Source organism: Haliotis cracherodii, unplaced genomic scaffold (assembly GCF_022045235.1).
Source record: "Haliotis cracherodii isolate W230 unplaced genomic scaffold, xgHalCrac1.p SCAF_1, whole genome shotgun sequence".
Lineage (NCBI taxonomy): Eukaryota > Metazoa > Mollusca > Gastropoda > Lepetellida > Haliotidae > Haliotis > Haliotis cracherodii.
The window spans coordinates 84,901,091-85,015,025 of record NW_027266264.1 but is presented as its reverse complement, the minus strand read 5'-3'; the positions used below and the strand labels follow the sequence as shown (position 1 = coordinate 85,015,025).

The window sequence follows — 113,935 nt, the reverse complement described above, 5'->3', positions numbered from 1 at the left end:
AGTTAAACTGGTTCCCGGCTGCCTATACGCAACCGAACATTAAGAGACTGGGCCCAGCTTAAGAGTGAGTGAGTTTGATTTCATCACGCTTTGAACAATATTTCAGTTAAATCAGGCCACATCAGGTTAATGTTGGAGGAAAGGCCGAAGTGATGCAGGACTTGGACGTTAATCACCGGTTAAACACACACGAGTATGGGTATCGTGCTGACAAACATCGAAACATAATCAGGGCGAACCGGGATTCGAACCCAAGATCATAGGTTTACTAGCACGCCTAAGGGACAACTCCGTATAGCGATTTTCGTAGATTTTACGATTTGGGCACGAGTACATTTCGAACAATTATTAGAGGGAGGATTTTGTTAATAGCCATTTCTTGCAAGAACATTCCTGAATATATTTTACGTACACTTCGGTGACCATTGAAGAGGGTGTGAGTCAGCCTATGTTTACAATGTAGCAATATTTCAGCAATATCACAACTGGGGTCACTTGCAGTGGTAACACACATTATACCCGTGTATGGAACCCGAACCCTTAGGCTACCGTCCCTGACTACTGGAGAATTAATGGATTGCGTTACCTTTCCTAAAATGTAATATATACTTTTTTGTTTTCCAAATATAATCATACGTTTATGTTTCCCACGAATTTCTTTTTTTTAAGAAAATGTGGGTTTCCATATCTCAAGTGGAGACATTAGGTCAGTTGGCCTGTTGTTGGAACGACGTCACCAAAACTTTACGTCATCGTCACTTTTTTGTTATTGCGCCAATTCGTCCCGTTTTTTCGTCCCGTTCTCACACAATGAAAACAATCAAGGAGTTGACACATTTAAAATTGGATATGTTAAATCGCCAGTTTGCTCATTATGTAATGAACCATCTGAAACAATTACTCATGTATTATGTAATTGTCACTATACAGAAGGCAGAGTTAATATTAGTAATGAACATACACTGTTTGGATTTAAAAGAGAAGAATAACAATTCACTCAGTGCAGTAATTATGGTAACAAAATCTATGTTGTACACATTTAATAGAAAAAAGTAAAACCAATCTTTTTACTAATTTAAAAAGAAATACTTCGATATTATGAAATAACAAAATGTAATGCATATTCAAATTGTAATTATGGTAGTTTCCATGCCTTCTGGTCTTCTCTACATGTATTATTTAGAAACTCTGTATAACTCTGATATCTGATCTGCCCATGCTACAATCATGCCAATAATGTCAAATAAATCCATGCACACTCTATGTTTGGAAAATGGAATGAATAAATAAATTAAAAATAACAAAAAGAGTTAGAACGGACAGGCCATTCAGCAGTGATATTGATAAATTAAGATAAAACACACTGTGCTTTGAATATAGAGCTCGGTTACCTGTAGATTTAACTGCGTTCGCTAAATTGAATGTGGAACCAAACGGCGGTTTTGCGACGTTGCCCTTAGTAACCTAATATTGTACATGTAATTATTCAATAATGCCTATCGACAATGACTGAAAAAGAAATACTATTTTATAAATATAAGCTAACGCGTGGATCCGCGGTCAAATCAGGTGTTTCAATGAGAGTGGGTTTCATGTGATTTGATAACCAGTGTCAAATAATTTTCAAATTCATGCCCCTTGCTACCGTATACGGTGACCCTGAGTGTAGTTCGTTTGCAGTACTGTAACAGCACTGTTACAAATAAACCATTTGAGTGTAACCTGTTGGTTTCCGGAACAGAGTAGAACGTCTGTACTTCATGTGCGAGACCACTATAATATAGAGATGGGGTTTAATGTCTTGTATGAGACTTGGCAGACCGTGTCATCGTACCCCGACAAGAGGGATCTATACTCCTGCTATCAGACACTGGTTTCTCCGGTCCAGGCTTGATCATGATCAGGTCACAATGATTTAGCTGTTATATTGGAATACGCGGTAAAATAGCCTTGCACCACGGCTGTACTGAAAGGTAAGTTCATGCATGTGTAGTAATTCCTAATAGGCAAGTCTAGATATGTGGACAGTACAAAGGGACAAGTGTTCTTATTATTTACATTACCTAGAAATTATGACTTAAACTAATAGTTATTGCCTTAGAGTCTTGCGCAAGTCTAGCCGCAAAACAACATTCATTCCACAAAGTTGTGGACGATGATGTTGTGTTAATGAATTATGGGCACAGAAAAAAATACATAACCCTTACATTAGATCAACAATATCTAAAACCTAGATCTAAATTTCAAACTCTAAAGGTATTTGCATATGTTCGGCTTTCGTTTGCTTTAATGTGACTGTTACAAACTCGTCATTGCAATACATTGTAAATAATGGGGTACAACGTTCATGGCTATTTAGCACTACTGCTAAATTGTTAGTATCATTACTTTTTTAATTAGTTCCATGCCCGATGCATGCACATGTTGAAATGAACAAAGCATAATTTTCATTCATACAAAGAAATCTGGTAACATCGTTTATTTTCCCCTTTTCTTAAAATATCCACATCCTGCTTGCCAAAAAGTGCCGTTCTCATTGCTTGTCCTTTGTCTCCAACACACTCGTCAGCGTCTATTTCGTCTATCACCCCTGGAAATATAAGTGTCGGTCGCTGATGTGACACATTTACACAAACAATGAACCTTAAACGTAATTATGGACACATTACAAATGTTTATTGATAAATATCTACCTGTGTTCATCACATTCATTGTGGAAAACAGCAACACTTTACTTATCAGCTGATCAGGGATAATAACACTATGAACGGTGTCGTTTTGTTCACTTTTATGTGAAACAGGCTATAACTCTATAGTGAACTGGAAGTGCTTGGCCCCCTCTGTTCACATGCGCATAGTGAACAAAGCATCTCGCAGATTCGGCGGAAGAGACAGTGAACTGTGCAACTTTAGTTGTTCAGGGTGACATTTGGTACGTATTCCCCGACATCACTGAGCTATGCTTCTCCATACACCCCGTAATCTGTGACCTAGTTTTCCGACCTGAACTGGCTGTTCAGCGCATGTGAACGATCCCTGAACGATCGGCACTGCGGTTGTCCAAGTGTTCAGTGTCCGACAGCTCAGTGTTTGTAAACAGACTGTGCATTATTTGGTTCATTGTGACATCTGGAGCATTACTTACACGCGTTCTATGTCCTTGGGGATAATTAAGGTGCTGAATGTCAGATTAACAATTGATGTCTGGTACTAACGGTATATTTGTGGACAATCAAGGGGAAATAATGCTTATTTTCTACCGCGCAGAAGGTGACGAATTATGATTGTTGATACAAATCCATGAACATATAATGACAGTTTTATACATTTTCAAAATATTTGGAATTTGTAAGCAAATGATATTAGTTGAGAACTGTGCTGTTTCCAATTATCCAACATATATATAATGTGACGAAACATTGTTAAGTTGTATTCTGATATTACTGTGTGATATAGTTGATGTTTCTCGTGATTTTTTTTATCCAATGTATGCATATATAAATATACCACTGCATGCTTGAATAATGCAACATTACTATATCACATTGGTTAAATCACTGTATGTTTGAATAATGTAACATTCATAAATCACATTAGTTACAGTGTTGCATGAATAAATCACTGCATGCTGAATAATGTAACATTCATAAATCACATTAGTTACAGTGTTGCATGAATAAATCACTGTATGTTTGAATAATGTAACATTCATAAATCACATTAGTTACAGTGTTGCATGAATAAATCACTGCATGCTGAATTAATGCAACAATTATGCATCACAACTGTTAACATGCTGTACACATAAATCACTGCATGCTGAAATAATGCAACATCAATAAATCACAACATCCACTTTTGTTAAGAATGAAAGATAATTGGCACAGTGGGGTTCAACTGAAATGTTCCTTTTTTTGCAATAAAGACATTTTGACCTTGATTTTACCTTTGCACATCAATCATGCTGAAAGCTGAACATCTTACAGCCATAACTCAGCAACACCCCCTTTACACAAACTATTAATGTACTCCATATAATCAGGGGTAGACACCATTTGCCATATCCAACCGTTCCGCAGCTCAATTCATACTTGTGGTTTGGGTAGATTAACTAGATTTGGGATTAAAAAAACTAGTCTCTCTACATTTTCACAAATCTCAGACCAGCAGACTAGTTGCCATATCTATCCCTGGCAATGCTCTTAAATTATCTCAAAATTCATTTTTTGCTCTGTAAACATCTTCTCTTGTGAAATTACCTGGTTGAGGAAGCTGAACATTGGCATATGTTTTGCCATGATGACATTCTACTTTGTTCAAGTCAGTTGGATTTTGATGTGTTTGTGAAGCAATTTGAAAAATTGTATGGCAGTAGAAAAATATTCTCCTTATTAATAGAGGGATACAAAATAACCTTGATCCATAGGATGAACACAGATCAAAGTATTCTTGTAGCACACCTACCTACTGATGCCAGTACCTAGCCAGCACATGTAAACGAGAAGATAAACAAACTGTAATTTGCATGTGGTACCTTCAGAATCAGGAAGGAGAAAATGACACGTTTCTGTTTAAATATTTATGTAATATAAAAGTAGAGAACACACATGTAGTAGTATGTTTTCACAACAATGACTTCCTGAAATATTTATGATTGTTTCCAAGGAACAAGGGGTATAATGTTGACACAATCATAGTAGTATACATGATACTGTTGACATTCATATATCTACAGTGGTAAACTTTTAAATATCTTTTCATATTTAATCTTTTCAGACTAATATAGCTGCATTGTTGTCATATTATTAATGATGAACAGAGACCAGTGGAGACATGCAAATACTGTTAACATTGAAACCCACAACAGCTTGAGTGCTCTTGTTATTTTTAACCATGAACCATACTTCTCTATGAGAGTTACCTCCCTTATGGTAATATGTTTACTCCTGTAGCCTGACACGTCAATTATTCACACTGTCCAAAAGTGCTAATGTCTCGCTATACAGAAACTGGGTAAACTTTACTCGCATAGTGATATGCTATATGCCTGTGCCCGTTCCTCTCAACAGACAGATCGCTTCATGGAAATGAGTCATCATTTCACAGCAGAGAAATGCAGTATGGGGAAATATGTGTGGATAGAGCTAGACTGATGTAAACTGCCCTTTGTCTCCTAGCGGCTGCAGGCGGGGAGTGCAAGTGCTTTAGGGCAGGTAAAGCAGTCTAGGACAGAGTGTCTCCCTCTTATGAGTGTTGCCGACAATCTATCTATCTATCTATCATATGTGAGACAAAGATAAAGTTTCTTTTTTACATCTTTCTAACTATTACTCATCCCCATGTAACTTTCTCAAACCCGAAACAGTAAGGCTCAGAGTTGAAACTTTGTAACATCGATGTTACACAATAGTACATTTATCTTAGCAGATTTAGATTTAGATTAGTTGTAGATACTTTTTAACATGTTTGATACCCCAGTATTAATGCAGAAAATATTTGAATAGCAATGTTGACAGCAACCTTTGGTAAGTCAGGGTCTGTCTTTGTTGACATTATATTAAGACTGTTGTCTACATATCCAGGTGAGCTACAGTATTTTCCATGATCACGTTGATGTTGGAGAAGGCCATTGAATGATCATATTAACATTGGAGACCATCTTGTGAATTGGGAAGGCGAATTACATTGTAATATCATGTCTACATTCATATCTTTTTAATTCCACTTAGTGCAGAGTTGTGTCCCTTAGGCACACCAGAAGCCTATGATTGTGGGTTCGAATCCTGGTTTGCTCCAAATATGTTTCTAGGTTAGTCAACACTATATCTGTGCTCGTGGGTTTTACCCAAGTGGTAAACATCTGAGACTTGCATCACTTTGGGATTTCCTCCGACATTAAGCTGACACGCTGTGATATAACTGGAATAATGTTCAAAGCAGTGTTCCACCCAACTCACTCACTCACCCTTTTATTCAACTAAATATGTTGTGGTGTAATCAGTATAATGTAACTGCACTCGATGAAACATGACTTATACTCTATTCTTTTGTTGCAGCTTCTCATCTGATGCCAGTGGTGACACCTGCTGGGTTGAAATGCCAACCTCTGCCGAGGCAGACAACCAGTTAAACCAGTTACAGACATGTAGAGTGACACAGCTGACCTTCAACAATGTCTGAAGGTCAAGGTCAGGGGACAACTCAAGCCACACCCACCTCCTCCACCACAACTGTTGCCAACCCCCCAAGTTCTGCGAGCTTCTCATCAGTCTCCCACGTTCCCACCCCCAGCTCCGAGAGCTACCCCTCAGTCTCCCACGTTCCCACCCCCAGCTCCGAGAGCTACCCCTCAGTCTCCCACGTTCCCACCCCCAGCTCCGAGAGCTACCCCTCAGTCTCCCACGTTCCCACCCCCAGCTCAGAGAGCTACCCCTCGGTCTCCCACGTTCCCACCCCCAGCTCCGACAGCTACCCCTCAGCCATCAATGTTCCCACCTCCAGCTCCGATAGCTACCCCTCGGCCTCCCATGTTCCCACCCCCAGCTCTGAGAACTATATGGTGTTCAACATACACGAGGCAACAGTCACCATGCCTCAGACTTCAGACTTCCACATGGTCAGTGCACTGAATCTCAAAACTCAGGACAATGATCCGCCACAGCCTGCGGACTACACATTCGGTAACCTTCAATACAGCATTAAACCAACCAAAGCCAGGAATGACCTTTCTCTTGCCAACAAAGTGCGTCTTATTCGAGAATCAGAAAGTACTGGAAAGAGTCAGAGACAGTTAGCTGCAGAGTTTAGTATTTCTCTGGGATCAGTGAACAACATTCTCAGGCGGAAGCGTGAGTACGTCGAAGCTTATGAGAACAGTGATTGTCCAACTCCACCTGCCAAGCTCCCAAGAAGGATATTTCCAAAGAAACCTGATTTTGATGTTTTGAATGCCCTTGTAGTGAAATGGGCAGAAATAGCCCAAACCAAAAATATCCCGATATCCAGGGCATTAGTGCAAGAGAAGGCCAAAGAGTTTGCCAAGAAGCTGAACATGTACAGTTTCTCCCCATCCCAAGTGTGGCTGGAGAACATCCAGAAACTCCTTCATTTGCCTTTGCATTCTAGTGCGGAGAACTCCGACCTGACGGCCAAGTTGTACACAGTGTGGATGAAGATGTTGCCATACCTGGTGCAAGGGTATGAACCAGAGAACGTGTTCACCTGTGGCGAGACTGCTCTGTTCTACAAAGGACTGCCAGACAAGTGCTATGTGGAGGGTGGTGTGTGTCTCGGAACGCACCATAATGTCAGCTTTGAGGAACACCGGTTCACCCTGTTGTTCTGTTGTAGTGCTACCGGGGAGAAGCTTCAGCCCCTGGTGATAGGCACAAACTCTTACCCCTTCTCTTGCCAGAGTCTCAACTCCCTTCCAGTCACTTGGAGGAGCCAGCCCAAGGCGTGTATGACATCATCAATCTTCGCAGAATGGTTACAGCGACTTGACCTTGCAATGGAAAACCAAGGTCGTCGGATTGCATTGTTCATGGACATGGCGCCAGCTCATCTGTCCAGTCTGGTTCTGAAGAATGTAAGTCTCAAGTTTTACATGGACAACTCTTCTTCCTATCTCCAGCCTCTGCAACAAGGCATCATCACAGCTTTCAAGTCCCACTATCGTAAACGCTTCCTCCAGGCTATCCTGGCTCGTGTGGAGGCCAGCGAGGAGGCGGCTAGTGCCCTGAAGAACATCACAGAGCTGGACGCCATCTACTGGATCAGGTCAGCCTGGGACAATGTGAAAACCTCTCTGATCTGTAACTGTTTTGATGCTGTTGGCTTCAGCACATCCGAAGCTCTCTCTGATGATGGCACCAACAGCCTGTTGTCCAACCTCCCGGAGCTGGTTGAGGAGACTGGACAAGCGTTGAAGTTCACACCAATGTATGCTGAGGTGTATTTGCAGTTTGACTCACAGGTTCTCTGTCATGTGTACGAGGAAGCTGAATGGGAGAAACAGCTGATTGCGGAAGCGTTAGGACGGCCCATGATTAAAACAGAACCAGAGGATACTTATGGGGAATTGTTCAAGCAGAAACTCTCAGACAGTGCTAGTATGCATAGCCAGTTAGATTCCAATGTTGTTTTGCAGAATGAAGCTTTAGACTGTTTGAGTAAGCTGAAGTCGTTTGCTGTCAATGACACTCACTTGCTGACGAAATTGTATTCGCTAGAGGAAACCATGCTGGAGTCCATCAGCGCCAAGAGACGGCGTGCAAAGTATCGGAGCATCAACATTCTTCATATGCAGTGACTTTATGGCACAATATATGATATCATTACATGGGTTGTACTTAATCATAATGGATCACTGCGCCTTTCACTTTCAGCTGCAATATAGGCTGCTTATGGGTTAGAATCATTATTGGTGGTAAGTTGGCACCAAACCCTCGCTTGTAGCTTTCTACAGTCACCTGGGGCAGTCGGGTAGCCTTGTGGTTAAAGCGTTCGCTTGTCATGCCGAAGACCCGGGTTCGAATCCCGACATGAGTACAATGTGTGAAGCCCATTTCTGCTGTCCCCTGCCATGATATTGCTGGAATATTGCTAAAAGTTGAGTAAAACCAAACTCACTTACTCTACAGTCACCTCCTCTCCAGCGTTAAGTTTCAAGACAAAATTTAACTGAGGTAGTAGTCTATAGGTCAGTTGTCATGTTAGACCCAGCGGACTTAATCTTTGAAGGTCACAAGCTTAAGCAGGAATAACATGATTACATCAACCATGAAAAGAAATAATAGAAGTAGTTCGGACTTTACCTCTGAATATCTCTCAGGATGTTAGAAGCTGTCGTATCTTTAAACCTGTAATTCGATGTTAAAAAAATATATAGACCTATTTTTATGAAACAGTACTTAGACATGAGTCACCACCTGAATACATTTTGATTTGGACAACTGTTGTTTAGTTTTGTGTAGGTCAAAGTCACAGGAATTGATGACAGTGTGTATAGCATAATATATTTGTATAGAAAAAAATCAAACCCTCTATATACATAAAGTCTCTATGTATATAGAGGGGGGCGTTTTTTCCTTTACGAATATATAGCATAATATATTCGTATAGAAATAAATCACACCCCTCTATATAGATATAGACTATATGCATATAGAGGGTGTGTGTTTTTTTCTATACAAAGATATCATGCTATACATGTCATCGAGTACCTGTGGTCGAGGTGGCCTCGAGATAAAGCTGTGGTTGTGAATTGTTCCAGGTTCAATTACAGCAGCCAGTGACTGATGATGTGATTCACTGTATGATGTGGACATTTTTATGGGGCATTCTCTTCGCCCAACTGATGGGTGATCCACTTCCGAAGCAGGGTTAATAGACTGTTCAATATTTCTTCAAACAAATTTGATTATCATGTGAATCTGTTTATTACAATTTTTGCTCAGAAGTTTGATATTTAAATTCTAGTCATTTCAAGTTAATCACATGGACCTTCCAAAATATTTCTTCATAAAACAGGAACACTGTTGGTGCTCTGTGCAGAGTCGTGTCCCTTGGCCATGCCAGTATCTGCTGGACATAGGTTCAAATCCCAGATTCAGCATGATAAAGATCAATGATTTCTCAACACCATACCTGTGTGTGTTGGTTTCACTAAGATGGTAAGCCCATATTACTTAAGTTACTTTGGGCTTTACTGACATGGTGTGATATGACCATTATTATATCAAAAGCATCATGAAACCCAACTCACTCACTCCCTCTATAACAAACCAGTTTCCAGTCCTGGGATGCAGTATCATTGAGCCATGTTGTAATTATTATCCTTGTAAATGTGCCAAGAGTGTGTTTATCATAAATCCTTGCTTGTTTTGTTGCTTCAATGTCATGGTTTATGTGAAGCTAATCTCAGTACTTATTTCACCAAATCCACAATGTGAAAATGGCTGCTGTACTGTAATGTAGATTGATTTAGCTGAAAAACACATTGTACTTCCATATCCCCCCTACCCCCCCCCCCCCCCCCCCTGGAGATTTGTGTTGAGTATATACTTATTTAAACACATGAAAACCCTCTCAGGATATTCACCTTTGGATTGAGAGTATCTGAAAGAGAGTGAGTGAATGTTGTTTTATGCCAGTCAGCAATGAGATGGCCGGATCATCGCTACAGGGAGTCATTGTGATTGTTTATCGTAATACATGAATCTTTACAGTAAATCCTTTTTTGAGTGGTCCATTATGATCCTCAATATCATTGTCTGATTTGGAGAGAATTCTGGTACACTGGTATGTAGGGTATTAGTAATCTGCTGGTGCCATTTTATTGCTTTATGTCAGACAATCCAGTATTTGTCTCGAGTGTATTAATATTATAGTGATATTGATGTTCCAAGATACATGCCAAAAATTGTATGTTCTTATATTATTACAACACTCTGCTATTAAATGGTATCCATTCCTAACAATCTTGTTTGTGTTTTCAGATATTTGTTTAGTTAGAGAGAGCTCCCAGCTTGTGTGATAGCCTTGTTATAACACAGTGAAGAGTCCACAGCTCCCAGCTTGTGTGATACCCTGGTTATAACACAGTGAAGACTCCACAGCTCCCAGCTTGTGTGATACCCTGGTTATAACACAGTGAAGAGCCCACAGCTCCAAGCTTGTGTGATACCCTGGTTATAACACAGGGAAGAGTCCACAGCTCCCAGCTTATGTGATACCCTGGTTATAACACAGTGAAGAGCCCACAGCTCCAAGCTTGTGTGATACCCTGGTTATAACACAGTGAAGACTCCACAGCTCCCAGCTTGTGTGATACCCTGGTTATAACACAGTGAAGAGCCCACAGCTCCAAGCTTGTGTGATACCCTGGTTATAACACAGGGAAGAGTCCACAGCTCCCAGCTTATGTGATACCCTGGTTATAACACAGTGAAGAGCCCACAGCTCCAAGCTTGTGTGATACCCTGGTTATAACACAGTGAAGACTCCACAGCTCCCAGCTTGTGTGATACCCTGGTTATAACACAGTGAAGAGCCCACAGCTCCAAGCTTGTGTGATATCCTGGTTATAACACAGTGAAGAGTCCACAACTCCCAGATTGTCCAGCTAATGTGATACCCTGGTTATAAAACAGTGGAGAGTTCACAGGTGAGAGACTTGATAGGGTTTCTACAGTCACAATCAGAATGGATAGTGCACATGTCCATATGTCTGTATACAGTTCTTCCTTAGCGACTGAACATTTCATATGTTGCTGCTGGCACCCAATCAGCCCCCAGCCGGAGACCCTTGTATTGCACGTTTAGGTTTATTGCCCCCTTCTGCAGACAGAGGAACGGTGAAGAGACATGGAAGTCTGTGTCTAAAGGAATGTTTGTCTTTGTCTTATTTGTGTCTTGTCTAAAAGATTAAATGTAACAAGAAGTTTTTTCTTTTGCTTCTTTGCTGGAAATAGTTGCTTCTCTGTCCTCCAAGCTCAAGGTCAAACTTCAATAAGTCTATAATACAAATCATAAAGCAACAAACACACGATGATCCTTGATGTTTATTTCATCAAAGGACAAGGACTTGATTTGTGATAAAACATCTTGGTGGTTTCAGCAGTGCACATACAAATCAAATAAATCAACTGTACACCAATACGTTAACAAGTATAAAATATATCACAGTTTTCTGCTGCAGTGTTACCATGGTCAGCGGACGTATTTATGACACACATGCGCTGGAGGGACAATCAGAACATGGAATGAGTGACTGACTTCATATACTTTCAAACCTTTCCACCATCTCAATTTGTTTTCTTATTTTATACACGACCTACCCTGATAAACTTCAACAGAAAATGACACCAAATGCTGTTACACATACTCAATTTTGATGCCCTTCTTCATATTCAAATGCCTGGACATAATCAATATTCTAAAAACCCACATTTCAAAAATAATATTCTCAGTTCTTGTTATAGTTATCAATGGTTCTTTTTGAAATGAAAATTATCATTCGTAACAGTTTCATCTCAACAATCCTTAAACAAAAAATAAAATTTGCATGACGTAACTTCTCTTTTCCAAATACACCCCCTTTCAACCCTGTGGATCAGAATGTCCAGCATTTGGAGGGTACCTAGATACTTGTTATCTTGGTTACAACACAAACAGACAATACATAGATAAAATACTATTAGTACTCGTCAAAAAATCCAGCTGATTGGCCAGTCACCATCTTGTAAAAACCCACACAGGTTGGTTGGGCGGCATGCACGGCCATCACAACATCAGTGTTTCATATGACGTCGTATGCTTGTCACATCAAAATTGACCCTGTTTAGCTCCATTCTTCCATGACTAAATAAAACAAGAACTTTTTGGTGTTAGAAAAAACATTGAGTGAAGCGGCATGGGTTGAGTCCAGTATTTTGAGAGGGTGGTCGATCTGAAATTACGGAATCACCGACAACTGCCTTTAAACAAGATATGGGGCTCTATATGCTCAAGCAGTTGGTTTACACCGTAATACTTCACTAGAACTTATGACAGGCACTGAAAGCATCTAGCAAGGCAACTTCATAGACTAACATGAGGTTGGCACCCCTAAAGAAAACTAAGCAAGCCTGGCAAAGGTTTCATTCTACACAGTACATCACTTTTATGACATCATATCAGTCACTGTGATGTAAATATATGTCAGAGTCATATATATAGAAAAGCGCCAAATAGCAAGCTCTCTGTTGTCCTCAAAACTTGAAATACATTCTCTTGTTGATTTCTATTATGTATTCTGCACATATGTATTCTCCCACATCTTTTGTATATTGTAGTAACTTAACTTTGCAACATTTTGTTAACCATAATTCTACATATGCTTATTAAAATATGTCTACCGACAATGACTGTAAAAGAAGTACTGTTCTAAAAATATGAGCTTTGTGGTGATGCGTCCATCAAATCAGCTGTTTCAAACAGAATGGGTTTATTTGGCCTTGTTTGGGCAAGGTTATTTCTACAGTCTTATGATCCACTGGATCCCAGGCTCTGTGGATTCCCTAATAGTCTGGTGGACTTCCATAGCGACAGGAAACATTGACAGCATTGAGATCAAAGAAAGACATTCTGCTGAACAAAAAACGTTCTTGTTTAAAATATCAGAAAACAACATTCCTGACTACAAGACCATTAATCAGGACAAGAACTGGAACAAGGCGCAACAAAATACAAAAGTCATAAATAGGGGAATAATATCTCTTGCTATATGCCCATATGTATACTGGCAGAGATAAATATCTACTAGTGTATATAAATATGTGTACTAGTACAGTGTACAAAATAAACGCCTGCCTGTAGGCCCGTGGCAAATAGATCTCGTGTCGGACCCGTAGACTCAAACTTGTATGGGTCCTTATGGCCTACAGTACATATACATGTTGATTATCACAATAAGCTGCAGTTTCCTAAATGAGAGTTTAGTCAAGGCCCTCAGCTTCTAAAGTCTGTGAGTCCTGATGGCAGCCTGGAATCTTGTCTTATTTCGGACACTGGTATAGATAAACATCTAAAATATGGAATGTGTTATAGAAGCACGACTGACTGAGTATGGTTTTACGCCACTTTTAGCAATATCCCAGCAATATCATGGCGGGGGACACCAGAAATGGGCTTCTCACATTGTACCCATGTCAGGAATCGAATCCGGATCTTCGGCGTGACAAGCGAACGCTTTAACCACTAGGCTACCCGACCGCCCCTATAGAAGTTTGAGTACTAGAATGTCATGTAAAGCTATACATACTAACATTTCATTAACAAGGCACATCTAATCCTTAAATATGTATACGAATAATGTTCTCAAACTACATGTGCAGTTACAGAATTTCATTGGTGTGATAACTTCAAAACAGACCCAACACTGAGGAAAACAATGCAGTAATGAAGTAGTTAGTTACTGTAAGTTTTCAAATTAATATTTGAATATTTCTTCTTGGAATAACTTAACTATTGCACTAAACAGAACCAATGTATATGTTTATATAAAGATCAAGCTATGTTTATATAGTAAATATTTGAGACAGTGTATTAAGAGCAAGCAACTAGATTGCACTAAGTCAACACCGATAGAGGTTATTTTGATTATGACTTGAAAAACAGCACATTTCTAATATATCTCATATTCCAGAACATTACTGTTAACTCACACTCAGCCCAGATTTAATCATAAACTGGCTTAAATCCGCCACTTTTCCCACCCCCACCAAAGTTGACAGCAGCCTCATTCCCCACCGGTCGTCGGGTCTGTGGGATGGAGCCTTCCCCTTGTGTGAGGGCAAGGTAACGACTGTCGTCATGCTCTTCACCGGTCAGAGTTATATTGCGCAGGTTCGGCATCTCCGCAAATGGCAGATACATCTCTCCTAGATACAAAGGAAATCATTTTCTGATGAGATATGTCTACACTGAACAGAAAAATCAAATTCTAACAAAACGCCATGACATAAGCTCACTTCAACTTTCATGTTTACTCAAACTGATACAATGTCATGCATCTCATCCACCTATTGGCCATCCCTTTTGATATCATGCATCTCACCCACCTATTGGCAATCCCTTCTGATATCATGCAACTAACTCACCTATTGGCCATCCCTTCTATCATAAATATCACCCACCTATTGGCCATCCCTTCTATCATAAATCTCACCCACCTATTGGCTATCCCTTCTGATATCATGCATCTCACCCACCTATTGGCCATCCCTTCTATCATAAATATCACCCACCTATTGGCCATCCCTTCTATCATAAATCTCACCCACATATTGGCCATCCCTTCTATCATAAATCTCACCCACATATTGGCCATCCCTTCTGATATCAGGCATCTAACTCACCTATTGGCCATCCCTTCTATCATGCATCTCACCCACCTATTGGCCATCCCTTCTGATATCATGCATCGCACCAACCTATTGGCTATTCCTTCTATCATGCATCTCACCCACCTATTGGCCATCCCTTCTGATATCATGCAACTAACTCACCTATTGGCCATCCCTTTTGATATCATGCATCTCACCCACCTATTGGCTATCCCTTCTGATACCATGCATCTCACCCACCTATTGGCTATCCCTTCTGATATTATGCATCTCACCCACCTATTGGCCATCCCTTCTATCATGCATCCCACCCACCTATTGGCTATCCCTTCTGATATCATGCATCTCACCCACATATTGGCCATCCCTTCTGATATCATGCATCTCACCCACCTATTGGCCATCCCTTCTGATATCATGCATCTCACCCACCTATTGGCTATCCCTTCTGATATCATGCATCTCACCCACCTATTGGCCATCCCTTCTATTATGCATCACAGCCACCTATTGGCCATCCCTTCTCTCCTAGCGTCATGCATCTCACCCACCTATTGGCTATCCCTTTTGACATCATGCATCTCACCCACCTATTGGCTATCCCTTCTGATATCATGCATCTCACCCACCTATTGGCCATCCCTTCTGATATCATGCATCTCACCCACCTATTGGCCATCCCTTCTGATATCATGCATCTCACCCACCTATTGGCTATCCCTTCTGATATCATGCATCTCACCCACCTATTGGCTATCCCTTCTGATATCATGCATCTCACCCACCTATTGGCCATCCCTTCTGATATCATGCATCTCACCCACCTATTGGCTATCCCTTCTGATATCATGCATCTCACCCACCTATTGGCCATCCCTTCTATTATGCATCACAGCCACCTATTGGCCATCCCTTCTCTCCTAGCGTCATGCATCTCACCCACCTATTGGCCATCCCTTTTGACATCATGCATCTCACCCACCTATTGGCTATCCCTTCTGATATCATGCATCTCACCCACCTATTGGCCATCCCTTCTGATATCATGCATCTCACCCACCTATTGGCCATCCCTTCTGATATCATGCATCTCACCCACCTATTGGCTATCCCTTCTGATATCATGCATCTCACCCACCTATTGGCTATCCCTTCTGATATCATGCATCTCACCCACCTATTGGCCATCCCTTCTGATATCATGCATCTCACCCACCTATTGGCTATCCCTTCTGATATCATGCATCTCACCCACCTATTGGCCATCCCTTCTATTATGCATCACAGCCACCTATTGGCCATCCCTTCTCTCCTAGCGTCATGCATCTCACCCACCTATTGGCCATCCCTTCTGATATCATGCATCTCACCCACCTGTTGGCCATCCCTTCTGTTGTCATGCATCTCACCCACCTATTGGCCATCCCTTCTGTCATGCATCTCACCCACCTATTGGCCATCTCTTCTTTCCTAGTGTCTGCATCTTACCCACCTACAGTAAACTACGGTTATAACGAACTCAAAGGGACCACTAATTGTAGTTCGTAATAACCGTGGTTCGTTACAAGCATATGTACAACATAATAACAACAAAAGTTTGTTATAAACATAGTTTACTGTATTGGCAAATCCTTCTCTCCTAGTGTCATGCATCTCACCCACCTATTGGCAAACCCTTCTCTCTTCGCATATCTTCTGTCTCGAAGAATGTTTCATGATTTTCCCAATGCTTATCACAGGCTGCACATAAAAAGTTTGAAAAGAATCCACCACAGGAACATCCTGAAATGAGAAAGAAAATCACACCTTACCCCTAAATGAAAGGGTATAAAATCAAGCTACATTTTCACCATACCAGCAAAAGTTGTCTAAGGGACAGATCATTTGGTCATGAAAGAAATGTCTTTCAAAATGGTCTTTCAAAATGTTCCGGGGTGGTGGGGTAGCCTCTAGTGGTTACAACCATACTCATTCTGTCAATCTTGTATGTCCCACTACTCACACACACAACACCTTATGACAAATAATACACATTTGTGTGTGACCACGTGATGCCTCCTCACCTCTGTTCTTGCACCTGTGGAGGCCGTTAGGGTCGTGCTCCTCATGGGTGTGCTTACATTTACACTTACACCGCCAGGTTGTCACGTCAAAGTCTCTACGCCGCTGGAACCAGAATTCTCCGATGTCCTCTGGGCGAGATGGAACCCATGCGAAAGCCTTACACGGACAGCCTGACTGTTTACATGGAACCCGCACACTGTGACCTGCAGAACAGCACATTTCTCACAGTAACTTACACAACAAGTGCTCAACCATGGGTGGCAATGAACCCCAATGCTCCTAGGCATTAGGCAGTCTTAGTTTTTCGTCTCAAGTTGATCTTAACATAACTATTAAGCTCAAATTATTTAAAAGGCTTTCAAATCCACCCATTTCCCTCCAAGAATGTATAGCATCACATTCTGGATTTGAGATAAATGAAATTCTGGTTTCATGAAACATTCTCAGTGTATTTTATTAATAAGGTATTGCTGTATTTTAGGGTATTATCATCTGCAGAAGCCTGAGGTAAGTACATGACACAGGAGGGCAGCTGAACTGACCGAGGTGAATGCTTGGCTATAGACAATTGAACAAAGGAGGGGTGATGCTTGTGCTTGCAGGATAAGTTTTAAAAATTTATCCTCACTGGCCAAGAAACACGTCATCAACAATGGATTACGTTAATAACATGAAGTTGTGGGACGTCATTCCAACTTGGCCTTCGAGGACGGAGACCATTGGGAGTTTTCTGGACAGAGGCATTGTGAATGATGGCGCATTGAGTGATATTGGTAACTGCATTGGTGTTTGATGTCTGCCAAAAGGAGAAGGACTTTTGCACTGTGACGTAGCATTTGCTTCAGCCTCCATTTGCAGTCTATTACATGTTTTCTTATCTTTTTATTTGTCTGCAACATCGCACTCAGCAATATTCCAGCTATATGACCCCAGTCTGTAAATAATCGAGTCTGAACCAGACAATCCAGTGATTGACATCATGAGCATCGATCTACGCATTTGGGATACGATGACATGCATCAACCAGGTCAGTGAGCTTGACCACCCAATCCCGTTAATCACCTCTTATGACAAGCATAGTTGCCCCTGCTTTTTAACTGACCATTGTTTTCTCCTAAATATATACCAGGTACTTCGTCAACCCATGTATCATCCTGGGTTGTGATGTACTTCATTAATCACACACAGACTCAGACGCCATGTTGGATTATGTTTGTATGTAAATGTAGCAGGGCGTGGTGTCATCCCATAGATGACATCCTTACCTTGTCAGCTTGCTGACGGGGGTTAACCTCTTTGGTCATGTGGACAAGGTGTCCGACCTCGGATCAGAAGGTCCGTGGTTCGAATCCCATCACGGGACTCGGAAATTTTATGGCCGATACATAAATTAGTTATAAGACACCATTTGACAGCATGATTGATAATGGCCCGCACTGTGCCTGATCCTCTCCATACTGAGTCCTAACGGTTGGATAATCAAAGAAGAGAAGTACCTCTGCGTCTCTCCCTGTCTGCTATGCTCAACATCGTTACAAATTTAGCACCAAACTGTATGTTTAACCAACAGCAGGTGCTCATAATTTGTATTTGTATTATTTCCTATATCCTGCCCCCTCTCTGAAGCTGCCCGTGGATGAGAAACACTTCACATAACATGGCTGGCCTCATGTTAGCAGTAGTGGATCTGGAGGGGTGGTCGTTCCTACCTGTGTATTTGGCATGTTCCCCAAGCAGATGCCCACAGAAACATTTGGACATCTTGTTGATTCGTTGACAGTCATGCTGGAACTCCGGGCATCGCCAGCCAATATAGATACCTATATGTCACTATTTTTAATTAGAATACAGTATTTATCAACAGAATACAGTATTTATCAACAGAATGCAGTATTTATCAACAGAATACGGTATTTTTAATGAGAACACATTTTTTTCATAAGACTACATACATATTGAGCATATAACAACCAACCAGGTAATCTTTTTCAATGAGTCCTTCCTTCACTACCCCGCTAACCTGCTAGCCGGTCTAACCTTAAACTGACAGTGCATGTGGTCTGGTCAGTATGCTTGATATGTGTTACTGTAACTTGTGACAGTGAACATAACATCTGTTGCTAGTCATAACGTTATTTAAGAAAAAGTAAGTTATTATTAGAATACCAACCTGGCAGTAAAAATACATGTACCGTATTCGCTGTATTTATCAGCCCATTCAAATCATTGTCCCTTGATCAACTTCTAGACCCATCTGTAAGTAATCCTAACAGGACCAACTAAGAACAAGCGTTTACTTGACAGTCTGTATTTTCTTGTTTATACTTCACATTTCTTACTGAAATAAAGTTTTGTAGAAGAGAGTGTATATTATGTATTTTTTTCTAATAGCAAAAATATTTAAACCAGACAGTTAAATGTACTATTTTGATCTCAGTTAGTTTTCTCTCACTCAATCTCTGACCTCAAACTGACCTTGTGACTGGTTTAAATAAGTGACTGCTCTTGTTAACTTCTAAGTGCCCCGGGCATTTAGTAGAGTGAAAACATAATGTCAGAGCAGTCATCACAGTTTTCCTATTTTACTGAGGCAGGTACTGTTTGTGTATTGCGTGTTTGTTTGTTTGTTGTTTAACTGCACACTTTGCAGTGTTCCAGCCATATGATGGTGGCTGGTAACTATTCTAGTCTGTACCAGACAATCCAGGCATCATGTCATGGACAACACTCCTCGCAGTCAGGCTCCCAAGCCACCCAATCAACCAAGTGACCAAGTCACTGAGCCTGACCACCGAGCAGCCTCTTACGAACAGCATTGGTTACTTGGGGCGTTTTGCTTGTTTGTTGTTTAACGCTGCATTCAGCAATATTCCGGCTATATGACGGTGGTCTGTAAATAGTTGATTCTGGACAAGAAAATCCGGTGATTGACATCATAAGCATCAACCCAGCTTTTGGGATACAATGACATGCATCAACCAAGTCAGTGAGCCTGACCACCCAATGCCGTAAGTCGCCTCTTACGACAAGCATAGTCGCCTTTTACTGCAAGCATGGATTGCTGAAGACCTTTTCTGCCCTGTATCTTCACGGGTCACTTGGGACGTATTAACCCAGACTCACAACGGGGTAAGTAAAGTACTGACAATGTTGAAGCTACAGGAATGTACATGACACGTTCCATCTGTTCTCTCTCTCAAGGATGTGTAAAATGAGACCTGGGTTACTTCAGCATAAAGACATCAGGCAGCAGATTAGAGTTGACAGTTATTGAACACGAAACTTGTGTACCTGTTTTCTGAGCCTCCACTGCAGCCTCAGTTTCTGGGTCAAACAACTTCTTCAGTCGAGGGGCAAAGTCATCATTCATAGCGCGGGCAAATGACACAACATCGTAGTTTTTGGCTGGTTCGATTTTCCTCATGGTATAACCTACATGTAAATGGAAAGAATAAAATGCTATTTAGCTATTTAGTCTCCCAGAAAATATATTGAATATATCATTAGACACAATACCTACTGACCTAGGTACTGAAGCTCACCTCTATGAGATAATTAAATGAGACAAAAGTTGTTACAACATTACACTCTTACATATTATACTAAAACTGGTGATTAAGTTAATAAAGCGTTTTCTTTTTCTGAGATGATAAAGCTGAACACTGAGTTGAAGTGGAATGATAAAAATACACTAGTTATTAAAACAAAATTTATCTAAAATATTAAATCACAGCATCTGTAAATAATCAAGTCTGGAGAAGATATAGAGAAGTCAAAATCCCTTAGCATAGATGTGTTGGTAAGCTAATGTAAGAAGTATCCAAGTTTGATCTTGCATTATGATACAGAAACATTACTTTATCATTTTACACAATAACTGCATAAATCTAGATGATTTTGAAAATCAGCAGTTTGTGTATATTTTACCTTTTTTATCAGGGGAAATTGTAAGAGAAATTAGCAAATGCTCAGATAAAATATAAAATGAATGAATGAATGAATGAATGAATGAATGAATGAATGAATGAATGAATGAATAATATTGTTGCTTGAATCACAAAGTTTGTGAATTGTGTGAAACAACATTAATTATCTACAATGAGAAATATCCCGAAACAAAGAATGTTGAACTATAGTAAAGCGTAGATATTGAATGCGAGCTCATCCTCCGCCCATACCTGCACCTTCACTAAATACTGCCTCCCACACCTCTCACTTTGTATTGAAGTCACCTCTATCTTTATATAATATATATATACACTGGATAATTGAGAATTAACTAACAGAATATACTGATATCAATCTCACCTTCTGGTACCAGCATACCATCTTGTTTCGTCATTTTCATTGGTGCCATAGCTTGACTCCCTCTAGGTACCACAGCCTTAGACTTAGAGGTAGGGGCTGGTTTGCCCTGCCCATCTCCGGTGGCCCCGCCTTTCTTGGCCCCAGCAGGGGCTGGTGAGCCACCAGATTTCTGGAGACATGTCAAAACCATTCTTCATCAGCTATGGAGCAAGGGTTAATTCTACTGCACTTTATCAAATTTGTGAATATATTTCTGGGTTTCTTTTCGCTGCAATGTCACGTAAACACATGTTTAAATAATTCAGCATTTATTGTCAATCATGAAATTAATTAGCCACCAAATTAATGGGAGTAACCTTGTCTGTGCAGTGAACCTGGGGTGACAATAGTCTCCAGTTTGTCCAGATGTGTCACTTTATAAATGCAAGTACCAGAAAATTGCATTTTTTAAGATGTATAATATGTGTGATATTACTCAGCAAAGTTAGAACTAAACACTAGCCATCTAATACTACTAATTCCGGTGGGCTAGTACAAATTTCCAAATTTCCCCTTTGTTTTAACATTACAAAGTTTTTTTATCTTTACTTGGGCCAGGAAAAACTTTTGAGTTCAGTTCTAACTGGTGATGGATATTTGTCTGACTTTCGTATTGCTGCTTATTACAATAAAGATTCATGTATTGCGAGATGTACCACAATATATTGCAAGTGTTCTTTCATCTGTAATGTGTTTTGAAGCTGAATAAAAAAACTTTACTCTGCACATTTTTGACAACTTCGTAATTGTCCATGATTTTGTTCGATGTTGCTATGGTCACTACACATGTGTAAAAGACACATAATATACAGGAAGCTGGTCGCTAATAGTTTCGCTTCTTTAGTCGCAGGAATCAGTTGCTAATATCTGAATTTCATCATTTTGATTCTACTTGTCACTTATGTAAACTTGCCAACAAGGTCACCATTGATTTGAACATAAGGCGAACTGGGTTCAAATCTATCAATATGTGTTAACGTTATTGTCAGGATATCAATTTGAATCATTGTTATCAAACTTGAAACTTGACAAAAGGAAGAGAATATATGGATGTCAACTTCTTTATTATGAGGAACACAACGTTTCATCAGATGAAGGAGTAAGCATATACTCCAAAACGTTGTGTTCCTCATAATAAATAAGTTGACATCCATATATTCTCTTCCTTATTTGTAACTCTTCTACCATCTCCAAAGTTCATAAGAATAATAATAAGAATTTACTGACAAGAATTCAGTGATGGGAGATATCCAACCATGGATGTCACAATGAACTTCAAGTCTTTGTAAAAGCTGTTCTAATCTGCCATTTCATCTAACAACTTTCCAGAGTTTAATCCAATTACCCAGCCTTATAAACTACCTTACTATTGCACCAACCAACATCTACCTCTATATATATTACATCCTAGTGTTATCACTATATAATATTGTCAGTACTCAACATGTTGTCTATACACAATGTTCCATGAATACACGTAGTCTAAATGTGGTGTAGTAGTGATGCGTGTTTTTTCCAAAATACACAATCTGGAGACTAGTAAAACAAGGTCTACAGAAGTACTCCGGACTTCTCTTAAAAAGGAATTTCTAAGTCAATGAAGGGGATGCAGAGCAGTTAAGTATTGATGAAGAGTATAATAAATATGCAACTTATTAGTATACATATTGATGGTGAAAAATAAGCTTACTGATTTGGGTATTCCTCCTGTGTTTTTCTTCATCTTGCCTCTGAGAAACTTCAACGATTGTCGAAAAGTGTTTGTTACATGGATGACTGAAAAAAGTAGAAACTTTTTTCAGATTTGTGTACCCCTCGGCATGCTCAGGGGAGAAACTACCTTTGTCTGATTTCTAAGAACTGTCTCTGTAACAAAATGCAAATGGCAATAAAACCATCCTTAATTTAGCAGCCACTGAATAAGGAAGAAATCTTTTAAAAACAGATATATTCAGTTTCTAAATAGTTTGAATAGTGTTGCTACCCTTACTGGTTTTCAGACTATCCACTCAATCTGTGTCTGTAACAATCCAACAATAGAGCTGCCATGTTTTCTGGTTTATTTTGACAATGAAATCACAACATTGGTTGACAAGACACAAAAAGTGAAATTGTAAATGTAGCGATGAGAACCAGTGAAAGGTAATTTAACACCATTCACAAAAATAATACATTTAGAATAACCTGGTTTACAGATCAACTAACCAATGCCAAATGTACACAATATTATATTACCTATATTTGGAGCAAATCAGAAAATGACAAAATATTTTAACTACAAATTGCAAGACAATATACAACTATATAGATACCAATTTCCTGGGTTTTTTTTTCATTTACCAGTCTGTCACCTGAGGAGTTCCACATCCAGTGGTTATGTTGTGTATGTCTCTTTACCATTTGAAACTATGAATAATAATTGAGTATGAGCAAAATAAACCAGTGGTTGATTTTATAAGCAATATACAACGCTGTTGGGGTATGACAACGCTCAATCAGTCTACTGCCCATGACGAGTTTTGTCATAGTATAAAACCAAGAATCAAAATCATACTTATATACAAAATATTTTATGTTTTGTGTATTTATTGATCGTTTTAGTGACGGGAAGGCTTTTTAGGGACGAATTTGATTATTCGATGTAAAGATCACTTTATATAGTAAGGCAATAGGGTTTTTTTAAAAAGAAACTGAACATGGAGACTAGGCCTATATCCTAGATTTACAATGCATTGTGTTCGTTTAGCCTAACCAACACGGACTCGTTCACTGTTTTTAGCGCACCTGCTCATCCTATAGGCTAGCCGCCATCTTTAAACAAATTCCGTTGCTATGATTTTCTTCTTTTTCGTGAAACCCTGGCGAATATGAATGTATTCTGACACGGTTTTCGTTACATTAAAAATATTCTCATTGTCTAATGTAGTTTTCATTTGTATTTATTTTTTTCAAAGTATCGCGAGATTCAGCGAGATTACAGACAGCCAACATGTCGGACGAGTGGGGTGAGCATGTGTTTCTAGAACATATTTTAGACAAACTAGTGAATCACTTCTGGTTCTTATTATGGCAATCGAATAAATTATTTCTGTTTACAGACGCAGATGATTTTGAGCCTCCGAGTTTCAACCCTAAGGGTGTTGTCTCTGACAAATGGGAAGGGGAAGACGAAGACCAAGACGTCAAAGTGAGAAACGCCGATTACATCTACCATATTTCGATCCAAAACCAGCTATGCGTCACTGACTATTTGTTGTGTAGCGAACACCATTCAAAAGAATAGTACCAGATCCTGTATAACTTTTTCTAAGATGTTTTTTTGTTAAATCTAGATGTTTTATCAAATTTTATCCACGAGTTATCAGTTTTCACGCATACAGAGATAATATACCAAGGCTGAAGGGGTCGTTGTCGGCACAGGTATGCTACAGATATGTACCCCAGCTGCGTTTGTATATACAGAAATGTACTCTGGCTAAAATCAGAATACAGAGAGGTACCTTCGGATGAGTCCATTATGTTCCAGGCCATATTGCGCAATGCGCTTGACTTGTTCCTTGAATGCCTATGTATATGACACGTCCTGAATGCCAAACCGCAGTAAAATTCAGCATGGGACAACGCATTGTATATTTTTTTCTCGTGACATGTAAAGGGTTGAAAAACTGATTAAAGTCAATTCACAAAACCCTCACATGTAAATCTTTTAATCTCACGCAGTCTTACATGAAAGTGCCGCTTGGTCTTGTGCGGAAGTGATCAGTCTCCAGCTAACCCCCAAGGTCCCCCGGTATATATGGTAGCTGGCGCTTGTGTCTGAACGACCAACATCAACACATTATTTGAAACTTTTCATTTCATGTTTACCCTTAAAGTTATGTTGCCTCAATTCCTATGATGAATGTGTAGTAAGTACATAGAATCATTGCTTACTGTTACTATAGCAGATAATTTAAAAATGACATCTTGTGGATTACATCACTATTCGCACAATTCTGGAATTTGAGATAGCCCAAGCATGAAAAAGAAATAAAGTACAATAACTATCATTTATGTTAATTTAGATGGAATCATGGAAAAATGAATAGTTCGAAAATAAAAAAGAATGAACTAATGATACATGTCCAAATTTCTGACTAATATTCTTATTGTATTCATTATCACGACATAACATTTACAAAAAATGTTTCTAAAAAATAACTTGGACATGTACTAAAGTGAAACAGCCTGAACACTTAAAACTACAAAAGTAATTCACAGTGAACACGTGGTAAAAAATATTTTAAAAAATAATCTTGATAATGTACATTGCTCTGTATTTTCCTTTACGAAAAACGAAATGTGACAGGCATGGACATGGGTATAAGTTACACATTTTTTTAATACAGTTTATTTTTGTCTTATGTGCTCATGCTATAGTGAATACACAGTAGAAATAAAAATAGTGAACAAAATAACCTAAGAAATATTTCTGTTTCTCTATATTTTCACATTATTGGCACTCAATCACCGACTGCCTAACAGTGACATCATCACTTTGTGTATATGCACACAATAACCAGAGATTAAATGGTGCACAAAATAAGATAACTCGAGGAAAACTGTCCTCATGAAAAAAGAAAGGTGCCACCGATTATTATATTGCCCAATTTTTGGCAGATGTTAAGGACTGCCCTCCAGATCACATACATGTATTACTATAGAAACATACACATGATATAGGGAAATCATTCACTGCTTGATCAGTTTTATCATAAGATTATCATGATCATTATTACAACTTTAACTTCATTATCAACATGATCAAATTATTTGAGCAAGGGCAGTATCACACATGGTTGACTACTGTCATTACTGTTTGATGAACTTGTGTAAACAATCTGACCACAATTGAAACGGTTCTTGCTGAGAAGCACTAAATCTAGCTCTTTATTACATTGTTTATGTAACTGATTAGGAGCTTAGTTACGTATGCCATTGTTTCCGCCATGTGCAGTAAACTTCACATGACAATGACAATAAACTCTTATATTATGATCATGAAAATAATGTCCAGATAGAAATGTGTCACTCTATTAATGCACTCAAAATTTGGCATTAATTGCATATTTCAATACATTTCATAACAGTGATTAACTTGTTTCACTTTGCAATATATCATAAGTTCTGTTGAATTGATAGCAAAACTAGAAAAGATATTTCTTTCTATCTGAAACCCTATGGTTTATGATACAGCCATGTCATTCATAAAATAAATAATAGAATCAATGCAACAAGTTTCATGACTGAGGGTATCCTTTGTTTGTTGATAGTATAGATAACATGACTGTTAGCATGGCAGTAGATATTTTGGACATTCACTTGGTTTGAGTTCATTGGAGTAAGAACTGTCATAGAGGACCTACGTGTATGAATGTGAGGGCTTGCAATCAGAAAATCTCTCCAATAAATACCTTTAAGAGGTGTGGGCAACACGGTGAACATAACGAGAAATTTAATCAATACATTGTTGCTGTAGGGTAACAAAGAGGGCTCTAATCCTGTTTTGTGGACGTGAACAGTATTGATCTTAAGTTACCTACATTTACATTTCAGGATAACTGGGAAGACAGTGAGGAGGAGAAAGAGAGAAACAAAAGTGAAGGCACAGGTAACAGAAACATGTTTACTTGTCCAAGTGTATTCTAATAAGCTAGCTAGAGGACGATACCCAGTGCTAGGCGAGTTCTTGTGAATAAAATTGGGTGGGTCTGTGCAGTCAAACCATTTTTTGCCTTAAACATTGTGTGCATAGACAGCAGTGCAAAATTAAGCAAGACAGTCAAGGGGTCCTTTTTACATGTTTCATAACTGTATTGTTAATAGTTTAAGAATTGGGTGTTGCTGTTCAAATTCTATAGCAGCATACAGAGAAGGCTGAAGGGTTCTGAGCCTAAGTATGATGGACTGTTGATGGAGTTGGTTGCTAATTATTTTTCAACATGTTCCCCTCCAAGGTCCACACACTTCTGCCAGCGATGCTGGAGTTTCTGTATCCCACTGGTGTAGACATGGTAGAAGGCTTCAGCCTGGTGGTGTATATCTGGTCCTCCCCAGCAGAAATGCTGTCATCATTATTTGCATAATGCTTGCCAGACAGTTCTATTTTCAAGTTTGGGTAAGAGGTGGAAATCTAATGGTGCGAGATCTGGTGAATACAGATGATTTTCATTGAGTTCAAAGCCATGATTATGCACTGTCAAAGGCCTTCCTGATCTTTGATCATCTTCGAGGCAATCTTTTCCACCTCTACACAGTGGCAAAGGAAGGGAGGATCATCCCCTAAAGTTGACACCATGTCTGCATGGATGTCTGTTGGAGTTAGCGCTTTAGTTGGAGATTCTTCATGACAGCATGGTAGTCAATTTTGGCCATTTTCACCAACAGAAAATACCTAGTAACTTTGATCCATGCGGAAATATGCTGCCTGGTTGTTTATTTGGTTCAAATTCAACCCTTGCTTGTCGTAAGAGGCGACTAACAGGATCGGGTGATCAGGCTCGCTGACTTGGTTGATGCATGTCATTGTATTGCAATTGCGTGGATCAGTGCTCATGATGCCAATCACTGGATTGTCTGGTCCAGACTTGATTATTTACAGACCACCGTCATATAGCTTAAATATTGCTGAGTGAGGCGTTAAACCACAAACAAACAAACCTGTTGTGTGTTTTCTATACATCCTTCATAGTTAGGCTCACTTCTTACCTCAGTGTCCCCCTTTAAGTTGAACACTTAACGTGGTAGATGAAATATTCAGCATTGGAGTCAGGATTACGGATCGGTACATTGATTGTTATCCATAATTACTTGAGAGTGGCTTGGTAATGTTGTAAACAAAGTTTGCTAAAATCATAAAAAGATGTCCTGTAAAATTAGCCTCTAGCAAAATAGGGTGGTGGGGTAGCCTAGTAGTAAAAGTGTTAGCTCATTATGACGAAGGCCTGGGTTCAATTCCCAACATGGGTAAATTGTGTGAAGCCAATTTCTGGGTCCCCTGTCATGATAGTGCTGGAATATTGCTAAAAGCAGCGTAAAACCATACTTGTTCAGTCTAGCAAAATAACTGATAGTGTGAAAATCCTAGTGTATCTTGATCCTGAATGCAACAAAATTTTATCATTTGGCATCATGTATCTATTTTGAGCAGGATTGAGACTGAGAGGGTATTTCATATTTGATATATTTCATTCGTTTTGTCTTTTCTTTGTGGAATACAGAAGGTTCAGCTTACCAGCGGCCTAAGAAGAAACCACTTGCAGATAGGATAGCCGAGAAGGAAGCTAAACGTGTGCAGCAGTTGGAGGAGGAGAAGGTTTGTTTCATGTCATGAAACTGTCATTTCCACAGTACTCAGTTTCTTGTCTTGAGCCTTCAGAGTGACCTCCCTTAGTTGTTGTGGTTGCAAGCTCCCTCCCAGCGCTTGACACCTTTGTTACACTCCCAACAGGGAGCTGTGAGGTGCTTGTTTACAGTTGATGCACTGGGACGGGCGACCTCATAGAGGGAAGTAGGAGAGGTAACAGTTTCTAGAAGGCTGGCTATGCATAGATAAGAGCGAGACAGGGGAAATTCATTAACATCACAGATCGCACTGCTTACCAGACAAGACAAATGGTTAACCTGACTGATCATGGTTTGAGACATTGTGAAGATAATCCATAATTTGTCTGCACCATACCCATACTTATTGGTTTTATTTAATCTCCATGACGTGCATCACTTCAAACTTTCCTCCAACATTTAAATGTCATGCAGAGATTTACGTAATATGCTCTTCAAAGTGTTCAATACAGGTTTACAATCCAACTTACTCATATCTTATGTCATGGTAGGTTTCATTCTCCTATTCGTCTGACTAAATATATTTTTAGATAACTATGTGTTTGAATATATTTTGATGATTTCAGGCACGAAATAGAGAACCAACTGCTGAAGAAAAACTGAATGAAAAAATCCGATTAAGGAAGGTTCAAGAAGCATCTGATTTAAAAAATGCGCAAGAAATATTTGGTAAAGCTTGATCCTTTAGTATCAAGAATATATTATATGGTGCTAAGTTGTAAGAATAAAATGCATGCGAGTTCGAGAAGGTATCAGGTTTCAGGAGGCATCAGTTTCTAGAAGGCTGGCTGTACCTATATAGGAATGAGCAAGCATTATTCTAGATATCTTTCTATGACCTGACTTGCGACTTTACCCTATCGTATTACCTCTTGTGAATGTAAATGTGAAGATACAGGTTATTATTGGTTTTCGGCAACCCACGTTTGCTGTAAAAGGCGACTTTGCTTGTTGTTAGAGGCGACTAACGGGATCGGGTGGTCAGGCTCACTGACTTGATTGGTGCAAGTCATTGTATCCTAGTTGCGTGGATCAATGCTCATGATGTCAATCATTAGATTGTCTGATCCAGATTATTTACAGACTGCCGTCTAACAGCTGCAATATTGCTGAGAGCAACATTAAACAACAAACAAACAATAAAGTTAATCCTTTGTGTTGCAATTTGTCAATAATTAAATGGTCTTGTGTACCAATATCTGGGCTGACCTTTGCATCTCAAAAAAGAAATCACCTCGTAACACCTTTGATGTTTGAGAATGCTTGTACATAATTTATTGTGTTTATTCATTAGGTGTCAAGAATGCTAAATCAATAGAGTCCATGTATCCAGAAACAGAAGAAGAATTTAAGCAGTTTAAAGATGCATTAAAAACAAAAATTACAGAATTTGAGGTGAGTGTCTGTAAAGTATTTGAGATTTCTGGTTTGTTCTTCAGGAAGTTGCCTTAGAAGTATTAATCATGTTTCTTTTCTTTCTTTGTGTTGAATTTGTAAGTCGGCAGGCATTTAAAAAAGACATAGTGCTTTTCCAATTTAACTTTTCATATTTTTTAAGGGTCAGTGGACTAACTAGTTTAAATGTAACCTGTAACATTCAGCATAGAGTAGTTGTGATACAGTCATCAGCGCAATGTGTTAACTCAGTGTTTGACAAAGCCAGAGGTGAAAGGGAATCTATCTGGGGGCGGGAATTACCATGATTATTGAGACGTTGTTGTGATACTCCATGTACACTGTTCTTAGACTCCTGACCGATGAACATTTATTTGGGTGCTCATTTCATTGGTTATATTTAGTTTAATGAAACTGGACAGATGCAAACCGCATCAAGATAAGTGATTTGTTTACTTGTTAAAAAAACCTTCAACGTATCAGCAAAAATATTTTTTGCAATTGTCCATCGTTCATCATATGCATCTTCTCAGAAATCATTTTACCAATGAAGCTGAAAGCTAATCTTCATATGGACATTTGTCCTTCATTTGAAATTTGCGCTTTGACCATGTTCCTAAATTCTCTCAAAATGCATTTCCTTGCACAATATATATCAGCTCAGAAACCACTGGACTACTGAAGTTGAAACTTTTGTTCCCTCCTATGATATCATCTGAATTTGTTCAAGAGGTTCAAATCAGAATTTCAGCATGGCCACCACAGCAGCCATATTACAGAAAATGTTTATGGGCATTAACTTTATTCATATTTTCCAACAATCAGAATTTTAGTGTTAGTTGTAAGTCCTCATTATTTATGAAGAAAATACATGAATTTGAATGCTGACAGCAACTTGTTAACATATGTTGACTATTTAGCAAGGTGAGCTATAATGCTGTGGCTCTATTGTAATGATCAAAGTCAGTAATGATAAAGACTTATAATGGTTATGGTTTGATATGACACTATGAAATAATGATTGTTATCATTCTTACAAAGAAATCTCCAAAGAAGTAATATTTAATATTTATTCATTTCTTGTCTTTTCAGGCCAGCAGAATGTATCCTGGTTTTATAGAAAATTTGTTCCAAGAATTAGCAATTGGGTGTAAGTACACACAGTATTAGGGATTATACTTAATTATATTTGGTACAGTAAACATAACAGTGAACCCAAACTACAGATATACGGGGTTTGACGCAGTTGGTGTGGAACATTGATGAAAGGGGGGCACGGGTGGCCCAGTCGTCTAAGGCGTCGCGATTCGCTGTGCAGTTGCATTCCTTGGGCATGCCAGAAACCTATAATTGTGGGTTCGAATCCTGGTTCGCCCCAATTATGTTTCTAGGTTTGTCAGCACCATACCCGTGCTCTTGGGTTTCACCGGAGTGGTAAATGTCTGGGACCTGCATCACTTCAGGCTTTCCTCCCACGTTTAACTGACACACCGTGATATAACTGAAATACTGTTAAAAGCGGCGTTAAACCAAATTCACTCAATCACTCAAAATTGAGGAAAGTCTAAAAGGACTTGTTATCTTACATGAACCACTAGTCCGAAATGTGAGGTAGACAGTTGGATAGAACTCTTTGTGTCTACCACTAGATATCACTACCACAATACCCACACAGGGATTCTGGGTGAGACTAGGTCCCATGCATCCTATGCAGGTTGTAAGAGGCGACCAAATGCAATGGTGGTTAGACGTGTTGATTATGTGTCTTCGTACCCCAACAGTATGGATCGTAGCTCATAATCACTGGATTGTCTAGTCCCAGCGTGATTATTTACAGGCTGACGTCCAATATAGCTGGAATATTGTTGAGTGCAGGGTTAGACATGAAACAAACAACTCGAAGTACCAGTTAAGCTCTGCAGTTCACTCACATTGTTTTGACAAATGAATTGTCGGGCTACAAGGGTAAAATGGTACTTAAGCTTCCTCAGTGAAATCTGTTTTTACGTCATACACTCAACAGAAAAAGAATATGACAAGTTTGAAATCATCACAATAAACAGATAATATGAAACAAACGTTGTCACTGGTGCAGCAGCTGATGAAGGTCCTCCATTGCTTTTTTTCCAGTACAGCCAGAAGACTTGAAGAAAGTAGGAACAGCACTCACTGGTATTTACCATGAAAAAGAAAAACAACGGAAGGTATGTGACCAGCGAGTGACTTGTGTTGCCTCTGGGCTCTGTCGACATTGATCAATGGCTAAACGTAGTGCTTGGGTAGACCTCAGGTCCAATTGCTTTGCATGTCTTTGTTGTCAGAAAAAACAATACTGATTGCAATCATACAGAAGAAACACTCCCCCCTGTTGTACATTCTTATGACAGGGATCAATATTCAAACTTTTGCTGCAATATGTGTCAAATGAAATCCAGATCATAGTGCCTTTTGGGATTTTGAAAATTCATTATTGTTTTCTTCACTAAACTGAAGGTACCCATTGGCAATGAACCAAAAGTGGGCTAAAAGTAGCCAAATTCCATTTCGGAATTGCACCAGACCGGGATTATGTCATCTCCTGGTGACTTCCTGTCAGAACCTGATGATCATCCTTCAAATCACATGGGCCCTTATTAAGATTCTTGGTGTGTCACTACTATAACGGTACTTGTGGGTTTCATCAAAGTCATAGATGTGGCTTTTGTCTTCAGTGGTCATGGGGGGATAAAACTGAAATACTGCTCAAATCCTAATGGGATGATCCCGTGAAGATCCGGGGTAGAATAGGTCTTCAGCAACCCATGCTGCCGGAAAAGGTGAATATACATGTCGTAAGAGGCGACTAACACGATCGGGTGGTCAGGCTCACTGACTTGGTTGATGCATGTCATCATATCCCAATTGCGCAGATCGATGCTCATGATATCAATCACTGGATTGTCTGGTCCAGACTTGATTATTTACAGACCATCATCATAAAGCTGAAATATTGCTGAGTGCTGCTTTAAACAAACAAACAAACAAATAAACAACCAACCAAACTAATGGGATGTCATCATGCCTCACCTGCATGGAATGTTGGGAGTTGGTTTGTCTGGCTCTCTCGGACTATGTGTTACATGTGTCAGTATGGGCAAGCTGAATGGTCTGGTACATCTTTACACCAGTGAAATATGTTTGTGTTACAGTTAGATATACATTTTGCCTGCTTTCAATATCTTCAGTACAGAGTTAAGTGTGAACTAGGTCTATTATGATGTGACAAGCAACACCTCATTACTAAACTAGAAACTGTGATGTCAAGACCGGACATAGATGTGTTCATACCAAACTGTGATAGGCCACTCGAAGGACTCGAGGACCAGGTTTTTTTTACAAATAATGATGAAGCTTTGCTGTTGTAAGAAGCTCATTATTCCCTTCCATGAAGTGGAAGAGGGATATAGGAATGGGTGCTGTCCTTCCCTCCGTCACGTTTCGTTCCGGAGCAGAACTCAAACACCATATCTTAACCAAACTTGGAACATAGACAGGTCTACTGGTGAACTGGTGCCTTTTGATAGTTTGGGACTTTTTTTAAATTTATTTTTCGAGTTTCCATTGCAACAACTTTGACTTTGACTTTGACTGAAAATGGCAGTAGTGCTCCTTTCCCTAGAGATCTTGAAAACCATACAATATTTCTTGCCTTGCACACAACCTGACATGTTATATTGGCAGGGAATATGAGTATTTCATACTTGATGTTAATAAAACATTGCACAAAGAGATCTTCATATTACGATGTCCCTTTTTCAGGAAGCTGAAAGGAAGAAAAAGAAGAAGCAGAAAGCCATAGTGAAAGTGGAGAGGAAAGGTGATCTAGACTTGATAGGAGGTGTTGGGGAGTATGACTATGACGACGGAGAAGATTTTATGTAGTGCTTGCTACAGATATTGTGGATCTGTACATATGGACAAGGTGTTGCTGAAACGTACAAGCATCGTGCCTCCTGGACAGTTGTCCCAGCCTCATCGGTGTGCCAGACTTCCAAAGTAACGAAACCTTATGTCTTGTATTCAAGAGCAGGGCTAGAAGTCATCAGTACAGATTCTGTTGCTTTTGTTCTCACTATTTTCATATCTAAACATACATGCTCGCATGCTTGTTCATTGTCTTGGAATCTTGGAAACATGAGAATAAGCCTATGTCCACGGGATTACAGGGGATAATTCTCTGATATATGTGGCCATTTGGACCTAAACTTTCTATTGGACTGTATCTTACAGTATAAATTGGGCACCCTATGTAGCAATTCAAAATTTATTCCTCTTTCAGGGCTTGGTAAAAGTTCATAATTTTTTCCAAACTACATGATCAGTATCATCTTTAGCAGTTAACAGTGATCACAGGCCAGATTCTGGTCTCGAGAATTTTTCCGGTTTCAGATCTTTATTTGTTTTTTTTCCAACAGCATTTGATTGTTCAAAGAATGTATGATCATACCCTGTGTTCCTGTGAAGATACTTTGACATGCTTAAGTATACATTTATATGCATGAGGGATCGCATTTCAAATTTCATATTCACATGATTAAGACACATTTTAATAAAACAAAATACAAAAACTGATTGCATTTCATGTGAGATATTTTGTTGCAATAGGAATTGTGTAATCCAGATGACCAACACACATTGTGGCCGACTGAGGTGGAACCTTGACCCATGTACATGTCAATTTGAACATATGTAAATTACCTTGTCACAAGATTGGCTTACTGCTGCAATGGGGAGGACAAATTTGGCGTGTGGAAGTGATTTCTCTGTCATTTAAATAATGTATCTGCATGGAATTAATGGAAACTTCTTTCTGTGGTCCAATACATACAGGTTCTTTTCACCTTTTCTGGAATTTGGGTTTATCAGTGGTCTTCAGCTTTTGATTGTTCACAGAAGAAAATGAATGACATTGTTCGTGCAATGTTCTGTCATGCTCTGTGGGCCCACCAGTCTCCACTGGCATAATACATCACAACCCGTTTCTGGCTGCTTAAATACCTGCTTCATTATCCTTCTGATGAGTGAATTTTAACCTGGATTTTGTCAACCAATGTCAACTTAGTGCTAAATTTTTAATTACTCTCTGATGAACAATTAAAATTGACCTTATAAATATTTATGATGTAAATAAAGTCTTTTGGTAGAAACTATGGGTGTTGTTTGTATTGCCTTACATGTCATCCATTTTGAAAAATATCAATCTCAACAACATCTGAAAGACAAGAATATTATCATGAAAAATTGCAAGAGGACATTTAGTAATTGTTACAGTATTCATGAGAGTTGGGACTGCATAAAGAGTCAGCCCAGACCACCTCCGTGGATAGAGCATCGATCCGGACCACCTCTGTAGATAGAGCATCTGCCCGGACCACCTCTGTAGATAGAGCATCTGCCTGGACCACCTCTGTAGATAGAGCATCGATCCGGACCACCTCTGTAGATAGAGCATCGATCCGGACCACCTCTGTGGATAGAGCATCTGCCCGGACTACCTCTGTGGATAAAGCATCTACCCAGACCACCTCTGTGGATAAACCATTTGCCTGGACCACCTCTGTGGATAAAGCATCTACCCGGACCACCTCCGTGGACAGAGTATCTGCCCGGACCACCTCCGTGGATAGAGCATCTACCAGGACCACCTCCGTGGATAGAGCATCTACCAGGACCACCTCCGTGGATAGAGCATCTACCAGGACCACCTCCGTGGACAGAGTATCTCCCCGGACCACCTCTGTGGATAAACCATTTGCCTGGAACACCTCTGTGGATAAAGCATCTACCCTGACCACCTCCATGGACAGAGTATCTGCCCGGACCACCTCCGTGGATAGAGCATTTGCCTGGACCACCTCTGTAGATAGAGCATCTGTCCTGACTACCTGCAGACATATCTGTGAAAAGTGGGTGCAACATGTTTGGGACGATTGAAATATCATTGTCAGGTATTCTGTCTCTGTATTCAGGGATGATTGCACAATACTGTTGACACAAGTGATGGGTGACGAGGCCACTCACAAGGATTGTACTCATGGTTTTCACCAAAGTTGTAAACTCTGCCTACTTCTTATCCCATGGATGCCCCCTCACATCCAGCCATGATACAACTGAAATATTGCAGTGTTTACCCAAACTCACCACTCAAGCTACTGTCACAGCCTCCACATTCAGAACACTAGCTGTATTGATAGTCTATCAAGACAACAGGGTTATGAAATGTATACAATATGTTACTATAGTTAATCTGTCATGCCACGACGGGATAAATTAGGAAAGAATCATCTGTTTTTTAACTTATGTTCAGAAAGACACCACTCAAAATATCTCCAAGTATTGCAAGCTAATTTAACATATACATATAGCACTTGCCAAGTTATAAACTGCATATCTTTCATTTGGATCACAACATGGGTGTGGTGGAGGCTTACAAGTTCTATCAAACCCAGTCAGAAATATTGCTGCAATACCCCTCACAGGCGGCTATGTAGAGATAGACCTGTTGCCATGGTGAATTGAAATGATATGCCCATGGGATTCCCAACTTGTCAATAAAACTTACAAAAATGGATCAGTGGCGAGGAAAATCACTCGGTCACTGGTTTGTCTGGTCTAGATTATCTACAGGCCACCTTGGTATAGTTGGAATATTGGTGTCTCTAGTGCTAAAGGATAATAATAATAAGTGGCAAAAAAACATGCTCCTTCCCCAGACAATTGACGAAATAAGTAGTGGTATGTCTTCAGTTGTTTTGCATGCAACATTTAGCTGGAAATGCAATGTTTAGTTTCAGTGAAGATGCATCACCCAACCAAGCTGCACAGGGAAAACGACCGATGTCTTTTAAGGAGTTGTCCATCATTCGGAGTAGTACTCTTCATGAGAAGGGCGGTCGGGTAGCCTAGTGGTTAAAGCGATCGCTCGTCATGCTGAAGTCCCGGGTTCGATTCCCGACATGGGTACAATGTGTGAAGCCCATTTCTGGTGTCCCCCGCCGTGATATTGCTGGAATATTGCTAAAAGGGGCGTAAAACTAAACTCACTCACTCACTCTTCATGAGATCTGTCAGCAGTGGTTCAACAACTGGAGTTAGTCCTTGTGTGCAAATTTGACAGTTATTAAACTGACCAAATATCTGTGTGAAAAGTCCCAGACTGAGGCTCACCCTCCTACTTCCTTCCCAATGACAACATCCAAAGTTTTAGAATTACATGTTAAACTCGTACCGGGGAGTTGGTATGCGACACTGTGCAATGCTTTTTCAAGACAGATGTTTCTGTGGGGACTCCTCCTTAGAATAGGTCCCCAGCAATCCGTGCTGGTTGTGCCAGGTGAGTGTAGCCAGTGTTCTTCCTTGACTGATTGTGGGTCATTGTACTCTGACGACTTAGAACACTGCTCTTATCAATCTCTGGATTGTCTGGTCCAGACGTGATTATTTACTCTCTGCTGTTATAAATAACTGGAATATTGCGGAGTGCGACATTGAAAAACAAACCAAACAAGCAGTTCTGATATCTTTTTATATTTTTGTCATGGAATAAAATTAAACCTCAGTCCACCTTGATCCAGTGAATATGAAAGAAGTGGTCGGATATCAAATAATAGCCAAAGAACTCGTTTCACCTGGGTACTAAACTGAATTAGTTTTGTGACGAAGTGTTGAAAGGTTTTTGAGGTCTGCTTCATGAAATAATGAACACGTCATGGAAGACTGACATGCAACCATGTGCTCAGCATCATATGGGAGGTAAACAGAACAAAAACACAATGCATTATGTTACATAATTTTACTTCAGTATGGCAAAGGAATATGGTTACCATGGTTACATGACAATACCAGATGCTGACATGAAACGATGTAGGCGAAAATGAGACGCGTGGGGAAGATGGTAGACAATGATCAACCAATCAAATCACTGCATTCAGAACAGCATTTTACCACAGTTATGTTAAATCTACATAAGAAAGTTTGGAATGTGTAGCACATGATATTTTTTTCAAAACAGCTCCAGAGACATTGAACTTCAAAGTTCAAACTAAACAAATCTATAATTATCAAATTTAAAATAGAAATGTGGTAGAATGTCAGCTGAATGGGTGGTGTGAACACATGCAAGGGGGATAACTCTGATGATACAATGACATGATTCGCAGGAAGTACACGCGGCAAGAAGCTGCGTGGCACAGGACGCTGACTAGAAAACGGTGGAAATTAAGGCAGTTGGAGATCTCCCGTCACTGTTCAGGATTGATTAAAGAAATGTAACAAAATTCACCTTACACTGTTGGGTTGGCGCAAGCCCACCTCAAGATACACATGAAAGAAGGAGAGTATGTGAACCTGACCGGAAGCCAACGAAGCAGTAATGGTGGCTTGAACAATGCACCCTTGCCATGTCAACCCTGTTAATTACTTTGTTAGTAGTGAGACCAGCAACAGGCACAACTAGTTGTACACCAGATATCACCTCCATGCTCTAATAGCACTTGCTCAGCTTTTCTCACAGCCCAATATAATTCTCATTTAACAGAAAAATAAATTCACATCTCATATAACTTCTTCAAATCTCTGCTATGGACAAGAACTGGAAAATACAATTTTCAAGTGAAAGAAAAGTTAGGAAAAAAGCTTTTACCTATGGTACATGATTCTAATTATTGTCTACAGACAGAAAAAACTACAAAATTCATTTTGAGGCCTGATTTAATCTGTCAAACCACAAACATGAAACATCCAAAATCAGCACATGGCTTAATCTGGTGACCATTTCACCATACCGAATCAGAAACAGCTACACTAGATCCTGTCGATGTTTTAACAAAAGCTGACAAGAGAAGTCAACACAGCCATCAATCCATTGCTGGACTTGGTAACAAGAATAATCACAACAAATCTAAATATATCTCTACAATATATATAAATTCCTTCTCTGTACTCGAACATCACTGGGAACAAACACATTTCTTCTTGTTCATAAATATTGAAATGGTGATCTTAATTTCAAACAACAAATAAAACAGTTCTCAATAAATAACCTTTTACAAAATAACACTCTCTTCAGTCACCATGTAACCATATGATCACCCCAACATATACCCTCAATGACGGGTCATCTGTACTACAAGAGGCTTGGCTGGACACATCACCTAGGTAACCGCACCTTGTAGCAGGCTGGCTACACACAATTGAAAACAAATGGACATTTTACTGTTACAATATTAATACTTATTGTTTGATTTTTTTAGAAACTACTCTAGTAATTCAGCATATGAAAAGAATAATTGGGAGAATATTTTGACCTCATGGAACGTCTCAGTCCAGCCAGCCCTATAAAAAATTGAGGTCCTTTTGTCATTCCATATGGCAACTTCCCCTTATTCCTCAATATGGAAACAACTGCACCCTATTTCGAAAAAGGCCATTACAGATAAAATAGTACCAGTAACATGAAAGAATCGGGTGGTCCTTAACCTTTTATGAGTAGTATATAATGTTCAGAGTTATAATGAATGCAAGTTGTGTACTCGCTCAATAAAATGGAATGACAACAGTTGTAATACCAGGGACAAGGAATATTTGTACATGTTTGGATGCACCAATATGACACCCCATACAAGAATAGTTTGGACACATCTTGTTAGGCCCTAATATAATCTCTGATAAAGTAGATATTGAAAATCTAAAATGTAAATATTAGCCAAGTTAACTTAATGACTGCTATTTCCCCCCCGAGTCAAGAACACCTACTCTCTGAGGGGTCCTGATCAGTTGACGACATGGGCGGTATATTCACCTTCAAATACTGTTAGTAGAATGTCACGATTGAACAAGAACACAGCTGTAACAAAACTCCTCACAAAACATTATCCATTTAATGTAAACTTCAGGATAAATTCTATTTACAGATCTTACACTGGGGAACCTCCTTTGTTAAGTCTCCGTACCTGTTTTTATCTACTCTAAAAATCTGTAAGAACAATTGCTTACAAAAGCAGCTTTCATGATAAAACAAATTAAAAGCTACAGCTAAGAGATTAACAAATAAATTAACAATTAATAAATACATAGAGCTAAAACAATCTAGTAACATTTTACAGATGATATGACAATCATGGCAACAGTTATTCTGAGCAGAAAGCACATTGGCAATAATCAATATTTTTGCCAAAGCCTAAAGAGGGACTAAACCTACTGGAAGTACAAGCCAGGCTGATTCAAGTTTTCAAACACCATAATTTTAGGAAATTTTATCAAACAAGCAGTAAATCAAAACAGAGCCAACGTCTCAGTTCCACACAGAGTAGTCCCCCTTTAGCACGTACTGCAAACCAAATCATGTCTTTGCTAACATTTCTTGTTCTTATCTCATTTAATGAGTATTAGATACCAACTTAGACGATTGTCCGTATGTTCATAGTGTTTCAAGTTTCATAGTGTACACATGGCAGTGACAAACAGACAACAACTCAATTTGTTTGACTGACAAAGAGTAAAATGATTCATTTTGGCATACTGAAACGTGATACTGGATGAGAAACAGCTGACATCGGTACATCCTGTCTCAACATAGCCACGGTCCACACACATCACTTCCAGCTTCTACATATTTGTAGGTAGCTTAAATGCTTTAACAACTTAGAATTCATGAAAATTCAGAGCTACAGATAAGCAGTGTATTTGCGTAAAATGCCCACCCCCACCCCCCAAATATTCACCAATTACTTTCAATTAATTTGCGTACAGAAACACAGGCATTAAATGAAAAACTCAAATGTATAAAAACAGCTCACGTAAATCCTCAATGAACCTTTTTCGCATGCGTACAAAGGAGCTAATTTCCGAAATACAATTACAAGCAAATTTACTTTCCGAGTCAAGATTATATTTTTAGAACAGTTATATAAATCTAAAACATTATTTCATGTTTTTAAAATCTTCAAAATGTTCACTTATTTTGGGAAAAAACCAACAGAGTGATGAATAGATGAGTGAAACAATATTGTTTACCCAATGAAAAATGTAATAACCCAATTAAATAGAAACCCTAAAGTAAAAACTCAATTGCTCAAAAAGTTATCTGGAGCTCTGACATTATAATAAAACAGATGCTTTGAGTACACTATGGCCTATATGAAGTAGTTTCCAAAACATAATTGTTCCAGTTCAGTGGCCATGAACAGTGGACCTTCCACCGCCCAGGTGCCACTCCCCTGACAACATACAAGGATTGTTTAACACAAGGTTCTGAAAGCTGCGTTGAGCACGGGGATGAGGGATGTCATGGAATCAATACGATGAGCGCCCTCAATGACTTTGGCACATGAAGAACAGCAGATCCCGGTGAAGCAGACACAAATATGTTGACGTTACTTCTAAATGGTGTTAACAATATGCACAGTGAAATTTTCAAAAGAGTGAAATGGTTAAAAATATGGAAATAGTGGTTGAATAATTACACACACTGATGAATACAGAACCCTGTTCTTAAAAGTATTTTCAGAACATGTTAGACTGAAAAATAATAACTGGTTCTGAGGCACAATTTTATGAAATAACATTGTTTGGTGGGAAACGTATGCTTAGCCACCTGTGAAAATTGTTCGTTTATGCAGTAATGGAAAATAAAATGCACTTGAAGGACATCTTGTTTATCATGCTTATGTGACATTCCTGCAAACCAACAGCCTTCCTATATGACATGCCCAGTGTCCGTACAACACCTCATATTGGCCCCCCGAGGCTGCTGTAGTGATGACGTGTATTTGAAGGATGTCATTATAAAGTATGTGTTGGACAAACACATTCATATCCTGCCTTCACACTTTATTAATTTTAATTAACTCAAATTTTACATGGAACCCAAAAATCTAAATTGCCATGGGAAGCCTATGTTTTTGTAAGTAACCACTTAAGTAGCATCAGAACTTGAACATATAATTCCTTATACATTGTTTTCCCAAACCACTAAACACAGGCATGTCCTCATCCAATAAGTGAAGTGTGAACTGTTCAAAGACATGATCAATGACATTTAAGTACAAATCAGAGACAAATTCTGGCAGGTATGAATTTAGCAAAGTACAGCAAGGAGACGGTCACATGTGAAAAGTGTTTGTGCCATTGACCATACAAGTACTTCAAGAACATTAATAATTCAACATACGCTTATGCCGATGGTGAATATTTCGTATGAAAAGTATTCCACTTGAAGGAGTTGAAATTATGATCATCTGTGAAATGATGATGATGATGATGATTATGATGAAGATGTGTGTGAGAGTGGAACAGGGGTGCTTGGCTAGACTCTGGGATATAAATGGTCTGTTCATGATTGTGACTGGGTGATATGAAATATTATGCCATGGCTCAGCATTGTTCACTCAGCTGCACATATACACATTCACAATTCATAAATTAATCAGATTCTATAACATTACCAATTTTACACTAATACTTATTGATGCTGTCAAATTTGAATGAGACAATGACTGTTCTGTAAAATATTTGCTGTATGTCATGTGAAGTACTTTTCAAAAAGAAATAAATTTGTGTGTATTAGTATAAAGACAAAGCCACTATTGAACAAAAATCTACTTCACTTTCATAGTGCATATCCATGTGAAATTTTAGTGAAGCATATGAAACGGAATCAGCAATAGGAGACACACAGTTGAAAGAGACAAATCTCTAACAGTCTTCAGCTTTGAGACATGCGAAAGGCATGAATGATTTAAGCATCACAACAATACAAAGAAACGCAAAAACACCAAGAGCTGCCATTTGAAACCAGCCATACGAACATACATTGCACATAGCTCGCCTTCTCCAAGGTCATGGTCAACAAGCAAAAAATATCCCTGGGTTTGATAATCTGGTGGAATTTCAAACAAGAGGTCATTTTACAACATTTTCATGACTTTGGAACAGACTGGAACCTTGACATCAAGCCGTAAGTAACATGGTATATTTCCATCAATATACACATCACAGAAGTTTTTCTCTTTCTGGATGTAAACATAAGCTCTTAACATCCTGGCTTCCACAATGCTTGCAGACCACAGTGATGTCATCGGTTACTATGATGTCACAATCAATCAATCTCCCGGTCACCGAAGCTGTTTCGATGTACTTTTTACACTCAAGACATTGAGTTATTACTGTTTACCAACTGAAAAAGTTGGAAGAATGATTTTGGATGATTAATAGCATTTCACCAAGGCGCCTATTGATATCTCATATATCAAGCCTTTTAAACTTTTCATCGACTCATGTTAGATTCTCTGTTTGTGATAACTTTATAAATGTTTCTCTTTCTACAACTGTATACATGACCTTGTATTGCGACATGGTTCATGTACTGTACATCCAGCATTTCTCTGTAGCGTACAGTACCACTGCGCAACTTCATCTAGAAAAGACATTAATGTCAGTCAAGATTTTTAGGTTCATGAATTGGATGTGACTTCAGGCATTATGTTTTCAGTTGAGTGAGTGAATATTGTTTAACGCCGCTTTTAGCAATATTCCAGCAATATCACGGCGGGGGGCACCAGATGTTTTCAGTTTTCAGTTGAAAAGAAGCTCAAGAATTGATGGAAACCTACACGTACTGCAAGCATTGACTGTCTAACTTCTTCATCTCGACACCATCTATTTCAACTGTTCGCCAGCTGCATGTTCACATCAAGTGCTCTTCTGAATATGCATTTGAAAACAATGAACCCTCCCCAAGAAAAATCAATAGCTTTCAGAAAAGGTGGAAATTAAAGAACATGTCAAAATAACATTTCATAATATATCAGTTTGACAATTTTGAAGAGGAAAAAACGTAACAATTTTACAATATTCACTTAAGATTATTTTCTTAAACTGACAAATTTCAAACAAAACAACACAAACCTATATCAAAGATAATATACAGGCATGGTGACTCCATAATAATGTCAATAAGCCTTGAGTCATACATATTCTTATCAAAATAATATCCTAGCACTTGAAATAAAAATCTCACTTGTTCTTGACACTAGCATCCAAATGAAATTTATTCCTTGAAATGTTATCATTATACTAACGATAAATTCAGTGAATCGCTGCAAACATTGATGTTGCACTACGAAAGGAGAAAGACCAACAAGCAAATGTGATTGGTAAATTGTGATAAAAATGTTTGCAATGAACTACCATGAACAGTGATGTAGGTGAGAGATGAGATAACATTGTACACTGTGTAACAAATGCTGCGATGGAAATGACAAGAACTACAGTTCTCATTTCAATGAATCAACATCCTGGCACAGACAGCTAGTACCTACCTCAACTTCTAATAAGTGATGAAAAATTATGTCTTTATCTGCGGAAATTGTCTCGTATGAAAAATATCTAGCATTTCATGCACTTCTGAGCCCAAACCCCAACCTTCTCCATATTTGGGCTACCGATTCGCATTAAGGCTCACTGGACTTGAAGCTTGTCTACTCTCTGGGGAATAGTCGGAACCTCATAACTGCAGCAAAAGTGTCACTGTGCAGATTGAAGTCCACGTGAATTGTCTACGCTACGTACTGCTTCAACAGAACTGTTGTGAATACAGCAACACTTCGGACACTGGCGGCTGAGTGAAAACAAGACAATAACCATGCAGGTTGATGCTAACAGATGAAGAAAGTCTAACACCACGGTACAGTCATCCAGCAAGATAGCAAGAAGAAGAACACATACAAACTTGTATATCATCTTACAGTAGCCAGACTCATTGGTGCCAAACCTCTTACATCTGTCGTTAGGGCGTTAGTCATAATTTCAGCCTGGCGTAAAGATTCCTTGTTCGTGTGGAGGTGAAGCAGGCAGGCTGGCTGGCAGGCAGGCAGGGCCGGTGGGCGGGGTTTGTATGTGGAATGTCCGTGCTGGTCAGTTCAGTGGGAGGAATATGTACACTCAAATATGGCAACTTTGCCACTCACTGTCGCCCAGCAGATGGGAAAATCACTCACACTGACCTCTTCAGTCAACCCTTGAATGAAGGCCTGGCTGTGCTTCCAGCACGGGTACAGTCTCCTGCCAGCGAGGGGCAGCAACTCGGTTGCTTGAAATCAATGGGACTCCACAGGACGTTCCTGATGCAATCCGTGCTTAGGTAACATGATCACAAACAACAAACAAAACTGCCCTGTGTTAACAGTGCATTTCCTTCTGAAAGAGTTGTCTCCCTTATAACCGGTCGAGTTTGAAAGTGTCCTCAGTAGCTGGGTCAGTCACCATATTTGGGTCGGTTAACATCTGAAGTCCATCTAGATCTAGAGGGTCTAAGCCTGCTTTAAAAGCTTCATCAGTTGAGAAAAAGTCTGTATCAAAGCTATCTGACATGCCTGTGATAGCATTTCCAAGGTCTTTGGCAAAATCTGGCGGCGGTCGTCCCAATGTGTCATCAGCACCTGAAAGACATAGAAAAAATTATAACCACTACAACTATTCATGTTGAATGTTGACCCAAATTTAATCTTAGCTAAAACTTCCCTTTCATACTTTCCTAATTTTAATATAAATCCTAACATAAATCCAAAACATATTGTGAGTCAAACTTTAGAATTAGGAACTTCAACAATATCTGTATTTCATGTATAGAATAGTTTGCATTTTCACATGGCAAGAAATTACCAGTACAAGTAATGGAAAGTGTTACTGGTCAGTTGTCCTCCAATCACAATCATTTACTCTTCATCGGTTCTGCTGTGGTAGGTTGTATAACACAAGTTCTACAATGTATCAAAGAGCTCCAGATTTTCTCCATCATCAATACGACGTTTCTGTCTCAACAGCCTTACAGTTGCTAAAGTGCACAGGGCATATTTATTTTGTTAATTGTTGTCGAATAAAAATGTATTATTATTATTATTATTATTATTATTATTATTATTATTATCATTATCCATACTGCCAATATGTGGTGTAGCAGCTCACTCCCAATTAATCCTTTGCCCAATTTGTTGGTTAAAAACTACACAGTATAGCAGTCTTAAGTATCATAGTGCAACAATGAAGTATTGACCATGAATATACTCAAAACCTTTTGGTTTGTTTTTTTATAATAGAAAGAAAGTTACCGGTAAGAACAATATCTGGAATTTTGTTATTGGCCGAAGGAGATAAGTGCTGGGGTGTGTTCGGCTGCGGACTAGTGACCCCTCCGTTCCCTACCACCCCCGTCTGCCCTAGCATCTGCTGCTGCTGGAGACCCATCTCAAGGGTGCGGAAGATCTGCTGCTGTTGCTGTTGCTGTTGCTGGAAGTCCTGGCTGTCCATGCCTGACTGGGAGAAGATGGCTGAAGAGTAGGATGCCACACTGCTGCTTGCACTCATGGCAGACTCCATTGTTGAAATGGGGGTGTTGTCAGGTAACTGCAAACAATTAACATCAGCATAAAGGCGTTTTTGAGATATCATATAAATATATATTGTTTTCTTTTAATTTATAATAAGAGGTACGTGTTACATAAAATGGGCTTCCACCCAGGGTAGCAGAAAGCCCATGACATATACATGTATCACAACTTATCAGTACATCCTAGATTTTTATAAGGAAACTAACAGACTTCTCACTCACATATTCACTCTAGTAATACAAACATACTGCATGTGCCAAGTATGCATAAACTATTAACTCTTATATATCACATCATATTGTAGTGCAGGAAAGTACTTGGTCTCATTGGAGTCTTAAGTATAAAACTAAAAATGAAAGCTGCATTTTCGAAAAGTATATGATACAGCATCCAAGCCCCATAGAATTTCTCTGGTTATGTGTCTTTAAAGCAATATCTTTTTCAATGTCTTATCATTAAAAAGCTTCCTTTTTTTAACATGAATATTACATGAATATGCATAGAAATATCAACAAGAGATTAAAAGTCTGCAGTGCATGAATTATTTGGGTGGAAAATTTTAAGACAGGTTAACATACAAAATAAAAGAGAAATCTCTCTAGACCACGACACACCCAAGTCAAGCTTGGGAATATCATTGCAGGGACACTTAATGTTAATCATATTGCATCCAGGAACTCGTCACACGGCAACCTCCCCACATTAAGATAAACCAATCTATTTTGGATGCAATTGTACAAAAAAATGTATCATATGCTAGCAATTGCACAAAATAATATGCCTGTCTTCTTTATAAGTATATGGATGAATATCTCTCTCTTTTTTCATTTTGTATAATTTTACTTATGGAGGAACCAAAAATAGAGTTTGACTTGAAATATATTCTTCATCTTATACGTCACAAGTCTTAAAGTATTACAAACAAACCATTGCCTGTCAGTCAGCAACTAGACTCTGTCTGAAGCTTGAGGCTCGTAACATTTTTGGTCGAATTATAGTCAATATGTTAAGACTAGAAGTAGCAAAAAAGTCCTTTAAAAACATGTTTAGGCTAGAGGACACAGCGTTTGACAGAGACTGTACCATATGATAGACATTAACAAAAGCAAGACAGGAGATCTAGAAGCAATAACATGGGCCACACTTGTAGTTGTCTCAATCAGGAATAGACAACATACACTGGTCAACCAACAGTCTCTCAATATCTCTTGAAATACTTATTTCCGAAGTGGGTTATGACTGATTGGCCATAGTGTTTATGAAATTGACATTTGTTAGAAATATAAATCAATGAATAAAATAGATGTTTCATTATATCATTCCTTGCCATGAAACATCAAGAATAATTCTTGAGCTATCAGTGTTTAAGACTGTCACTATTCCATGAAGCAGTTTGTTAACGTTCAATATGTGAAGCAACTTGACAGTGACCATGACCGTTGACATGGAAGACGAACAAGCCATGCTATTAAAAGTGTAGGTGATCTAACATGCCTGATCTAAAATAGCCTTGTAATGTGATGAACAGAAAGGGATGCTGCTGAGGTCCCCATCATGGTTTGTGCTCTCTTGTAACCTTGACCTTTCCTGAAAATTAGCCAAAATGGAATCAGATGGAGATTACCACTCTAGTCACGAGATCTTCGAAAATTCTCCTGTTATTTTTGTAAGATCATACTATAAAAGACACAAAAGAAACCTATAGCTTGTTTCAATAAGTTAAAATGCAAATTAAATTGTTTTCAGTAATATTTGAGCTTGTTTCCATGGAAATAACAATAATATGAAAATGCAAAATTCCAATGGTCAGACATAATTAATGTGATACCAAGGAATTTCAATTTTCAGGAGGTTTCAAACACGTTGACTTGAGAGAAGACATTGTGAAGATGTTGACAAAACACCAGGCACCAGGGAACCAGGTGGTGGTGGAGGGGGCGGGGATCCAGGTGGTGGTGGAGGGGGATGGTGATCCAGGTGGTGGTGGAGGGGGATGTTGATCCAGGTGGTGGTGGAGGGGGCAGGGATCCAGGTGGTGGTGGAGGGGGGCAGGGATCCAGGTGGTGGTGGAGGGGGTGGGGATCCAGGTGGTGTTGGAGGGGGCGGGGATCAAGGTGGTGGTGGAGGGGGGCAGGGGTCCAGGTGGTGGTGGAGGGGGATGGTGATCCAGGTGGTGGTGGAGGGGGGCAGGGATCCAGGTGGTGTTGGAGGGGGGCAGGGATCCAGGTGGTGGTGGAGGGGGGCAGGGATCCAGGTGGTGGTGGTGTTGGAGGGGGGCAGGGGGCAGGGATCCAGGTGGTGGTGGAGGGGGGCAGGGAACCAGGTGGTGTCGGAGGGGGCGGGGATCCAGGTGGTGGTGGATGGCGGCAGGGATCCAGGTGGTGGTGGTGGTGGTGGTGATCTAGGTGGTGGTGGTGGTGGTGGTGGAGGGGCGGGGATCCAGGTGGTGGTGGCGGTGATCCAGGTGGTGGTGGTGGTGGTGGTGGTGGTGATCCAGGTGGTGGTAGAAGGGGCAGGGATCCAGGTGGTGTTGGAGGGGGATGGTTATCCAGGTGGTGGTGGAGGGGGGCAGGGATCCAGGTGGTGTTGGAGGGGGGCAGGGATCCAGGTGGTGGTGGTGGTGGTGGTGGTGGTGATCCAGGTGGTGGTGGTGGAGGGGGTGATTATCCAGGTGGTGGTGGTGGTGGTGGTGGTGGTTGATGAGACACTAACATGCCAACCCATCATGTATGTTTGTTCACGCCATAACTTGGGTATAGTGCACCTCCCTCTCGTGAAATCAAGGACCTACATGAAGCGTGTACCACCAACAGAATCAGGGCACGTCTGTCTGAGTTGTTAATGTCTGGACTACAAACCACTGTGTACTTGGCACAGACCAAATGCACAAGGGAATGCAAACAGAGTGAGTCTCGATCTAACGACTGGAAATCAATCAACGTGCAGCCTTATCAGACATAAAATCATACATCAACGCCTACACTGTCAAACACAGACAAGTTCATACCAATAGAATTCCATAGAGCAATCATATAGCTTTGACTTTATTCAAAGTTTCATAGCAAGCAATATTACATCTGTATCATAGCAACCTGTGAAGTCTGGAGCAAACAAACCAGGTTTTGACATATTGTTGCCATACAGGGTACAGAACATGGAATAGGACATGGAATACAACAGGGAATAGTGACTGGGTGAGTGAGTTTGATTTGATCCCGTTTTTAGCAATATTCCAGCAATATCACTGCGGGGGACACCAGAAATGGGCTTCACACATTGTACCCATGTCAGGAATTGAACCCGGGTCTTCAGTGGGACAAGCAAATGCTTTGGCCGCTAGGCTACCCGAAAATTATCTTATTTATGGTCAGTGTTAAACATCAAAATAATTATGTTACTGTGCACCCCTTTAGTTTCTTATTCACTGTTTTTGAGGGGTATCCAGAACAATAGAGGTTCCCAGTAGAAGTCCTCAAAAGAGGTCCTACTGGAGGTCCCAAAGTAGAGGTTCTTACTGGAGGTCCCCACTAGAGGTCCCCACTAGAGGTCCCCAGGGGAGGTCCTAAGTGGAGGTTTCCCAGTAGAGCTCCATACTGGAGGTCCCTAATAGAGGTTCCTACCAGAGGTCCCCAATAGAGGTCCCCAATAGAGGTCCCCACTGGAGGTCCCCAATAGAGGTCCCCAGAGGAGGTCCTAAGTGGAGGTTTCCCAGTGGAGCTCCGTACTGGGGGTCCCTAATAGAGATTCCTACCAGAGGTCCCTAATAGAGGTCCCCAATAGAGGTCCCCACTGGAGGTCCCTAATAGAGGTCCCCACTGGAGGTCCCTAATAGAGGTCCCCAAAAGAGGTCCCCACTGGAGGTTCTTACTGGAGGTCCCAAAAAGGTTCCCAGTAGATGTCCCCAAAGGAGGTCCTAAGTAGAGGTTCTTACTGGAGGTTTCCCAGTAGTGGTCCCCAGTAGAGCTCCGTACTGGAGGTCCCTAATAGAGGTTCCTACCAGAGGTCTCCAGTAGAGGTCCCCAGTAGAGGTCCCCACTGGAGGTCCCCACTGGAGGTCCCCAGTAGAGGTCCCCACTGGAGGTCCTAAAGTAGAGGTTCTTACTGGAGGTCCCCAGTAGAGGTCCCCAGTAGAGGTCCCCACAAGAGATCTTCCAGTAGAGGTTTCCAGTAGAGGTCCCCACAGGAGGTTTCCAGTAGAGGTTTCCAGTAGAGGTCCCTTAGAAGAGGTCCCCAATAGAGGTCCACCAGTAAAGGTCCCTACTGGAGGTCCCCAGTAGAGGTCCCTTAGTACAGGTCCCTACTGGAGGTCCCCAGTAGAGGTCCCTTAGTAGAGGTCCCTACTGGAGGTTCCCAGTAGAGGTCCCTACTGGAGGTTCCCAGTAGAGGTCCCTACTGGAGGTCCCCAGTAGAGGTCCCTACTGGAGGTCCCCAGTAGAGGTCCCTTAGTAGAGGTCCCTACTGGAGGTCCCCAGTAGAGGTCCCTACTGGAGGTCTCCCAGTAGAGGTCCCAGTACCCATGATTCACACTAAAGTTGACGAACATGGAGTTGTGGAAGAGGAATATGGCTGACTCAGTATCATCAGTGCACTGGCAGTGGAAGGGAGGTGTATTCATGCAAGTCATAATGGTCCACAAAGCTATCTTAGTGCTAAGGTGATCGTAACTTCCATATTTAAATATAGGCTAACGATCATTGTTGCGCTTAGAACACTTTGTGGAATGGGGGCATGTTATTTTGGGCTGCCATGATCCACGTTATACAGTTGCTTGTGGCATAAAACAACAATCACATATTTATGTCTACAACATCAGTGAAAAGGAATCATCATTAATTAAAAATGCAAGATCAGAGACGCACAAGGAAGAGTACTTTGCCCATATGGCTTTGGTTTATATCTCCATTACAATTTTTCTTAAAACACAAAAACTGAAGTTTTTTTACAACTGAAAAGGTTTAACTTAGTGCTGAACACACAAACAGTACTGTGAAAATCTGATCTCACAACAGAAAATGATGCCATTAAACGATGTGATTCAGATTATCAGCTTTCAAGTCAGTGGTGACACAATTTATGTTGAATATGCTTTAAATGTACAGAAATAAAAGTAAAATATTTGACCATAAAAAAGTGTCACTTGACTCTAACACGTAATTTGAAGCACATCTTGGACAGAATGCTGCGGTACACTACCATGTGGAACTGCTCAAACTGCTGTTGTAGTGCATTCGTCTGCTGTTGCTGCTGCAGGTAGTACGCCTCGGCGAAGGGGGAGCTGTTGATTGTGGACGTTGGGGGGAGGCCTGGAGACTGAGCGGGGGAGTATGACGGTTGTGACAACGGCGATGTGGGAGATTGACAGCCAGTCTCTGACACATTATTTCGATACTGAGTCATAGACGGCTGAAATAGTAAGCCAGGATGTACTGATACGGATCAAGATAATATCATGAGGGATAAATACATGAAGTAATGGATATGAAATTGTAAACATCAACTGAAACAATGAGTGAGTGAGTGAGTATGGTTTTACGCCACTTATAGCAATATTCCAGCAATATCACGGCGGGGAACACCAGAAATGGGCGTCACACATTTTACCCATGAGGGAATCAAACCCGGGTCTTCAGCGTGACGTGACGCTTTAACCACTGGGTTAAAAACACCCCTGAAACAATGAAAGGGAATGATATAAGAAATGTCCATGAATCAGGTGACAAGTTGTTATCCCTACTGCAGTCAGTCTGACTAAATCCTAGCCTGCTTGACCACTGTCATATTGACCTTCCTCATAATCAGAAGTAGCATCAACATAATGCCTCATTTACAACACAACAGCCCCTCCCATCATCACAAGATCTCCAAGAAAATATTGCATATGGATTAAAATTAGGAATATCAACAATATTTGACTACTTTGCCACACAAGAATTTTGAAAAGCATCAACAGAGGGGAGACATTTCATAGCAGACATAGATGTAACAGGAAATTAGCTCAGTTGTACGCATGCTGAAAAAGCTTCATTGGGTATTTATGTGTTTTGTCTTCAAACAATTAAGTTTTTCATGTAATGCATGCGTTTCTGTACACAAGTTTATTGAAAGTAATTGGGTTTTGAATAGTTTTGGGGGGTATTTTACGCAAATACGCTGCTTATCTGTAGCTCTGTGAAGTTATGTCACAGGGTGAATGTTAGACATTCACCACTTTGGTGAAATCCACAAGCACAGGTATTGTCTGCTTTAAGAATGCCTGTTTGTCTGAAAGAAGAGAATTAAACTTTTCCTTTGTCCAAATGAACAAAAGGACAAAGTCATCGATATTTACAATGGTAAATGCTTGTCGTGAATATGTCAACTAGCTTTTTTAAAAAAAAAAGATTAATTTTCCCTAACTATCAAAAGGCACTAGTTTACTACTAGACCTATCTGTGCACCAAGTTTGATGAAAAAACATTTTACAGTTTTCAAGATCTGCTCAGGAAACAGGCACTACCCCTATTTTCAGTCAAAGCCAAGGAAGTTGCTGTGGAAACTTGAAAAAGAATTTTATTGAAAATCCAAAACTGGCAAAAGGCACAAGTTTACTACAAGACCTATCTAGTTTGGTGCCAAGTTTGGTGAAAAACTATTTTACGGTTTTAAAGATTTGCCCAGCAAACGAGCACTACTGCCATTAACAGCCAGCGTCAAAGTTGTTGCCATGGAAACTCAAAATATATATTTTGTCAAAAATCCAAAACTTTCAAAAGCACCGGTTCACCCCCAGACCTATCTGTGTGAACAGTTAGGAGAAGAAATATTGTACATTTGTTAACATCTGATCCGGAAACAAGCACTAGTGCCATTTCCTGCATAAGTCAAAGTTGTTGACAAGGAAACTAAAAAAATATTTGGTAAAAAAAACCCAAACTATCAAAAGGCACCCTTTCACCACAGGACCTATCTATGTGCCAAGTTCATGAGGAAATATTGTATTTTTTTCAAGATCTGCTACGGAAAATGACATCTTGCATGAACGGACGGAAGGACGTAAGGACGGACAAACTGACCGTGTCCATTTTAATAGCCCCACAAAACATGTTGCAGGAGATAAAAAGGAAGGGGACTTCGGTGTATTTAGTACACTTTCTACTACTGTGCCATATCAAAAATTAACTGAAGAAGCCTATATGGACATTATCCACTATATTTACAGTTTCACATAAAAGTATAATAAATAATATTAATGTTTTCAATATTTTAACCATATAACAATAAAACTTGTATTTAAACAAAAACTTAATATACTGGGCACCGAAGTGAAATGTGCATATGAACTTATGTGCACAGTTTGTTTTGGTGCCTTCCACAGCGGGTCAGCTAAACTGTTGTGGGAAAGCCCACAGTGGCGCATGCCGTAGACACGTACAGCCTTAATGCCACCCACAAGCACATCTGTTGTGCTGACAAACCAGGATCATGACTGGGACCAACACTAAACTGAAACCCGTGACCAGCTGATCCTGGTATTACCAAGGGAGACAAATCTTGCACTTGACTTAGCCTGGGAAGTTATAATATCCTTTTAGGAAGAGTATTACATCTATATAGTAACATGAATTTGAAGCTTAAATTGAAATAGATCATCAAACATGTGCTGCTCTATAATCTCTGAGATTCTGTGACTTACCTTTAACATAAGCAGCAAATAGAAAAATATCTATAATACCAGGACACAATTAGCAAAAACAACTCCTGGCCTTACACTAACATGTTTATATTACAACAGAGTCACACATCTCATGATGAGTACCACATCGTAAACCAAGTAAAGACAAGACATCCATGCACAACCCTGCTGGACCACCACGACAACCTACATCCTGGCAGTCTCACGCCATGCATTGTCTACACATCAACACTGTAACACATGGCAAATGTCCAACCTGCCACCAGCCCTGATAACAGGCGCATCACACAGACACTGCACACAGCACATTGAACATGTCACTAAATACCTTTGTCCAACATCAGTTGGTACAGACAGTTGTGTCTTTTCTTCCTGTTAGATTGTTCTATTCCATTTCCTACCCCCATGAACTGACCAAGGTATACCATAGTTTGACATGGTATTCAGCAAGAAGTTGCTGCACTTACATGATCAACTAGCCAAAAATGAATTTCCAAAATATGGATCTAAAAATGTTCACAAGTAGGTATGTTTGCAGGGATATTTCCTTGATAATTTTTTTATCAAATTTCTAAGATGGATTCTTGTTTTCTTCTATGTAGCTCTGATGGACTTTATGCTCACTATTTTCTTTGTGAATTAATAAGCCACACCTTAAGTTAATAGCATAATCTAAAAGAAGGAATTCAAGAACAGTTTCTCAATAAATTTTTCTTTCAGAAATTATTTCCTCTCAATTTTCACATTTTGAAAATGTGGCATGATTTCAAGAGCTTAAGTAGGAGGAAAAGTGTATCTAATATTAACTTTTTGGAAGGGTTCAAAATGGCTGCCAACAGCTTCTGCTCATCAGGGGAGTTGATACTGACCTGTGATTGCTGTTCATGTTCACATGATGTAATATGCACCTGCGGTACGTGATGGTGCGGCGAGTGCGGCTGCTGCTGCTGCTGTTGCTGTTGCGGAGATGTTTGCGACTGTTGTTGTGGGTGAGGGTGGTGGTTATTGTATACAGGGTGTGGAGGAGCAGCAGCCTGGGCAGAGGAGGAGTTGGGTGCTCGGTGACGCTGCTGCTGCTGCTGGTGCATATACAACAGATACTGCTGACGTATTCGGGGATCCACACTTAACTTACTGGGGTCCATATTGCCAACCTACAACCAAATGCAGTCACAAAAACACACAACTGAGGAACTCAAACTGAAGCAACTCGAAAACAACAGACTCGAAATAAAAAAGAGGAAGCACATCAGTCACATACTTAGGCAAGGGGAACACAAGAATCTAAAACACTTGTCAGCGGCTAACATGCACCCTTTAGAACCAAAATAGTTAATCAAATTTAAGTTCATACAAACATGGGACTTCGGATATTTCATTAATGCATTTGCCTTCAATTGGATAATTCAAAAGATTAAGAAAATTTGGAAAGCAATTTCTTATTCAGTCAATATAAATCCTCGTCAAAAAGAAATTAAAAACACACAAAATCATATTTGTTCAAAGTATTATTAGATACAATAGCATATATAGGTAAACAGGTATTTGATAATTATATGAATATTATTAATATGTGTATGGTCATGCAAGATATCTGTACAGGAAGGCAATGAACCTGCTTTCCATCTGTCAGTAAGGCTGCCTGTTTGTGTACACGTACTGATGTAAGTATATTCAATATGCAGAATTATGCCAGACAACCTTTCAGTCATTCGTGTGAAACATATCATCACTATCATCACAAACAAATCTATCGTTAACTAACTATTGATGATTAATAATCTATTTCTACCCATGTTTAGTCCTTTTGCGGGAATATATTCAACTATATTCAAATTTTTCTCTTGCCCTCCCCATAAAACCAGTTCAGACAACTGTGACCACTTCTGAAAACTGTTTAAGACTCATTTGTTTTTAGAATATAAGTGCCTTAGAGACTAGACCTCCCTTTCTCCCCTTTGACGCTTCTGTAACATCGCCACTGAGCATCTCTTAAGTTGGAGTGAGTGAGTGAGGTTGGTTTTACGCTGCTTTAAGCACAGCACGGAATACCAGAAATTGGCTTCACACGTTGTGCCCATGTCGGGAATCGGCATGACAAGCGAACGCTTTAACCACTAGGCTACCCGACCGCCCTTCTCAAGTTGAAGGCCAGGCGCTTCATAAATTTATCATCATAATTATCATAATAAATATTGTTATTTACATAATTGAAGGACTGAAAAACACGAACACTTTCTATCCATGATGTATGCCATAAATGTTACAGAAAGGGAAATATATTTTCAGAAATTATTAATCTACCTTACATGTTTTAAAGTATCTTAACAAGTCTCCCAGTCTTAAAGGTTACAAATACTTACATTCATAACCTGTTAAACCAATTTTCCACTGGCTATATGAGCAACGTTTCCCCAATTTGGTGCTAGAGGGTTTGTTATGACAATGGTCATATCTATCTCAGAACATCATGCTGCTACACATCACACCCAAAATCACAGTCTAGCAGGTCGGAAAACACTCGCCTTGCAACTAATTCAGAGTGTTTTTCGAGCTGTGTGCTCAAATCGTAGACAGTCACAGGGAAGAATTTCTACTGGTCTAACTTGTCTAGATACAAAGCTACACTTGACGCACAGTATCAGCCCAACATCACAACAGACAATAATCAGACATTCCATCTGCTCTCAAGAGAACACACTACTAAGTACTAGTCACCATCAAAAGGTTCACTATTCGTCTTAATATGACTTGATTGATAATTTTTCTTTTCTTATAGAGACAGCTCTGGTTCAAATCACTTTTTTCAAATACTTTTTACAGAGTAGAACTATGACCTCTATAATGAGAGCAGACGGTCAACCTCTGAAAGCAGACGTCACTTTACAGGAGTACTTACTGGTGGTGAGAGGGGTATCCTCATCTGATTGGTATTACTGAGCACAAGTGGACTAGGAACTCCTTGCGCATGACGACGTCGCTGCCCAGGACTCTGTTGGCTGGCGACATGTTGTTGCTGTGGCGACATGGTCATGTGATTGAGACTGGTTGGGGAGAGGTTGACTGGGCTACCTTGTTGCTGATAGTCTTGTGGTTCAACGTCCAGCGGCGTTGCCATGGGTGATGGGAAGTTGAGCACGGTGAGGTCGGGTAGCGACCCAGTGTTGTTTGAGATGGGTATGTGAGGAGCCCCTGAATCTTGTTCTTGTGATGGGTAAATGCTGCAAAAATAGAGAACAGCTCAAAATATGTAAATTTAATCAATGGAGCAGACGAACCAGTGGAATACAGTTAGTCACTTTTGGCAATATTCCAGCCAAACCAGTGGGTGACATCAACAACATGCTTTAGAAGTTGAACTCATGTGCAGAACCAAACACATATCTTCAACATCAGTAAACGCTGTAACCTCAAAGTGAAAAAGCCTTGAAAAAGAAGGCTCTGCCTTCTCTTTTGCCTCAGTCCTAGAGCGATAAGGAAACCTATTATCCACGGCCAGGGGCCAATTGCCTGTCCAAATCTAGATGCTTAGTTAGTGACTTGAGTCTTAAAGGACAATCTCAGATCTCATGTGTCATGAATTACACACAACACAGCAATTAGTTATGTACTAGATGGTACATAAACCTTATAGGAATTGATCGGGTTCAAAGACGGTTGTTGTGTGGACAAGTAAGTGAGTGAGTGAATTTGGTTTTACGCCGCTTTTAGCAATATTCCAGCAATATCACGACGGGGGAAACCAGAAATGGGCTTCACACATTGTACCCATGTCGGGAATCGAACCAGGGTCTTTGGCGTGACGAGAGAACGCTTTAAACACTAGGCTACCCGGCCGCCCTGTGGACAAGTAAGAATTAGTAAGACACAAATTTGAATTGTCTTACTTGCACTTGGTGCATGTAGACATAAAAATTAAGCTGCATGTTTTAATAACAGGTTGCACTGGTGTATGTTTTATATAACTTCCCTTATAACAGATGTTGGTACTCATGTTTCGCCAGTAAGCCAATTACAAAGAAATAGTCAATGCCGCATATGAATAGGTCAGGTCAAGTTCAAGATATTCCACTTATATAGTGATGTGCACACTGCTTGTACTAGTCTGGACTTATGCCAGTTCTATAGTGCGAACCCAGTAAGATACCATTCCACATGGATGCCAGACTCAGACACACATACTGACTTGCTTTATCCCCCTTACGCCGAGTACAAGGCAGGGTAACAACAAGTACCATCTTTTAAATCGTTTTATGGTGTGATGCTGCAACATTTCACTCTCAAGGACTACTAGTATCTAGGACCCGTGAAGATCCAGGAAGAGAATAGGTCTTCAGTAACCCATGCTTGCCGCAACAGGCGACTATGCTCGTTGTAAGAGGCGACTATCGGGATCAGATGGTCAGACTCGCTGATTTGGTTGATGCATGTCATCGCATCCCAATTGTGTGGATCAATGTTCATGATGTCAATCACTGGATTGTCTGGTCCAGACTCAATTATTTACAGACTGCTGTCATATAGCTGGAATATTGCTGAGTGCAGCATTTAACAACAAACAAACAAAGCAAGTAAACTGACAGTACTCACTTAATGTTGGGTACTTCACATGACTTTGGCCGAGATTGTGCAAGCTGAAGAACAAGAGCAACAGAGTCAAAATATCTACACACGGCGTGAGTCAGTCATTTGGGTATTTCAGTTTAGTTTCCCCTACAGTCAGCTCAAGTAGGGAGGGCCTAGTGTGAGGTACACCATGATCAAGAGTATGGTGGCCACCGACCTAGGAATATAATTGGGGCAAATCTTGGATTCAACACAAGACCAGTGGATTTGGTAGCCAGGGGACATAATCATTCACGGGACCTTCTGTGAAAGGTTTCAGCTTCACTGCTTGGTTTGTCCTTCTTTCACAAAAAAATCACAAAACAATCATTTTTGCAAAATCACCTCTATCTACGTAGTTGATAAGCAATCATAATGTTGGCAACAACTTATTGTAACTATGATCACTTTGTACCCTTCAGAAAAAAGGCTAATTTAGATTCTATTGCAAATTTGTGGAAAATAATTCATATTCAATTTTAATACTTTTAACAAAGTTAACCCCCCTTTTGGTCAGGGACACAATTTCTGTTCAATTTATTGAGCAGTTGTGGAGAACAAGTGAAAATGCAAAAAAATGTAGTCAAGTTCCCCGCCTTATATTGTGCAATTATTGTGAAAAGCATAGCAAAACAATTCCATAAAATACAAATGAAAACAAACACCCAATTATATTTTTTACATCAATATTTCCCAAAATACACACAAGGTAGAAACCTCAACATGTTGTATCTAAAATGCACCAAATCTCTCCCAATCATAATTGACAACACAACCCGCACCACAAGTACAAACAACATGGTGGATGAGACTGGTGTTTGAAAAAAAGGCCTTTGTAATGTTGCCAGGAAGCCATTGAGAAGTTCTTCTTGATCCCAGATTGCAATCTGCAGACCGAGACTACAAAGATACTTTCTGCGGCTACAGATCAGGTTAACGGAGCGGATGACTAACCAAGGACATGGATAGGTCAGCAGGGACTGCTAGTCAGTTCACCACCACCATCAATTGTCAACATACCTTCTTGGGATCCCAGTATCCCCCATCGCCCATATTCTGGCCAGCTACTTCAGCAACTGGGGAAGAAAATGGCATATCATATAATCAAAGTTTGGGTGAGTGAATGAGCAAGTTGGGTTCAACACTGCTTTGAACAATATTCCAGTATTCCAGCAGACCAGCTTAATGTTGGAGGAAAGCCTGAAGTGATGCAGCTCTCAGACGTTTACCACTTCGGTAAAACCCTCGAGCACAGGTATGGTGCTGACAAACCTAGAAACATCATTGGGGTGAATCAATGGGATGCAACTCTGCACAGCTAACTGTGCCACCCTTGCCCCCAATCAAATTTGAAGAAAACAAATGAAACATTGTTGTGGCATACACATATTCACTAGATCCAAGGCTGTATGCAAAAGCACCAAACAGTGTGTCTCCCAAAACTCTGTAGGTAGGCAAACACATACCACTCAAAAGAAGGTAAAGTTGAAGGCAGTGTGTTGCACTATCCATGACACCATCCATGACACCATCCATGGCACTAACCATGGCACTAACCATGACACCATCCATGACACCAACCATGACACCATCCATGACACCAACCATGACACCAACCATGACAGATAGACTATAGTCAAATGAACAGATTGGGTGTTCTTTAACTTCTTTTGAGTAGTTCACTGTCATTGAGAGAGTTACACCTGAGGTAAATCCAGAAGAAACATAAACACATCTTGAACATAGCATTTCCTGGGGTTCCCTGTCAATCATGTAGTGAGTCATTCTGTAATTGTTGCAGCCAATTGGTGTATCAAGTTTGTCCCTAAAGTGTTCAACAGTGTTATACACAGTGTCCGAGGAACTGCAGAGCCTTACTACATGCAGACATCTATCAAAACAAGAAAATAACTCACTATAGGAAATCAAAGGGGAATTAGCACACAATTATTTCTCTGAAGTCATTTTCATCGTGTTTCTGTTCAGTACTCAAGCGTCAGAGGTATTCAGAGGTACTGGTTACCAGCCAACACAATGCAGACACCAAAACTATACAGGGCAATTAGCACTGAAGTTTGTAAGGCCTTATTTGGTTTGTCTTGAACAGCATTAACAAAGGTTCGAGGTGTGTTTCATCTAATAATCTAACAAGGAGCAACTGAGACATAAAATTCCTCAGGAGAGCCTGCACATAATTGAAGCCTGATGCCCTCCATTCAAATCGTGCTGCTTCCATCACTTCAAGTAGCATCATAAGGCGCAGCGTTTTGCTTCTTTTTTAGTAGCAAACATTAGCCAATCAAACACAGGAAGTTACAAAGTGGCACTACTCAGAGGACCTCACAGCTAACATGGCTGCTTTCTGGAACAAATCTTCTGAAGCATTTATCAGTCTGAGGAATTTTTTACTTCATGAAAACACTGCCAGCAATCTTGAAATTATGATTTTCGCGATATTTTTACTAAATCATTACTTGAGATGGCCAGGGGTTTGTGTCGTTGACCCATGACAAATAAATGTGTTCCTACATCCACAGGGAGTACCCTGACACTCTATAGTTCTGTTGACCCAGAGATTGTGCATTTCAAATTCAGTATTCTTACTTTGCAACATTTTGTGACAGATACTACTAGCGAGTGATCAGATGGGCAGCACATGGTAAAGCAGCTAAGATTATAAAAAATCCTGGATAATGTATTCAAATCAATTATAACTGCTGGCTATATTAATGTGTACAGTATTGGTAAGGGGCATCTGATAGCGCTTCTGTTGATCTAGTTGAGCAAAGGAAGGGTTGGTGTTTTATGACACTTCACAACTTACATGACATAGGTTACAGGATGGTGTGGGGTATGACAACACTGTTTCTGCACCTGACATTGGTTACAGGAGGGTGTGGGGTATTACGACACTTTATAACTGCACCTGACATTGGTTACAGGAGGGTGTGGGGTATTACGACACTTTATAACTGCATCTGACATTGGTTACAGGAGGGTGTGGGGTATTACGACACTTTATAACTGCACCTGACATAGGTTACAAGAGGGTGTGGGGTATTACGACACTTTATAACTGCATCTGACAATGGTTACTGGAGGGTGTGGGGTATTACGACACTTTATAACTGCACCTGACATTGGTTACTGGAGGGTGTGGGGTATTACGACACTTTATAACTGCATCTGACATTGGTTACTGGAGGGTGTGGGGTATTACGACACTTTATAACTGCACCTGACATTGGTTACAGGAGGATGTGGGGTATTTCGACACTTTATAACTGCATTTGACATTGGTTAGAAGGGCACATGTACCCTGCTGTATACATACAGTCAAGTCCCGTTAATCCGACATCGATGGTTGCATATGATTATGTCGGATTAAAGAGTATGTGGGATAAACGAAATGTAGTAGTTACAACATTCGTGATCGAAAAAATCGGACAACTACACGATAGATAAGTTTCAAACAAGTAATAAAAAATATAAAATAAATATTCATATTGTTATGTTACATTGTTGGCGGAATATGTTTTCTAATCAAGCAGCCTCTAAAGTTTAACACAAAACAACTGTTACGGACTGTATGACATATTCAAAATACTTTAAAAAGCATAGTCTGGAATGGAAGTCGCAACTTTGAAACCGGTTCCTAAAGCTTAAGAAAGCTGCTTTCTAAGTGGCTAACGTCGACTTCCTGTTGGTCATTTCATTGGTAGGTCATAGTTCGCGAAAGGTTGTTCTGACGTGACCTGTAATGGGATGTCCTCGTCGTTAGCGAGAACTTGTATCTGATTTTAATAAGACTGAGGTAATCTAAGCATGTGATTTATCCTGTTTTCTTTATTCAAAGCATTAATTGTTTATTGTTAAGCAAGTTTATCTCTGCAGCCATTGTAATATGCAGCTACCAGCCGATTCGTTTCGCATCAAAACACGGGCTGTGTATTCGCGGGCAGATGACCACAGAGTACGCTGATCACTGTGTCGGATTAACGAGAGTGATTAATGAGTGATTTCGGTAATTCGTTTTAAATTAGGTGTGTCAGAGTCAGAGTGCGAGAATGTCGGATTAACGGGTCTAAATAGCACTGATTTAATCGGTTCCCATCATTAGTGTCTGATAAAGCCAATTGTCGGATTAACAAGTGTCGGATAAACGAGACTTGACTGTATTACAGTGCATGAGCTGGCTGATTGTGTCATCACCCAGAGCTTGGCAGTGCTCATGCTGTGACCTTTGGTTTTCAAGGCCCAGACATGAGGATTGGATCAATGCACTGTACAGCCTGCTTGTCTGGACTCGACTCTTGTTATTAACATACAAGGATTGGATGATTGCACGGTATGGCCTGCTTGTCTGGTCTAGACACGTTATTAACATACAAGGATTGGATGATTGCACGGTATGGCCTGCTTGTCTGGCCTGCTTGTCTGGTCTAGACACGTTATTAACATACAAGGATTGGATTATTGCACTGTACGGTCTAGACACGTTATTAACATACAAGGATTGGATTATTGCACTGTAAGGTCTAGACACGTTATTAACATACAAGGATTGGATTATTGCACTGTACGGTCTAGACACGTTATTAACATACAAGGACTGGATTATTGCACTGTAAGGTCTAAACACGTTATTAACATACAAGGATTGGATTATTGCACTGCACAGCCTGCTTGTCTGGACTCGACTCTTGTTATTAACATATGAGGATAGAATGATTGCACGGTATGGCCTGCTTGTCTGGCCTGCTAATCTGGCCTAGACTCTTGTCATTAACATATAAGGATTGGATGATTGCACTGTATGGCTGCTTGTGTGTCACATTTGTCTGGCCTAACTTCTTACAAACTGCCATGACAACGCTGGAATAATGCTTTCTGGCCTAAAACAACATTCACTCCCTGTCTCTCTGAACTTACTTCTACGATGTGTTGGGGGTGTGTTGGGATGAATGTTGTCGATGGGGGCCATGGCACTTGTATGCAGGGCTGAATCCGAGTTGGTTCTGTAAAATAAACATAAAACATTAAGCCGGGCCCAAAGATTTCCCCCATTGTGATCAGCATTGGCTATTGGATCCCTCTGTCAACATCTTCAGTCCATTTTCCCTAAACAGGCTGAAACTTGCAAGAAATAACCATCAGAAACTCTGGGTGGTGATATCTAGATCAAACAAAAGATATTTCATAAATGCTGATCGCACATTCAAACAAGAAATGTCTTCCATGATGCTTTTCCCTCCATTTAAGATGTAATTCACATGATCTCATGCATGCGCACTGTAAATTATGTTCTGAAACATCTGTACACCTATTACATATAACGCATGCACACACAGATTCACGTGGAATGCAAATATAATCTCATATTGAAACACTAAATCTGAAAATCTGTCATAATTCAAAGTACATTCATAGAGCTACACCTATTACATATTGATGTCAAACTTATTTTCAAAGTATATTAGAATAGCTACATTTATATGTAAAATTTTGGCTTACATATTAATGTAAAACATGTACTTCAAACTACGTATATATTACATAGCTTCATATATATGTAAATGTAAATCAACCTATATCCTACCATAGCTGCCAAACACATGCTTCTATCACTTCACACTGATGATTCAAACAATGTCCACAGAACCAATATGCATGAGGTCTAAGCTGACACATACGCATTAATTAGCATTACAATGTTGATATTCCTTCATCTCCTTACGACTTCCATTCCTGTAGGCGTACACAGCACCCTCACGAACACGACAACAGCACAAACCGAGTTACCATCCCGCAGTGGAGACTGCCAGACATTCCACTGGTGCCGGGCCAACAAGACTGGCATAGCTGTGAGTGTATCAATTAGCAAAACACACAGCAGACAATAGCCAGCCAGCGCATCCAGTTATACGCTTTACCCAATATTGTTTCTCAAATTAAAAAAAAAAATCTACATCTACTGAATAACATCTTCAAAAGATCAATTTCCTTATTTTGTTCAGTAATAAAAATATGAACACCCATAAAAAAATATTCTTAAAATACTTTTTTTCTAAAGAGATATTGTCATTAAAAGGGATTTCATGAGCTGAAAAGGATTACAAATGGAGTTTTGATATAAACGTATCATTACATTTGTTACCCTGCTAACTTCCCTCACATGGCAAATCCCGAGCAGCTGCTCCACAATGTTGAACATGTCAGCTGGTACGTAGTTCATAGTTATTGACTAGTGTAGAAACTGTTCATTAACCCTCCAATTCAAAAGTGGTTCAATGTGTTCAAGGAAATTAGGTCACATTGAGGAACTTATGTTCAACTGAGATCTTTATGAAAACATTTCATTTGGCATGTTCTTATTTTCTTATTTTATCAAAAACTGCCAAATTTATCACAGCCAAAGAGAACCAAATGCAAAATAAGTAGATTTTGTATGCATGGTCGGTAAAAAACCTTTTGTATCAATTTATCTACATTCCAAAGACAAACCAAAGTTTCCATTATTGTAGATTATTTACATTCCAAATACAACAGTTTAATTTATAAAAGTTCACATCAGTCTAATTCAGAAAGTTCTAAGAGAATTGTTCTCTCTCAAGAAAATGTCCGTAATTTTGAGGCCCTAAGTTATCACCTGCATCTTGCCAGTACATAAACCTCCATATTTTATTGCCAAGCCTGAATTAAGGGGAATGGAAGGAGGTGCATTCCTGCCAGCCTGGCAATGAAATGACAGCTCCTCATGAGAACTCTTCATTTGTTAGGGCAATGAATAACTACAGCATTTTGCATATAATGTTGGCATCTGGAACACTGAATCCTAACAGCTTAAAGGATTCCATGGACACACAGAATCAATATGGTTTGAACACTAAGGATTCGCCAAATTCACAGCAATGTTGTCAGTAATCAAAGCACACCAGCACACCAATAAACACTTTAGCTGAAATAGATAGGGGCATTCTTACTTCATAAATGAAAACACAAATTAAATAAGAACGACGATGACTATGATGATGTGCTATTGATTGATGATGATGATGATGATGATGATACTGAGAATATGATTGATGGTGATGGTGGTGATGAATATGGTGATGGCAATGATGATGATGATGATGATGATGATGATGATGATAATGACCCTCTCACTATGTACCCCAACCCACAGAGCAAACACTACTTGGCCATGATCAAAGTAAGGATATGCTCACATTACACCTGGAGGTACCAACAAATCATTGTGTTCATCACATGCTAATGGTGGTAGTGTTGGTATTGTTGGTGATGGTGGTGGTGGTGGTGGTGGTGGTGGTGATGGTGGTGGTGATGGTGGTGGTGAAGATGGGAGTGGTATGAACAGGTGTGGAATAGAAAATACATCAAGATGATGATAATGCAGGAGTGAGGATGGTTTGACACCACTTTTATTCCAGCAATACCATGGCAGGGGACACCAGACATGGGACTTCACACATTGTATTAATGTGGTGGCATCAAACCCCGGCCATGGGCATGATGAGCGAACGCTTTAACCACAAGGATACCCCACCCCTGCTGCTGCTGATGAAGTAGTAGTATGAATAGGCAAGATGGACAACGCATCAGCAAGATGACGGTGAAGGCAGTGATGAGGAGGACAAGTTTGATTATGTGAGGGATTGGAGAAGCAGAATGAATTTCAGCTATTAAAAGCAAGACGTAGTTAAGGATGAGGGGGGGAGGGAAAGGAAGTGACTTCAGCATCAGCTATTTCCAATACTCATGAAATGATGAGGATGAGAATTGTGGTGATGAAGGCAATTTGACAAAATAAACAAGATTATATATTGATAGAAACAACCCAGGCAGACAGCTGATCACATTATGTTAATGTAAATACAAGTGAACATAACATTCACCTCCAACACAAGGAAGCGGAAACCTAATTCCCACCTTGACAGGTGGAACATAACCTTGACCCACATATACAGCATATATAGTTAACCTTGCCCCACACCAGGGTTAATCCCATAAACATGGGACAGTACAATGTTTCTATTTAACATAACTATTCTATACTAAAGCAAATAACTGGCTTAAACTCATATGAAGTTATGTTATAAATCACTGTAGTACTCTGTAAAAGCAGAAAATAATAAACACTCATTTCAGAAGAAGAATAAAACATGATGGCAATTTAATGCCATCAAGGAAGGGGATACAATGGATACTATAGGTGGGTCAGTATATAGGATCGTATTCACCAACTGCCAGTCTTGGGTGACCAAAGCACTCATAAACACTGCCACAGCACCCCAGGACACACAGGACATAATGGACTCTTTAGGTTACAAGGGCAGTATAAGTATTATCCCACTGGGCCATTAGAGGTGTCAGTTCACAAAAGGGACAAACACTGGGACATAATCAAAGGTGGCTGGGATATTCCATGGGCAAGATACACTACCGAATGAAGTCTGCCAATCAGACTTATGCTATGGAACCAACAGCAGCTACTTTGTGGCTCCGTCCAGTGAAGGGCTCCCACAGGGATCAATCAACAGTAACAAGATCACCCAAATCAGCCAATTATCAGGAATATGATTATCCTACTGCCCTTATAACTGTTAAACGGTTAACAACCCAGGCTTACTTCAATCAGTCAAAGGGTCACTTAAACAGCCAAAGTACAGTTGAAACTTACCATGAGCATTCAGGGGTAGAAGGGTTACCATAGTGCTCTACTGACAGTACTAGGGTTAATCAGGTTCCAACATACATGGACAACCACTCCCAACACTCACATGCTTCGCTAGTTTCTGTTTCTCTGCAGATCCACCTCACAACTTAGTGGGCCAATTCATTTGTTTTATCTTCATTTCATCTGTTAATTAACGTTTCAAACAAATGGATTGACAGGTAAAAGTTAAATTTTATTTATAATTTCTTTTGCAAAGAAAAAGTTTATTCATGAATAAAGGCCACATGGCCGAGAGTTCATTAACATGAATAAATTGCAAATTCATGTTTCAAAAGCAATTAATCAAATGATAATTTGCATATCAAGGATTCTTTTCCAACACTGCACATGGCAGCAAAGGCATGACCCTCAGTTATCCAGTATATTGAATCTCCATTCTATTATTATAAACACCCTGATTCCATCCACCATAACAGCTCAGATACAACTTAGATGATGCTAAAAATAGCTATTCAATTAAATTTACTCTCATGAGCAACAGAAAGTCTAAGTTAGTGGAAAAAGCGATGGCGATGGCGACGTCACTACCGAAACAAAGCAAAGGTGGCAAATGGGTGTCGGGTGTTTATCATAATAGAATACAGATATATCACACCCTGGATAATAGAAGATGCAAACTGGTTGATATTTTGGTTTTACTGAAGAGAAACAGAATGGATATTTCATTCCTGTAATATCAATAGATGCATACGTTAAGATATATCTGTAACATAAGATCACGCTTTTTCCCCGGCAATATGATCAAAAAGCATTAAATATGCAAGATCCATCAACCATGGACATCGAGAACATGGCATAGGTCAACAGCCCTGTCTGTGTGCGCTCGGTCATGCATGTCCCAGCCAACCTTTACAATTTTCATCTCCATGCATTGATTGCAATATCTACAGAAGACTTTCACAGCAAAGCTTCAATACATGATAGTCAAAGCAAAGACAGAAAGCATTTTGGCACAGAAGCCGAAATACAAGTTTTAGAATATAGAAGAACAAATTTAAATTTGAAAAAAAAAATATCACATATTCTGAATTTCTGGGAGTAATTTAAGAATATCAATAGAACACTTAAAACAATAATTTTGGAGAGTGAGATTGAGAATTGTAAAGGCTTGATAACACCCATGGGGTATGTAGCATAAACACATAGATATGGCAAGGGGAAAAAAACTCACCGCGATAGCGACACTCCATTAAGATAACGATACATCCTGGAAAGGGGCAAACATAAAATAGTAAAAGGAGAAACAAAACAGGAACAAACACGGGATGCAGCCACTCATTGAATAACATTGCATTGAATGAACAGTCTGCACAGTAGCTACATCCCCTCAACTAAAAGAAAGCAAAAATTGAGATGTAATTGCACACAGTAGAATTGTGAGAAGGGTGACAAAAATAAAAGGCTATAAAAGGAAAGATGTCATGTAAAACATCGTGCAATGCAGGCATTACATTGTAGAAACCACAACCATGATTAACTATGCAGCTCCATTCTTAGACACATGATACATTGTGGTACAGATGCACTGCCACAGGTGATAACGAGCAGTATCACAAGGCCTGGTATATACACATGCATGGAGGGGAGGGATAATGATGCAATCCCTACAGGAGGACTTTACTGTGAATGCAGATGGTTGGCTAAATACAACATTCCCAGGATATATAGCATATATACAACACTGACATGCAGACAGTATTCACAACTGTCACATCTCTACAAGCAGTACTTGAAACAGCCTGGTGCTGGTAATAAATACTGGTTTCTTCTGATTTGGTCTGTCTTGTTGATGTGAATTAACAACAGCGAGCATAACAAGGACTTCCTCACCCATTTAGCTTACTGATATGTTTATCAGACACACTCTGGAAATGCTGTAGCAAGAATAATCTCCATGTTCAAAGTAAAGGATTTTCATTTCAGTGAAAGTGTATTGTGTGAAGCATTACATCATGAACCTGAGTTTTCTCAGTACTGTTGTGTTGTTCTCTCCAATAACGGTCCCTACACAAGAGCGGCAGGTGCTTGTTGCATATTGATTATTTCTGCAGTACCATCTATTTCAAGTTGCACAGCTTGCGACCTACTGTACAAGCTACCTGCTTGTCGTACAGTCCAATCCACCTACGGCTATCTCACACAGCACTTTGTGGTGGTCTGGAGTCAAAAGCTGTGGCTGAAGCTAGCAGTCAATGTTACACATGAGCCTTACAGTCATTACAGAGTATGAATTATTTCATGGACTTGATAATAATTAACCTATGAATAACTCCATTTGGGGCCTTTACACACCATATCATATGCGGGCCCTTTACACACCACATCATATCCAGGCCCTTTACACACCACATCATATCCAGGCCCTTAACATACCACATCATATCCGGACCCTTTACACACCACATCATATCTGGACCCTTTACACACCATATCATATCTGGACCCTTTACATACCACATCATATCCGGACCCTTTACACACCACATCATATCCGGACCCTTTACACACCACATCATATCCAGGCCCTTTACACACCACATCATATCTGGACCCTTTACACACCATATCATATCCAGGCCCTTTACACACCATATCATATCCAGACCCTTTACACACCACATCATATCCGGACCCTTTACACACCACATCATATCCAGGCCCTTTACACACCACATCATATCTGGACCCTTTACACACCATATCATATCTGGACCCTTTACATACCACATCATATCCAGGCCCTTTACACACCATATCATATCTGGACCCTTTACACATCATATCTGGACCCTTTACACACCATATCATATCTGGACCCTTTACATACCACATCATATCCAGGCCCTTTACACACCATATCATATCCGGGCCCTTTACACACCACATCATATCCAGACCCTTTACACACCATATCATATCTGGACCCTTTACACACCATATCATATCCAGACCCTTTACATACCACATCATATCCAGACCCTTTACACACTAATCATATCTGGACCCTTTACACACCACATCATATCCAGACCCTTTACACACCATATCATATCTGGACCCTTTAAACACCATATCATATCTGGACCCTTTAAACACCATATCATATCTGGACCCTTTACATACCACATCATATCTGGACCCGTTACACACCATATCATATCTGGACCCTTTACACACCATATCATATCTGGTGGTTGTCTACAGGTCATGTGGTCTACAGGCCATGTGGTCATCTATAGGCCATGCGAGTACCTTACAGGCCATGTGGTTGTCTACAGGCCATGTCATTGTCTACCGGCCATGTGAGTATGTTACAGGCCGTGTGGTTGTCTACAGGCCATGTGGTTGTCTACAGGCCATGTGGTTGTCTACAAGCCATGTGGGCATCTACAGGCCATGTGGGCATCTACAGGCCATGTGAGTATGTTACAGGCCATGTGAGTATGTTACAGGCCGTGTGGTTGTCTACAGGCCATGTGGTTGTCTACAAGCCATGTGGGCATCTACAGGCCATGTGGGCATCTACAGGCCATGTGAGTATGTTACAGGCCATGTGAGTACGTTACAGGCCATGTGGTTGTCTACAGGCCATGTGAGTACGTTACAGGCCATGTGGCTGTCTACAGGCCATGTGAGTACCTTACAGGCCATGTGGTTGTCTACAGGACACATGGGCATCTACAGGCCATGTGAGTACCTTACAGGCCATGTGGTTGTCTACAGGCCATGTGGGCATCTACAGGCCATGTGGGCATCTACAGGCCATGTGGTTGTCTACTGCCCATGTGGGCATCTACAGGCCATCTACAGGCCATGTGGGTATCTACAGGCCATATGAGTACCTTACAGGCCCTGTGGGCATCTACAGGCCATGTGAGTACCTTACAGGGCATGTGGGCATCTACAGGCCATATGAGTACCTTACAGGCCATGTGGGCATCTACAGGCCATGTGGGCATCTACAGGTCATGTGGGCATCTACAGGCCATGTGGTTGTCTACAGGCCATGTGGCTGTCTACAGGCCATATGAGTACCCTACAGGCCATGTGGTTGCCCTACTCCAGACATCCTGACTGGTTCACACCCTGTCTCATCTGACAGTTCAACCCATGCTTGGCAGTGACAAGTGTAAATGTCACTTTCCTGCTTAACCATTTTAATGTGACAGCCTAATGTACCTGTCCATGGCGTACCTGTGTGCAATTACCTTCAGTTACAAATCCATTACAACATTATTTGTATAGTCATCAATGTTTCATCTAATAAAGTATGGACAAGGGTGTGGTGATGGGGTAGGGGGAGGAAGGACATCAGAGGGGGTCCCCACAACTCACAACAGGGGAGAGCCACACTACACACATGAAAAATATGAGGGGACGAGTATTATGAAAATACTCGTAACAATTATCAATTCATGATATTTGTGATGATAAAGTGCATCATGTCAGGGGTAAGGGGTGGGGGGGTGGAGGTCTGGGGGAGTGAAAGTCTGCTGCCACTACACTGTAGCTGTCCTAGAGATGTCCAGTCTCTCCTACAGCTTCTTACATAATCAGATACTGGGGCCATGAGATACCTTCAGGTCATCCTTGAGGCAAAGGCAAATCCTTTGTTAAATAAACAAACATCATTTCATGACAAACAGCCAGAGCGGAATAAACTCCTACCTATTTCAGGTCTCCCCAACAATTCACTATATACAGACTGTGCTTGCAAGTGACATAAAGCATGTGCATGAAGGCACACCATTAAGAACGATGACACATCCCATTCTTGTTGTTCGTCTTTATTGTCAACCATGAGAAGTGAGCACCTAGTCTTTCCAGGTATCAACAAAAAAAATCAAGTTAGGTGAACACAAAATTTCAGCAGAAGGAAATCACAGATATATGCCTCCATTCACTGATAACATAGTCATCACACCTGTAGCTCACAAACACCCCTCCATTCACTGATAACATAGTCATCAACTATAGCTCACAAACACCCCTCTATTCACTGATAACACGGTCATCACAACTATAGCTCACAAACACCCCTCTATTCACTGATAACTGGGTCTAGACAACTATAGCTCACAAACACCCCTCAATTCACTGATAACATAGTCTAGACAACATGCTCACAAACACCCCTCCATTCACTGATAACACAGTCTAGACAACATGCTCACAAACACCCCTCCATTCACTGATAACACAGTCTAGACAACTATAGCCCACAAACACCCCTCCATTCACTGATAACACGGTCTAGACAACTATAGCCCACAAACACCCCTCCATTCACTGATAACACAGTCTAGACAACATGCTCACAAACACCCCTCTATTCACTGATAACATAGTCATCACAACTATAGCCCACAAACACCCCTCAATTCACTGATAACACGGTCTAGACAACTATAGCCCACAAACACCCCTCTATTCACTGATAACACAGTCTAGACAACATGCTCACAAACACCCCTCCATTCACTGATAACACGGTCTAGACAACTATAGCTCACAAACACCCCTCAATTCACTGATAACATAGTCATCACACCTATAGCTCACAGACACCCCTCCATTCACTGATAACACAGTCATCACAACTATAGCTCACAAACGCCCCTCCATTCACTGATAACACTGTCTAGACAACTATAGCTCACAAACAGCCCTCTATTCACTGATAACACGGTCATCACAACTATAGCTCACAAACACCCCTCTATTCACTGATAACATAGTCATCACAACTATAGCTCACAAACACCCCTCCATTCACTGATAAAACAGTCATCACAACTATATCTCACAAACACCCCTCAATTCACTGATAACACGGTCTAGACAACTATAGCTCACAAACACCCCTCTATTCACTGATAACACAGTCTAGACAACTATAGCCCACAAACACCCCTCTATTCACTGATAACATAGTCATCACAACTATAGCTCACAAACACCCCTCCATTCACTGATAACATAGTCATCACAACTATAGCTCACAAACACTCCTCCATTCACTGATAACACGGTCTAGACAACTATAGCCCACAAACACCCCTCAATTCACTGATAACATAGTCATCACAACTATAGCTCACAAACATCCCTCCATTCACTGATAACACGGTCATCACAACTATAGCTAAAAACACTCCCACACACTGTTTTGTTAACTAAATAGACGAGGTGTTTACCTCGAGGAATGATTCCAGCTAGTTTACAGCTGGGGGACTTCCAGCCTTCAAAAACAAAGACACACAAAAGTGGCCATTTGAGTTATTTCTTTAGGCTAGCTATGTGTGTCGGAAGCAATGACAACGAGAGTACTAGAACTATCTCTGCTCAGTGGTGGCGATTATGACGTATGTTACAACATATGAATGGAGTTCTCTCTGGCCAGATTTCTCCTCGTCTGACACATAGAGAGAAGATAAACTGATTAGCTGGCTGGCCTCTTCAGTGTCTCTACCTATCTTGGAATAGAATAATCAATAACTTCAAACAGAGCTAACCTAAGCCAGCGAGTTCACATTGGGCGATGGAAACAGAATCCCTCCATGTAATTATTTTCAACTAGAGACTATATAACTTTATTACCACTGATGTATGCAAGGCAAGGTGAAGAGTCGAGGAGGTGGGGATGCAGGTAAAGGTGGGGTGGGGATGCAGGTGGGGGTGGGGATGCAGGTGTGGGTGGGGATGCAGGTACAGGTGGGGGTGGGGATGCAGGTACAGGTGTGGGTGGGGATGCAGGTACAGGTGGGGGTGGGGATGCAGGTGTGGGTGGAGATGCAGGTACAGGTGGGGGTGGGGATGCAGGTAAAGGTGGGGTGGGGATGCAGGTGTGGGTGGGGATGCAGGTACAGGTGGGGGTGGGGATGCAGGTACAGGTGGGGGTGGGGATGCAGGTGTGGGTGGAGATGCAGGTAAAGGTGTGGGTGGGGATGCAGGTAAAGGTGGGGTGGGGATGCAGGTGTGGGTGGGGATGCAGGTACAGGTGGGGGCGGGGATGCAGGTACAGGTGGGGGTTGGGATGCAGGTGTGGGTGGAGATGCAGGTACAGGTGGGGTGGGGATGCAGGTGTGGGTGGAGATGCAGGTACAGGTGGGGGGATGCAGGTAAAGGTGGGGTGGGGATGCAGGTGTGGGTGGAGATGCAGGTACAGGTGGGGGTGGGGATGCAGGTGTGGGTGGAGATGCAGGTACAGGTGTGGGTGGAGATGCAGGTACAGTGGGGCTGGGGATGCAGTACAGGTAGGGCTGGGGATGCAGTACAGGTGGGGATGCAGGTACAGGTAGGGGTGGGGATGCAGGTACAGGTAGGGGTGGGGATGCAGGTACAGGTAGGGGTGGGGATGCAGGTACAGGTAGGGCTGGGGATGCAGGTACAGGTAGGGGTGGGGATGCAGGTACAGGTAGGGCTGGGGATGCAGGTACAGGTAGGGCTGGGGATGCAGGTACAGGTAGGGCTGGGGATGCAGGTACAGGTAGGGCTGGGGATGCAGGTGTGGATGCAGGTACACGTGAATGATTGCGCCAGACCTAAAACCTGCCATGGCACTATGATATCTGTTTTTCTCTTCCAGCCCGTCTACATTTTCACAAAAACAGTTTTTGGTGGGGTACAACTCAAAAACTAGTTAATTTTTTAATTTGACATAAATGTTTTGAACTGCTCCCAATATAAACACAAATATATTAAGAGGTTTACAATAGCTGTCAATACTGAATGGAGCTTTCTTGAAGCGATTGACATGGAAAGCAAATCCCTGCCCAATGGCAGATTATGAAAGAAAGAAAGCGTGAACACTGTAGACAGCAATATCTCAACAATATCATGGTGGCCTGTGTAGTGATAAGCCCTGAAGCATGGTGAGCAGGCCGGTGAGCAGGCCAGTCAGCTGCCAGAGCAGCAGCGCATTTCTTCTGGGATTAACTAGTCATCACTCATAACACGACCCAGTCAGAAGGGACTGCCCTCAACATTCCCTACGGTTTGTGATTCAGTGCCACATACAAACAATATTACAACTATATGACAGTGGCCTGTAAACAATCCAGTGATCAATATTGTGAGCAGGCCATTGAGTCGGGCCACCTAATCCATTTGGTTGCTGGTTACAACCAGCATAGGTTGCTGGGGACCCATTCTAGCTGGGAATCTCTTTAGCGTGGACCAGCATAGGTTGCAGGGACCTGTTCTACACAGAATCCCTACAGCGTGGACCAGCATAGGTTGCAGGGACCTGTTCTACACAGAATCCCTACAGCGTGGACCAGCATAGGTTGCTGGGACCTGTTCTACACAGAATCCCTACAGGGTGGACCAGCATAGGTTGCAGGGACCTGTTCTACACAGAATACCTACAGCGTGGACCAGCATAGGTTGCAGGGACCTGTTCTACACAGAATCCCTACAGCGTGGACCAGCATAGGTTGCAGGGACCTGTTCTCCACAGAATAACTACAGCGTGGACCAGCATAGGTTGCAGGGACCTGTTCTCCACAGAATACCTACAGCGTGGACCAGCATAGGTTGCAGGGACCTGTTCTTACACAGAATCCCTACAGGTTGGACCAGCATAGGTTGCTGGGGACCTGTTCTTACACAGAATCCCTACAGGGTGGACCAGCATAGGTTGCAGGGACCTGTTCTTACACAGAATCCCTACAGGGTGGACCAGCATAGGTTGCAGGGACCTGTTCTTACACAGAATCCCTACAGGGTGGACCAGCATAGGTTGCTGGGGACCTGTTCTACACAGAATACCTACAGGGTGGACCAGCATAGGTTGCAGGGACCTGTTCTTACACAGAATACCTACAGGGTGGACCAGCATAGGTTGCAGGGACCTGTTCTTACACAGAATACCTACAGGGTGGACCAGTATAGGTTGCTGGGACCTGTTCTTACACAGAATACCTACAGGGTGGACCAGCATAGGTTGCTGGGACCTGTTCTCCACAGAATACCTACAGCGTGGACCAGCATAGGTTGCAGGGACCTGTTCTCCACAGAATCCCTACAGGTTGGACCAGCACAGGTTGCTGGGGACCTGTTCTTACACAGAATCCCTACAGGGTGGACCAGCATAGGTTGCAGGGACCTGTTCTTACACAGAATCCCTACAGGGTGGACCAGCATAGGTTGCTGGGGACCTGTTCTAGCTGGGAATCCCTACAGGGTGGACCAGCATAGGTTGCTGGGGACCTGTTCTAGCTGGGAATCCCTACAGGGTGGACCAGCATAGGTTGCTGGGGATCTGTTCTTACACAGAATCCCTACAGGGTGGACCAGCATAGGTTGCTGGGGACCTGTTCTTACACAGAATCCCTACAGGGTGGACCAGCATAGGTTGCTGGGGACCTGTTCTTACACAGAATCCCTACAGGGTGGACCAGCATAGGTTGCAGGGACCTGTTCTTACACAGAATACCTACAGCGTGGACCAGCATAGGTTGCTGGGGACCTGTTCTTACACAGAATACCTACAGCGTGGACCAGCATAGGTTGCAGGGACCTGTTCTTACACAGAATCCCTACAGGGTGGACCAGCATAGGTTGCAGGGACCTGTTCTTACACAGAATACCTACAGCGTGGACCAGCATAGGTTGCAGGGACCTGTTCTTACACAGAATACCTACAGGGTGGACCAGCATAGGTTGCTGGGGACCTGTTCTTACACAGAATCCCTACAGGGTGGACCAGCATAGGTTGCAGGGACCTGTTCTTACACAGAATACCTACAGCGTGGACCAGCATAGGTTGCTGGGGACCTGTTCTTACACAGAATACCTACAGCGTGGACCAGCATAGGTTGCTGGGGACCTGTTCTACACAGAATACCTACAGGGTGGACCAGCATAGGTTGCTGGGGACCTGTTCTAGCTGGGAATCCCTACAGGGTGGACCAGCATAGGTTGCTGGGGACCTGTTCTAGCTGGGAATCCCTACAGGGTGGACCAGCATAGGTTGCTGGGGATCTGTTCTTACACAGAATACCTACAGGGTGGACCAGCATAGGTTGCTGGGACCTGTTCTTACACAGAATACCTACAGGGTGGACCAGCATAGGTTGCTGGGGACCTGTTCTACACAGAATCCCTACAGGGTGGACCAGCATAGGTTGCTGGGGACCTGTTCTAGCTGGGAATCCCTACAGGGTGGACCAGCATAGGTTGCTGGGGACCTGTTCTAGCTGGGAATCCCTACAGGGTGGACCAGCATAGGTTGCTGGGGACCTGTTCTAGCTGGGAATCCCTACAGGGTGGACCAGCATAGGTTGCTGGGACCTGTTCTACACAGAATCCCTACAGGGTGGACCAGCATAGGTTGCAGGGACCTGTTCTACACAGAATCCCTACAGGGTGGACCAGCATAGGTTGCTGGGGACCTGTTCTACACAGAATCCCTACAGGGTGGACCAGCATAGGTTGCAGGGACCTGTTCTACACAGAATCCCTACAGGGTGGACCAGCATAGGTTGCTGGGGACCTGTTCTACACAGAATACCTACAGGGTGGACCAGCATAGGTTGCTGGGGACCTGTTCTAGCTGGGAATCCCTACAGGGTGGACCAGCATAGGTTGGGGACCTGTTCTACACAGAATCCCTACAGGGTGGACCAGCATAGGTTGCAGGGACCTGTTCTACACAGAATCCCTACAGGGTGGACCAGCATAGGTTGCAGGGACCTGTTCTACACAGAATCCCTACAGGGTGGACCAGCATAGGTTGCAGGGACCTGTTCTACACAGAATCCCTACAGGGTGGACCAGCATAGGTTGCAGGGACCTGTTCTAGCTGGGAATCCCTACAGGGTGGACCAGCATAGGTTGCTGGGAACCTGTTCTAGCTGGGAATCCCTACAGGGTGGACCAGCATAGGTTGCTGGGGACCTGTTCTAGCTGGGAATCCCTACAGGGTGCACTCAGCCAGGTTGTTTCGTTCCGGGCAGATAACATTTAGAAAATGCATCCGTCAGTCCTGTTGAATTTTTTAAACCGTACTTGTAGGAATTGCAATTTGTTAAAAGATCATATTAGCTGACATAATGATCTACGAAAACAGCTAAGTGACTCTTCTGTGACTGTAGCCAATCCTAGCGCTTAGAAAAATGCATGAAGCTTTGGTGTGTACTCGCACAAAATTATAGCAGCGCGTAGTACGCATGTCATAACAAAATGGTGTGTTGATCTTAAACCATTTAAATGACTGTGATTTTATTATCATTTGATCCATTAAATTCACAAAATGTGGACGGTCAACTTTCCAACTGGGCAGGTAATTTACGCGAGTTTCAGGTCCGGCTGTCTCGATTTTTGTGTGAATATTCAACACTGCCATAACACTGTCATAATGCTGACGGTGTTTCACAAAAAGAACCAAGGAAAGTACCCGTGAATATCAAATTCTGACACCTTCCAAACAAACCCTTCATTTTCCATTATCTTTCTGACTAGTGTGAGAACTAAGCAATCATGTGAGTCCCGGATTCATAGCCCGACTGATGTTGTAGTCATATTATATATGCTCAGCATGTTGCAATACCAGAATTGCCCAGACACCATCTAGTTCCTGGTTGGCTGTGTACTTTGAAGTCGTCTAGTGCACATTAACCTTAAAACCACACTCCCTCCTGTCATAGCACTCCTTGCTGTCAGTAGCGGCTTGACCTATGACCTTGTCTGCCCTCTATCCCTACACTAGTGCTTAGCAGAAAGTTCTCATTCTTCGCGGTCGCTCTCTGCTTCCATCGATGTAACACATGCTTCAAAAACTATTTACATTATCATAGGATTTTGCAATGAAAAGATATTCCCATGTAGCATGTGAGATAAAAGAAAAACCTCATTGTACTCAAAGATACATGAAAATGTACTGGCAGATATAGACAGTTGTTTCATATCACATACAACAGTGTAACACCACTGCCTATGTCATAAACCCACGGATAAACCATACTTCCATCATAAACCTACCACCAGATCTTAAAACTGCTCAAGTGTAACTTGACAGGAGGCGATGTGGTTTCAAAACTGCTCCATGTCATCCCTAAATGAGGATCCATCCTACAACACACCATATAACTACCTCAAGCAGAGCTACTCTCACAACCCTGCTGACCAACACCTAACATTACCCTGTCACCCAACTACTCACACCACCCTGTAGCTGGTCCAGACTTGATTATTTACATATAGCTGGAATATTGCTGAGTGCGGCGTAAAACAACAAACCAAACCAAAAACAACAACTCCTCACTCCACCCTGTAGCCGAACTCCTCACATCAACCTGTAGCCGAAATCCTCACTCTACCCTGTAGCCAAATTCCTCACACCACCATGTAGCTGAACTCCTCACACCACCCTGTAGCCTAACTCCTCACACCACCCTGTAGCCTAACTCCTCACACCACCCTGTAGCTGAACTCCTCACACCACCCTGTAGCCTAACTCCTCACACCTTCCTGTAGCCTAACTCCTCACATCACCCTGTAGCCTAACTCCTCACTCCACCATGTAGCCTAACTCCTCACATCACCCTGTAGCCTAACTCCTCACTCCACCCTGTAGCCTAACTCCTCACTCCACCCTGTAGCCTAACTCCTCACACCACCATGAGGCCTAACTCCTCACTCCACCCTGTAGCCTAACTCCTCACATCACCCTGTAGCCTAACTCCTCACACCACCCTGTAGCTGAACTCCTCACACCACCCTGTAGCCTAACTCCTCACACCTTCCTGTAGCCTAACTCCTCACATCACCCTGTAGCCTAACTCCTCACTCCACCATGTAGCCTAACTCCTCACATCACCCTGTAGCCTAACTCCTCACTCCACCCTGTAGCCTAACTCCTCACTCCACCCTGTAGCCTAACTCCTCACACCACCATGAGGCCTAACTCCTCACTCCACCCTGTAGCCTAACTCCTCACATCACCCTGTAGCCTAACTCCTCACATCACCATGTAGCCTAACTCCTCATATCACCCTGTAGCCTAACTCCTCACACCACCATGTAGCCTAACTCCTCACTCCACCCTGTAGCCTAACTCCTCACATCACCCTGTAGCCTAACTCCTCACATCACCCTGTAGCCTAACTCCTCATATCACCCTGTAGCCTAACTCCTCACATCACCATGTAGCCTAACTCCTCACTCCACCCTGTAGCCTAACTCCTCACACCACCATGTAGCCTAACTCCTCACTCCACCCTGTAGCCTAACTCCTCACTACACCATGAGGCCTAACTTTCTCACCAGTCCTATAACAGAACTCCTCCCACCACTGTTCCTGATCTGACCATCTCTATGACCGCAGGGAACTGCGAACTGCGAACTGCAGACACCATCTCCAACTCCCATACAATCAATACCACCAACACCCTATACAAACAGTGTCAATGTACATTCTGACAGTCAAATAATTCATGATGTTAATTGTTGCAGAACAGCCAAATGGGGTTATTGTAAAATAACAGTCACAGGCCCAGTGGTTAACATATCTACTTGATGTGTGCTCAGTCAGCTGATCAATGGCACGTTCTTGGTCAGGACATAAAGTGTTCCAGTCAGCTTATTGGATTAATGCTTGGGGTATAACAGGGTTAGGAAAACCAAAGCTGTTGCAATTCAATAGTCTACAATGTATATAAATGTCCTTGATCTATTGAATATGGGGCCTTTGAATGTGTAATAAAGGCATATCTCCTTGAGGGTATTAATATAATCAAGGAGGGAGCTGGTATGAGGTCAAATCAGTACAGTCCTGGACTTCCGAAAGATCAATACAATCTGAATAAACATTTGAAAAACTTGTGGTAAAATATTAACCAGAATCTGGTCACAATGGACCTTCACATCATATATATATATTCAAGTTAATATTCATTAAAAGAAACAAATTTTTGTTTGGATTATATCAGTTATATTGAATTCATATGACCAAAACCAAAATACAGTGACAGTGACAACCAACCAGTTATTGAAAGTTTTAATCAATAGGTGTCAGGGTTATCTATGCAAAAAATAGACAAAAATCAGAGTGAGTGAGCTAGTATGGTTTTACACCGCTTTTAGAAATATTCCAGCAATATGACGTTCAGAGGGACACCGGAAAATGGGCTTCACACATTGTAAACATGTGGGGAATCGAACCCGGGTCTGACATGACAAGCCAATGCTTTAAGCACGAGACTACCCCATTGCTACAGAAAAATCAGAAATTCAGAAATAACAAAAGTGTTTTAGAAATGTTTTTAGACAAATTAAGGGTGCTGTGTAAAACAACATATTGATATTGGCCTGTTGATGGCAATAACAACACAAATGAAACGGTTCACAGAATATAATGAATTGACCCATAAATGTCATATGATATACATGAGATGTGTCATGTAGAGCCAAGTCTTCCGCGTGAAGGTCAGGTGTTCCGTCTGGTAGTAATACAGTGAATAAAGACTCAAATAAGAATCATTACAGCAAATGCCACCAAGCAAAGGGAATGAAGTTTATTTGCGCATTCTAAAAAAGAGAACACTCCACATGTTGTAATTTCATTGGCTACACAGGGATTGCATTTCGAAATAACATATTCATTCTATTCATCAATATGGACTTGATACAAATGGAAAATTGCCATGGAACTCTATCTGTGCCCATAGTGAAGGCCTGCCACCAGAGGACAGACACTCAGGACGTCAGATTACCCCCAGAAAATCAATCTGCCCCCTACAGACATGGCACACGAACATCCTCCATTCCTGTTCAGTGGTGCGCACTTCACACAATGATCATGTACAAGTTCTGTCTATCGTCATCCCTGTGTTTGTACACCTCAGTTCGTGAAGGCAAACAGAACCTCATGCCTTTATGCTTCACATCGGACAGATGTACCTCTTCAATTATTCAGTCATTTGTGTTTATGTTGCTGTCTGCCAAGAAAATAAGCCAGGTCTGATTCTGAGGTTAACCTAGCTTCTGGCATGAAATTTGTTTATCGTTAAAGGACAGTGAGTGAGTGAATACAGTTTAATGCCCCATGAACAGCATGTCAACTACATTGGGAAGAAAGCCAAGGTTCTGTAGGTTAATATAAGATATACCACCTTGGTGAAACCCCAAGCATTGGTATGCTTCTTACAGTTTTAAGGACATAATCTGGATAACTATGGGATTCTAACCACCAGATCCTGGCATGACTATGGGATACAACTCTGCAAGATTGATTAACTCGAATCTATTCATTCCAGAAAATTTGGTAACAGTTAACCCTAAATATACTGATGTATAGAAACAAAGAAATTGGAACTTCCACTGCTTAAACCCTGCACGTCCATCATAATGTGTGATTAAAAGGTTGTCAATGTCTCATGTCAATGGATAATGGAAACCTTTCAGGATTCAGCCAATCAGATTCATGCTGGCCTAATGGCCAACCTATCAGAATGGCAAAGCAAACACATTGGAAATCTTATATCCACCATATCACCAATTTCTGACTCAATGGGATTCATTTCAAAAGGACAGAATGTCCCACCTCATCATGGATCATATCATTAACCTGTTCATACAGCGGGGCCTGTTCGAATTAAAAGTCAGGCCAGACCTAATTCTTTTCTCTTGTATAAATAAGCTTGCATACAGTTAAAACAGTAAAAACTAAACAATGACCCAAGTAATGATCAAAACAATTTATAGTTTTTGGAAATTAAACTTGTATCATCCCTGACAATGATATTCCTATTTACTATATACTTCAGTGTCAAAGACTGAGTTTTCTGAAGATGAGAAAAGTGATATTTTCATTGCAGTGAACACTTCGACTGAACTACTGTAATACAAGAGTTACCTCGCTGCAAATGGTCTCCCATTATTGTAAGTGTCTAGCCTGTACACAAACTGTTGACTTCCTTTCTATGTTAGTTCCACATTGACAAGGCAAAATAATGATGTAGTAATAATATGGAGTTAATATCTTGCTTCTTGATGTTTGTTTTTCTCTTAAAAATGTTCCCTTTTAAACAGTTGAGCTCTCATTTTATGAGTCAATCGAGACTCTTTGTTTTTCAAAGCGTCAATTTTGTTACTTGACCAGCATGTATTCTTTTGCTTTCAACAGCAGACTCATAGATTTCAAAATATTTTTTGTGGAAGTTATTTTGTATATAGTCATATCCAAATGTATGATAAAGAAATTTAGTGACCTCAAATATTGTTTGTCACTTTGGTTTATATTTTTTTAAGATTTTGCAAACACAAAACTGCTTTTTAAGTGACAATTACAAGGGGTGTTAATGTCCCTGCCTGTCAGGTAGGAGGATGATACTTCTCAAGGTCTGATTCAGGTAATGAAATAATTTAATCATAGCTTGAAGAAAATGAGCAAACTGAGAATTGATCTGCCCATATGGAGTGAGTGAGTGAGTTGGGTCTAACGCCGCTTTTAACAGTATTCCAGTAATATCGCGGCGTGTCAGCTTAATGTTGGAGGAAAGCCCGAAGTGATGCAGGTCACAGACGTTTACCACTTCGGTGAAACCCACGATCACGGGTATGTGTGCTGACAAACCTAGAAACATAATCGGGGCGAACCGGGATTCAAACCCACAATCATAGGTTTCTGGCGTGCCCAAGGGATGCAACTCTGCACAGCGAATCGCGGCGCCTTAGACGACTGGGCCACCCGTGGCCCCCTGCCCATATGGAAGACAATCAGAAAGAGTAAGGTAATAATCAAGACAACCTCAGACAACTCGAGACAGTTTAATGTACAGTTACATACAATGTGAATATGATATTTCAAAACATTTGCCCTATTCTACTTATATCCTACCTATAGCTGAGCAAGGACATATCAAATAGCACTGAAGCACTGTGGGTAGTTTGAGGCAAGTGAGTGAGTGAGTGAATAGATTTCGGTTTCATACTACATTGAACTGAATATCACTGCATCACATATCATCTATGTGTCAGCCTCCAGTAATGTAGGTCAAACCTGTCGAGAAGCCAAAAAGCAAGGGTATGGTGCTAACAAACCACGAACCAAAGATAGCAAATCGAGAAAAAACTCTGCCTTCAGATGTTTAGGGACATTGTTCTGTTTACAAGTAAGAACTAATTTCATAATGGTTAATCACATACCAGGGATAGTGGAATTTAATAACACACGAAGGACTGTGGGGCATAACATACCAGGGATATGGATATAAAACATACCAGGGACATGGCTATAACATATCAGGGACTTTGGGATATAACACACCAAGGACAGCTGGGTATAACATACTAGGGATATAGATATATAACATACGAGGGATATAGATATAAAACATACCATGGACATGGCTATAACATACCAGGGAGAGTAGGATATAACATATCAGGGACAGTGGGATATAACACACCAGGAATATTGAGATATCACCTACCAGGCACAGCGTGACACAATCACGCTGGGTTAGTGTGACCCTACCACAGGTATAGTACACTACATGTGACATTCCGTGTTACCGGCTGTGGTACACACAAAAACTTACTGTTACCTAGACCGCAACACTACATGGAGATTTAAGAGAGGCTTGGCAAACATTCAAATCAATCAAAACAACTCAGCTTTCTGCTAACGCACAGGTCAGTGGTTTTGGACATGTGATTCAAACCGAGAATTGAAGGTTTACAGGAATTATCATCTAACTACAGGGGCATGTTGCCTCTAAACAAGGCGGCCACTGTCATCATATCACTATGACAATATTTCAAATTTCCCTACTAGTACTAATAATTGCCCTTCATAACATGTATGCCTAGCTGCTATGACAATATAGCATACATCCATACAAATACAGTTAGGATATCGACAGTGTAGCTATGACAATATAGTATATATCCCTACGAATACAGTTAGGACATCAACAGTGTGTCTATGTCAGCACATGTCCCTACTACCCACCAAGGAAATACACAGACATGCACAAAGCTGACCTACATTCAGGCCAGCTGGCTCCTCAGCTATTCTGTGAATTCAGGTCAATAACATCATCCAAGTCTCCAAGATGCTTTTTTCACATCACTATATTTAGGTTACCAAATTTGATAAAAGTTGATGTATATATTTTGCATTGATAACATATCAATTATCTCGACAAGGATTCTGAATCATTCAATATCAAGTTTTAATGCTTATTCCATGTTAAGTCATATCAATTCGATTTAAAATCATGCGATTGCCTCAAATGCCTTCTTCCTTACGTGTGACCAATTATTAAAATCTTCAAATTTTCAAGGCTGATGTCAGAAACAAATTGAACATCACATTGCCAGCGATATGAAAATGTTGGACATTAATTTGATACACATGCCTACTTATGTTACCTGATTGTGATTTTGTACAAGTTTATGGGTAAGAAATGTGCATATTTCTATTGAAATATGCATGATCCTTTTCATGTTGAAGGTCAGGCAATGCTCAAAAGCAAACCAACTAAGTGGTGTGACCTGAGAAACCTAACAGAAGATGGCTACTGCATAAGGCAGGAGACAGTGCAACAAGGTCACGATCATCACGTACAGCATTCCGCCTCTGTATAGTCACAGTTTCTATACTTCCTACTTCTAGATACACATTCAAAGCTGACATTTGAAATATTCGGTTTCAATTATTATACATGTAGCAATTATCCCAAAAGTTGACATTTCCTTATCACACGATCATTATTATTCTTGGCTTGAAACATTGTGGCACGGATTGAAAGCTGTAGTTATAAAAATCTCACAATTCATTCTATTGCTGCCTGGTTTATATAACAATAACTGCACACACATTAAATATTGAGGTTCCATTTTCAGAAGCCAAACACTTTCAGGGGAATGTGCAAAATCAGTGTCAGACAACACTACACCTTTGATCAAAGTGAGCAATACTAAAAACCAGTCTGTAGAAAAGAAAGCTAACTCAAAAACTAAAATACCCATGTTGCCATGTTCTCCCCATGTTGAATAACATCATATTTCCCCGGGAGCACATGCAGCTAGGCCCAGGTTTAGAGAAATGTACAGTAATGTACCAGAGTTCCTCCTGACCCTCACACTACGTGTTTCCCATGGATGAACTCCTATTTATTCACCTGCACCCAATTATTACACGAATATTTGACAAGCATCCAGTCAAAAGAGACTCATAAACATCTGTCTCAATTTCCAAGTTTACTGGTAGTTTGTTCAATAATATCAAACAAACTAATTTCTTTCAAAAAACATGTTTTTCATTTCTGCCCTTGGGGCAGATGATTAGTACAAAAACTTGCTAAAAGCCACATGAAACGCTGTATAAATATATAAAAGGTTCCCGTATCCATTACGGGAAATAATCAAGCGATACTCTTCTGTCTGATACAGGGTACCTCTAGAAGGCTTACAAATAATTGTATCCACACCGCTAGGAATAGTTTTTGATCTGCAACGTTTATACAATACCCATGAGCAATTTCTATTCCGGCGCCGTACCAGTATGTGATATGAAATCCATATTCCCTGAATTCATCTAGTGCATAAACGAGATGCAAAAGTTCCTAGTCAATCAAATTACCAGTATGTGATATGAAATCTGTATTCCCTAAACTTAAGTCATGTATACACCACATGTAACAGTTAATATGCCACATCCCCATCCCTGTCCACGCCTCCATCCCCCTCCTAACAGTGCCAGGATGGTACAATATTCATCACAGACTTAAAGGCTATAAAGGATGTAACAGCTCAGTCTACACACTGTGAAACACTCCATGTGTCGCACAGCTTTGTCTTGGAGAGGTCCTGTTCCCATCAACAGTATGTGAGTGAGCATGGCAGTGGCCTTGACCCTGGAAGCTTTCTTCCTACTGGCTGCCTATTACTGGCAGTGAATAAGGTCTTCGTGACACTGGCTGCCATGTGGAACATACACACATGTACACTCATCACCAACCATTATCACATTTTGAGAGAATTGGGAGGGATGGTGTTGCGAGAGATTGGCCTTTAACACTGAACCAGTATGATGCAACAAGCCGAGTTTAACAGCTGTTCCATCTACCCTACTCCTTCACTCAAATATCTCAGGAGAAAAGCATTAAGTAGCATCCAGGTTTTTCTACGACATCCTGAACCATCTTTTGTATCTGTTGTTGATGGAGCCCTTCAGTAGTGAAACGGGCTGTAATAATATACTATGTTGCAATACGACATATATCACCATAGTCATGCCGTAATCACACAGGAAAACTTCCCTGAGTAAAACATTTCCATCATGAAATGAAATTAATATTTGCCCAACATGTTAGGTTTGAGTCAGCTGACATAACATTTGCCGGACTCACTTTCTAAAGGCAAGCAGGAAACTATTTCACAAGTTATGTTCATACGATTTTACAATACAACATTGTAAAAACCTACATTGTTTTGTATCGATACATGATCCATGTATGTTGGTTTTGTATCGATACATGACCCATGTTATGTTAGTTTTGTACTGTAGAGTCCCTCACTCACAGTAACACTTGGTCCGGGGCCACACAGTGAGTTGTGTTGCCTTAGAACTCTTGGTCACACACAGTGAGTTGGGTTGCCCTAGGACACAGTGAGTTGTGTTGCCCTAGAACTCTTGGTCACACACAGTGAGTTGTGTTGCCCTAGGACACAGTGAGTTGTGTTGCCCTAGGAGACAGTGAGTTGTGTTGCCCTAGAACTCTTGGTCACACACAGTGAGTTGGGTTGCCCTAGGACACAGTGAGTTGTGTTGCCCTAGGACACAGTGAGTTGTGTTGCCCTAGAACTCTTGGTCACACACAGTGAGTTGTGTTGCCCTAGGACACAGTGAGTTGTGTTGCCCTAGGACACAGTGAGTTGTGTTGCCCTAGGACACAGTGAGTTGTGTTGCCCTAGGACATAGTGAGTTGTGTTGCCCTAGGACACTTGGTCACACACAGTGAGTTGTGTTGCCCGAGTACACTTTGTCACAACCAGTGAGCTGTGTTGCCCTAGAGCATAGTGAGTTGTGTTGCCCTAGAAGCTGCCCTGGTTGTGTTTATCACATGAATAAAATGTTTAAAGACTATGTCATGGCTGGAATAGCTCAACTCCCATACATTGCCCTAGGGGATAACTCCCATACATTGCCCTAGGGGATAACTCCCATACACTGCCTTTGGGGATAACTCCCATACATTGCCCTTGGGGATAACTACCAAACACTGCCCTTGGGGATAACTCCCAAACACTGCCCTTGGGGATAACTCCCAAACATTGCTCTAGGGATAACTCCCATACATTGTCCTAGGGGGATAACTCCCATACACTGCCCTTAGGGATAAGTCCCATACATTGCCCTAGGGGATAACTCCCATACACTGCCCTAGGGGATAACTCCCATACACTGCCTTTGGGGATAACTCCCATACACTGCCTTTGGGGATAACTCCCATACACTGCCTTTGGGGATAACTCCCATACACTGCCCTTGGGGATAACTCACATAAACTGCCTTTGGGGATAACTCCCATACACTGCTCTTGGGGATAACTCCCATACATTGCCCTAGGGGATAACTCCAATACATTGCCCTAGGGTATAACTCCCATACACTACCCTAGGGATAACTCCCATACATTGCTCTAGGGGATAACTCCCATACAATACCCTTGGGGATACCTCCCATACATTGCACTAGGGGATACCTCCCATACATTGCACTAGGGGATACCTCCCATACATTGCAATAGGGGATACCTCCCATACATTGCTCTAGGGGGATACCTCCCATACATTGCTCTAGGGGATACCTCCCATACATTGCACTAGAGGATACCTCCCATACATTGCACTAGGGGATACCTCCCATACATTGCACTAGGGGATAACTCCCATACATTTCAATAGGGGATAACTCCCATACATTGCACTAGGGGATACCTCCCATACATTACTCTAGGGGATACCTTCCATACATTGCCCTTGGGGATACCTCCCATACATTGCACTAGGGGATACCTCCCATACATTGCACTAGGGGATACCTCCCATACATTGCACTAGGGGATACCTCCCATACATTGCTCTAGGGGATACCTCCCATACATTGCTCTAGGGGATACCTCCCATACATTGCACTAGGGGATACCTCCCATACATTGCACTAGGGGATGCCCCCCAAACATTGCACTAGGGGATACCTCCCATACATTGCTCTAGGGGATACCTCTCATACATTGCTCTAAGGTATACTTCCCATACATTGCACTAGGGGATACCTCCCATACATTGCACTAGGGGATACCTCCCATACATTGCACTAGGGGATACCTCCCATACATTGCACTAGGGGATACCTCCCATACATTGCTCTAGGGGATACCTCCCATACATTGCACTAGGGGATACCTCCCATACATTGCACTAGGGGATACCTCCCATACATTGCACTAGGGGATACCTCCCATACATTGCACTAGGGGATACCTTCCATACATTGCACTAGGGGATACCTCCCATACATTGCTCTAGGGGATACCTCCCATACATTGCACTAGGGGATACCTTCCATACATTGCTCTAGGGGATACCTCCAATACATTGCACTAGGGGATACCTCCCATACATTGCACTAGGGGATACCTCCCATACATTGCACTAGGGGATACCTCCCATACATTGCACTAGGGGATACCTCCCATACATTGCACTAGGGGATACCTCCCATACATTCCACTAGGGGATACCTCCCATACATTGCACTAGGGGATATCTCCCATACATTGCACTAGGGGATACCTCCCATACATTGCTCTAGGGGATACCTCCCATACATTGCTCTAGGGGATACCTCCCATACATTGCACTAGGGGATACCCCCCATACATTGCACTAGGGGATACCTCCCATACATTGCAATAGGGGATACCTCCCATACATTGCACTAGGGAATACCCCCCATACATTGCACTAGGGGATACCTCCCATACATTGCACTAGGGAATACCTCCCATACATTGCACTAGGGGATACCTCCCATACATTGCACTAAGGAACCTGAACCTAAAACTACATATAAGGTGAGACTTTTCTATGCAAGTCACATGACCACTGTTAGCAAGAAAATACTTCTATAACTCAAAGAGTGTTGTTATGATGAATGCAATTCATTCTGACTAAAATCTAGTAAGTATTAATTCTGTATCAACATGAAACTGAAAAACATTCATAAATTTATAGACGTTATGACAAACAGGCAATTCAGCATTCATGTATAAGCCAGTAGAAGTCATCTGACAAGGGCGCACTGTGTCTCGCACCAGCAATCACTGAGAATACAATAAGTTAATAAACACAACATTCGTATATTCATAATAACAAAGCTGGCCATATTTACAGCATTATATGCAGTGTAGTGGCCACGAAGATGCAGGATGGGTAATAATTGTGCATGCTGGGAAGGGAATTCAAACTGTGTTTCACCAAGGGAGATAATCACATCACATAATTTCTAACCATTAACAATTAATCATATAGATATTAAATTACAGATTATAATAATCGTATCAAAGTTCAAACTAGGGAAACAAATCAAAGGGTATTTCTGAGCAACAGATGTTACCAACTATGCCTCAAGTACGATGGCCTCCTGAAATAAAATATTGACTATGGTGACAAAAATACCTTTCTTGATTAATGATTTATTAATAAATCACCATGGCTAAAGTTTCATGTTTGTCATATGTATCTTCTGATATTTGTCCTTAAGTACCATTAGAAGTCAGCAATATCTAAACATGCATCATTCATTCTTGAATATTGGTACTACCATTAACATGATTAAAGCACTTCCAAAGGCCAAATAACTAAAATCCGTGAATTTGGTTGAATGTCCCTACAAAATCATTGCAGTCATATAATCACAGCTGGCCACCTCCAACATGAATCTGGATCTTTGGCCTGACTATAACCACTGTCATTTCCAGAAAGTTATCAGCTTTTCCATTTCAATAACAGACACATCATAATATTAGCTTAACAATAATTAACATGATATACCTTAAGACATTGATTGACATGTCCTGCCCTGCCCTGCCCTGCCCTGCCCTGCCCTGCCCTGCCCTGCCCTTTGAAACTCTGTATACGCTTTGTTGACTGATATACCAAATAAGGTATTGAATAAACAATATATATACATATACTATATCAAATATTACACAATGTTTCCCTTTGTGGCAACAGTGCCCCTGATTTGCTGATACAGTAAATAGTGAATCACTTGCTGTTTTCACCATTGTGTTACTGTTGCGACATGTTGGTGTTTGAATATCGCGGCAGCCACACCGTGTGACACTGATGTGGACCAACTCTATCTGTCGCATAACAACTAAATGATAATATCGGTTAAACAAATTTCAAAGAATGACATGCAGAACCTAAAATTGATTTGGAAAAAATAACTACGATGTCAATGAGCATAGGTGCTCCAGAAAGGATACCGTACATTAAAATAATGTATATATTACAAAAGATTAGCGACAAAGATCTGTTACCCACCAGGTACAATCAAAGTGAACTTTATATTACATGATCTCCTGGTCTTGTTTCTGAGGACAGGATTCTTAACTTCTTAAAGTTTACTTGTCCCAGCTAATCTGAAGTTGATTGTTGCAACATGTCATGTCAATGTTTCAGATCCCTATTATGTGCAGTTTCTTACAATATGATATAATCAATATCTAACAAGATATCTTAAAAAAAATATTCCATGCCATGCCATGAACAAATCAAAGGAATATTATGGGCCCACACTTCTTCATTAAGGTTCAAATCTCTGGATCTTGTGGAGTCTGAAAAGAAGATTCTTAATTCTTACAGGCTGATTTTTCAAATTTACTTTTTATAATCGATACTGTTTTCACCGGAAAAATAAGAATTCCACTCAGTTGCGAAACATCATGTCAATGATACAGATTCCAAGGTATTGAGCTTTTCAAGAGAAAAATTCTAGAAGATTTCAAAATTTGAGTGGTTTTTTTTGTTTTTTGTTTAAGAACTGCAACATTGATTTTAACACCATGTACAAGTCTCAACATGATGATCCTCCTCCTGAAGTTTCAGGCTCTGTCCATTCAACTGATTTGGACATAAATGTAATGCATGGACAACGGACAACGCACCAAGTCAAAAGCTCATCGGTCCTGGTGTGCTGAAAAAAGATACAAAATAATGACCTCACTTTTAAATTCCTGGCTCCATCCTTAATAATGTTCTCATCACAAAATTCTTACCTTCGCCAGCTTGTGTCTGGTGGGGGGGACAGGTATGTAGATCCATATGGAGAGCAGTCAGCCTGGAAACTCGTTAAGGAAAGTTCACCACAAGCACATACCGGGGTAACCAAGAACAGACATGATGGTTAACTTGTACATTCGTGTAGCACTTATTCCACACAACACATGCTTATTACATTTGGTACATTTACCAATTAGTTCTTAATGTAAAGTTTTCACGAAGTATGGCTTTTCCATGTCGGTCACAAGACAGCAAAACTGATGTTCATAAGTGCACAAATGACATTTTGATGTTTACACATTTTTCACAAGACTGTATTCTTGAAATGACGTAAACACTGATGGACTACTTCTACATAAAAGTACATTCCGCGGGAAAACCCGGGAACTCTCTGGCACGAATAAATACAGAAGCGTAGATTCTGATTATTGAAACTCTTTAATCTTTAACTAAGCGTTGAAAGCTTACATTGGGATAATTTTGACTGCATACCCGTTTAAGAACAAATTCGCTTAGACCAATCAACAAAACGAAGAAATGCACATCCAAACTATGGACTTGATTCTAGTCCAGACTGACAAGTGACAGTCTATAGCTAGTACAGCCTATAAAGTTACCTAAGTATCTATTTGACACATATTTATAATCACCTTTCAATGGGCAATTGATCAGTAATGACTAACACTTGTAATCGCCACAGGTTCATTAACAACTTTGGACACCATGCTTATTGTGATGGCCATTTTGAAGTCCTGTATTTGATTCAAATGTAGTACGACTGACTTACAAAGATCGTTCATAAGAGATCTTTTTCATCTAATGATGATGTTATTTGAGTCTATTTGCTGTAACCAAACAGGTGAACTGTTCTAACAGGAGCATTACTACCCATCACAAGGCCTAGCAGGGCAAGCGACTGACACTGGTTCCAACGCATCTTTCAGTCACAAATGAGGTGACATTGCCTTAAAAATTATTACAGATTACATAGTGACACATGTGTGTTTGTGTAGCTGTTTGTACTAGTCCTGAGTTTAGTATACATTATTTTCTTCAATGACAGGATTGCATCACACCCCTAGTCATATAATTCAAACATTTCGAACACAGCCTAATTTGATGTATTTATTAAACAGGACATAATGCATAATCGGTTCATATAATTCATAATTATCAATAGAACACCTATGGTGCCATTACTTTCTGCATTCATGTTACGTTTTAACCATATGTTCAAACCAAATACACACAAATATAACCACAATAACTAAAACCTCAGAAAAGAGGTATTATTTCAAAACTCACTTGACAAGATATTTACTGCAAACATATGCCACAATTGTTAACCCCGACAAAATGTATTACAACATTGTGGAAGGAGGCATCTACATGAAAGTAATTATGGTTGATGTAATTTGTTTGACCACTGCATTTCACAGATTCTCCTAGTTGTCATAGTTACCATTAATTATTAATTATATCTGGGTAGCAATGAAGGTGTGCAGTGTAGCTCCTACTGCCGTTAAGAACAAGGTGTTTGCCAGTACCTGCCATAACAGAAGCAGTCCCTTCGTCACCAGATTAAGGAGGCTGTAGGACTAATGACTAATACAAACATGCATCCTTCAAGTTAGTGACTACAACCTCAAACCAGATGAAAGCATCCTGCCCCCAGCTACCATAATGGGGCACCTAGCATCAGTCTCATCATAGAACTGTGTTCAGAAACAACAGATGGAGAAAAAATCATATTTGTCTTGCTACTTAATATGTAGATCACATGCAATCTATTCTCGTAACATCAGTTCTTGTTTGTGACAGCATATTCCCAATGCAGTACAATTATTTACCAGTAGGTTCTATGCTCCTAGTTACTGCAATAGGAAAGTTACATGCATATATCATTATACCCATGGTTAGTGGAAATACACGTCACAAGCAGAGTGCACCCGTGATCCGGGGTAGAATAGGTCTTTGGCAACCCATGCTTGCCGTAAACACAGTGAAAAGGTGACTTTGCTTATCGTAAGAGGTGACTTACAGGATCGGGTGGTCAGGCTTGGTGACTTGGTTTGATGCATGTCATCACATCCCAGTTGTGTAGATTGATGCTCATGATGTCAATCACTGGATTGTCTGTCCCAGACAGGTGGTAAAGACCATCATCATATAGCTTGAATATTACTGAGTGTGGTGTTAACAAACAAACAGTGACGTTAAAGAGAAGGTCACCCGTAGGTCCCCAGCAACCTATACTTGCCATCAGAGGTGACTAAAAGAATCATGTGATCAGGCTCAATTGCATCAATTGAGTGGATTGATGTTACTGATGTCGATCTCTGGATTGTCTCGTCCAGATTCATTTTTTACAGACTGCCTTCATATAGCTGGAATTGTCAATGGAATTAGGTCACAGTGACCTTCCACAGATATCACTTTATTTGCCAAACATGAGTACTCAAATAACATAACCACTACATACACAAGTCTTTATATTTAAATATCTACAGGAAATGGCATCTTATTGGAAATGCCAAATATACTTTGTGACCTTGACCTAACAGCTGGACTTTGGTCACACATGACCTTTTCTGATTTAAGCCCTGCCCTAGAGATGACAGGTGAGAAATCTGCTAGCTAACTGAACTAGTCCACCACTTTCGGTCTGGTGGTCAACATGGCTAGAACTGGGGAGGAGCTAAGTGCTCCTTCCTGATGTTCACTCGTCAGATATAGTGTCTTATCTGGTCACAGTGTGTCAGCCGCACTGTAATACTAAATACTATTTGCATGGTAACAGCTCCTAGTTTTCTGTCTCATGACCTGGACATTCCCTATCAAAGGTCGAGTTCCCTAGCATAGGTTCATAGCATTTGATTTTTTAACTTAACAAAATAAGCTATTTCTTATCTTACTTCAGGACATAAATAAAACAAATAGTTCAATATTTCATAAGAAACTCTACAAAGAATCAAACATAACCTACAGCAGGGCCTTAATAATAATTCCATGCCATTTTTAAAGTTTCTTCAAATATTGCTTTAATCAACCAACTTACTGAACAGCAAACGGCAGTTAAAGCAATGTTATTCTTGTCATAATCAAATACTGAATACATTTTACTGGATTCATGAAAGGAGCTGTTTCCTTCAGATATGATTGAGGTGGGTAAGTATGGGAAATAAATCAACACAACATAGAATGAATAATGAAAAATCAATGCCATTTGTCAATACTCCTCTACAGACGTACAGTGCAAGGAGCTTGGTCTGGTCATTTCCCAATGAATGTAAAAAAAATTTTAAAATTCAAAATGGATGTTCCCGTTCTCAGGGAACTTATGTTCAAATCTGGCGGTAATTGACTGTCATTTGAAACAGTCGCCTTCTCCCGGACATATTCGTTTCGGCTCATTACAGTCTGACTGTTGCAGTTCTTCTCACCTCTTGCCTTGATTGACAGGTCCAATGAACTTCGTTTTAATCCTACTCTCCATTGATTGGCTACTGACTTTGTGGGCATGTCAAGTTATGTGCATAAATTAAACAATCACCCGATTCATGTCAGGGCAGAGTATGTATTCCTACACCTGGAATGTTTATCAATCTCGTCATTTTTGTCTGCTTTGATATAAACAACTGTTTTTGGTTAAACTATTGCATGTTTTCATAGTCGAATTTAATTATAAGCATTGACTATGTATTTCTTTCGGTTCATTGATGCATGAATAAAAATAACTGAATGTGATAACTTTTGTAAGAATCGGCAATCCTTAAATAAATATTGATATGTAAAGAATTGTTCCATGCAAATTATGCAGTGTTGTTATACCATTGGGTAATTATACACAGTGTTCTTATACTATTGGGTAATTATGCACAGTGTTATTATACCACTGGGTAATTATGCAGTGTTGAAATCCTATTGGGTAATTATGCACAGTGCTATTAAGCTACTGTGTAAGTTCTTGGGAAATGGAGATATATTTTGCATATTTTAAGCAAATATGAGCTTATCTGGAAGTCTGCATATGTATCAGCAGAGATAGGTACTTTCCCTCCTCCGATGGCAGGATGGAATCAGCTGATCCCCGAGTTCCCGTGGATTGTCAGATATGCAGTATCTGACCGGCTTGGCAATACCTTGGACTGATGCAACTATGATTTGTTGTTTTCATAAAGAAGAATTCTTAACAGTAACAGTAGTGATGAATAAAAAACTGTTTAAATGTTTCAGTTGACCTTATGGAATTTACATTAAGCAAATTGGTGACTCTTCAGTATTCATTAAAAAATTGTTTTATCAGATATTTTTGTAAACAGTGAAGAATAGATGCAAGTTAAAACTGAGTATTTTGGCAGGGGTTAAAGAAATTATTTCAAACTTCAGCAGTCTACATGGTCAATGCCAAAACCGTTCTCAAGGGTTCCTGCTGGAACCACTATCAACATTTTTAATCCTTTCGTATTTTAACATCTGGGCAATTACCAGGTCAGCTTACTGGACAGACAGAAACAGCGAATAACATCAAAGACTGCTTCAAAATACAACCACAAACATAATAGATATTAATGTTATCACGTGGAGTCATGGGTAACCTGGACATATTGACAAATAACAAGCAGGACACTTCATATTGATGTTCTGGGTCAGTGTAAAGCATTAATTTGACATGAATCTGGGAATGGCAGGTCAAGCCGCATGTTACACAATCATAACTCAAGGAATATCTAGCCAATCATCCTTACACAATGTTTCTCCTAACTCCCGTTTTACAAATAGTAGAACCAGTGAGAAAGTTCGTGCATGTAATTAGGAGAGAGTGAGTGAGTATGGTTTTACGCCGCTTTTAGCAATATTCCAGCAATATCACGGCGGGGAACACCAGAAATGGGCTTCACACATTGTACCCATGTCGGGAATCGAACCCGGGTCTTCGACGTGACGAGCCAACGCTTTAACCACTAGGCTACCCGACCGCCCCTACATGTAATTAGGACTAATTACAGGAGAATGGTAGTTATTACATCCATCCATTGATTGAAAAGTCAACATAGTTGCAGAGGATCAACATGAAACAATTACATCAGTAGCCTTCAACTGCTTTGGCCAAAGAATTGACGTAGCGGAACTGTTGATGCTGTGGTTTTACACCGCTTTTAGCAATGTACCAGCAATACCACAGCTGGGCACACTAGGAATGGGTTTCACAGTTTATACCCATGTGTGTCTGTTGCCGTTTGTAATACAATGTTATAAGAAGAGTGGGTTTTACTTCTAAGCTTAGAAATAGTCCAGCCCTTTCACAGCTGCGACGCCTACAACCATGATCATTGGCTTCAAACATTTTACATTGAAGATTCCAGATTACAATTGGTCTTCAGCAGCCCATGCTTGTCATAAGAGATGACTAACAGGGTCGAGTAGTCAGGCTTGCTTGGTTGATCCATTTCATTGTATCCCCATTGCACAGATCAATGCTCATGATGTTAATCACTGGATTGTCTGGTCCAGATTTGATTATTACAGACTGCCGTCATATAGCTGGAATATTGCTGAGTATGGCATTAAACAAATAAACAAATAAACAAATAATACATTGTACACATGTGGAATATCAACAAGCCACCATTATACAAAGTATAAATATATCCAACATACAGATACATGAACAGTCGCTTCTCAATACACACATGACATGAGCATGTTGAGCTGTTCTCATGCATGTGAAAAGGTTGAACAAGTTCATTAAGGTGTGGAGCGTCAGGTGACACAGTCAGCCAGTATCAGCCATATGTCACCACATTGAATCGAACTGAACTCAATGTTGATGATATTGAAGTGTAACAAACGTTCAATGTAAGATCAAGACAAATAAAATTAAAGCAACAATCAGTAACACTGTTAAAACACTGACCGAGAATAGAGGTCTGCTCTGAATGACAAGTGCTTGCATATAAATGAGGCAGTTTAATGATGCGTCACAATACGCCTACCCAATGACATGATATGTATAACAAGAGTTATTTTGTACCATATTGGCTTGAAATCCCTCATATTCCATGCAGCCCCATATAATTTGACCTAATCTTGTAAGACTATTCTAGCATTATGTTTCGTAACGGGCAGTTTGGAGAAGCTAGTCAAGTAATTATCTAGTTGGACTATTGCAAATCATAAAAGTTACTTTTTGAAACCTGATACTGGTTGATAATTTAAAGCGAAATAATCCACAGTTCACTGGCATTGTCATACATTTTTTATTGAAAACTACTGGGTAAATGGGTAAAAAGTTCGAAAAAGTAAAACAAATGTCATCAATTTTAATTTTCCCAAAACAAAAACTATGAAGATTGTGGATTTGGTGGGGTTAACAATACCCGAATTGAACTCCGGTCCACAAGTTAGAATACTAACCACAAGACTACCCCACTCAATGCTACCAAAGATGTCACTACAGTTGCACTGCAGCCAACAGTGGCGGGATGATAACAGCTTTGATGATAATTATCTCCAGGGTTTCACAGATTGGGAGTGAGTGAGTATGGTTTTATGCCTCTTTTAACAATATTCCAGCAATAACATAGCTGGGGACACCAGAAATGGGCTTCACACATTGTACCCATTTCGGGAATCGAACCCGGGTGACAAGGAAACGCTTTAACCACTAGACTACCCGGCCCCAGAATGGTTTAAGTTAGTGAGTGGGTAGAGTTTTACACTGCTTTCGTCAATTTTCCAGCCAACCCATAACAGGCTTGAGAATGCTTGTCAGTTGACATACTGACTGTGCACTGAGCAATATTCCAGCAATATGACAGTGGTCTGAAAATAATCGAGTCTGGACCAGACTATTCAGTGATTGACATCATAAGCATCACTCTACACAACTGGGATACGATGACATGCATCTGCAAGCCTGCCCATCCAATCCTGTTAGTCACCTCTTATGACATTCATAGGTTTGACCATGCGTGGAATCGTACATAGGTCTTTAAGAAAATAAGCAAATGCTATAATCACAAGGCTTCCAACCGCCCCAATTACCACAACAAGGCACATAAGTATGTTCACTGTTAATGGGGCTAAAGGTTACATAACATCAAAGACTGTTATTTCCTGCAATAATGTACATTAGGTGCAAACAAATTGTCAAAAAGCTCACATTGACTTATTAAATTATGCATATTTAATTCACATCAGTAACAATAAATTAATCCAAGGGCACTGGGGAGCTTGGCGTACATTACAATCCACATACATAAAGGCATAATGTATTACAATCTGAAGCTAAGGTGACAAATTTACAATTACATACTCATGCTAATGAATCATAGTTCAAACTGATTTACCCCATGAAGAGCATTGGTCTCTAAGGACGGGTGAGTGAGTATGATTTTACACTGCTTTTATCAATATTCCAGCAATATCAAGGTGGGGTGGGAGGGGGGTAGAATATATAATGGGCTTCACATATTGTACCCAGGTGGGAAATTTACTATTAAGACAACATACAGGCATCGCTGTACATTAAAAAAGACCATGACTATATGGTCTATACATTGTTTTTCTTCTCACAATTATTCAGGTTAATGTAACATCTGATTTGTCACCACTCAAAATAACCCTGAAACAACAATAAAAGTATTCCACCTAGTGGACCCTTTAGAGCCAACCCGTGTATGAGCACAGCATATACTACAGGGGAAATCACTCCAACACAATCGCCCTGAATGGAGGACACTAAACACACTTCACCATGTCCTATTCAAATCAGCTCCAACCTATTGACACACAAACCCATGCATGTACACCAACACCCATGTTAACCAATCCTGACCTACTTACCCAGCTGACCCTATTATTCGCCCATTCGGCCCTGTTAATTTATTGCTGTTACCTTGGTAGAGCCCCCAATTTATAAACACATACTTAGTTAAACTTTGTTGATCTTAACCTGATCTACCATATTTACTCCTTCACAAACATTGCAAATATAAATACAAATAGTGTTAACTTCAACACATAACTTTGTTTCTGCAGCATAAAACAATATTCTAATTTCTATGAAGAAAATATTCATTCACAAGGAAAGGGCAGAACACATGGTACTCCTGCAGTAATTGAAAGGGTTTACGTTAAATGCTTCATCAGGTGCTATATTTCATAAGATACAAATGGGATGGGCCAGATTTATTAACACTTCCAGCATATGGGAGCTTTGTTAATACTATGACTGTTAACACTAGATATTCAATCCTTGGGGATGAACCATTCGATTATCAAGGGGTGGGGTCCCTACAATGTAAGGCATATGTAAGAAAAATAATCTTTCAAGATTAATCTCGGGAAACAATTCACCGATCACTGACAATAAAATGGTTGCTCCCTTTTGAAAACTTCAAATGTTATTTTTCCAGAATATTATGCTCGATGAATTATACCAGACAGAGAATGTTGATAAATGATGACAAGCTTCCTTTAATGATTTCTGATGCATAATGTACCACAAGTAATGTATTGGCTGAGTGCAGGGCAGTCATGAAATCCATAACGAACTCTACAGTCATATTTCAGATATATCTTCAACACCTACTTACTGTCACATAATAGTTCAACTAGACAATCAGTCCTGAATTATAGTTGGAACCAGATCATTAAAAATGTGGGTCTCAAAGTCATTACAAACAAAACCTTACAAATAGATTAAATAGGCCTTGTAACGAAATGAATGTCACTGTACATGCTGTAGTATCAATAACGTGGAATAAATGTCATATCATCTCTTAAATACCATGAGCATGCAAACATGTATGTATTAACAGGAACTATGTTAATAACAAACAGATGTATACACACTGGGCAATACCGATTATCATCAACGGTTTATAACAATGTCTAACATCATCACAATGTTCTAATCCAGCTGACTTGGTGACACAGAATAACATACATATGTTTCTTCAATCTAGTAAACCATAAACGGAAATGTTTGTGTAAGCAGGTAGATATTTCATGTATTTAAAAATAACAATTTCCTAACCACAACAAATAAACATTAATAGTATTTAAGAACAATGAAAATATTGAACGAGGACATCTCAAATCAGCCACTGTGGAAGCAGACGTATTGTTACCACATACTGTATTTAAACATTACATCACAATGAACATTCATCAAGTCAATTTATCATGGTTGCAACCTGTTTGTTCCATAGCAGATGATGCAAAGTCTTTCACCTGTCAATAATGAAAGACAGAGGGGGTGAAAGATGGGTGGATATGCACCTATATCCACGTGATGGATGGAACACAGTGACTTTCAAGCACTGGCAATGTCAGCTGTCATGTCAGCTGTCAGTCAGCTTAATATGCAGTAAAAGCAATAAACCATACCTGTCTGACCTGCAAGATCTGTCACAGAGCAATACAGCTGCAATCACGTTGGAAATCACATAATCCACACGCAGAAAACACAGTGTATCCTATATTCACTAGTTTTGACGTTTCAGTAAACTGTAGACAAGGATACTCGCTTATCCACGGGAAAGCGCCTATGAGGCCCTGTCGGTCGTACTCGATGAATTCGGTCCACCAGGTTCGGTTTGCCATGTCTTATGTCGTCTAGATGTTGCAGGGCGGTCTGTAAAAACGCAAATAAATTTATTACCGTTGTTATAGGAACATAAATGTGCAGAATGGAAATAACATTTGTATCACTAATAATAAAAGAAACGCGGCGCCATCTTCGTTACTATAGTGGTCTCGTGTTATCAGTATCCCACATGCACAGAATCTAGGCCAACGTTACCTGCAAATCTATGCCGGGACTGCCGCCTATTTGGTTGACATTCGGTAGCGAGCCACCACGATATACTCCGAGATTTGGCGTTATCGGCAAGTGTTGTTTTGGGTATGAAGGCCCTGGACCCTAGAAAGGAAAAGGAATGCCGTATTAGATGAGAATTACAGAGGGAAAAAAACATACGAATCCACTTCGGTCTCGAATTGCGAGGGTGCACCCCCGCCGACCGCCATAGCTGTTGAAACTAGGCCACATATTGCTGCGATACTCACCCGCGTGGCACTAGTAACCTCCTTGATAATCGCCTCAAAAGCTGCCGTCTCTTCAGCCTGTTTCTGATTGTGTAAAGCTATCTTTTCGCTGAACTTTCGTGGGTTCGCCATAATGGCTGAAAACGACAAGCTTGTTATGATTTTGGCAATGCAGGGGGTCCTATAGCCATTGGACCAATCATTGTTCTCCGATTGATCATGTGACAGCGAGGTAGATGGCAGCACTAGCACCTGTTTATAGAGCAGTAGTGAAAGCTTGAGACATCAGTGGCGATTTGCCACTGAATGTACTTCTGATATTGACATTGACAGTTCAATATTAATATTTGGTAACACTTCAAACCCCACAAAACGTATATTTCATTGCACGAAACGGAAAGCACCCCAAACTTGAGCTCCACACAGCGTCTAAACGGGCTACAGAAACAGTTAATGAGATTAACACCGATAGGCATTTTAGCGTGTGAACTTATTGATAAGCAATTGATCATGACTCGTTAGGTGTACAGTAGCAAGTAAATCACATTGACCGCGTTATATAACATTGCATGCGCCTGGGAATTCTGCCATGGTCATACAGAAGAAGGTGACCAGAATGGGCCTGAAATGAAATGATAGCAGCCCTGTCATAAAGCAAGAGTTCTTAAGCCTTTTTAATTTATGGAGTGTAATGAGACGAAATAAAATGAAATTTCTTCAGCTGAAACACACTTGTTATTAAATATTTACTATTGGCAGTCACAAATAGAGATTATTACACGAGTGTGTCGTTCTGATTTTACCGAACAAGTGTCAGAATTTATGCGTTTCCCGAGCCAAAGGGGGAGAAATATTGCATTTTTAAACGGCTTTCGTAAGACAAGAATGATACACAAAAGAATATAATAATTCCTTATTATCGATAATATTATGAATATTGAAGTCATTTTACAAGAAGAATGTAGGCCATCGGCCCTTATTTACAATGGTGGTCCATTATTTCGTATAAAAAATAAAACAATGTGATTGACGAAGTAAATCATGTACACCAGACAAGCCATTGGTAATACACAAACGGGAACAAAAATCTCTCAAACGGTTTGCATGGTAGAGAAAAATTGGCTACCCGTTTGATGGTGTTTACATTTTATGTTGATATCGGGTTATGAAGAGAGGGTTGCACTAGATGCCTTATAGGTATATATTTCTCACGAAACAAATATAGTTTTCACATACTCATAAAAACAACAACATTTATCTTCTTCATAAATCATTTTACAATGCATACACCACTTTTCCTCCCAAAGTTTGTTGCAATAACGACCAGTCTCAATTTCTCGATTGTGTGAACTGCAACGAAACATTGCTTGTGCAACAGCTATGAATAGCTATCGCGAAGTAACCGCGTCATGTTAAGAGGAGAAGCGCGTCAAGAAGCTGACATGGCGCCAACAATACCAGAGCGTGATGTCACCTAACTCCATGACGTTGCTAAATCTACGACGTCATGATGTCTGCACAACGTCAACAGAACGACGTAGTACATCACGTGCGACTATATTTGGCATCAGACGAGGTGAAATTGAATTTAACGTCGCGTTCAGGATTATAGCACTTATATTATAGAGACGTGCATGCATGTGTGTGACGGGGAGTGCGTGCGCGCGCATGTGTAGCTGCTTGTACTAGTAAGACTAATGTCGGTGTTTATAGTGCTAGCACTCTGAGATACGAAAACACCACTCAGACACAGTATACTGACTCCGAGGCTACCAGTCCTTGATTTCCCCCCATTAACCGAGTGGCAATGCAGAGTAAAACAACAAACTTCTTTTTATATGATATGATGGGGGATCGAACCCGACCTTCCTCTTACCCGGACTGACGACTAAACCACGGAGGCGGTATTTAGGCTTCAGCTAGTCGTTCGAATGAGAGCATCGGTAGCGAGCAATCTACAACAGATACCTGTTACTACGATAGAAATAGAGAGAGGATACGGACACTTGGTATTGCAGTAATGCAAAACATCTGACAGCTTCAGCGCATCACAAATAAACAAAACATTACGTCGACATTGATCGCCGAGTAAACAACTTACGAAACCGCCTCCGTAGTCTTGTGGTAGAGCGTCCGCCCGGAGAGCGGAAGGTTCGGGGTTCGATCCCCGACCGCGTCGTACCAAAAGACGTTAAAAGATGGTACTTGTTGTTACCCTGTCTGGCGCTCGGTATTAAGGGGCTAAAACAAGGAATGGTCGGCTCGGAGTCAGTATACTGTGTCTGAGGTATTCATGTTAAACTGTGGCATGGTATCTCAGTGAGCTAGCACTATAAATCGGCATCAGTCCGGACTAGTACAAGCAGCCACACAAACACAAACACGTACATGCACGTCGCTATATAAGTGCAATAATCTTGGACGCGACGTTAGACCCCATTTCACCTCACCTCACCTAACAACTTACGACCTTGAACTTCGTGTTGTAAATGAGAGTAGCCTCCCTTGAAACAAGTGGACTATCTTTAGAAACGTCATCCTCGAGAGGTCGATCATCTCTCGAGCTCCTTCCATCTATACACTGATCAGAGTTTGGTGTATTCGGAAGCTAGACATTCCCGCTGAATGCACACATTTCTAACTTGGTAATGTTTGTTTTTCTGAGATCGCGAACATGATTTTACAATAAACATCTTATCTTTCCTATTATTGATCTCGGAGAAAGCTGCACACTTTATTACCAGGTAGCACCTTGAGAGAAACGTCCATGGTCGAATCATCAATATCAAATGTTGTAATCATACACAACCGTTATACCAGGGAAGTTATTTATTCCACACTAAATTTGTATAAAGTGCAAAGTTTAAGTGAGTAATAAATAAATCACTACTCTCGTCTCCAATAGATACCGTTTTTAATACGAGTGTGTTTCAAAAGGTATCTCAAACTCGTAATAAAAACAGTATCTAACGGGGACTCGTTTATAACGTTAACAATGCCATTCATCGTCCCTCGTCCGCTCATCAAGAGACCCCATGAATCCCTCGCAGAAGTCTTACAGCCGTAAACCTTTCTTAAATTGTGTTTAGCCGTAGCAGGCACCATTCCTGGGACATGTTTTACAAATATCCCCGTTAGCCGTGTATGCCAAATCTATATCACGGACTCCAAAAACTCCGTTTTTATTGGGACTGGTTTATAGCGACAGGAATAGCTTGTGACGTGAGCAGCCACTGCCGATGTTGTCATTACCCTGCTGAATCGTATTTGTCCACATGCAGTTTTGTAGTCATGCAACACGACAGTGAAAATTATATTTTTAAAGGTATTCTTATTTACTAAAAGCCTAGGCAAGTCTAAATCAAACTAACCAAGTCTAGTTTGCTTAAACAGCAGAGGAGGTAAGGTTCTTTCGAAAAATAATAATTATTATTTTAAAGCCTTTTTGTCATTGACTAAGTGTTAGTCTAGCAGTTTTGGAGTCATGGAATGTCAACGAGACAAAGTTAGCCATAACAAGTTTCTAAAACCAACACTTATATGGTTTGCAGGTACTGAAACAATCGTGAAAATATATCTCCCAATCAGAAATGAAATGCGTCTCTAATTTGTCATATGACATCAGTTATTAACTTCCATGTGTGCAAAGTGGCCTTCAACCATGGATATATTGAAATGGCATATGATCTTATGTCGCTATGAATAGTATTTCCACACTATCACGACGGGAGATACGATTTGATTTTAGACGCTGTACCCATGTGGAGATTCAAACTGAATCTTAGGCATGACGAGCGAGCGCTTCAACCACTCTATATTCCAGATCGTATATATCCCAAACGTCGTCATTCCCAATGAACGGTAACACGCTGGACAGATTACTGAGCGTATATAGGACTTGACTTGCCTTGCTACGTTGTGTGCGACTATTCACTTTCTACGACTTTGTTACATCCAAAGTATAATGCATAAAGGTTATACAGCCGTTATGATACAAACAATATTTGATATGGTGAAGAAATGCAGAGAAATATCAATTTCGCCAACCAGAAATTAAATTAGCTGTGAAGGTATGCATGTCCTGACTTAATTGAGAAGGAAAACAAGGGAAGTCAAAGGCTGGAGAGACAAAAGCATCTTGAACGCAGGAGGCGTTGAGAAATCACAAAGCTCGTAATTCCCCCCCGACTTACTCCTTATTGACTGGATTTCTGCAGCCGACGCGCTCGCCGCTCCGTGTAGCGACCCCCCTAGAGAGACAAGCTCTTCCAGACATCTGCCAGGACGACCCAGTAATGGTTAATGGCCACATCAATTGGCGAACTTTTAAATTGAAAATTTGCCATGCGAGGATTAGGCTTTTATTTGAGGTTAATTCAAGCGGAAAACGAACCTCAAATCTGTATTCAGAGCAGCATTCTGGATGTTGTGGCGCGTGACTGCATACGCCAGTGCTCCATGAATTCTTCAAGTAAACGCACTTGAATCAGTACTGACTATAGAATCGGTTCCACACTTAGGTCTTCCATTATATGTATGTGCCGATAAGTTCTAGCTATTTATGCGTCACTCAGTGTGAACAGCCATACAGGTAGAATTTCTGAAGAATCGCACTGGTATATGCAATTGTGGCACCAGTCTAAGAGCCCGTGTATCGTTTTTTAACTGTCTGTATCAGTGCAAGGTTATAATGGTGCGTAGTAGTCCACGAACGTGCACGGCGAGCGCTTATCTTAAAAGGCGCATGCAGGTCGTGCTGGGCGAGAGGGTCACCCGTCATTCATGTTGTGTTTGTGAATGAGTGAGTGAGTATGGTTTTACGCCGCTTTTAGCACTATTCCAGCAATATCACGGCGGGGGACACCAGAACTGGCCTTCACACATTGCACCCATATGGGGAATCGAACCCGGGTCTCCGGTGTGACGAGTGAATGAGTATGGTTTCACGCCGCTTTTAGCAATATTCCAGCAATATTACGGCGGGGGACACCAAAGCGAACGCTTTAACCACTAGGCTACCCCACCTCCACGTTATGTTTGTAAGCCAATGATTAGCCAAATTGATTGTTTTTGTGAATAACCAAATGGTTCCGTTATGTTTCATATACGTTATAATGATTGGGGGGCTTTGAAGGTGGGTGGTAGGGATGGGGGTGTTGTGAATATAGAACTGTGACGGGGTCCCAGTTGTGACGGTATAACCATTTATGTGAACCCAAATTAGCTGTCGACAATTACAGTAACAGAAGTATACTTCAAAACCAAAACGATCCGGGTACAGAATAGGTCTTCAGCAACCCATGCTTGCGATAAGAGATGACTATGCTTGTTGTAAGAGGCGACTAACAGGATCGTGTGGTCAGGGTCGCTGACTTGGTTGATGCATGTCATCATATCCCAATCTGGATTGTCTGGTCCAGACTTGATTATTTACAGGCCGCAGTCATATAGCTAGAAATTTGCCGGCGTTAAACAACAAACAGACCAATATAAACAAAACAAGTGAAGATGAACAATGTATTGATTAATAGTCAAAATTAATTTTCAGATTCAAAAGAAAATTTGGAATATGTTTTCTCCATAGCAGCCACTTTCAAACAAAACAGGTGGGGATTCCGGGTGAGACTATAGATCCCCAGCAACCTATGCTTGTTGTAAGAGGCGACAAGATGGATCAGGAGGTCAGGCTCAGTGTCTTGGTTGGTTACCTGACATCGTATCTCAGTTGTGTAGATCACTGGATTGTCTGAGTGAGTGAGTGAGTTGGTATGGTGCTGACAAACCTTGAAACATAATCGGGACGAACCGGGATTAACACACACTCTTTCAAACGGAGACATACGTTACTTCGAGCGCCGCTGATATATTGCTACTCAATATGTAATATGTGAAATATACTTAGGAAAACAGATTCACGTTGTCAGGAAGCATTCCAAATGATCAAAATCAGAGACTGTTATAGAACACAGAACACGCCTACGTCAATGAAGTGAAAGAAACAGGGGATATGTTTTGCAGATCTGTTAAGAAGATACCGCTTTAGTCTATGTGGTTAAATTTGTAGTTATACCTTTGTGGGTCAAATGACAGCAGGGCGGTTTTACAAACCATCATCGTTCTTAAAGAGAACTATTTTTGTGTTATGAAGACTCGCATGTATGACTTGACTTTCCACATGATCGTAAATAAACTAGTGTCCAAAAGAAACGATACCACCTGTTTGCAACGACATAAAAGAAAAACTAAACAATGCAGAAGTTTAGGATTGGTGTTATGCTTTTGAGAAATCCTTTCACAACATCTGTACAAAAATTTCATTTCAATAAAATCTGTACAACCAATATGACAAGCCTTTAAAGATGGATGGGGTCGAAAAATGAACATTTCGTTAGAGCACTGATCACAGAAACAACGGGAAATGTCACACCACACGTCTCAAAGTCAAGTCAGTAGCGGGTATGTCCATCGTGAGCATCAATACATGCCAGAACACGCCTACGGACTGATGACGTCAAACGTCTGATGACGTTGGGAGTGATGCGTTGCCATTCCTCGAGGAGACATCGTTCCAAGTCCTGGACGTTGACTGGAGGCACACGGCGACGTCGGATTTGCCGATCGAGGTGGTCCCATAAGTGCTCGATGGGATTCATGTCCGGTGAACATGCGGGCCATGGCAAAACCTGTACGTTGGCGTTGGCAAGGAAGTTCTGTTTCAATCTTTTTGTGTGTGGCCTTGCATTGTCATGTTGGAAAAGGAGTCCACGAGGCTGTTGCTGAATAAAGGGCACCACAACAGGCCGTAGGATGTCATCAAGATAACGCTGTGCATTCAGGTTTCCACGAATTACGACAAGCATCGTTTTGACGTCACCACATATGCCACCCCAAACCATTAACCCTCCACCTCCAAACGGCCGGACCTGTTGGATACAGTTAGGCGCCAAACGTTCACCAAATCGTCGGTATACAAGCTGTCGTCCATCGTTTCTGAAGATGAGGAATCTGCTCTCATCAGAGAACATAACACGTGCCCAGTCCCGCCGTTGCCAACGTCGAACTCGCCTGGCTCAGATCAGTCTGTTGTTCCGGTGTCGAGGCGTCAGGAGCGGTCCGCGGTAGGGATGACGTGGTCGGATACCATACTGCCGTAGTCTCCTGTAGACGGTCTGTCGACTGATCCTGTGACCCAGTGCTGTAGCCGCCGTGGACGTCGCTGTTACGGTGCTGTTCCTCAGGTGTAATACCCGGATGTAACGATCTTCACGGGGCGTGGTTACTCGTGGTCTTCCACTCCTGGGCCTGTCTGACGTCTGACCTGTCTGACGTAACCGCTGCATCAACCTGGTGATAGTGATGCGTGCGCAGCCCAACCTTCTGGCGACGTCGACGTGTGACGCTCCTTGTTGGACCATTCCAACGGCTCTCTCTCTCTCGATGGTTGTCAAACGTGGCATATCTTGTGTTCTTTTTGTTGCTGTGTTATCAACGTGTCTGATCAGCCGTTTAATACAGTTTTTATGCACGTGCAGAACATGCTAGAGAGGGAAATGTCACTTTCACGAAATTTCCGTTTTTTCCCCGGAAGTGATCACGTGTTCCCGGTATTTTTTATCGACTATGCTGTGCAATACGAATTGGCATGTTTTCATACTAGACAATTCACTTAGTAAAAAACAATTTTGAAAATAAGTTGGTATCGTTTCTTTTGGACACTAGTTTATATATTCATGTCAAAATGCGGAATTATAATGGAAGTCATTTATACGGCTGACAAATAAATAATTTATGTTTAAGGTTCAGAATTACGTCTGTGTGATTGTATTGTGCCAGAGAGTATGTATGGTTGTGTCGGTATTGTTTGAATTCTTGCTCATTAAAAGACAATGTTTCCTGAAAAGCAATAGAAAACATCTGACAAATTTCGTACTGTAGAGCGGTCATGGTAGTGTTCTGAATATTTCCCTAAAAGATGTGTTACATCGTCAGAACACATGGAACGCGTTCAGAATATGTTTGTAAAACACTACTGTTCTGGATCGAGAACATCAGTTTTCACAATATCTCCAGAACACATGGACGTTATCAAAAATATGTTGTGTCTCGTGTTCAGAACCATCTTCCCGAGGCAAGAGCGTCCACTAGCCTCTTTATCAAGGTCTAACAGAAACTAGGCTTTGATATTGGCTAGTGGACACGCTTGCCTCGGGAAAATGGTTCAGACTTGGTTTTAGAGCATATGGTTGTACTTTGGGACTTTTTTGCCGTCTTTCCGTGGCTGTATTCAGTCTAGAATCGTTTCGATAAAGATTGTAATATTTTATTCAAATCTAAACTTTAAATGTATACTTTCTTTTGACGTCAGTTTACCATGGCGGTAATTTGACGAACATGAGATCTGTATCCCACCGGTTGTATATAAAAGGAATCAAAGACATTCGCGCCGATACAATTAAGTTCTTAACAGGTTGTATAAACACTTCCTTATGTACCGTTGTATAACCTGTAAATGATGACTTACATGACTTTGTATAACCTGTAAATAGTGACTTATGTACCGTTATATAACCTATAAACACTAACTTATGTACCGTTGTATAAATAAATGATGACTTATGTACCGTTGTATAACCTATGAATACTGACTTCTGTACCGTTGCATAACCTATAAACACTGACTTATGTGCCGTTATATAACCTGCAAATACTGACTTATGTACCGTCGTATAACCTATGAATACTTATGTGCCGTTATATAACCTATGAATACTGACTTATGTACCGTCGTATAACCTATGAATACTTATGTGCCGTTATATAACCTATGAATACTGACTTATGTACGGTTGGATAACCTATTGATACGTACTTATATACCGTCGTTTAACCTATGAATACTTACTTATGTGCCGTCTTACAACCTATGAATACTGACTTATATACCGTTGTATAACCTGTAAATAGTGACTTATGTACCGTTGTATAACCTGTAAACACTGACATATTTACCGTTGTATAATCTATAAATACTGACTTATGTGCCTTTATATAACCTTCAAATACTTACTTATGTACCGTTGTATAACCTATGGATACTGACTTATGTACCGTTGAATAACCTTTGAATACTTACTTATGTACCGTTGTATAACCTATGAATACTGACTTATGTGCCGTTATAAAACCTGTAAATACTTACATATGTACCGTTGTATAACCTATGAATACTGACTTATGTACCGTTGTATAACATATATGAATCCTGACTTATTTACCGTCCTATAACGTATTGTTACACTACATGCACTGCTTAGCGGTATTTCTACCTGTATACGACACAGTTGAGAGACCAAACTGCACAACCTTGTTATTTGTCTGACACAGTTCTCGCTTAAAGGCGTCCTTCTGCGGTCACGACGTACAGTTTTTCCCCTGCGTATACAAAGGAAATAAACTGTGAGTCATTGCAAAAATCAGATTTATATATAAGTAATGACATGGCTACCGACCATTTCCTTTGTACACAGTAAGTGTAGTTCATGAGTATATGACGTACCACCCTGGAAGAGAACAACACAAGAGAGCATGTAATGGTTACCGTATTCGACGTAATAAGCCCCCAGGGCGCTCTCAAAATTAGAAATAGGGGGCTCTTATTAGAATATAATTTTAGTGAGATAATAAACAAAGTTGAAAGATTGTAAATTCTGTGGTTTATGCTGACAGCCTGAAATGATATAAAAGAAAAAGATGTGCGTATTATACACGATGATATATTTTCGAGAATTTAATTGCCAATAATTAAGGGTACATATAACACACAAGTGCGTATTATACACAAATAAATATTTACATTGACCAATCGGAAGGGGTGTTCATTGGGATTGTTCACTAGCCAATATATTTTCAAATATCGCCGTGGGCGCTTATTACGTCGAATACGGTATATCGAATGGCATTCTGTCAGTATATTTTGCTACATGTAGTCTGGAAGGGCAATGTTTCAAATATATATATTTAAAGAATAGAAGCACTTGCGTAATAAAGAACTATTTTCTTGCAGACATCACATGTTGTCATAGCGGTATATCAACAACTTGAGTCTGCTGAGCAAGTTGTTACAAGTCAGTATAATAAGCAGGGGGCTGTGACCTTTGAAAATTGACACTTGAGGAACCTGCATTGATAAATTACTTGCAGAAAAAGGCTTAACACCATAACTTATCCATGATTATATGAATACAACATTACAGATGGGTGCCCCTTCTTACGCTTGGCGGGGAGAGCCTTAAAGACGCACCCAGTCCTGGAAGGCCTGTGACGTCAGCAACACCATGCAGAAATGACCCAGCGAATCCGCGATATGGTGATGGCCGACCGGCGAATGGCTGAGCGTCATATTGCTGGTTCGGTAGGCATATCTAAAGAATACTTAATTATTCCATGATCACAAAAAAATTGGAAATATCAGCTGGTTTCTAAAGCTTCTGACATCTGAAAGAGAACAACATGTCTCATGATTATCTAGCTCTGTTTGAAACTAAGGAAAAGACAGGTTCTTGCAACGACTTGAAACTATGGGTGAAACCTAGACTGACCACTTTCAACCCGAGTGCAATCAGCAACAAAACAGTGAAGCATTTGACATGTCCACCACGAATGAGGGCAAAGGCTGCCTTTTCAGCTTGAAAAGTTATGGCCTCGTGTTCTGGGATTCCGAGGGTGACCTATCTGTCCAAACTACAGACATTATTACGGGAGCGTGCTCTTCCGTCAGGACAATGCGCCAGTTCACAAAGCAATAATCGCCATGCCTTCAAACCACTAGTGTGGCTTTGAACTCCTCCAGCACCTTACTCCCATCCGTCCCCTAATCTGCCCGTGAAGATCTGGGGTAGAATAGGTCTTCAGCAACCCATGCTTGCCGTGAAAGGCGACTAACGTGATCGGATTTTCTATGAAACTGGATTAAAATCCCTTCCACATCGTTGGTTTAAGTGTATCAGTGTGGAATAATGTTAAAAAAATAAATCAT

At 40.7% G+C, this 113,935-nt stretch overlaps 5 protein-coding genes across 10 annotated transcripts; 2 read left to right on the top strand and 3 right to left on the bottom strand.

Annotated features, from left to right (window-relative positions):
* Positions 1–2,859: 2,859 nt before the first annotated feature.
* Positions 2,860–10,030, top strand: LOC139470083 (tigger transposable element-derived protein 4-like). Its single transcript, XM_071252377.1, has 2 exons — positions 2,860–2,932; positions 6,057–10,030. The coding sequence occupies exon 2, from the start codon at positions 6,173–6,175 to the stop codon at positions 8,309–8,311; it is 2,139 nt and encodes a 712-aa protein (XP_071108478.1). The 5' UTR covers positions 2,860–2,932; positions 6,057–6,172; the 3' UTR covers positions 8,312–10,030.
* A 1,570-nt stretch (positions 10,031–11,600) lies between these two features.
* On the bottom strand, positions 11,601–24,106 carry LOC139451283 (protein FAM221B-like). Of its 2 annotated transcripts, XM_071232960.1 has the most exons (9): positions 24,084–24,106; positions 22,990–23,075; positions 21,261–21,429; positions 20,244–20,384; positions 18,662–18,772; positions 16,952–17,155; positions 16,551–16,670; positions 14,208–14,423; positions 11,601–12,363 (listed from the first exon to the last, which is right to left on the bottom strand). In XM_071232960.1, the coding sequence occupies exons 2-8, from the start codon at positions 23,020–23,022 to the stop codon at positions 14,221–14,223; spliced, it is 981 nt and encodes a 326-aa protein (XP_071089061.1). In that variant the 5' UTR covers positions 23,023–23,075; positions 24,084–24,106; the 3' UTR covers positions 11,601–12,363; positions 14,208–14,220. The 2 variants fall into 2 exon arrangements, with proteins under 2 accessions (XP_071089061.1, XP_071089055.1); XM_071232954.1 differs by having other exon boundaries at positions 11,601–14,423; positions 22,990–23,165.
* Positions 24,107–24,282: 176 nt separating this feature from the next.
* On the top strand, positions 24,283–35,263 carry LOC139451549 (eukaryotic translation initiation factor 3 subunit J-like). The gene is made up of 9 exons (XM_071232968.1): positions 24,283–24,304; positions 24,398–24,486; positions 26,895–26,949; positions 28,559–28,653; positions 29,249–29,351; positions 29,977–30,077; positions 31,170–31,227; positions 32,208–32,281; positions 33,876–35,263. Exons 1-9 carry the CDS (start codon positions 24,289–24,291, stop codon positions 33,996–33,998), a joined length of 714 nt encoding a protein of 237 aa, XP_071089069.1. The 5' UTR covers positions 24,283–24,288; the 3' UTR covers positions 33,999–35,263.
* A 108-nt stretch (positions 35,264–35,371) lies between these two features.
* LOC139458165 (rhoptry surface protein CERLI2-like) lies at positions 35,372–36,058 on the bottom strand. The gene has a single exon (XM_071239501.1). It carries the CDS (start codon positions 36,056–36,058, stop codon positions 35,372–35,374), a length of 687 nt encoding a protein of 228 aa, XP_071095602.1.
* Positions 36,059–37,893: 1,835 nt separating this feature from the next.
* LOC139450704 (CREB-regulated transcription coactivator 1-like) lies at positions 37,894–103,078 on the bottom strand. Of its 5 annotated transcripts, none has more exons than XM_071232542.1 (14): positions 102,922–103,078; positions 102,656–102,775; positions 102,377–102,487; positions 92,841–92,902; positions 68,708–68,743; positions 63,711–63,796; positions 59,799–59,854; positions 58,764–58,807; positions 57,073–57,394; positions 55,043–55,327; positions 51,695–51,904; positions 47,996–48,088; positions 46,223–46,517; positions 37,894–45,553 (listed from the first exon to the last, which is right to left on the bottom strand). In XM_071232542.1, the coding sequence occupies exons 1-14, from the start codon at positions 103,030–103,032 to the stop codon at positions 45,330–45,332; spliced, it is 2,055 nt and encodes a 684-aa protein (XP_071088643.1). In that variant the 5' UTR covers positions 103,033–103,078; the 3' UTR covers positions 37,894–45,329. The 5 variants fall into 5 exon arrangements, with proteins under 5 accessions (XP_071088643.1, XP_071088789.1, XP_071088849.1 ...); XM_071232688.1 differs by having other exon boundaries at positions 55,043–55,249; XM_071232748.1 differs by lacking the exon at positions 47,996–48,088.
* Between the last annotated feature and the right edge of the window lie 10,857 nt (positions 103,079–113,935).

Bases quoted from the DNA above. Each gene is read 5' to 3' on its own strand.
- LOC139458165 (XM_071239501.1), bottom strand. From the start codon at position 36,058: ATGATATTTCAATCGTCCCAAACATGTTGCACCCACTTTTCACAGATA.
- LOC139470083 (XM_071252377.1), top strand. From the start codon at position 6,173: ATGTCTGAAGGTCAAGGTCAGGGGACAACTCAAGCCACACCCACCTCC.
- LOC139450704 (XM_071232542.1), bottom strand. From the start codon at position 103,032: ATGGCGAACCCACGAAAGTTCAGCGAAAAGATAGCTTTACACAATCAG. The intron at 102,776-102,921 runs GTGAGTATCGCA...TTTCCTTTCTAG, and splicing joins AGGTTACTAGTGCCACGCGG to GGTCCAGGGCCTTCATACCC. The intron at 92,903-102,376 runs GTATCCTTGTCT...ACGAGTTTCCAG, and splicing joins GCTTTCCCGTGGATAAGCGA to GCTGACTGCTCTCCATATGG.
- LOC139451549 (XM_071232968.1), top strand. The intron at 26,950-28,558 runs GTAACAGAAACA...TGTGGAATACAG, and splicing joins AAACAAAAGTGAAGGCACAG to AAGGTTCAGCTTACCAGCGG. The intron at 31,228-32,207 runs GTAAGTACACAC...CTTTTTTTCCAG, and splicing joins CCAAGAATTAGCAATTGGGT to TACAGCCAGAAGACTTGAAG.
- LOC139451283 (XM_071232954.1), bottom strand. From the start codon at position 23,022: ATGAAGAAAAACACAGGAGGAATACCCAAATCA. The intron at 21,430-22,989 runs GTAAGCTTATTT...ACATGTCTCCAG, and splicing joins CAGGAGGAATACCCAAATCA to AAATCTGGTGGCTCACCAGC. The intron at 20,385-21,260 runs GTGAGATTGATA...ATTTACATGTAG, and splicing joins TGGTATGCTGGTACCAGAAG to GTTATACCATGAGGAAAATC.